The sequence below is a fragment of the Scaptodrosophila lebanonensis genome, unplaced genomic scaffold (assembly GCF_003285725.1).
Source record: "Scaptodrosophila lebanonensis strain 11010-0011.00,11010-0021.00 unplaced genomic scaffold, SlebRS2 tig00000118-arrow-arrow-pilon, whole genome shotgun sequence".
In the NCBI taxonomy this organism is placed as follows: domain Eukaryota; kingdom Metazoa; phylum Arthropoda; class Insecta; order Diptera; family Drosophilidae; genus Scaptodrosophila; species Scaptodrosophila lebanonensis.
This window is the reverse complement of record NW_022060578.1, coordinates 360823-505001: the sequence shown is the minus strand read 5'-3', so window position 1 is coordinate 505001 and position 144179 is coordinate 360823. Positions and strand designations below refer to the sequence as shown.

The 144179-nt window shown below is 37.6% G+C and overlaps 8 protein-coding genes and 1 long non-coding RNA gene across 16 annotated transcripts; 4 read left to right on the top strand and 5 right to left on the bottom strand.

Moving 5' to 3' along the window:
• Positions 1-8740: 8740 nt before the first annotated feature.
• Positions 8741-10389, bottom strand: LOC115628562 (galectin-4). Of its 3 annotated transcripts, none has more exons than XM_030524725.1 (3): positions 10368-10376; positions 9118-10312; positions 8741-9040 (listed from the first exon to the last, which is right to left on the bottom strand). In XM_030524725.1, the coding sequence occupies exons 2-3, from the start codon at positions 10268-10270 to the stop codon at positions 8985-8987; spliced, it is 1209 nt and encodes a 402-aa protein (XP_030380585.1). In that variant the 5' UTR covers positions 10271-10312; positions 10368-10376; the 3' UTR covers positions 8741-8984. The 3 variants fall into 3 exon arrangements, with proteins under 3 accessions (XP_030380585.1, XP_030380586.1, XP_030380584.1); XM_030524726.1 differs by lacking the exon at positions 10368-10376 and having other exon boundaries at positions 9118-9759; positions 9828-9974; XM_030524724.1 differs by having other exon boundaries at positions 9118-10389.
• Positions 10390-13965: 3576 nt separating this feature from the next.
• On the bottom strand, positions 13966-20953 carry LOC115628545 (galectin-9). 2 transcript variants are annotated; one of them, XM_030524706.1, is made up of 3 exons: positions 20540-20953; positions 15274-15389; positions 13966-15212 (listed from the first exon to the last, which is right to left on the bottom strand). In XM_030524706.1, the coding sequence occupies exons 1-3, from the start codon at positions 20936-20938 to the stop codon at positions 14186-14188; spliced, it is 1542 nt and encodes a 513-aa protein (XP_030380566.1). In that variant the 5' UTR covers positions 20939-20953; the 3' UTR covers positions 13966-14185. The 2 variants fall into 2 exon arrangements, with proteins under 2 accessions (XP_030380566.1, XP_030380567.1); XM_030524707.1 differs by lacking the exon at positions 20540-20953 and adding an exon at positions 16362-17148.
• A 4314-nt stretch (positions 20954-25267) lies between these two features.
• On the bottom strand, positions 25268-31843 carry LOC115628555 (mucin-3A). The gene is made up of 5 exons (XM_030524717.1): positions 31751-31843; positions 30998-31248; positions 28624-28755; positions 25874-28527; positions 25268-25783 (listed from the first exon to the last, which is right to left on the bottom strand). Exons 2-5 carry the CDS (start codon positions 31133-31135, stop codon positions 25489-25491), a joined length of 3219 nt encoding a protein of 1072 aa, XP_030380577.1. The 5' UTR covers positions 31136-31248; positions 31751-31843; the 3' UTR covers positions 25268-25488.
• A 32174-nt stretch (positions 31844-64017) lies between these two features.
• Positions 64018-112593, top strand: LOC115628602. Its single transcript, XM_030524786.1, has 14 exons — positions 64018-64126; positions 65059-65163; positions 93594-94156; positions 94213-94409; positions 97663-98263; positions 98326-98372; positions 98799-99251; positions 101281-104028; positions 105658-105744; positions 105806-105999; positions 106513-106738; positions 110705-111142; positions 111209-111407; positions 111477-112593. The coding sequence occupies exons 2-14, from the start codon at positions 65070-65072 to the stop codon at positions 111645-111647; spliced, it is 6018 nt and encodes a 2005-aa protein (XP_030380646.1). The 5' UTR covers positions 64018-64126; positions 65059-65069; the 3' UTR covers positions 111648-112593.
• Positions 112594-115084: 2491 nt separating this feature from the next.
• Positions 115085-117845, top strand: LOC115628601 (ionotropic receptor 21a). The gene is made up of 6 exons (XM_030524784.1): positions 115085-115474; positions 115536-115817; positions 115881-116760; positions 116816-117008; positions 117073-117787; positions 117840-117845. Exons 1-6 carry the CDS (start codon positions 115085-115087, stop codon positions 117843-117845), a joined length of 2466 nt encoding a protein of 821 aa, XP_030380644.1.
• A 376-nt stretch (positions 117846-118221) lies between these two features.
• Positions 118222-118561, bottom strand: LOC115628596. Its single transcript, XR_003995814.1, has 2 exons — positions 118483-118561; positions 118222-118408 (listed from the first exon to the last, which is right to left on the bottom strand). It is a non-coding gene; the product is annotated as an uncharacterized LOC115628596 (long non-coding RNA).
• Positions 118562-129960: 11399 nt separating this feature from the next.
• On the top strand, positions 129961-131644 carry LOC115628519 (cysteine-rich with EGF-like domain protein 2). 2 transcript variants are annotated; one of them, XM_030524672.1, is made up of 3 exons: positions 129961-130488; positions 130559-130978; positions 131438-131644. In XM_030524672.1, the coding sequence occupies exons 1-3, from the start codon at positions 130011-130013 to the stop codon at positions 131503-131505; spliced, it is 966 nt and encodes a 321-aa protein (XP_030380532.1). In that variant the 5' UTR covers positions 129961-130010; the 3' UTR covers positions 131506-131644. The 2 variants fall into 2 exon arrangements, with proteins under 2 accessions (XP_030380532.1, XP_030380531.1); XM_030524671.1 differs by having other exon boundaries at positions 131074-131644.
• A 708-nt stretch (positions 131645-132352) lies between these two features.
• Positions 132353-135057, bottom strand: LOC115628518 (sodium/hydrogen exchanger 8). The gene is made up of 4 exons (XM_030524670.1): positions 134305-135057; positions 134173-134252; positions 133518-133723; positions 132353-133444 (listed from the first exon to the last, which is right to left on the bottom strand). The coding sequence occupies exons 1-4, from the start codon at positions 134976-134978 to the stop codon at positions 132446-132448; spliced, it is 1959 nt and encodes a 652-aa protein (XP_030380530.1). The 5' UTR covers positions 134979-135057; the 3' UTR covers positions 132353-132445.
• Positions 135058-136426: 1369 nt separating this feature from the next.
• On the top strand, positions 136427-143251 carry LOC115628512 (S-adenosylmethionine synthase). 4 transcript variants are annotated; one of them, XM_030524662.1, is made up of 7 exons: positions 136427-136444; positions 137284-137454; positions 139353-139430; positions 139940-140062; positions 141218-141330; positions 142163-142842; positions 142902-143251. In XM_030524662.1, exons 2-7 carry the CDS (start codon positions 137328-137330, stop codon positions 143005-143007), a joined length of 1227 nt encoding a protein of 408 aa, XP_030380522.1. In that variant the 5' UTR covers positions 136427-136444; positions 137284-137327; the 3' UTR covers positions 143008-143251. The 4 variants fall into 4 exon arrangements, with proteins under 4 accessions (XP_030380522.1, XP_030380521.1, XP_030380517.1 ...); XM_030524661.1 differs by lacking the exon at positions 136427-136444 and adding an exon at positions 136817-136963; XM_030524657.1 differs by lacking the exon at positions 136427-136444 and adding an exon at positions 136818-137057.
• Positions 143252-144179: the final 928 nt, after the last annotated feature.

The window sequence follows — 144179 nt, the reverse complement described above, 5'->3', positions numbered from 1 at the left end:
ACATAGATCAGTATGATAAGCTGAGTCGCCCTTTTCCGTCCACCTGTGTAGACACACTGGTCGGCACAATTATTTTGACAAGAACAAAGTTATTCATTTTTGTCAACACTTTTGTTGGCTTAAGATACTCAGATCAAGAGAAGTTTGCTTAATACTAAACAAAACATAAGGAATTGATTGTGGATTAATAAAATCTACAGCATTATTCCAAAAGTATAAGAACTTGAGAAAAGAAACTCATATCGTATTCATGTTTTTCCATGCATTATCCCACTTGCTAAATACGTTTCCTTATAACACGGGATTAGCACATGTAATTAGTTGAATTATAAATAATAAAATTACAATCACATTCTGTTTTAGTCTAAGATTTATCTGAATAGCAAAAGTTTAAAGAGGGCTTAGTCAGAAATTTAATTTCTTTGGTTCAACTCTATATGGCACACTTACACCGACATAATAAACAAGTAAAAAAGGTAAAGTCGGGTGTCCCCACTTTGAAATACTCTGTACATATGTTTAGAATAAATATAGAAATTAAAACAAGAAAGGAATGCTAAAGTCGAGCAGGCTCAACTCTTAAATACCCTGTACCACCACACAAAAAAATAAATAAATTAAATTAAATTAATTAATTAATTAAATTAAATAACTAAATTAAATATAAAATATTCCATACATGCATTCATACATTTACATTTACATCAGAATCGTGTCTATGCGTGTTTGTGTACTTGTACATATGTATGTATGTGTGCATTGGGCATGATTATATGGCTATAACTTTCTTTCTGATCAACCTATCATAATGAAACTTGGTGTACGGATATATAATTACTAACTGGATGTGTCTACCAAATTTCAAGAATTACGGGAGGTCTAGAAAATCTTGAATAGGGGGGGAGTGGGGGGGTGCATTCACCTTATGTGAATACGCAGAAAATGTATATTTTGGAATTTCCCTCCCTCCCCCCTCTCCCATGCAAATCGTAACTCCCGTAATTCTTCGAGTTTCGAACTAAAATTTTGCAAATACCCCCAGTTAGTAATTATGTGTCCGTATGCCAAGTTTCACTATGATAGACCGATTTAACAAGAAGTTATAGCCATAAATATATTTGCTACTGCAGCGCTGCTCAAGCGCTGCCCGCGGCTGTTGTTGATGTTGCTGTTTAGTTAACTGCACACATGTTTACACAGACACGAATAGATGCTCATAGGCATACATACACTCACACAGACGCAATTGCTATGTAAATGTGCAATTATAAACCCTTTACGTGAGTTCGAATACCGAGAGAGGTAAAATCGATCAAATTTTTTTTTATTTTCTTAATTTTTTTTATTTTCTATAATTATTGTAAACATATGTACAGAGTATTTCAAAGTCGGGACACCCGACTTTAGCTTTTTAACTTGCTCGACTGTAGCGTTCTATCTTGTTTTTAAAGTACTGTATATCATAGTTTTAAGAGTTTAAATGAAAATTGGTAATTGGTGGTACATAGTAAGAAGCGCGGCGGACTGCCAAAGTAGTTTGTTTCATCATCATAGGTGACTTCTAAGGGAAGCTATACCCATAAATGTTATCACTGCCTAAGCTTTGACTCTACTCCCTACTGCAAACACAAGTAAGCATAGACACACAGAAACTTAATTCTGATGTAAATTTGCAGTCACACTCCCTTCAAGTTCGAAGTTGGATTACTAAAGGCGGTATACATTTTTGTTGTTTTTATAGCCTGTACCCAAAGGGTGAAAGGCTATACTAGTTTTGTGCGCATGTATGTAACACACAGAAGGAGGCGTGGCAGACCCCACAAAGTATATATATTCTTGATCAGGATGAGAAGCCGAGTGGATATAGCCTTGTCCGTCCGTCTGTCCGTCTTTCTGTCCGTCTGTCCGTATGAACGCAAGAATCTCAGAAAGTATAAGAGCTAGAATAACCAAACTTGGTTTCCATATTCTCCTAAGACCGAGAAAGTAGGAGTTTGAGTTTTTGTTCGATGCACCCCCCCACTCCCCTGCAATTCGTGTTTTTTCTTATAACTTCCGTAATTCCCGGAATTTTGAAATCAATTTTGGTAAGTACATCCAGTTAGTACTAATGTGTCCGTGTGCCAAATTTCATCATGATAGGTCAATTCTGAAGAAAGTTATAGCCATAAGTACAATCGCTGCTCATGCGCTGCCTGGAGCTCTACCGGCAGCGCTGACCGCAGCTGTTGTTGTTGTTGCTGCTTTGGTTCAACTTTGTGCTGCATACATACACGCATATAAACACGCATAGGTACGTGATGTAAATGTATGCTGTTAAAACTGAACATAAACATGTATTCTAATTTAATTTAATTAATTCATTCATTCATTCATTTTTTTTTTAAATTTTAATTTTTTTTTAAATTTTTTTTTAACTTTTCTTTTTTGTGGAGAGTACAGGCTATTTTACTGTCGGGCTTGCTCGACTGTAGCGTTCTATCTTGTTTTTTTATACCCTGTACCCAAAGGGTACAAGGGTATATTAGTTTTGTGCGAGTGTACATGTAACACACAGAAGGACGCGTGGCAGACCCCTCAAAGTATATATATTCTTGATCAGCATGACAAGCCGAGTCGATATAGCCATGTCCGTCTGCCCGTCTGTCTGTATGAACGCAAGGATCTCAGAAAGTATAAGAGCTAGAATAACCAAACTTGGTATAAAGATTCTCCTGAGCCCGAGAAAGGACGAGTTTGTTCATTTTTCCCGATGCACACCCCCACTCCCCCCCTATTCGTGTTGTTCTATAGCTCCCGTAATTCTTGGAATTTTGAACTAATTTGGTAGTTACATCCAGTTAGTGATTATATATCCGTATACCAAGTTTCATTATGATATGTTGATAAGAAAGAAAGTTATAGCCATATAATCATGCCCAATGCACACATACATACATATGTACAAGTACACAAACACGCATAGACACGATTCTGATGTATGTAAATGTAAATGTATGTATGCATGTATGGAATATTTTATATTTAATTTAATAACCCACCGTTAGCTTTACCTCTTGCTTGCTCTGCACTTCCAAATGGTTTGGGCGATCTTGCAATTGACAGTCTTTTTCCAGTGCTAGCCAGCCTTCGTCCAGGCGTTATGCTTCCAGTTACTGTAGTGCTTTCTTACGGAGGTAAACATATCGTGCGAAGCAGTGTTGTCCATGCTACCGTTAATCTCTTTGGCGAACTGCGTCCCGTTGAGCAGCTTTTGTCTTTTGAGAGAGCCTTCAAGCAGCAGCTCCAAGGCTTTGGTTAGGATGGATCTCAGGGTGGATCTCTATCTTAATATTTCTAATAATCTGTTGTCCATGACTGAACTAAGGGTCGATGGATATTTTCTCGTTATATATGAGTTTGTGTCGTCAGCATAGGCATGGAGCACTGTTCCGCCTAATCAAGCCTACGTGGAGCTTATCAACCACGCTGTGTTATAATACCCTCCACCTCCACCTTGAGGTTTGTATTAATATGCCCCTCTTTCTTGTGATCGTAGTTCAGTTCACAGCTTTTGTATCCACACATAGACCGTAGTATGTGGTTTTTGCTCTTAGGCTTTTTATACCCTGTACCCGTAGGGTAAAAAGGGTATATTAGGTTTGTGCAAAGTATGTAACATGCAGAAGGAAGCATCTCCGACCCCATAAAGTATATATATTCTGAATCAGCATGACGAGAGAAATCGATCTAGACATGTCCGTCCGTCTGTCTGTCCATCTATCTGGATGAAGGCAAGGATCTCAGAAACTATAAAAGCTAGAATAACCAAAGTTGGTATCCAGATTGTTCTAGGTCCGAGAAAGGACCAGTTTATTTTATTTTTTGGAATTCGCCCCCTTCCCCCGCTACAGAATTTCGTCAATACCGTCCACATTTCAAAAGCTACATTAACCAAACTTTGCACACATAATTTATATATAATAGTCTACTTTTCATCTAAATCGGTTGGTTCTAAGAAAAAGTATTAACGAAACAAATTCTCTCCAGTACAACCCCCCCAAACTGCAGAAACAAGTTCGCTCTTCTTCTTCCTCTTTTTACTTCTGCTATGGGCGCATATAACTCAGTGACGGAAGTTTACCTGGGTACAGGGTATTACACTGTCGGTTCTCTCTTGTTATTATTGCATCCGTGGGCATTCTCCGGAGATATCTAGGAATACGCGCATTGCGTAGTCCTTGTGGTGGAGATCGTTCCTTTGCTGGCTACTAAGGAGTGTCTCTACCGATTTTCAACTGATATATGTATATACGCGTACTTATTATTGTTTGGAGTTTTGTCATCAGTAGTCTGTGAATTGTACTCGGGTGCTAAGGCTTTGTGGTTCTTTAACCACAAAGACATATTATTTAGCCAATCATAATACCGCTGAGGAGAAGCTATCAATCAAAGAAGGCATGCTGATTGAAGAAATTGAGTCAATATAAGGAAAAGTTAGGTTAGGTTTCGTAATGACATTATCAAAGCTGCCAGCTTGCGGCGCTGACCGCGTTATGCGCAAAATGCAATAAAGCATCAAGGTGCAAAGACTGCAGTCAAAACGCCGCGGCGGTGGCCAGCAAAAACGCGTCATATTTAAAGGACGAAATTCATAATTAATAACAGTTTAACCAACAAGCAGCGGCCCCACCGCCAGCACTAGCGAAATCAATGTACCGTAGAAAGGGACCTTAATTACCACACGCACGACCCAATCGGGCAGCAGTTGCAGCATCACTTGCCACCATGGGTGTAGCAGGGGGCAACGGTTTATTAAACAGCTTGCGATGAATGTATCACAACGTACCCAGAAGGGTAAAGGGGGTGTACTAGTTGAGTGGGAGACTACACAAGGTATATGTACGTCTAAATATTCTATCTGTATGGGAAGACGAGTCGATATAGCCATGAACGTCTGTCTGTGTGTCCAACGGCAAATATTATTTGGATGATGAATAATGAACAACGATGAATAGGAACATCCGCGCAAATGTACACGTCAAATAATATGAAATAAAATAATAATATACAAAGTACAAATTAATATACAAAGTACAAATAATATAAGTATATGTATATATTTTGGATGAAAAGACAAGACGTGAACAAGTTCATATTTCTTGTTTCGATATAGCCCCTCACTCCCCCACTACAAGTATAAGTGATTTTCCATAGCTACCGCAATTCTTAACACTCAAATTTGTTTGTTCATTCAAAATTTCATTATGATAGGTCAACTGTCAAGGAAGATATAGTCGTAAATGTAATCGCTGCCAATGCTCTGCCAGCTGCTACTGTTCTCGGTGTTGCTTTGGCTCATGTGTGTACTGCACACAGAAACGCTATTTAAGCATATAGTATGTGTGTGGTAAATTAAGTTAATTAATTTAATTTAAAAAATTTAGACTTCAAATTTTGTTATTCAGCTTTTATTTGTAGGCTTAAGCATTTTTTTTTTAGTTTGTACAGTCTGTACAGACTATACAATGGGCCCGGCCGATCCTGGCATTCCATTCTTGTTTAAAGGACATTTTGCCTTTATTCAAAATTCGTAAGTATTGTGCTTGTCATAGGGATGAGGGACAAATCCTAGCAAGATTGGCTTCTGCACCATGCCAGCATATGCAAGCACCAGAAAATGAAAATTTATTGATTTGGAAATGATTTTATGGGCATGCCTCTGCGAACAACTTTGAAGTGTCATAGAAATTTGGATTCGACATATCCGTACATACATATGTACTACAAACATACTTGTACACATAACACAAACATACTGACACTTAAAATGCAATAACTTCACTCCCAATCGATGAAATGTCATGGAATTCTCACTGGACAATCGATAAAGATAGCAGATTCTAACGCACCAGTCGACATATAGATAGCGCCACCAGGGGGCGCTAGATTCAAAAAGTCCTATTTACTTTGGAACACACCTTGTATGTAGTATATGGAAACAGAAGCCGAATTGACCAGCTTGCATTATACAAAAAGGGATTTTAATAGGAGTTTCAACCTTATTTGGCGAATGTGGTTTAATATATTCGGCTTGTCTATTCGTCTATGGAATGATTTAGATTGAGAAAATAATAAAAATAATAATAAATAGGCATAGGTAGGGGCAGCTGACCGTCTTTCTCCATTATCGCTACGCCCATGGTTGCTGTTGCCGCCGGTTGAAGTTCCTTTCGGTATTCAATTTTTTTTTGTTTTTGTTTTTTGTTTTTTGGTGCTACGACAATTTAATTGCGCCGGCAGACAGAAGAGGGCATTGACGAACCGGGCCGGGCAGCAGCAGGGCCGTTCGGCAAGTCCATGTGCGCATAATTAATTTTAAGCTTGATTAATTGCCGCCGATGGTTGCAGTCACCCAACTGCGTGTCTTCTTCCTTTGAACGTGGTAGATCCTGCGCTTGCTGACGACGTACGCATTTTTGAATGTAGCGTGCACCGACTTTCGACTCTTACGAATTTTTAGTCCCAGCCCAGAGAATTCATTCGCTGAGCAGGGCATCGCAAATTAATGATTTTCTTTGCTACGCTTTAACCATCTGTGTATCGGCAGTTGAAAATTGATATGAATGATCAGATTGAAAGCGTCAGAGATTCACCTTCCGGTTAGCCAATTTGGAATTGGATTAAACAAGCAAGAAAACTTAAGGATATTTAGGATTTATTTATTTATGTAGCTACGAAGAATACGCCCGATGTAACGCCTTACAGAAAATCTTAAGGCCATATTGCCTTTCATAATTTATGTACGAGGACTGTTTACAAAAATGTGTCCCCAACAGTATCAATAATTTCCATTCCAAATTCATTTTCTTTTATCAATTTTGGAATCGATATCTGTCGCCATTTGAAAATGGATCACAGAATAAAATGTAGAGTGAAAAATAAATGAACTGCTCCGAGTCGTGGAACCATTTGTAAACATACTAGTAGATAGAAACAATCGATCTAGGCATGCCATCCGCTAGAGAGGCCTTTTGTCAATTTTAAAAGTTCCGACGGAAAGCGGGTTCATTCGGCACTAAAAATATTATATAAACTTGCCGACCGTTTATCCGTTACAAAAGCTACCTAGCAAACTTACCATAGAGTTGGGAAGAACATAAAGAACCTGCCTTTGAAGCCAATACCCAGCGAAATAGGTGACAGACGTTCGGGTATGTTTTGGTTTCCTGGACTTTTAGCAGTGCATCCAATAGTCGTTCTTGCACCAATTCGTTGTGGCTGGCCGCGCAAAAAGTTCGAATTTTTTCACTAAAGTCTATATTCTGAACTGTCATAATGCAATTGACATTTCAGCCGATTTGATGCCAGGATGATGAAGCTGTGCATATATACATACGTGTATATACTCGTATATAAATACGTATGTATGTATATGTACAGCAGTCAGGTGGTGGCGCCTCCGGGGTACAACTTAATTCTTGCTGACGTGCTGTCGTCGAGTTTTTAGAATAGTTGCATGAATGTACGAGTATACGAGTATCTGCAACGTATGTGTGACATTTAAGAGCTCGCCTTTGGGAGGCGGGCTCTTGGGGCCTACTAGGTACATATATTTCTGAACATCTTTAATTTTTTTTTTACATAGATATGGTACTCCCTTGGAATATACTTAGTATGTCTAGTATAGTATTGGGAACTTTTGATCGACGAGAATGTTGAAGAAATGGAACAACTTTCGTCCATATTTATTTATGAAATGCTACGTGTCTTAGAAAATGAAATAAGTTTAATGGAACTGTAGACACCGGCATTCGTCCAAATCCAACTCCCCAGTCAAACCGCCAACTACCAGTGCTGGTGCACTTCATTAGCAATAGGTCCTGAGCATGCGCAGCACGTACACGTCTGAACCATAAATAATATTAAATTATTTTTTCCGAGCATCCTTAGCCTTGGGAAGCATTTGGCGGCCACTTGACGTTTTCGGATCGTCTGTTTTGCTGACGGTTTTTGTTGGCCATGCCAAAACAATGTCAACTGTCTTGCTAAACACATGTAGACATAAATGTCATATAGGCGCAGCATGCCGCAGATGCCCGGTGCAGCAACAGAGAGAGACAGAGGACTGAGGACAGAGGACTGACGACACTCGCGACTTTAATCGATTATCATTTTTAATAATCGGTTTTGCCCTTCAGGTAGGCCCAGCCAGCCAGCCCAGCTATGGTCCTAACTGCCTTCATGAGTGCTCCTTATGGGCAATGGTTTCAAGCAGCAGCCGCCGAGTTGACAGCACGTCGACATTTATGAGTAGGAGCCGTAGCTGGAGCGCCGGGCAACTGAGCATTAAATACACAACAAAAAATTCTCTTCTTAATTGTCCTAAAATTTAATTGAGAAATTACACTCATGTATGTGGGGTAGCAGACAATACCTAATTGGAACAGTTCTGACACGCTTATTCGATATAATCAACATTTCATTTTGCAAATATTCTACAGAATAAATACAATTTCGATAAGGACGGGTCATTAATATTTAAATGCCGAAACAAATCATCATCATTTTGTTGTCCAGTTACGATTTGGCAAACGAATAGACTCACACGTTGAAGAATACATACCCTTTGTGTAGAAGGTGCAAAATGAATAAAATTAAATCGAATTTATGTTCTTTTATAGATTCTTTCAAGTGTATTCGATAAGTTTGTGGCGTGCTGTTTTAATTGCAGAATGTTTGGTAGAATCGAAATCATAAATCTGCTAGCCGAGACTGGCAGGCGATAGAACCTTTTATTTGTCTTACATACTCGCGTACAAGTAGTGTGTGTTGACCATAAACATGAAGATTCCTATAAATTTTTACATCGAGCCTTTCGGGAGGTTCCGTCTTTGCGTTCGCAGGTGAATCAATATACCTGCATACTCGTACATACATACACATAGTACGAAGTGGACTGAGAAACAAGGCACAGACACTTATTTCGTCTCCATATCTCTCCTTCACTCGCTGCGCCCTGGACGTAGAGTTCCAAAGGCCCGTTCAAAGATGGAGCGAGCTGCAAGGGGCGGACAGAAGAAGGGTCATACATGGTCGGATGCAGTGGTGCACTGACGCTGATGACGCCACACTCACCCGTTCTTCCCTGAATCAGTCTAGTGCTTTCGACTACAACATCCCACAGTTTGATGTCCCCGCGTATATTCACAATGTCCACTCCGGCGGGATTCATTTGATGCTTGAAGCGCAAGAGCGATTTGTTGTTCACAAACAATTCGTAGCCATTCCTCCGGCAGGCAATAAGTATAACAAATGCCTTCCCCGGCCCGAAGTTTGTATGGAGCCGGGACACTTCGCGCTTAACCCATGCCCCGTTGATGTATGCACTGCGCGTTATGATCGCCTTGCCCAGCTTGGCGCGGCTGTGGCGGGCAAAGCTCGGACAAAAGTAGAAGGACACCGTGGGCTGAGGCCAAATGTCCTGGCCGCGCTGGAGGGCCACGCTAAAGGACTGAGGCAGCAGCCGCACGCGGCCCTCAATACGAAGAGCACGACCCTCGGTCAATTTGTCCTTCTGAGGCATTCGTCCGTAGAAGGGCAGGGTGAGCTGATTATGTAACTGCCGTTTCAGTTTGAGGTACTTGGAAGGCACATCGATGCGCAGCCACTCACGGGGTATCGTGCTTCTTTCAGTCTCATTCATCGAATTCGTAATGCACGACTCGTAAACGAATGGCAGTGGGCTGGCCATTGAGGCGGGGAGACGATTCGGATATTCTGTTACATAATATTGGTCGATTACTATGTCTGTGACGTCACCACGCACCTCTACAGAAGATAACCACCTGTACGGCATGCGATGCTCATATTCCGCGAAGTGAAAGCCGTTCACCGATATGAAGTACGCCTCGGCAGTCAGGAGCACTTGCATCCAGAAGGTATGGCCGCGTTTTAGCTGGAACGGCAAATTGGATGCGCATTCCTCCGGCCCCCACTTGCCCTTGAAGCGCGAGTTCCGCACGACGTAGTTCTGGGGTAGACGCGCTCCCATCTGAAGGGCCACATCATAGCCATCTGAATGGCTTCGGTTCGTCAAGAATTCGATACAAAAGTGCTCGCAGGTGTCGAGAATTAAACCTCGAAAGAAAAAACTCAGCCCAGGCATCGCCACCCCAAGCAATTTCAAGTGAAAACGTTTACTAACGGCACTACGTTCTTCATAAAAAATTGACATGGCATCCAAGTTGCGTCGAAGCGCAATTGACCGAATGGCCCCGGAGACGTTCATGACTGCGCAGCCTTGGACGGCGCTTAGGCATACTCGGGGAACCTGCGAGGAATGGTGAAGTGTCTTAATATGGATATCAAATAGGCACAAACAGTACGGCATAAATAGAAACAGTGCTAATTTTGACAAAATTTCATAGGATTACGTGTTTGAACTAAGATCAAGGCAAGGGAGCAAGCATACACGTACAGTTCGTAAAAAATCAGTCAGCCAGGAATCGCATATATGAAATTCTTAATTTTAAACTAAAAAGGTTTTTATTTTTTACACAATCAATTAAAAAATTCCCTTTTACCAATCTTGAACACAAAATAATCTCATTACTACTGCGGGTTTTATTCTAAAAGTAAACAGGACTTTTTGAATCTAGCGCCCCCTGGTGGCGCTATCTATATGTCGACTGGCGCGTTAGAATCTGCTATCTTTATCGATTGTCCATTGAGAATTTCATGATATTTCATCGATTGGAAGTGGAGTTATTGCATTTTAAGTGTCTGTATGTTTGTGTTATCGGTGCGAAAATGAGCTTCGAACAAAGACCCAACATTAAATTTTGTTTTAAAATTGGTAAAACTTTTACCAAAACGTTTTAATTGTTGGAACAAGTTTATGGCGATGATTGCCTATCCCGTAGCAGAGTGCACGCGTGGTTTCAACGTTTTCAAAGTGGTCGTGAGTACATAAATGACGATCAACATGTGGGCCAATCAAAATTCGTGATCACCGAAAATTCCATCGAAACTGTGCGTGAATTCATCAAAAATCAGCCAAAAAAACATCATTGAAATTGATGGAAATGGAATTGAACATCTCCAAAACATCGATTTATCGCATTTTGACCAAACATTTGGGCTTACGAAAGGTGTGTGCACGGTTTGTTCCGCATAAATTGACTGACGACCAAAAAGTCCTGTTTACTTTGGAACACACCTTGTATAAAAGTTTAAATTTATAGATGACTACAGATGACATATGTAGATGAAATATTCAGCCGCGATATCCAAATCCTTTTAAAAAACACATGTTGATCATATTTTCGTGCTTCAGATCGAAGACTAACCAGTCCCTTTTCAAACGAAATATTCGCATGTTCTCAGGGAAATAACTATACGCATAGGTATACGTATAAATGTTTTATTCCCTGTACCCAAAGGACAACAAGAGAGAACGCTACAGTCGAGCAAGTCCGACAGTGAAACTGGGTGAAACAGGGTCCCAGACAAACTTCCGGCACTGAGTTATATGCGCCCCTAGCAGAAGCAAAAGGAAGAAGAAGAGCGAACTCGATGCTGTCGCTTGTGGACGTAGAACTAAAACATTTTCCTCCTTTTCCTTGTACAAGTATATAGATTACGTGTACAAAGTTTGGTTTATGCAGCTTTTGAAATTTGGATAGTATTAACGAAATTTGGATAGTATAATTCGAAATTCGTTCACAATGACGATTCATAGGCATCTCGGAAAATATAGGAGCTAGATTAACCAGCTTAGTATCCAGACTTGGTGTTCAGATTCATCAGGTCCGAGAAAGGACAAGTTTGTCGTTTTTTTTAGGTTCATAGGTTGCGTAACTCCCGTACTTCTTTGAATTTTGTACTCAAATTTATCATTTACTTCCGGTTAGTGCCTGTGTGCACGCGATAGGTCAACTTTAAATGTAATCTCTGCTGCTTTGGCTCAATTGTACTCTGTGGCAAAAAGGTTCACGGTACGATATTTAAAGAATATCTTTACTCCACCCCATATTTTTCTACACACGAAAAAGAAACACAATATTCTCAGTTTTCACATACGTGGTGTGTTTAAAAAGTAAGGTGACTCTTCATTTTTCGCGGGCAACGTACATTCGATTATAAATTTGTGAAAAATGGAATCATGTGCTCTAACACACTTAAAATGTTAAGTTGGTAAGTCTGCTCTAATTTAAAACAAGAAAGGAATGCTAAAGTCGAGTAGGCTCAATTTTTAAATGCCCTGTACCACCATTTCATTAATTAATTAAATTAAATATAAAATATTCCATACATGCATACACACATTTACATTTACATACATCAGAATCGTGTCTATGCGTGTTTGTGTACTTTTACTTGTACATCTGTATGTGTGCATTACAGAATTATGTCAAAGCAGCAACAAATACAGCTGCGGACAGAGCTAGGGCTTGGTTATGTATAACTATATAACTTTCTTTCTTATCAACCTATCATAACACTACCAAATTTTAGTTTAAAATTCCAATAATAACGGGAGTTATAGAAAATCGTGAATAGCGGGGAAGTGGGGGGTGCATCGGGAAAAATTAACAAACATGCCCTTTCTCGGACGTAGGAGAATCTGTATACCAAGTTTGGTTATTCTAGCTCTTATACTTTCTGAGATCCTTGCGTTCATACAGACAGACAAACAGACAGACAAACAGACAGACAAACAGACAGACAAACAGACAGACAAACAGACAGACAAACAGACAGACAAACAGACAGACAGACAGACAAACAGACAGACAAACAGACAGACAGACGGCAGACTGCCACGCCTCTTTCTGTGTGTTACATGTACACTCGCAAAAAATAATAATAATATACCCTTTTACCCTTTGGGTACAGGGTATACAAAATTATAGTAGTACTACTGTACATGTACTACTGTACATGTAAGCTACAAGGACTATTCTCAGCTGATTCAGGAGTCGTAATACGGCAGGCATTACGTTTGCTTTGAATGTGTTTAAGGGTCTTTCAAATTTTTAGAAGGTAGCAAAAGTGTAAATGCTTATGTATTTGCTTCGCTTGTTAATTTAATTATCACTTACTAGTGAAGGCATACATTTCATTATTTAATTACTTGATAAACTTAAAAAAAATCAAAATCCTATCGAAACAGAAATTTGTATAAAAAAGAGCCGATATAGTATAGCTTTTAAATTGTGGAAATTACTATTATCATGAATGTGGATCGATAATTACATGTGCATGACTCACAATGAAAAATTGATATTCATAAAGGCAACTTCTTTTAAGATCGAATATTTATCTCAGTCCTAGTTAGTTAGTTAGTTCTAATTCCATTCAGAAATGCCGCAAATGTTAATAAATCTTTTGAAAATAAAAAAGTAAAACCAAAAAGTAGACAGATAACGATGTTAATATGAATCCATTGGCATCGATATCTTTGTTTCGTTCTGATTTTAGGTTTACGGGGCTGCCTCTCCCTTGTTCACCCCTCACTAGACCCAACTGCTTGCCTGAAAATAACTGGTGAGGAATAAACTAATACCCGGTTCAAACCGGTATAACAGTATACAAAATTTAGAACAGTAGAGACAGCAACCAACTGATGAAGGCATGACTTTTTTTTAACAAGTTGGCAGTATCGGTTCAAAACCACTCATCGAATCAGATTATTGTAGCTCTTCAGTATATATTATGTTTTTTAAGTAAAATCTAGACAAATAGAGGAATATACATGTAACTTGCAATTTGTTGGGCTAGGTTGTGATCCATTGTGATGCTTTTGCAATGAGGATTATTGAAAACAAAATAAAGGCAAACAAATATGATCACTAGTAACTATACTTGTAGTACATGTGTTTATGAAAACTGTGAAAACTGTCTTGCATCCCCGGATTATTTATTGCAAAAATGTACAAGAATTGTATTTGAGACTCCTCTGTTTTTCAAATCAAACAAATAGATGAGTGGTATTATCCAACTTTATGTATGTACAATACGAGTAAATAGAAAATATTACAAATATAAATGAGAAAACTTTGGGACATCACATTGAATAATTTTTTGTAGTTTTGTAGCTTGACCTAATTTGTTGAACTTGCAGCGTTCAGAATTTATTGTCGCTGAAATGCAGGCGCAAAAGTTATCAAATAAAATGAAAAGTTTGCTCTTTGAGACCGTTCTAAATCTCATATTCCTCCGTGCAGATGGGGTTATGGTAGATGCGCAAATCCTTGCCCCTAATTTTCAGATTCTGTTCTAGCGTAACATTCCACAATTTTATATCGCCCTGTATGTAGACAGTATCGACCAAATCTAGCTTCACATGGTACTTGAAGGCAGTAATGAATTTCCGATTCACATACACCTCAAAAGCATCGGCAGCACACACGATGGCCAGGTTAAAAGTTCGGCCCGGCCGAAAGTTTGTATCCAACTCAGATCGTTCCTCCTGCGCCCAATTACCGTTGTACCAGGCGTTGCGGCAAACGACGGCTTTGCCGATAGCTCCGCTGCTCCCTTGTGAAAAACGTGGATTTAAATGGAATGCTATGACAGGATGTGGCCAAATGTTCTGGCCCTGTTGTAAGTTGATGTAGAATGAGTGCGGCAACAGTCGTACTCGGCCTTCAATCCTCAGGTACCGTCCCTCTCTTAATGAATTGGGAGGCAGGACTCCGTAGTAGGGCAACGTCAGTCCCTGATCGTTTTCACTGTGCGTGCTCTTTGGTGAAACATCCGCTTGCTTCGGGCCAGAACTGATGACACACCATTCGCGTGGTATGTTGATGAGGTCCGCGGAGCTGCCATCGATTTCATCTTCATCGTCCAAGAGCAGAGCTATGGCACGTGCCTGGCTCTCAGGTAATCGTTTTGGGTATGCTTGGACTTCATCACACTGCATATTCACTTGTTCCACATCTCCTTTGACTTCCAAAATCCGAACACTCGCATATGGCAGCCGATGGGCGTACTCCGCGAAATGGTGCCCATTGACCGAAATCATATAGCAAGCTTCGGTGACGAGCACCTGGATAGAGAAGTTATCGCCACGACGAAGCATAAAAGGCAAAGCAGATGACACCTCCTCCCGACCCCATAACTCCTGGACCTTACTGTTGCGCACAATATAGTTCTGAGGCAGTCGAGGATTAATGTGTAGCGCAATATCGCGCGTCTCATTGTTGTGCGTAAAGTTTATTGAGAACCTGTGCGATTGTTATTATGAGCTGTAATATCGGTCAGTCTTTGGAATAAGGTACTACTTACCTTTCGCAATTTATTGGAATTTTACCGCTTATGGTGAAGCTAACGCCCTCCCTGAGTTGGCCAATTTGATCGTTGTAGTATTTCGGTATCGCGTCAGAGTACTCGTAGAATGAGGCCTAAAAAGGATACAATTAGGAACGTACAATTTGAATGTTAGTTTCTAGTATTGTCACGGGCTTTACAATGCTGTTGCGAATAGCAGTTGCAGCTGCTGGATCATGCCAAACATCTAAAAGGGACAACATTTGTCAGCTTCTTCAAACTATCAGTAATGATTGACATTAAACGCAGGGCATTCATATTACCTTGACCCAGTTTCCTATAGTTCAGTTCATTCTATGTATTTAAACATTTAAACTAGACTTTTAATAGGTCTTGTGGAACACCGTTCAAAGATAATTCATACAAATTCCTTGACTATAGTACACAGCCTGTGGCAATTTGTTAAACCGAAATCAACCCTATGGTTGATTAAATGCTCATCACTACAAGGTGTGTTCCAAAGTAAACAGGACTTTTTGAATCTTATCGCATTTTGACCGAACATTTAGGCTTACGAAAGGTGTGTGCACGGATTGTTCCGCACAAATTGACTGACGACCAAAAATTGTTCTCATCGATCGACGCTGGTGACCGATTATTTGACCAAAAATCACATTTTACCCATTAACCACTCGCCGCATTCACCTGATATGTCACCGTGCGACTTCTACCTTTTCGGAAAAATGCATTTGCCCATGAAAGGAAAGCGTTATGCAGACGTAGAGGCCATTCAAAAGGCTTGCACCGGCATACTGACGGCCATACCGGCCACCGAGCAAAACACTCGTTCGACATGCTTTTGGATCGTGCAAAAAGCTATATTGAAGCAGAAGGAGACTTTTTGAATAAAATAAATTGATTTTGCCGAAAAAACCATTTGTCCTGATTTGTTTTTAATAAGTCCTGTTTACTTTGGAACACACCTGGTATAACAACAGTTTCCTTAGCAACAAATAGTATTTATTCTTTAGTTTTCATTTAATATAGTACATATACTCGTATGTAATATACATATATTCTATGATTAGCCTCGACTCTATCCTCACCTCATTTAAGCCCTCCTTCTTCGACAGATGACAGCAGCCAAACAGTTTTGTACATAAAGCCTTTAAACACATCTTTAAAAGCTCGCCAGATAGTATTTAACGCCCAAAATAATGCGTCATACTCAAATCGATCGTAATCTTTAAAGCAATTCAATGTGCATGTGTAGTTGGTAATTCATGTGTACTTATTCGTTTAAAATATTCGGGTACTGCGTTTTGATTTCGTTTTTTGTTTAAAAGCAATCAGTCGTTGCAGAATCTTGCAAATGTTTTTTTTTTTCAATATATCTTATTCTCAATGTCAATCAATGTATGTAAACACACTACGGCTTATAGCATGGGGTGTATTTTTAGTTGTATGTATTTATATTTATTCGTAGCTTTGAAAGCTCATATAGTGGAATTTATTTTTTTTTTTTTTGCAGTACTTGATGACGGTTTCAGTCAAAATAACATAACATTTTAATTTGTATGCATTATTCGTTCGTAAAGCTTTGTTCAGTTAAAGCAATAACAATGTACAAATTTCTAGAAGGCCAGTTTCTATGTATGGAATACTAGAAACACTTGGAAAAAATTCCAGCTTTTCATCACAGATGTATTTAACTAAATAAACATCACTTGCTGGATTTCATGTACTCGTATTTGCAATATTCTTATTTATTTTTACAAATTTCTATATACTACCCGCTTTTGCAGCGCGTGTTTTCTTATTGCCGCAGTGTCATTTTTGTTTTTATTTTTAAATCGATATTCCACGCTTATTCACCCGGCAAACTATTTATCCGCATAACGCGTGTGCTTTGGACGAAAACAACTACTCGTCTGAGAAATATTTCGCTGGGAGACGCTTTTTTTGTTTCAGCTGGGCGAGAGCTTTTAGCATGACATATGTACATATATGACTACGAAAAGCAAACACGAATATGTACACATATGTGTACATATGTACATAATGTACATACATACATATTTACATACATATGTATGTATGTATGTACCTACATGTGGGATGGTGTAACTGCTACTAAGAGTGCAACTTTTACTCTTATTGAGCTCTTATGACACAATTACCTCTGCGTGAGTCACACGAATGAGGGAGGGCGCGCTCTTACTAAGGTTTTTACTTACACCGTTGATGGTCTTCATTCTTGTGTTTTCTTGTTCAAATCTGATCTCGTCTCGCAGGGCAGCTCCGTGTAAATAACACGGCAGCACTGGCTATGGACGCGGAATCTGAAATCAACCGTCTGCTCTCTATTTTAATTAGCACGAAAGGCACAATGCAGACAATATGGCTACACCACAGAACATATTGTGACGTCATTACCTAGAGAACACCGTATTTTCTTTCTCCATGTGCAATGGATATAAACAACAAGAGACACAAAACTGCAAATTCAACATACATACATGCATACATGCATATGCTTGTGTAAGAGTAAGTACATACATGCGTATGTGTGTATGTGGGCAATTCTGTGTTTTATTTAACACAATACTGCAATTATTCAGCAGCAGTTTTTAGCTTCTCTACCATCAATTCCTTTCAACACTAACCATACAACATTGTATGGTTAGTGCTTTCAATTATGCGCAGATTGTGGAATTTTACTATTTAAAATATTTCTTAAAATAGGTTTCAATATTTGGTACATTTTAGTTAAAATTCTTCATGTTGCTACAAAGAATAGTTTTGTAAATAGTACATACAAATATACGTAATTAAGTACCATATGTATTCGTTTATCTAACTCAAAATAATTATTATTACGCCTAAAACAAAATCCCTTACAAACATAAAATCACTTTTTTCATATTTATGTTATGTTTTAAATTCTTATTGTGTTACTTTTTATTCAAGCTAGCTAGTTTTTTAAAATCTGGCAACACTGTTGGTAACAGCGCCACTACTCGGAATAAACTCTCTGAGCGACCAAGTGCGCTGCTCTTGCATACTCACACATGCATAAACTAAAGGCACAATGAAACCAATAACTTAAATGAAAAGCGATTAGAACTTTAAACTCACACGACTCCGGCTTATTTATACCCTGCACCCGCCTTTATATCCGCCACAGTCATTTAACTCATATAAACTTTGTTCCACCAATCCGATTTTAATCAAGTTTCGGATGATATTGAGGCCTTATAAAAGACATATAAGTACCGAATTTGCTTAAAAGATCTCGTAAATAAAAAAGCTATTTTTCGCCAATGCAACTAAATAAAATAATGAGGCTATATGTACATACATAGTTTATAATAAATTTTATATTAAAGGAGAAGTCTACATGGCCAGTATGATGTTCCCTTAGGTACCTTCATATGGGCACACAGCCGGATATGCCTCTATCGATTACTTTCGTCGTGTTGACATACATATATGTATATGTGGTTCGTACCCCGTGCTTTTACCTGTTACATACACTGGTCGGCACAATTATTTTGACGAGAAGAAAATCATACATTTTTGTCAATAACTGGTTATTGGTTTAAGATATCAAAGGAAACTTTTTTTCTCAATTCCATATTGGTATTACAAACTTAAAAATAATTCAAAGGATATATTTTTATAAGAACTTTTAAAATTATAAATCAAGGTAATTTTCATGGGTTGGCATAAGTATTTTGACAATGGATATAAACAAAAAAAACAAAGCTTAATACTAAACAAAACATAAGAAATTGATGGTAGATTAATAAAATGTATACCCGCCTTTGGCTTCGATAACTTTTTGAAGACGTCTTGTAACTGAGTCCACTAAATTTTGAAGGACCTCTAATGGTATCTCTTTCCAAAGAGAAGTGACTTCGGAAATAGTTTCTTCTTCGGTTTTATGCAAAGACGCATTTCTTTTACGTTTTACAAGAGACCACACATTCTCAATAACGTTTAAGTCCGGACTTTGTGGTGGCCAATCCAGAGTAGTAACACCAACATCGGTTAAAAATGCTCTTATCATTTTGCTTTTGTGGCATGGGGCGTTATCCTGTTGCAGGATAAATGATTCTCCAATCAGCCTGTCACCGGAAGGGAATGCGTTTTCGTTAAGGGTACTCAAATATTGTTGCTGGTTAATTGAGCCGATGATGGGAACGAAATCACCTAACCCATTGTACGCAATGCATCCCCAGAACATGACTGAGCCTCCGCCATGGCTCACTTTTTGACATACGGGGATATTTTTTTGTCTTTGAAACTGTGGGAGCCTTACAAAAATCTTTGTTTTTGATGAATTATATTCAAAGGAGCTTTCATCTGTCCATAGAACGCTTCTCCAAAACTCTTTTGGCTTATGCAGATGCTCCTTTGCAAAAGCCAATCTTTTGAGCTTGTTCACCTTTGATATGTAAGGTATGTCCTTCGCTTTGTATGTCTTAAAATCTTCTTCTTTTAGGCGTCGCCGAACAGTACGCTCACTGATTGGAGTCTTGGTCGACTTATTCCATTGATCTGCAGCAGCTTGCGGATTTAAATGAATATTTTTTTTAAATTCCCGCAATAGGACTCGATCTTCAATGGGTGTTGTTTTGCGGTTAGCACCTGAACTAGGCAAGTTTTTGACGTCATTGTGGGTCTTATATTTGTTAATTTGATAGTGGACTGTTTGCCGCGACAAATTATATTCATTTGCAATGTCTTTTGGTTTTACGCCGGCATTAAACTTCGCCACTATTGAGGCTCTAACAACATAATTTAATTCTGCTGTTTTTCCCATTGTATTTATAACTTTTCAATCAAATTTGAATGAATTTAATGTTGAAAGGTCAACAAAAATGGTTACAGCAAAGTTATTTTAGTATCACTTGACAAAACGTGCGCGAAAACGGCGACAAAGATTTGGTCAAAATACTTATGCCGTGCCTGAATCCGCAGTCAACTCACATTGTCATTTGTAGAAAGAAGGTGTGAAGAGTAATAGACAAAATATTTTGCCTACATATTGTTGTTGCTATGAACTCTATATCCCGTATGAAAATTGTACCGTTATTCCTTGAAACTAAAAACAACCAGCACCGATAGTCGTGAGTACAGTTCGTCAAAATAATTGTGCCGACCAGTGTACATTTAGCATTTTTACTTTCTACTTGTAGTATACCCTTGCACACTACGGTTACAGCTGAGCGATATTCACATGGAACTAATGAAATGAAACACCACGCCTTTTACGTACGTTGAATTTTGTGCCATCGACCACCTCGATGTCATCCAAATATTTGAGTTGCTCAAGATGTTGTCGCTCAGCATTCAAGAACTGCAGTTGATTTTGCCGACAGCTGCGGCCAAAATCATCGATAGCTTCCGAGGCGGCCTCAATGGATGCAAAATCAATATCGTCGACGCTCGCTCTACCTTGCATGCTGCCGGGTTCGTTGCCAGAGCGACCTTTCGCGTTTTTCTTGAATTGACACAACCAGCGCTCGCGACAATAAAAATTGAATAGATTTAATCGTTTTTTAGTGCGATAATACCGCAGAATGCGAGTAAGGTTAAAACCGTTAAGGCAAAAGGCATCGAAAAGATCGTAAAACTCGCGCACAGTACCACAAGCTAGCAACACCAATGCAGTCATACTAAAAACCAAATTTGAACAACAATTGCGTTTCAGATGCTTTGGAGCTTATTCTCGGGAGAGCGTTTTTTAACGCTCTCTTGGTAAGCACGTTTAACTTTAACGAATGAAGAACGGAATACGCGAACACGCAGGGATGTAAATATGAAAAAATCGTTAACTTGTGCTCAGAGCATCTGGTTTTGCAATTTTTCAACAGCAAGCACAAAAGTTCTTCAGAAATTGCACTGCTCTCACGCGTAATACTTTTTCTGTGTTTTGCCTTTTTATTTAGAAGAGACTGCGAGCTGCGCCATGCTTGCTTGAGTATCTGTTAGATAATATTTCCGTGCATACATGTACATATGTATGTATGTATGTATATGTATGTGTAGAGGTGCATATGGTTTTAACAATTCTACGCAGTAATGTCAACATATGTACATTCATACATACATATGTGCTGTTAAATGTATATACAGTAAAATATATTGATGTTGACTCGAAGTATTGTACGTAGCAGACTATTACAGTTGTTATACTCTGTGCATGCGGATTGATAAAAGAACGGTATTTTGTATTCTTCTTGCTCTGTGACAAACAGTAAGTTCTGGAAAAGAGCCGTTATATGTTTTTTTCTACTTTCTGTTAGTATTTACTAGAATTTACACTACATTTTTGCGCCATGCATTTATTTTGAGCGTAATCTTTGGCACGTGGATGCATTTTTTAGTGAATCAAAAAGTTGTTGCTTGAAATAAAATGTTAAACATAAGGAGTATAACATTAAAGTCGTGTCATTGAACTGAAATAAACTTTGTTGCAATCATTCCTATGACAGCCATACGATTAAGTAAATCTATTTTTTCTACAAAAAAATAATTAAACAAGAAGAGAAGCTAAAGTCGGGTGTTCCGACTTTGAAATACTCTGTACATATGTTTAGAATAATTACAAAAATTAAAAAAATTAAGAAACTTAAAAAAAATCGTGTCCGTGTGAGCATATTTGCAGTCAACCAAAGCGCCAAAATCAACAACCGGCTGCGCTAGGGCAGCAATTTTATTTATTGCTATAACCTCCTGTTAAATTGGTCTATCATAATGAAACTTGGAAGATGGACCATAATCACTAACTGGACGTACTTGCCAAATTTGAGTTCGACATTTCAAGAATTACGGGAGTTAGAGAAAATCACGATTTGTGGGGGAAGGGGGCTGGAGGGGAATTCCAAAGAAACACGTTTTCTGCGTATTCACATAAGGCATTTTGGACTATAAATTTTGTGTCCCTAGGTCGTATAGTCTCCGAGGCGATTATACGAATGACGTTACGGAAAAAACCCCGTAGAGGGGAAGTGGGTGAAAAAATCAAAAAAATAAAACAAACTCGTATAACGTACACACATAAGCTATCTTTGTGCAAAATTTGGTGACTACCTATCTACGGACGGACAGACGGTCAGATAGACACAGATCGACTCGCCTTGTCATGCTGATCAAGAATATATATACTTTGTGGGATCTGCCAGGCCTCCTTCTGCCTGTTACATTTGTCAGCTCCCGCAAACCTAATATGCTCTTGTACAGCATATAAATGTAACGGTTCGTATGCCAAAAATAAATGCAAAGGTATTTTCGCACATGTCATTCGCGTGAAAAGTATGTAAATAAAACTTAATTCTCAAAACTCTTGTTCTCTTCTTAATTCATGAGTTTTTATATTTCGTTTATTAATATTACTAATATTCTTTATGACATGGAGCATTGTTGTTTTGCGTTCAGTCATTGGTTTCATTTTGTGTCGGAAAGGGATGGTCATACAAAATGTCAATATGGCCGGATAATACATATACTACACACTGATGGTGCAGCATGACAAGACGGGTCGATATATAAATGTCCGTCCGGAGCTACAATAAGAAAAGTTGGTATCCAGATTCTCAAAAGTCCGAAGAAGGATATGTTTATGTTATTATTAGTGTTTTCCATAACTCCCGTAATTCTTGGAATTTTTTTAATCATATTCTACAATTTCATAGAGTTAGTGCTTATTTGCGCTCATGTTAAGTTTTATCAATATAGGTTAATTTTTGCTATTTGGAAAGAACTGTTTATCAATAACATTCCGTATTTTACCATATACATATGGACTTATGTGTATGACGTTGATATAAAGATAATTTTTTCGTATAAAGATCCGCTTCATTAAACTTGTCTGCACGAATATCTTAACTGCATCCGAGGTGTTTGGTTAACCATATGCTCCTTAACTGATTTGGAACAGTTTATGAATTTTCATCTCGGTCCAGACAATATCTCTTACTTACACGATTGACAACATACCAAAAAATTAAAATGTTGATTAAATAATGCACGATGAATTTAACAAATAACTTATGCATATGATCAATGAAAAAACTTTGGTCGACTTTATATGGCAAAAATTGTTGTAATGTTTTTAAATCATTTTTTTCTTAAATTTTCCTTTTTTGTGGAGAGTACAGGGTATTTTACTGTCGGGCTTGCTCGACTGTCGCGTTCTATCTTGTTTTGATTTTCCCTATGGGGGGATTCCCGATTTTCCGTTCGTATAATAACCTATATCTCAGAGACTGTAAGACCTAGGGACACCAAATTTTAGTCCAAGATACCTAATATGATGTAAATATAAATTTTGGACACACTCCGCACACAGCCAATAATTGATACTAGTAACTCTTTTACTGTAATACTTGTAGAGTCACAAGTAACAAAGGTAAACTAGTTAAACGGTACTAGTTTTTACTAATACCAAATTTTATGTGTTTATCGGTGATGATCAAAAAAGAGTATTACGATGCATAACACGAGCGTGTCTTAAGCGTACAACCAAGTTTCTATCAAGCACAGTGTTGAGGATGCATGTCAGCCAATGGTATTAGTAGGTACTAGTTACAACGGTACTAGTTTTTTCAGAAGGGCTTAGTGAATTTAAAAATTCTTGTGGGTAATGGACTGTGTCTTTGATATTATTCACGGTGTAGATCGATTTGTAATTTTTTATTTGGCTGGGGACTTTTGAATAACATTGCCTTAATATTTGAAGTGACAGAATGTTCTATGATGATTCTAAACTAGCAGCATCTCGTTCAGGAATTTTATAGGTAATTTGTTTACACCTGGGTTACATTATTTGCGTTTAAGTAAGGATCTCTATCTGTTTATACTCTGCACATTGTTGTTGTTGCACAGGCACACGAGACATACATAGACACACACAAACAGGTAAGAAACGCATATTTATTCAACACATACATATGTACAGAGTATTTAGCTTCTCCACTTGTTTACCACTAATTTTCATAGTCGGGACTCCCGACTTCAGCTTCTTGTTTTAAGCATAAATTAATTTAAATTTTGGAATAAATGTAATCTCTTTCCTAACTCTTCCGGCAGCTGTTGCACAAGTCTGCACAGCACACATATGGACACAAGCACACTATTGAAACTGTACGTAAACATTGACCTACTTTTATTAAATTAATGAAATTTTAGAAAATCCTTCATTTTAAAAATATTTCTATTATTTTGTGAGAGTGGGTACGCTGTATAAAAAAGTTAGGCCTTCTAAACTCTAGCTTTGGAACCCTGTTTTTATTTAATTCATTTTAATTTGAAAAATATTATAATAAAACAACCAATAATGTTGTAGGAGTGAGTACCGGGGCTTTAGGAAAGGAAACGACTCCTGCATTCCTCCTCAATGACTGACTGGTGGATACAGGATATACAATATAAAGTTATTTATTTATTAGATCTTAAAATGATAAGGTAATAATTTTGATAAGGCCTTGGGATGCTATTCCATTTTTATATGATTTTATTTTGTTCAATTTAAATTAATGGAATACATTGTCAAATTGATGTGTTTTAAGTTGCCTACAGTGTCCAAATTTTGTTCGGCAAAAACGTCTGTTTATATATGTATGTACATAACTTGTATGATCTTATAAAAATACAACTACAAAATAATGAGTAAATTTAATATATTGAACGTTTCTTATTGCTTCTAGCATATTTTCTGTATTGTAATTTTTAGTCCTTTATATATGTACAGCTTGTTATATTAGGCAACTTTTTTTATAATATTTGCACGATTGAGAAGAGAATAGAGCATTCAATGTGTAAACAGATACATTTTTTAGTTGTAAAGCCCGAATCAAAGCTTAATTGGTTGAATAAAAATATCTTTTTTAACATTAGTATATACAGAGTTCATACATACATACTACATATGTACGTAGGTATGTTCGAAATTAAATTCATAGTATTTAAATATAAATACTCCTTCTCATTAAGATTTATTGCATTTTATAATTTTTTAAACAAGTATGCGTTTGTTTCATATTTATTTACCGACTATCAAAGTAACCCATTATACTATTTAGCTTAAAATTATTATAATCAAATTCTTCAAGGGCTTAAAGTATTTTTATTGTGAGCCTTGGGCACAAAATAACTTTCAGTAAGTGGTCGCATATTGAACGAAAAAAATAACTAATTTGTATCAATAAGGTGAACTCTTAACGTCTAGCGTTGACGTGTCGAACGCGTTCCCATGGCATGGGACTTTTGAGCTGACAACGCTTTATCACTACCTGGTCGCTTGTAATACTTGGACATAGTCTTGCTGGTGCGTGTGGGACGTCCACTATCGCTTGCCTTATCCGATTCCGTTTTCAACGGCAATTCATCGTCATCATCCCAACGCTCGGCGCGCTTCTCCTCAGATGCTGTCTCTCCACTGTTGGAATCTGACTTGGTCTTGCGGTTGCGACGATTACGCGAAGAAGAAGAGCTGACATCTGTCCGTTCCAATTTTTCCCTAAAATAAAAGTAAGTATTATGTTATTCAGTTGATTGAAATATACTTTACACTCAGATGATTAATTAAAATATATTCATAACAACTCACTCTTTTATGCTAGATCTATTTAGCTCTGACATTTTGGCTTTTCTCTTTAGCAGCGCCAACTCCCGCTCCGCTATGGCCTTTTTGTGCTCCTCCGCAGATTCGCCGGCGACTGTCTTAGTCGTTGAATCAGCTAATTGCTTGACAGGCTCCTCTTGCTTGACGCGTTTCAATTGCTGCTGTTGCTCTTGGGCTTGCTTTAACGAGCGTTTCAGAGCGCTTCGCAAACTATCCCGTGAACTCTCTGGTGCGACATCTTTACCAAGCTGCTGCAGCCCAATGGCCTCGAGTAGTTTCTGACCGAGTGCAGATTTTACGGTCGTTTTACGTGCGTTGACAGGACTGGATTTACAAGGGCTATCACCAGAGCTGGTGCTGGTATCGCTTATAAGATGCGCATCAGTCGCATCGGTTTTGTTGTTATCTCTTATTGTGGCCTCGAGCACAGTGCTTGTTGGATCTTGTGGTGTTTCCACCTGCTCTTTTTCAATAATCAATTCGTCGGACATAGTTGAAATGACAGCACTGACTTCCGTGTCTTTATTCGGCGAGATTTCAGTCTCAGGGCTGCTATTTTCGCAAACTTCTGGAATGGGCAGAGGATCCTCCTTGGCTGTAGTTGGATTTTCACTCTGCTTGGATGTGTGTATAACCGTTCTTCGACGTTTAATAATGGGTCGAGTTATTGGCGGAGGCTCGGGAATTTTTGGAGGTGACATCGTAATGTTTTCAACTTCAATTGACGGATCTGAAATTTCTGGGTCCAGGGAAGGCTGAGGCTCTATCAGTACAATGTCCTCCAGATTAACGCCAGCGCTTGCAGTAGAATCGCTCCGACGTCGGATGCTTTGGCGGCGATCGTTTGTCTCCTGCTGCTTTAACATTGAGATGAGCGCCTCGTTTAAAGCATCGGCTGGATTGGACCCAAATTGAGCGATTAACATCGCATTAATGTTCAGGAGTTCGTTTGTCACGCGAGCAGCATTTGAAGTGCTAGCTATATTAAATGAATTACGTTGATCTTCGACCACTGCCAATGATGAATCACGAACGCGTGACTTGCGTTGTGAACGCTTTGAACCTGAAATGGTTTTTGAACTGCTGCCAAGTGGTACTGGTGCCTCCGATTCAGTAGGACTGGATGGTACCAATTGCACCGATGTTTCCGGTGGTAGTTTGTAGGGCATGGTGCTAGTCAAATCGGTTACATTTTGAAATTCCTGGGGCGGGCTTGGCGCTGGTGAAGGCGTGGTAGCCGTTGGGGCCGAATGTGAAGCCGGAACCGAGGATTGCTTCTGCTTCTGTTGTTGCTGAGCTACAGCTAGCATAGGTCCAAGATATGGTCCCAACAGTTGGGTCAAATCATCATCCTGCAAGAGATTACTATCTGACATAATTACGGCAAACTTTGAGTTCTTCAGACGCGTCATTTGTTCTTCACAATTATCAGCGGTCACTGGCCATTTAAGCGCCTTCAGTATGAGCTTTAGTAGATCCGGATCGCGAATGACATTTCCGAGAGAAATGGCCTCGGTAAGGCTGCTCATGCTCGCTGGTATTTTAGACTTGGCATCCTTCGATCCAGCTGATGGTGATACTGCTCCTTTGGCTGAACTCAGCACTGTTGGCTTAACTGGCGTAGTACCAATTTTCTGTAATTTTGGTGGACCCGACCGTGGCAGCACTGCCTCTTCTCGTTTTTTCTTTGGCGCCGCTATAATAATGTGCTCAGGTAGAGCCTCCTCAACCGATTGCTCGCCTCCGAAAAGTGATTTGTGTGGCACTACGGTAGTAGTGACCAGCGGGCTTACTTCTTCTATTCGCTGTTGAGGTTGCTGAAGCTGTGATGATTTTAGTAGCGACACTTGTCCACTCTGTTGAATGGCCTTTATGTTGTTCAAAGTATTTTTAAGATTGCGACGTTTCTGCTGCAACACGCTATTTGGTAAATTGGGCACACCAATGCTGCTAATTGTAGGAGGGGTGACAGTAGAGCGAGCAGTTGACGCACTTGACGCACTTGAACTGCTACTGCTCTTGGCGTTACCGGCTTTTTGGTTACCGGCGTTGCTGCTTATAGATACAGCATTGCCCGTAACGCGTCCGTGGGTTTGAATAAAGTTGATCACGCCTGCTGGTGAGCTCTTTTTGTCAGTACTGGGTTTTGAGGCCTTTGAAAGAGTTACCTCCGGCTTCAAAGGAACCAGTGACGGTGGTTGTTGCATGGAGCGCTGTGCTATGGACATTGGCGCTGATCCATAACGTGTGTCCACAAACACACTATTTCGCCGTGGTGGCAGCATTAGGTTGTTCATGTTGATGCAGCTGTTCAGATTGGTGCTAACGCGCTGCTGTGGTGGTTGTTGATGATGATGTTGCTGCTGCTGTTGCTGTTTTGGATGTTGCTGCTGTGGATGTTGTTGCTGCTGGCGAATATTGCTATCTTTCTTGTTTAAACTAAGAACATCATCAGGCTCTTGAGGTGCTAATGCAATTGTTGTTTCTGGCGCACGCGTTAGTACGATGGGGCGAAAATCATCCCTACTACCATGGTTGTTGTTGTTGCTGTTGTTACTCCCGCTGGTTACGCTGATGCTACCTTCCGAGGTTGCGGGGCCAGTGAGCAGTGCCGCCGTGGATTCCCGGGCATGTTTTGGCTGTAAGTAAAATTGTCAATTATATATTTATATATAAGGGAACGCAAATGTCCCCTGCATCAAGAGCATACTCCAGTTGCTTAATTTCCTACTCACCACTGTGCTCAGCAAAAAATCACGAAAAACACGCTGGGTGTGTTTAGCTATGTTGGAAAGAGAAGCGGTGGCTTCCACCTGTCGATAACAGGATTTGCATAGTACTTTGGGCAGCGGGTCATGTTCGGATACCTGCAATAGAGCATAGAGGGTTAGTTATATACCTAATTATGTATAAGTTATTTAATAATACTACATTTACTATGTAAATATGAAACTAAGTATTGTAACGACTGCTACATGTTGTTTGAATATGATTATACTATATACGTATGTTCTCCATCGTTAGTCTCCCTTTAAAATTCCTATACATATGTATATGAATAAACATAATAATATTGGCTAACTTCGCATTTGCTGTTCACACCATGGCATGTCTAACCACATGCTTAATAATTATGAGCTGTACCGTTTCCGAAGTCTATACGTTCATCCAGACGGACGGATAGACGAAATGCTGATCAAGAATATATATTATGTACATAATTTATGGGGTGGGAGATGCTTCCTTCTGTTGCATGCATTGAAATACCTCCACACAGGTTGTTCGTATATTCGTATGCAAGTGTATGTACATATATTGTTATTTACTATTTTACTCATTTTATTTCAGTTGATGCTTGCAGAGCTATGGAAAATCACTTATAGCTGGGGAGTGGGGCGGTGCATCAGAAAAAAACACGAACTCGTTCTTTCTCGGACTTAGGAGAATCTGGATGCCAAGTTTAGTTATGCTAGCTATTATACCTTTTGAGATCCTTGCACTCATACGGACGAACAGGCGGACTATATGGCTATATCGACTCGGCTTGTCACCCTGATCAAGAATATATGTATATACTTTATGGGGTGCCTGCTTCTGTGTGTTACATACATTCGCACAAAATTAGTATACCTTTTAACCTTTGGGTACAATGTATAAAAACATAAACATACTTCTCCAGCTTAGGAGAATATACATATACTTGCTAATTTTCCGAAATCATTCACACAGATTGTCTATCGACTACATTCTATTTGTAGGATGTCACGCCTTCTTTCGGTTGTTACAAAAACAACGATTTCATGATACATTCAAAAATGCGTAGAAAATAATGTATTAATGCTCATAATATACATATGTATGTATGTACATACTACATACGAAAAATTCTCTCAATGCAATAACATGTAAGGCAGGAGCGCTTAAACTGCTGTTGTATGTATTGCTTTCCAACGTTCAGTTCGCTTTGTTTGCTATTGCGCTTTTAAAGCACCCACATACATACTATACATACATATGCAGCACACAAGCACGCGTGTTTGCCTTGAGTCAGGCCATTTATGTGTATGTATTAGTGATGTATTGGTGTCTACTAAGCTTTTTGCAATTGTGTTGATGTCACTTAACAAGATTTTCTGCTGTTTGGCTGCCTTGTGCCATTTCTGCAAACAATTGGCTTTCTCTCCTTTGCCACTGCAACAGAAGTAAGGATCAACAACTACAACATTGTGGCTGTGTGAGTCTATGTACATAAATAAATCCACAGTTCGACTTAGTACGGACACACACCCGCAACAATTTGAGAGACTTTCACGTTCGCGCTTTCTTATTGGATTCGTATGAACATTTTTCTTTGCCTACTTTGGTACACTGTAAATATGTATATAAATTTATACGCACAAATATATGAACGCACATTTTTAATTTACATACAAACAATGTATGTTTGTAAGTGGTTTTATATTTAGAAACTTTTCTGCTATGCTGCCGGGGTATGGAATTTTTACAAAAGGTTACGTAATTATTTGGCGATGAAACGTACATACATAGTACATATAATACATCGATATGTACATACATAAGCATAACTAACCCGGCTCACAATTATAGACTTAGGGTCCATTCTCTTTTTAAATTGTGTTTACCTATTGATAGTACTACTTCTCCATTGCACATATCCCTTCAACAAGTCATATCTGTTTTCAATACTTTGTATTACAATACTTTGTCATATCTGTTTTCAATAGTTTGCATTACATCTAATTTATCCTTCCCACACAAAACATTATTCCATGTGCTTTAGCAAGTCTTTATAAGGTAGCTAAACTGTATGTAATAAAATGTGTAGTGAATATGTATGTACACATATATATATACACATACATATACATACATATGTTCAATAAGCTAAATTAGTAAAACATATGAGAGGAAGACAATTTGCCGTTTTGTATTCTTTCGTTAAGCTTGGGCCGATCTTTTACCGTTATGCATGTATGTATGTACATATGTATGTTTGCATAAGCAAGTGGTAACTAAAGTAAAAGTAAACCCAAGTAAAATTATGTATGATAAAACAAGCATTTGATCAAAGATATTCTATACACTTACATTTAAATATAGGTACCGCTCTATTTTATCCTTTAATCCAACCGTTTTAAATATAAAAACGCTCTCAGCCACTGAATTATTTCTGCTTTTTGTGTTTGCCGCACAAATTCGACATAAATGTTCAAATTGTGCATCCATTTGTAGGCTCCTTTTAGATTACAAATATTAGGTATATTCGATGTGCTCAGCTTGGTGGTGGTTTAATGTCGGAGAATTTAATGTGTTATTTTTAACATGTTGCGGCTGCTTTGCTACATTGGGATATGTACGTAAAAAACTTTTATTTAATTATCAATTATTTATCATGGCGCATTCATTATTCATTATACTCAACACTCATATAGAAATGTATGTGCATATGTAAAGAAGTTATTGCAGTTGTTTACAGTATTATTAGTTTTTCTAAATTACACTTTCGGGAAAGTCGCGCGCTGTACGATGTACGGCAAGCGTAACTGCGAGAGCTCGTTCAACAAACACAACAACAGTGAGTATGAGTGTGAATGTGGAAGCGCGGCACACTGTACGAGCGCGCAGTTGGCTCGTTTACTCTCTCCTATATTCTCTCACGCACACACTCTCAACCTGTGAGACGCGCTCACATCTAGACGGTTTGCTTTCTTCTTTTTACTCTAACACAAAGATGCTCGCACTTGGCCACTGACTGACTCTACTTGATGGTTGAAATTTTTGGTTATCGTTCCACTTTTCATTTTTATACAAAACAGCTATTAATTCAAACATTACACATACACGAACATATGAACGTATAAAATTGGCAGGCAACAATTGTATTCCTGCACTCTGACACGACGGATGCACACTTGTGCTTCGGCGAACGTACGAAAGAAAACTGATGGCTACCTCGCTTGTGCTGCTCGTTGTTCGCTTTGCTTATGTAGTTCGTTCGTTCCCAATACACACACACCTACAATCGGCCGCCACGTTGTTTTTGTTGCGGTCGCTTTGGCGTTGCCTGAGTATGAGTGTGCATGCGAACGTGCATTTGTGTGTGTCGTTTTTATTTTTTCTGTTCGTTGTATGTATTTTTGTTGAATTTTTGCCTTCCATATGTATTGGTGTAAGTCTGTGTGTTCGTCGGCCGATGGGCGCGTAGCCAGTTTTACGCTAGTCAGCCCCCAACCGTCAGCACCATCGTTGTGGACCCGTCTATGTACATACATACATACATACATATGTATGTGTAGACATACATACATACATAGATATGCATGCATGTGTTCAGTTTTTTGCGGTTTTGTTCCGACGCTTGAAATATGCATGTACGTATGTATGTATGTATGTACATATTTAACATACATACATTGTAGATACATACATACATACATATGTAATTACCTTAGCAAGTCAGAATAAGTGCCAGAACCGATTTAAATCGTCCCTTTAGGTTTTATATACATTTGTACATGCATACGTATTGACAAACATACATATTTTAATATATGTATACATATGTAAATACATACATATAAATATCGGAATAAGCTGATGTTACACAATTTTATAGCACTGCAATTTTTGCAGTCTTCCATACATACAAAGCTACAAATGTACATGCATACACATCCAGACGCTCAGTCCCATTTGATTCAATGCTCACAGAAACACACAAGCACATACATACATACATATGTATGTATGGGTAGTAACTTGTTGTTGCTCACAGCATTCCTACATTTTACTTCGTTTCTCACGAATGGTTTGCCAACAACACCAATACTCGCTCAAAGCTGGTGTGCGTGAGCGTTGTTACTCTTTGTGATCTTTACTAAATTTTCACTGCTTGCCTTGTATTTTATTTCTCACTGACATACACTCACACCGGTGTAGATAACAAACACACATGCAAATATGCATGCATGTATTATTTACGGTTTTGCTTAGCATTCCTTTCGTTAGGTCTTTCATTTTGTTGTACATTTTCTTCATTTTGCAAAAGAGAAAAGAAACTTGTTTATACAATTTTATCTACATATGTATGTATATGCATGCATACATACTTAGCATGCCTATGAATGTACATAAACTCGAAAATAATGCTTGGTACAAACGTTATAGTGTTGTTTTAGGGGTCACTTTAATAAAGGAAATATCTTTCAGTTTGTCATTTATGTATGTACAAATATGTACATAGATACACAATTATGTGTTTATTAGATCCATTATGGATCATACATACAAAATGCCTATGTACATGCATCATATGTATGTATTCTGTCGTAAGAATTTTAATTTAGCAATTATTGGGTTACTAAGTATGCAATAGGAAAACTTTTTGAATTGTACTGACCTCTCCTCTGGGTTGTTTTTGATTGTTTGTTATTTCTTTATTTTTCACATAATTTTCATTTTATATTGCTTTACATGAACGTCTATACTACAAACGTATACATATGCGACGTTATAAAACCCCTTCATGATTACTTACGTACATATGTGCATGTATGTATTATTTATATGTAAATTAGTATTTACATGTATCAGAACTCTTAATTCCTGTGTAATGCCAAAAGACTATGCTAATAGACTGTAGTGCACTGTAGGGAACACGCTATTCCTCAGTCAAAAGTACGGTCAGTGTCGGAAAGCCAAAAAGTATGCAGCCTTTTTCAGAAAAATATCTTTTAAATACATACATATTTATATACTTTTTTGTGTAGGAAACCACACAGATGTACATAGCCATAAATACATCTATGAATGTATCTGTTTAGCTAACAACTGAAAACACTACTTCACCTAAACGATTATTTTCTTGTTATGCTTTGTACCCAAAGGGTTAAAGAAATTACTATTTTAGAGCACATGTAACACACATCTATAGTCGGCGAAAATCGGCCAAAGTGTATACAATTATAATGCTGATAACTACACACGATGGAAGTCGATATAGCCATATCCGTCCATCCATCCGTCTGGATTGTATTCTGTGTGTGTGTGTCTGGGTGTGGCAATTTTCGGTACCGTAGGTATTTATACTCTGTACATGAAATGTACTACAGTATATGTATATGTATTATGTCTACGGAAGGTGAAAAATGTAACAGACAGAAGGAGGCGCACGAGACCCCACAAAGTATATATATTCTTGATCAGCATGACAAGACGAGTCGATAAGGTCCTGTCTACCTGTCCGTCCATATGAACACCTGGATCTCAGAGACCATAAGGGATAGATTTTATACACAGATCTCTAAAAAGGTGGGCTAAAAAATTCGCAGGCTAGTACCGAAACACATTTATATAATTTGATTTTATTACTCAATATAGTTGCCAAAGAATCTAGCGGTCATAAGATTTTTCGATAATATTTTTATAGTACGATTTGTCTTTAGCCTCAAAATAGGCTTCACTTTCGGTGATTACCTCTTCATCGGGTCAAAATTTCTGTCCAGCGAGCATTCTCCTGACGTCTGAGAACAGGAAAAAGTCGAGGGCCAGATCTGGAGAATACGGTGGATGCGGAAGCAGTTTGTTTTATATTTTTGATTTTCCCCCACTTCCCCTTTATGGGAGATATCCCGATTTTCCATTCGTATAATCGCCTGTCTTAGAGACTATGATACCTAGGGACACCAAATTTTAGTCCAAGATGCCTTAAGGCAGAAAATGTGTATTTTGGAATTTCCTTCCTTCCCTCATCTTCACCGCAATTAGTGATTTCCCATAACTCTCGTAATTCAAATTTCAAACTGAAAATTAGAAAATACCTCCAGTTAATGATTATATGTCGGTGTACCAAGTTTCATCATGATAGGCCGATTTAACAGGAAGTTATAGCCATATATATAATCACCGCCCAAGCAGTGCCAACAGCTGTTGTTTTTGTTTTGCTTTGCACAGACACACGAGACATAAACAGACACACACAACAGTATATATATTATTGATCAGGATGACAAGATGAGTCGATATAGCCATGTCCGTCTGTCTGTATGAACGCAAGGATCTCAGAAAGTACAAGAGCTAGAATAATCAAACTTGATATGTAGATTCTCCTAAGCTCGAGAAATGGCAAGTTTTTTCATTTTTTCAATACACCCCCAGTCCTCTCTGTTCGTGATTTTCTCAAACTCACCTAATTCTTGGAAACTGGAAATTTGGTAGTCACATCCAGTTAGTGATTGTGTGTCCGTATGCCAAGATTCATCATGATAGGTCTCTTATGAAGAAAGTTGTAGCTGTAGTTGTTAACCGCGTTAAAGCGTTCTACTGGCTGATGGGTAGGAGATCGAAGCTGCCGACGTCATCAAAGCTACTTATATACAAGGCGATCATCAGGCCAATCTGGACATATGGCATCCAATTGTGGGGCACTGCCTGTAAGACTAATGTCCGCATAATGCAGACATTTGAGAACAAAGCTCTCCGCACCGCCACCAGAGCTCATCCTCTGCACGACAACGACACTATTCATCAAGTCCTCAGCTTACCTTGGGTGAAGGACGAAATTAAGAAAAGCAGCAAGCGGTACATACAGAGGCTACATGACCACCCCAACAAATTTGTGATGTACCTCTCGAACTCCCCAGGGACTAGTGGGATATTACAACCTCATAATAAATGAAATAATAAATTGTCAAGTTTATTTAACCAATTTAATGATTGTCCACGATGGACAGTTTTAAATAAAATACACTCTGCTAATAAAAAAAATGTATTGAATATTTTATATTTAATTAAATTAATTAAATTTTTTAAATAATTTTTTTTTTTGTGGGGTGGTACAGGGTATTTAAGAATAAGCTTGCTCGACTTTAGCATTCCTTTCATGTTTTTAGTTATTATTTCATTAATAAGATACGAGGCTATCCAAACTATCGAATCGATCATTATAAAATACTTACATATATAATATTAACAATTAAAAAGACGACATACGTATGGCATGTAGTCGTGTAGTCTGCATCGTCAGATTGGAAAATCGATTGGAACTTCAATTTCTATATTAACGAAAAATTTGTTGAATTATGATATTATAATAATATATGTATGTATACTCGTATATCGACTGGGTACGTGGAAGTACGATCAAGCTATGGATGGTCGCTTAAAGTTTAGGGGTTTCCCTCGTTCACACATTTATACAACGATATATGTTTTACAACTAACATTTCTTTACGTTCGAAATCCATTGGTGCTTCATACAATATCGAATTAAACAAACAAGCATCATAAAAAACTACAAATTGTTTATATCTTTTAATCGAATTGGCGGATTAGACGTTCTGGACGCAGAATCAAACCTTATGCAAACTACAAAGGTCCGACATGATCAAAAACTTATTTGAGCTCTAAATATAAATTCTGAAATTTTGTTTTAGTACCTTTTGTTTGACAAATGTAAGGCAATGAAATAGTCAAAAAAGTTGAACTTAATTTTTTTTCAACTTATAAATTTCGAATTTCTTCAGGGGGTTCATCAGAAATATTAAATCAACTTGATCTACCTAGGGTGATTGGTTATTCTAGCTCTTATAATTCCAGAGATACTTTCGATGGACGAGCAGACGGGTAGACGAAAATGGCTATATCTACTCGTCATACTGATTACTAATAAACATACATACTTTGCGGCGTCTGCCACGCTTCCTTCTGTGCGCTACATACATGAATGAAATTATATACAACTATCTTCTTCCATTCCGTTTATCTTAATTCTGCAAAAGTGCTGAGAACTAAATATTAATCTATCCTGGATCTGATCACTGTAGTGGCAGAAGTACTATACTATACATTATATACTATACACCTAATTAATTCAGTCTGCCCCTAATTATACATCAAAAGCAATATACCCGTACACTCCCCAGTAAAGAGTAGAAGAAAATAAAAAACATACATACATATTTTAAACAAGTGCCCTAAACGTAAAGAGTATTATGAAATTGTTGCGAGTTTCGGGGGGAAATTAGAATCATGGATAAAGAGGGACATTGGACCCACTACTGCCCCTTGAAAGCTTCCCTGAATATGTATACCTATGTATGTATGTATACTATACATCAATTCTGGGTACAGGGAGTTCAACAAATGTAGCATACTGTTCAAAGGGGCAAAGGCGGTTTAGGTACATATGTACATGTGTACAAGTGTATGTTTGTATATATACATGTATGTATGTTCCCATACACTAAATTTACATAAATATGAATAAGAAATAGTTATCAGCCCAATAAATACAATACACTTGTATCCATGTATGCGTGTACGAGTATGAATGCATATAGAAGAATGAACTTGTATGCGTATTAGTAAAAAACTAGAAAAATGCGGCGTGCACAGCATTGGAAACACACTACATACATACATACAAAAAACAAAAGCATAAACTCTACAAACATGCATATACACAGTACATATGTATATAAGTATATGTATGCATACATATGCATGTACATACATATATACGAACGTTTGTGTATATACATATGTATGAATATATTCGTGTATATGTAGACATATATACATATGTATGCATGTATGTGCTTGTATATTGTTAGACACAGTAAAATGAAATAAAGTGCGCCCTCCTGCACACTGTTGTGTGTGTGGGAGCGTGGGCTTGGGTGGGTTGCCATTTGCATTTCTACAAATATACATATGTATGTGTTGGTTGTTTTTTTCCAGTTGTCTCTTCTTCTTTTCGGTGTGTGTGCGTGTGTGTGTGTGATGTTGTTGCTGCTGCTTTTGGCGTTCACTTCGTTCATAATTTGTTCTCATTTCGGCCTTGTGTGCTTTTTTTAACTAACGCAGCACGCACACGCATACAGTCAGAATGGAAGCCCTCCGAGCGTCACCGACTTACTAGTACACATTTGTACACAGACACTGTACATACATACATACATACATACATACATGTATATGTATATGCTTGAATGTGTTTCGTTTTTGGCTCTTTCTTTGCCTGTTTTGCTTTGACGCTGACGTCGCCGCTCAGTTCATCGTATTATCGTTCATTTGCTTTCCGCACGCGATTTAGCGCATACATATACACTCTGTCATACACCTACTATATGTATGTATGTATGTAAATGGAATAAAAATGTATATGGAAACGTGTGACTCAGCTTTTCAGCTTGTTTTGACATACATACATACATACATACATACATACATACATACATAAGTATGTACGTAATTATGTAAGGTCCGTATGTACACATATGCCTACACAAATCTTGTGAATACCGCACCTGTAAAGATATGTATGTATGTATGTATGTATATAAATAGATATATGTATATATGTTCTATAAAATATGTACATATGTATATATGTATACATATGCACATACTAATTTACATATGTATGTACATATGTGTATCTTATATATGAAGTTGAGTACTTGCCTCTTGTGACATTGTACGAGAATTAAAAAGTCTTCGCGGAAAATTAAAATTTGTATAATATTAGCTTATATTTGTATGCATCTGAAAACGTAAATAAAAATGTTGTGTATAAATGTATAATTAAATTTGGATGGCACCATTTTAGAAAAAAGAGATTAAGGAAAAATTGTTTAGAAAGTTAAAATTTGTTTAATAAATAATTGCTCTCCAGGCAGGGTAATTACGTTTAATTTTCTTTTTATAAAGCGCGGCCTAAAAGCATGCAATTGTTTTTGACCGTTTTGAAATGTTTTTGCATACAACATCGGGCCTAATAGAACTGTATTTATTTGCACTCAAATGTTGATTGATTCATTGATTAGTAAAGGAAAAGAAAGCTAACATTGATCTATATTCAACAATTATTTGCCACATATGAATGTTACCGATCCATTATTAAATGATGAAAGGAATATATCTGTTATCAGCTGATGGTTGTGTCGTGCTTCTTAAAAAATCGGATTTAATAAATAACTTTTACCTATCCTACATTAAATGCTGAATGGAATGTATCTGTTATCAGCTGATGGTTTTTCTCGCTTCTTAAAAAGTCTGATTTCATCAATGAATGACACCTATCCATTATTAAATGGTGTAGAAATCTATCTATCTATTATATCGTTTAAGTAAGTGTGACTGTAAGTGATAAACAGCGATATGAACAGCATAGTAGATGTTTTTGTACGGGCAAGACGATAGCTCTCTCAGTGCATTCAGCTGCGCAAGCGCACTTTTCTCGATTCTTTTGATTTGTTTTTATTTTTGTTTAAACAGAGATTGCAATTTCCTCAAGAAAACCATAATTAATTGTTGCAATAAATAATAAAACACACACTTCTTTGCAGCGAAGTACTCTGGTTGAACACCTTCGGAACAACGCTCTAAAATATGAGCCTTGATTAACAAAAGTGAATTTCCAACTGCAGCCAGGGATCCAGGCTGTATGACCACATGCATAACTTCATTAACTGGTAGTGTGTGCTCCACCTCAAACATTGTGAAATCTAAATCAGCTTTGTATACCCCTGAAGTCATGGGCGTAGCCAGGATTTAGTCCAGGGGGGACAAGATTTTTTTGGCCGATTTTTTACAATCAAATTATTTGCACTATACAAAAAACACATGAAAAATATGAAAAAATAGGGAAAACTGAAATTGAAAATAATGAAAATTTGAAATTTCGAACGCAATAAAATGTAAAAAAAAACTTGATAAAAAATAAGAAGATTTTTGATCGTGGAACTAATATAAAGTTGGTCCCGTGCGACATCAAGAGCGTAAAATTTAACAATTGAAATTTGGCTCTAGCAAATAAATTTTCACAGACAAAATCAATAAAAAGAACACAAAAAGTACCAAAAAGACAGCTGGCGTTTTATTTTTCTCTTCCTTCGCCAGCACTTTTATCACTTTCGTTCAAACTTTTTAATATTTAATATTTTTTAACGATGGAATATTATAAATTTATACTTGCCTGTTATCCTGGTATTGGTGTACTTGAAAAACGATGTTCAATTTGGCATCAAAAAATCACCGAAAACCTCAAGAAACACGGACTCTTAAAAATCATAATGGTGGGTTAGAGGTTGGAAAACATCGAATTTTGCAAACATCGATGTTTTTAAACATTGTTTTTAATTGACGAGATCGTAATTTTTCTAATAAATATTAGCATATTCACTGTGCTCGGTTTTAGAGCACATCTGCGGTCCGACACGATTTGTCCTGATTTGCTGAGGGTTCGTTCGGATTTACAAGACGTTGCAGGCACACTAATAGATTTTTGGAAATAAATTGTAATTACTCTTCGTCAGTATTCTAAAAAAACAAAATAATTAATTTTTGAATCTGTAGTCAGTAGTAATACCTTCCAAAAAAACAATGGATAATGCCTTAGCATTATAATGGAATCAGATCTATTGGATGTTGCCTTGGCCGCAATTGTATCCGTTAAAAACTCAAAATGTGTACGCTTTGGTTGCTCAGGTGATGAAAGGGGCTTCTTCCGCATTGAAAGTATGCAAAAAACATCCTTTTTGAAGCGAGCATCCATTAAAGTTGCGATTCAGGGAATGGTCCTCTTTTCATATGCTCCAAATATCTCTGACAATCTTTTGAAAATATAATCATGTTTAATGCTTCCAAAACATTATCGTATTTTATTTCATATCGCATTTTATTCATATTTTGATGCAGCCCGCAAATTATAGGAATTATTAATGAAATAGTGACAGACTTGTTTGCGCAAATTAACTGAGTCGCATCATAAGGGGTTTTATAAATTCGATTAGCTCCGATATAGTCCCAATTGGGACTCTATCGCTCTATGTGTACTTCAGGTGCAAATAAATGGACAGCAAGTAGACCAGCTGGCGAAATTGAAATAATCAGTGGTGCCACAGAAATCTCATCCGCCCAAGTTTCGCCTCAAAACCAATTCACAGTGCAACGGAGGAGGGAGGTTTTTAATCTCGTTTGTTTTTCCAGGAGTTTTGATTAAAAGCAATAACAAAGACATTTTTCCAAATAAAAATAATCATTGAAATATCCCACGTAAATATTATTAAATTATCAAATTACTAAATGTATACTTAAAACACAAGCATTCACACACAGCATCCAAAACAACCGCACAATAGAGATGCCCAATTGGCCCAAATAGAAAATTTCATTTTTCGAACATCACAATTTTTATACCCTGTACCCGTAGGGTAAAAAGGGTATATTAGGTTTGTGCAAAGTATGTAACATACAGAAGGAAGCATCTCCGACCCCATAAAGTATATATATTCTTGATCAGCATGACGAGAGAAATCGATCTAGACATGTCCGTCTGGATGAACGCGAGGATCTCAGAAACTATAAAAGCTAGAATAACCAAAGTTGGCATCCAGATTCTCCTGGATCCGAGTAAGGACGAGTTTATTTTTTTTTTAATTTCCCCCCCCCCCCCCCCCCCCCCCCCTTCCCCCGCTACAGAATTTCGTCAATAGCGTCCACATTTCAAATGCTACCTAAACCAAACTTTGCACACATTTTATTCAATTCGGTCAATTCTAAGAAAAGTTATTAGCAAAACAAATTCTCGCCAGTACAACCCCCCCAAACTGCAGCAACAAGTTCGCTCTTCTTCTTCCTCTTTTTGCTGCTGCTATGGGCGCATATAACTCAGTGACGGAAGTTTACCTGGGTACAGGGTATTACACTGTCGGGCTTGCTCGACTGTAGCGTTCTCTCTTGTTTGTGTTAAGTCTAAAGTTGCGAGTCCAACGAAAGTTAAAAATAAATTAAATAAATATTAGACGCAATTCTTGTTTCAAATATAGCGAAAATTGTGTGTCGTCAAGTGGCAGATCTCTGTGCTATTATGTTATGCCGCCATTTAAAAATACAATTCGTACCAGTAAAACAAGATGCATATACAACTATATTTTTGTAATTTCTGAATTTAATTTAAAATGCTATTTTTTGCAAAACAAAGATCGCCATAACAGGACGCAATTTTCGTCCAATTTATAGAAGCACACCCCGACATTGCCAAAAACTCCAAATGTTATAAAAACTGTTACAAATAAATTTAATTTTGAATAAGCAACAGAAGTGGAATTCATTAGTGGGATCAGATGTGCTTCCCAAACATTTGCGTTGTATTTTTATACTCTGTACATGAAATGTACAAGAGTATATTAGGTTTGCGGGAGCTGAAAAATGTAACAGGCAGAAGGAGGCGTGGTAGACCCCACAAAGTATATATATTCTTGATCAGGATGACGAGACAAGTCGATGTAGCCCTGTCTGTCTGTCTGTCTGTCTGTCTGTCTGTCTGTCCGTCTGTCCGTCCGTATGAACACCTGGATCTCAGAGACTATAAGAGATAGAGACACCAAATTGTGCGCAAAGATGCCTTATGTGTTTACACTATACGAGTTTGTTTTATTTTTTTGATTTCCCCCCCCACTTCCCCCCTATGGGGGTTTTCCCTATTTTCCATTCGTATAATCGCCTATATCTCAGAGACTATAAGACTTAGAGACACCAAATTTTAGTCCAAGATGCCTTATGTGAATACGCAGAAAACGTGCATTTTGGAATTTCCCTCCCTCCGGCCTCTCCACCACAAAGCGTAAGTCCCATAATTCTTGGAATTTCGAACTCAAATTTTTCAAAACCCCCAGTTAGTGCTTTTGTGTCCGTTTGCCAAGTTTCATCATGATAGACTGATTTAGCAGAAAGTTATAGCCATAAATATATTTACTTCCCAAGCGCTGCCCGCAGCTGTTGTTGATGTTGCTGTTTGGTTGACTGCACACATGCTCACACAGACACGAATAGACGCGCATAGACAATACGCGCTATTGCTGTGTAAATGTGCAATTATACACCCTTTACGTGAGTTCGTATATCAAGAGATTGTAATTGGCGTTTTCGCAAATTCTCGCTGGACAATATTAATGCAAATGCCAAATTTTTATACCCTGTACCCGTAGGGTAAAAAGGGTATATTAGGTTTGTGCAAATATGTAACATGAAGAAGGAAGCATCTCCGACCCCATAAAGTATATATATTCTGAATCAGCATGACGAGAGAAATCGATCTAGACATGTCCGTCCGTCCGTCCGTCTGTCCGTCCGTCTGGATGAACGCAAGGATTTCAGAAACTATAAAAGCTAGAATAACCAAAGTTGGTATCCAGATTCTCCTAAGTCCGAGAAAGGACGAGTTTATTTGTTTTTTTAATTTCCCCCCTTCCTCCGCTACAGAATTTCGTCAATACCGTCCACATTTCAAATGCTACCTAAACCAAACTTTGCACACATAATTTATACTTAAAAGTCTCCTTTTTTTAAATTTAATTAAAATCGGTTAATTCTAAGAAAAGTTATTAGCGAAACAAATTCTCGCCAGTACAACCCCCCGTTCTTCTTCTTCCTCTTTTTGCTGCTGCTATGGGCGCATATAACTCAGTGACGGAAGTTTACCTGGGTACAGGGTATTACACTGTCGGGCTTGCTCGACTGTAGCGTTCTCTCTTGTTTTGTATTTAACTTAGTATGCTACAGAATTTAAACAGAATTAGTCAGTCAAATGTAAGTGTTGATAGTCAGCTGTTGCTGACAGCTGGCTCGAAGGGAAAGTTCGAAGAAATTAAATCGTTCGAAGTTCTGTGGCACCGATGTATTTTGGGAGATTTCAAAAACAACTGTAGCCGAAACCACCGGAGTTTTCTGTGGCACCCCTGTATATGCGTTTATGTATGCAGTACAAAGTTGAACCAAAGCAGCAACAACAACAACAGCTGCGAGCAGAGCTTCGGCAAAGTTTATATTTATGGATATAACTTTCTTCATAATTGACCTATCATTATTCGCAGTTTTTTATACCCAAAGGGTAAAAGGGTATATTAGTTTTGTACGACAGTGTACATGTAACACACAGAAGGAAATGCTAGAGTTACCAAACTTGGTATTTAGGTTGCCCTAAGCCCTAGACAGGTGAAGTTTATTTTTTATTCTGATACACCTTCCACTCCCCCGCAATTCATAACTTCCGTAATTTTCGGAGTTTTGTACTCAAATTTGGCAATTTGATTATCAGTCCGTATGCAGTTCATCGTGATAGGTCAATTCTGAAGAAAGGTATAGCCATAAATAAAATCGCTGCCCATGCTCTGCTTGTAGCTTGTTGTTGCAGCTTTAGTTCAACTTTGTGCTGCATACATACACGCATATAAACACGCATAGACACGATGATGAAAATGTGTGCTGTTAAAACTGTTCATAAACATGTCTTTTATGTATGTATTAAATACATTTTCTTTATTAATTTAATTAATTAATTCCGTTTTTTTTAATTATTTAATTTTTTTAATTTTTATTTTTTTATTTCCTTTTCTGTCTATTTTACTGTCTTGCTCGACTGTAGCGTTCTCTCTTGTTTAAAATTAATTTGAACAATTTGTTTTCCTTTTTGGTGGAGTGTACAGGGTATTTAAGAGTTGAGCCTGCTCGACTTTAGCATACCTTTCTTGTTTTTTACAGTGTATTTAAGAGTTGAGCCCGATCGACTGTAGCATTCTTTTCTTGTTAGTTATGTTGTAGATTATATTGCTCATTCCTGCCTAATTCCTGCTGTTTATATTGAAAATAGTTTTTATGGTCTTGTATAAAGGCGATCCTGCCACTCCTTTTTCCAGTTGTTACCTATATGCACATTCTAATCAATCTTTTGCACCTTTATTCACCTTTCTGTTCAATAGTATTAAAATTATATTTGCTCAATTATATCTGCAGACTATTTTTTAGTGCCAGCTCATAAAAGTGGTCTATACACTTATAGTTCAACAGCGAAGCTCATGCGGTTTTTGTTGCGATCTTATGCTCGTGCCGTTGTTGGACCTGGCGATTGTTACCATGCACAGCGGTTGGTAATTAATCTCTCAAAATGGCCAATGAGAAAGACATGACAAGATTGCTATGGGTCTAGGTAGCTTGGACACATAATCACTAATGGTTCATGGTCCGGGGTGGTGTACTATGTTGGGCTGAAATGGCTATTAAATTGTGCGCTGCGTTTCCCGTCGCTTGGCTGTTATTTTTGTCTTTTTACGAATATATGTAGTTTATTGACGATAACAATTAGAGATATGAAAAGTAATTCTTCATTTGTATCTGATGGTCTGATTGTGCTAGCAATATGAATATAACTTAATCTGAAAACAAGTTCTTTTGGAGACTTGTGTGTGTAACGTAAAGTATCATTGGCTTCTAGACCCAAGGAAGGGTATGCAAGGAATGGTAACATTGCCATCTTACGGAAGGGAGGGTAACATTACAATCTTACGTCTATACACATCTTTCCTTTTCCTTAAACTTACACCTCGTTGTCCTTCTCTAGTGGCGACACCCTGTGACGGTCGCCAGGGCGTCGATACATATGATAGGCCGATTTTAAAGGAGGTTATTGTCATAAATGTAATCTCTGCCAAGTTCTGCCCGCAACTGGTGACTTAATTCTACACTGCACACCTACACGAAAATAAACACGCATTGACACGACTCTGATGTAAATGTATGATGTTGAAACTGCACATAGACATATGTCTTTACTTATGTATGTTTGTTTGTTTGTATTTAATATTTTTTATTATATTTAATTAATTAATTAAATTTATTAAAACGTTAATTTTACAGAATTGAGAAAAAATGTTTTTTTTGTGGGGTGGGTACAGGGTACAGTTTTCCACAAGATGGCTTATGTGTGTACGCTGTGCAAGTTTGTTTTATTTTTTGATTTCCCCCCCCCCCCCCCCTTCCCTTTATGGGGGTTTTTCTGATTTTCCATTCGAGAATCGCCTTAATCTCGGAGACTATAACACCTAGGGACACAAAATTTATAGTCCAAGATGCCTTATGTGAATACGCAGAAAATGTGTTTTTTGGAATATATATACTTTATGGGGTCGGCGAAGCTTCCTTCTGCCTGTTACATACTGTGCACAAACCTAATATACTCTTTTTACCCTATGGGTACAGGGTATAAAAACTTGATTTGGTTAGGTCTTGTGCTTTATAGGATCCTTTCGTTTATACAGACGGCCGGACAGTCGGACATGGCTAAGCCGATTCGTGTTGTCATACTGATCAATAAATTTGAGCACAGTTTTGCTGGCACTCTTCTGTGTCTTACATATGTATGTATGTACATTCGCCATAAATATCAATACACCACGGCCTCTTTAAAAAGGATCTCGTTCTAAAACGATTTAAAATTTGCTGTCCAAAAATTACGGCGGATATGGAAAATCAACTATAGCGGGGGAGTAGGAGGTGCATCAGGAAAAAAAAACAAATTTGTCCTTTCTCTTGCTTGGGAGAATTTGGATACCCAGTTGGTTATTATAGCTCTTATATTTTCCTAGAGTCTTGCGTTCATAAGGACAAACGGACAAACAGATAGACGGACATGGCTATATCGATTCGCCATCGCGATCAAAAACTTACACTTTGCGGGATCTGCCACGCCTTCTTCTGTATGTTACATACATTCACACAAAACTAGTATACCATTTTACGCTTTTGGTTACAGGGTATAAAAACACAGTAAAAAATGTTTAAAATTGTCTTCTGGATAAGTTTCATACACAGTTTTAAAATGTTTCATCGCAGGGCGTGTGCCCATCAATGCTGAAACTCGAATGAAACCGCACTCCGTCTCACCTCCGTCCTATACAAGTATTTCCTACTGTACAAGTAATTCAGTAAGATGACCAATCATCTGGTGTGTTTTGCGTGCGTCGAGGGCCAAGGAAGTAACGAACTGGAATCTACTGATAACCTGTCGAGAGGCAGCTGCTGCTTCGTACATTTTTTGTTACTGTTTCTTCCGCATTGCATTGTTCAGTATGGAACTGATTCTGCCTCTCAGTTTAGTGGGGCCATGTTTCTTGATTTGGCTCCATTAAAGAAAACAACTGCTAACTCATTAGTCTTAACGATGTGTATGGCTCTTTTAAATATGAGCACTATTATTACTATGCAAGTTATCTTTGGATTTCGGAAAGCTACAATACTATGTGATTATTTATATACTTGTATGTACATACTAACAAGGCTGGGCCAAGTATTTTTGCTTAGAACTATAAGGTTTTTTACAAAATGATGTTTCTCTTTTGGAAATGGAGAAATGAGCATGCATATGTACCTAATTATTTCTTTTACACTTCAACCAACTTTTCCACAACTTTGCCACGCCTCCTTCTGTGTGTTCCATGTACACTCGCACAAAACTAATATACCCTTTAACCTTGGGTACAGGGTATAAAAAGCTGGAATAACTAAAGTTGGTATTTTTTATGCCAGGAGGCACCGAGTGTATGAAGTAGTCTTGGTTGCTGCGTCTTCGGAAGAGTAAATTATATTAGGGGTCACATGTTTTTACATTTTGGAGAGTTTTTAAATTTGTTCTTTTTAAGTGTTAGGGTTAATTATACTCTGTACATGAAATGTACAAGAGTATATTAGGTTTGCGTGAGCTGAAAAATGTAACAGGCATCATCACCATGTCCATCTGTCCTTCAGTATGATCATCTGGATTTCATTGAATATAAGCGAAAGAGACACCAAATTTTGTATACATATGATCTATGTGTGAACGCTATAAGGAAACGCCTCTCGAATAATCACCGATAACTCGGAGACTATAAGAACCATGGACACCCTTCTCGGAATTCCTCCCTCCCCCTCTTGTAACGTAGGTAGACATACACACTATATGCTAATGTACAGTTTCAATTTCATGCATTTGTCTCGGGATTGTGCTTGTATGTGTATGCTTGTATGTGTGCAGTACAGTTCAGGCGATCAACAAGATTACGTTTATCGCTATAACTTTGTGTACAATTTACTTAGCAGAATGAAACTTAACTAGAATATACATAACTAAACGGATATAAATGCCAAATTTGACTTCAAAATTCCAAGAATTGCGAAAGGTATGAAAAATCAATAACAACGGGGGAAATCAACACAAACAAAACCAATTGCTGACAGAGCATTGGCGGAGACTAAATTCAAAGCTATAATTTTAGAATTGACGTATCACAATGTACTATATTTTGGCATGAGGTCATATAAGCCAAAACCGGATGTTATTGCCAAATTTGGTCCGCATTTTATCTTTATTACGGGAGTTACGATGAAAAACACAGTGGGAGATTGCGGGTGCATTGGGAAAGAAACAAACTTGACCTTTCTCGATCTTAGATGGCCCGGATACAAAGTTTAATCATTCTTAATCAAGCTGTTATAAGCTTCGAGAGATCCATCAGACGGTTAGGAAACTGGATGGGCAGACGAACGGATAGAGGGGTATAGATATATCGACTGCCCTTGTCACACTGATGAACAATATATGCATATGTATGTTTCGTGGACTCTACCATAGTTCTTTCAAAGCGTCGCTTAAACTATATACGAGTATAAACAAGAGAGATCGCTACAGCCGAGTAGGCCCGACAATAAAATACCCTGTACCCCCTCCCATAAAAAAGGAAAACATAAAAAACACATTTTACAAATTATGTAATTAATTAATTTAATTTAATACGAATTATTCAATATGTACATACAAAAGTTTTTTATTTGTAACAGATGTTTTATATTTGCAACCTGTCCTAATGGACAATCAGCAAATTAAAATGGAAGAACATTGGCATTACGATTTTTTATTATGTGTGATTTGGTAGGGAGATGGGTTGATAGGGTTGAGGAAGTTTAGTTTGTGCGATGGGGAAGGTCAAGCGGGTGGTATCTTCTTAGACGGCGGATGGAGGTGCTGTTGTCAAGTAGGTTAATGGCGAGGGGATTGGTGTGCCTGTCCAGTCGCTCCATGTGGGCACTGCTCAGACTGGTAATCTCCTCGTGAACCCATGGGACTAGGTGAACATTGGAGATGATTCTTAGCGCTTTGTTTTGAAACTTTTGTATGATATTACACATGGATTTCATTATAGCCTTATAAATTAATAGCTTGAAGCGCAGCCTCAGGGTGGACCTTTTGCCAACAACCCAGAGATGCTTTTTGAGCCTTTCGTTCAGTTGTGACCTTTTGCTGAGTAGGTGAGGTCTCCAGGTTAGTCTTCTGTCTAGCACCAGACCCAAATACTTGGCTGTATCGCTGCTAGGGCTAGTTGAGCCGTCCAGTTGAACCGGGGCGCAGTCTCCACTTCTTAGGGCAAAAGTGGTTTGAGTGGACTTCTCTGGGTTGACCATCATATTCCATCTCTTTATACAGATGTTAATGGTGGCAGTGGCAGTCTGTGACGAGACATCGTTTGCCAAGAAGGCCGTGTCGTCGGCATAGGTGGCAGCCAGTAGTCTTCTATCAGCGGTATATAGTGTGAAGAGGACTGCGCCCAGTATGATTTCCTTAGGAACTCCGGCTCTGATGTCTCTTATGTCGGAACCTTCATCTCCGCACTTCAGGAAGAGCTTTCTGCCCTCGACGTAAGATTTCAGCAATATGTAGTACGGGCAATCTTCAGCTTGTAGAGCAGTCTAGTGCGCCATACTCTGTTAAAGGCTTGCTCGGGCTATGCGCAAAAATAGTCTCTCAATTACTTTGGAGAGAACCGCCGTTTTTAAATTAGGATTATTTCAGCGCATTTCCACTGGGTGGGGAAGTGCCCTAGTTGAAAACACTTGTTTTTGATTTTAAGAAGGAGCTGGATTCGATTCAGGGGATTTCGACGCCTTGAGCTTTCCGATTTCGCATAATAATTCATCTGGCTCGACAGCAGGGATAAGGAGCGCCATTTGGCAGGGCACGTCCGTCTCGTCCGCTTCCTGGTGAGAGCATATTGAGAAAGGTGAGAATGTGTCATTCAAATAATCGCAACGGAGCCTGGTGTCGTTCTGACAGCGAAAGGGCAACAGCTTTTGGCGATTATTTGAATTATTTCTTCACTGGCTCCTCTTATTCCTTCTTATTGGTCTTTTGACGCTCTTGGTCAGTCGCCACAGATTGTGTTGAGGGTCGCCAGGCTCAACGTCTTCAAGATACTGCTCCAGTGATTGCTTTCGGAGATTATATAAGAGTTCTTTCAGTGGTTTGGGTGCTCTGTTGAACTCAGTTTTGTCTCAGGTGTTGCGAGAATTATGCCACAGTGGACAGTTTCAACAGCATACATTTACATCAGAATCGTGTCTTTGCATGTATATATGAACATATGCAGCACAAAATTGAACCAAACCCAGCTTTGGCAGAGATTATATTATGGCTGTAACTTTCTTCATAATTTACCTATCATGATGAAACTTGGCCCACGGACACATAATCACTAACGGAAGTTACGGAAAATCACTAATAGCGTTGGAGTGGGGGGGGAGGGGGGGTGGGTATATCAAAATAAAAACACAAACTTGAGCTGCCTAGGGCTTAGGGGAACTTGGATACCAAGTATGGAAATTCTACATCTTGTTCTTGCTGATATCCTTATGCTCATACAGACAGACAGACATACGGACATGGATATATCGACTCGTCTTGTCATACTGATCAATAATATATATACTTTGAGGGGTCTGCCACGCCTCCTTCTGTGTGTTACATACACTCTCACAAAACTAATACATATGTATAGCCTTTTACCCTTTGGGTGCAGGGTATACAAAGTATACTATGTTATATATTTTGGAAATGAAGAACAAATTGCTTCCGTTTTGGTGAATAATATTAAAGAAAGAGTTTTAATGCACACACAAAATATCGATGTCTGAAACAATTTCTTTATATTTATTACCACGAATTAAGATATACACGTATGTTTTGAATTGCCTCTACAAGGAAAATGTAAAATGTACAAGGTTTTTTATCACAACTGAGCTCCAGAATTGGGTTGAAGGACGCGGCTTGTCACTAAGGTCGAGTGATTGTCGCCAGCTCAAGAAAGACACATTTTCATAATTAACGAACGATATGTACGTAGTCATACGTACTTGTCCGCAAAAGTGAAACCCATTCTGTTAGCAGCTAATGTGGAGCATTTGTGAGGCGATTGTACTTTGTTGAAAACTAGTTGGCGCTAGATACCTACATAAAAGTATAAGTACGTTAAAGTAGCTTGCCCGTTCTCATGGCAGGCAATTCAACTGGTTTCGGTTAATACAATTGCTTAAAATACATACATAAATACATACATACATACATGCATACATATATACAATTTATGCACATGTAAGCCGTGCCAATATTGTAAGTATCCATATACATTACGACACATTTACAAACTGGGCGTTGTTGCAAACTAAAACAAAAAAAATTAATTAAAATGCAGTAATATAAATGAATTGTATTTGAAATGCGAAAGAAAAAATCCACAATACACAAAACAATTACGAGCCGAAAGGCGAAACTAAATCGTCGAGGCGTGGCTGGCAAAGCCAACACACTGGCTGCAGTTGGCCTGCAGTTGCAAGCCAGTAATGACTGTTGTGTGAACTGTTTTAAGTACCTGGTTGCGGCTAGTTCTATGTATTCAGTTCGGTTCAGTCCAAAAGCCGCTCGCTGCCTTTATTGTACGAGTATATGAACTAAAAATCATTTCCCCGCCCCGTCGCAGGCGTCCACAGAGCACCCTGCATTACCATTACCGCCCAGCAGCCAAGTGGTGATTGCGCCACCGTCATCGCCACACCACGCCACACCACGCCACGACGCAGAGAAGGTCATCGAGTCGCTGGCTACTACTTTTGTTTAGCGTTGCATTCACGAAGTTGTTCGCTCTAGTTGTTGTTGTTGTTGTTGTCGTTGTTGTTGTTCTTGTAATTGTTGTTGGCTGTGGTGGCGGGGCCGACTGTGTTCTGATTTAGATTTGTGTGAATGTGCGCTGCCAGCTTTTGCTTTCCAGTTTTGTCGCCTTGGTGAGTGGGCGCGCAAAATTGTTCAACAGGAACTGCCAGCTCGCTTAGCTTTGGCATTTAATATTTAGGTATGCCTTCTTAGGTATACGAATAATACTACATATACGAGTAAGTGTAAGTAGCACAAAAGGTGTGACTCCAAAATAACTTTTGTGCTTATTTTGCATTCAAATTGAATGGAAAATGATCGCTTCGGCTCTTAAGAGGATTGTGTTTGAGACGGATTTTTAATACGCAGATTTGCAGAAAGGATCAGGTAACAATACATACTTTCTTTTCCTGACTCAGAAATACACCCAGTACGCTGTATTTAGTGAGCTTTGGCAACCAAAAGTACTGTTAGGTTGCAGTAGATATTTAAACAGAAAAGTATTATATTTTTATATACCCTGTGCCCAAAGGGTATTCTAATGTAGAGCGACAGACAGATAGAGGTGTGTGTCAAATATTCTTGATCATTATGACACGACGAGTCGATATAGCCATTTCCATCTATCCGTCCATCCATGTGCCTGTCCATTGTCGGTCTATCTATCTCTCTGTATGCACGGAGCGATTTCGGATAGTATAACAGTTATAATATATACGTATGTATATATTATTGATCAGTATGACAAGAGAATCGATATAGCCATGACTGTCTGTCCATATGATCTAATGCGATTGAAACAGTACAAAAACACTTATGTATGTACTTATAAAATACAAGCGTCCTGCCCCTGCTTCGCACGGGTATTGTAGAAAAATATTTTATAAATTTTATAACACACACATACACCCTCCCGCTATGAGTTACTAAAAAAGAGTTAAATTATAAGTTAAATTATAAGTTACAGAGCTTCTCTGTAACGATTTTTTTATTTTGTGGCAGCAAAATACATTGATTTACAGAAGCTTCGACCTAAGATAGTTGGTCATGAGTAAAACATTCCTTTCGTAGGTCGATCCCTACTAATTCAAGGTTTGGCCTTGGAACTTGTTAATACTTAGTAAACGCGAAAACTGTTTTTACTCGTCGTTTATTTTGCGTGCTCAGAGGGCTTAAATTTCTCAAAAGCACGATTGTAATTCCGATTTGTAGCTTCAATTCATGTGGCGGCTGTCCAGAAGGGTTTAGTGAATTTAAAAACTCCTGTGGGTAATGGACTCTGTCTTCGATATTATTCACGGTGTCGATCGATTTGTAATTATACCCTGTACCCAAAGGGGTACATATATCTTCTTGATCAGGATGACAAGCCGAGTTGATATAGCCATGTCCGTCTGTCCGCTGCACATCCTGCAGGCCTTTGACAAGCTTGAGTACTGCAATGCAGTATTTATTGATATGCAACAAGCGTTTGATAGGGTCTGGCATGACGGTCTTCTGTGCAAGACTAAAAAACTTCTACCCGCGCCCTATTATGGTCTCCTAAGATCATACTTGGATGGAAGGCAGTTTAAGGTCTGTGTCAGGGGCACCTACTCAGCCCCCTGCCAGATGAGGGCTGGTGTTCCACAAGGCAGCGTCCTTGGCCCACTGCTCTACTCGCTGTATACTGCTGATTTACCTAGACCCAATGAAGAACATATGGAGGACCCCTCGAAGGCTTTAATTGCAACATATGCGTACGACATTGCGGTTCTTTATAACTCGAAAAATCACCGAGAAGCAGCAGATGGACTACAGAGCTATCTCAATACACTGGCAGCTTGGTGCACTAGATGGAATTTAAAGGTCAATCCCATGAAAACCTCTAACCCCTGCTTCACGCTGAAAATGCTAATTCCCTGCACGCCTCCTATTCAGCTTGAGGGAGTAACCCTAGAACAGCCAGCGCAAGCTAAATACCTTGGCATTACCCTAGACAAGCGTCTCACTTTTCGGCCACATCTGAAAGCTACGGTAAAAAAATGTGGCCAAAGAATGCAACAGTTGCGATGGCTACTAAATAGAAGGAGCACTTTGCCACTTAGAGCAAAAAGCGCTGTCTATGCCCACTGCATAGCTCCGATATGGCTGTACGGTATTCAAATTTGGGGGATCGCCGCAAAATCTAATTATAAGCGCATCCAGGTCCTGCAAAACCGTGCATTGCCTCGGAAGTGCTCGAGGTTGGGCTATTTCATATTTGTAAATATGTATTGTTAAGGTGCTAATCTGAATGCACGGCTTCAATGCTTTGATTAAACAGAAAAAAAAGTCACATCAAGGTGATAGGTTGATTTGAAATAAAGTTATAGCCATATAACCAGGCCCAAGCTGTGTCCGCAGCTGTATTTGTTGCTGCTTTGACATAATTATGTAATGCACACATACATATGTACAAGTACATAAACACGCATAGACACGATTCTAATGTATATGTATGTATGGAATATTTTATATTTAATTAAATTAATTAAATTTTATTAATAAATAAATGGGCGGCGATGTTTCCGTCTGCCTGTTACATACTTTGCACATACCTAATCCATATACGCTTTTTATCCTTCGGATACAGGGTATAAACACTTAGTGAATTAATTAAATTAAATATTTCGTACGCTTCAATTGAATTTTGGCAGTAACAAAACACAATCGGCATTAATTTGATCTAAATTGGAAAGGCTGGCACAAACATACACTCACGTAGTACATATCTGCATTCCATTGAACCTAAATTATTTTTATTGTTAACTAGCCTGGCTTTCAAATTTTATGGAATTTGTGTGTGTCTTGGCCCCTGAAAATCAAAATTCAAGTAGCCAAAGTAAATTTTTATTGGCAAGGTCAGCGAATAAACGCACTTAAAAGTACAAAAATTAACACAGCCAACGTCAACTACATAAACACGGAGAGAATGTTACTGACTAGGCAGTCCGACCGGGAAATACCCTGCCCTCAAAAAAAACCCACTCTTACAATTTCAAAAAAAATTTTAGCTTATACATAATTGTTGGTTTTTATACTCTGTTCATGAAAAGAGACACCGAATTTTGCAAAATGATGACCTACGGGTGAACGCTGTGCAAGTTATTTTTATATTTTGATTTGATTTTTTTTTACTTTTTGCTATTTTGCTGACTTTTCCACTTGCTTTATTGTTGAATAAATTTGATTGGACTTGTGCAAAGTTGGTCATATCTTGTCATACAGATTAAGAATATACATCTCTGTATATAGTTTGAGTTTTGATGTACATTCTACGCTCTCTCTTCTTCTTTTTCTCTGTTACATACACTCACACTAAGCTACTATACTCTTTATTTTCGCACAGAGTAGAATACGGTAGTCCAGAAAATAGAAAAAGTGATCATTATATAAAAATTACAGTCGGAGCAATCACAATTAAACAGCTTTAACCGTAAGTCTAGCCTTTCATAACATTAGTAACCGAATGCTGTTCTTCTTACATACTACAAATACATCGACAATAACTCCAAATCAAACCTTCCACATCAAACAAAAGACAATTTCCGATACAAACACTTGGCCTTAATTTTGTTGTTCGCCACATTGGCATTCAAAACAACTCCAGTGCGTGTGTCTGAAAGCTTAATTGGACAAAAAAGTGGTGCAAAATAGAATGTGAACAATGCCAAAAAGCTTTTCTTGGTCTCAATGGAAGGTAATGTTAATGCTGAAAGGCACATTAGTGCCGTTCGAATTCAATCGGTCTAAAAGTTCACTTGGCTATTACTTGCCTACATCCATCGACTTGCTGCAACAGGCGTTTAACTTAATGCTTTATACATATGTATGTATGTACTTGCATGTATTATATATTTATAATTGTGTCTTAGATGCTATTATCGTACGTTTTAATGCAATTTAATTTTAGTAAAGTAATGGGACTAAGCCTTTTGGCTCTTTTTCATTTGTCACTGAACTTAAATCGATTTGCCGCACTATTGAATTATATTCCTAGATCTGTGAGTCAAATTCGGCTGCACCCATACATATACAATGTATGTACGTATTGTTCAAACTTACATATGAACATACTATAAATGTCGGTAAGTATATTGGGCCTTCGAAGAGTCGCGCTGATGCCTTATAGTATATCAACATAAAACAAGTGGAGAAGCTAAAGTCGGGTGGCCCGACTTTGAAATACTCTGTACATAAGTACATATGTGTTGAATAATTACAGAATTTTCAGAAATCACAAAAACTGAAAGAAAAGTAACGATATTGTAATATTACAAAAAGCTTTTTAAGATTATACCTCCAATTGTCTGTCATACCCTTTCTTGTTTAAATTTCTATTATTATTGTTCACACATGTACAGAGTAATTTATATTCGGGATACCCGACTTAAGTTCTGCACTTGTTTTGATATATGAGCAGATAAATAGGTAAACAATGTAAGTAGACATACATATGTACTATATATACATATATGTGCGTAATTTAACTATAGCCTCAAACAAGTAAGTATATGTATATGTATGTACTTGTATGCTAAGTTAACAGATCAGCTGTTAACAGCCTTTTACAGTAAATCAAAGCAGTACGCTGTCATAAAATGGCTGACTTTATGCGAATGAAAAAGGAGGCGTGGCAGACACTGTAAAGTATTTATATTCTTGATCAGCATGGGAAGAAGAGAGAGAGGAAACAAACAATAGTCTTAAATGCAAGGGGACTAGCAAACAGCCATTGGGCAGCAATATTGAATGTCTATTTTAGCAAATATGGCTTCGCAGTAATATGGAAGCATCCTTGTCGTATGTGCTTATAGATCGAACAGTACGCGGACTAGAGCGATTTCATGAATACTTTTCTTCGGTGTCCATGAAACAAAACAATATTGTCCTGGCTGAAGTCTATGTCTATGTTAATTGAACGTCACCTGATATGGTGATATGATGTCCCTTGGCATGAGACTAGTAAATACAATTTTACCGAAACATTCTATGATACCCTCCTTGACGTATTTTTTGTTAATGTCACCAAAAAAGCGCACTTATTTGAAAAGTACCAGCCTGACGTATGATATCTACCTATGTAGGTCCAAGTAGCCATAAAATAATATGCTTATACCTTAGGAATATTGACCATAGGCTACTGTATTAATACTGTAATGCCCTAAGCTTTGTCGAAATATATACCAAACCCACAGTAGAAGGGCAGCTTCAATTGTTCAACGACCACACTCACCACGTATTTAATACTCTTGTAACGCCACAACACAAAGTAATCGAGTCTGTCAAAAACGAATGGTGTATTAGAGATATTGGTTGCGCAATAAAAAACCGAGATTATGCTTACAAAAAGTGAAAACGCAACAAGACAACTGCTCACCTATTATAAAGAACTTAGACGAAGTTAGGAATTGGAAAATGTAAACCCTTAAGCCTTCACGTAAACGTAGATGAGCTCAACAACAAATTTGTAGTTTTAGCAGTACATGAATTCACGAAGTTGCGTATCTGAACCACAATACTTCGTTACTCAATTGTGATGTACTCAAGCGTCGCGACGACGGCTACCATCACAGGGTGTCGTTACTAGAACGGGACGTCGAGAAGTAGTTTGTCAGAAGGATATCTGGATACTATGATTAAAATGGAGTTTAGTCTATCGCGTGATATTTCGATATTTTGCACCACTGAAGGCGGGCCAGTAATCTCCCCGTGCCAATTCAAAATAAACTTTTAAACATCTTTTTATTTTATGATGGGATCTGAAACCGAATTACGTATTTTGCAGAGACTCTGGCCGGCGAGTATACCCGGGTCAGAGCAACGTCACAGGTGAATAAGAAAGCAAGAAGAGGAGCTAAAGTTGGCTAACAGCAACTCCAGGTAGTGCTAGGTCTGACATTATATATATGGCTATAACTTCCTGTAATATTGGCCTTTTATAAAATAAGATTGGACAGAGTAGACACGTAAGTGATCTTTGTGCAAAATTTTTTGTCTCTAGCTCTTATAGTATCTGAGATCCAGGTATTCTAGCTCTTATACTTTCACGCCTCCTTCTGTGTGTTACATGTACACTCTGGCACAAAACTAATATACCCTTTTACCCTTTGAGTACAGGGTATAATAAAAATAAGACGATTGAATGTTTATTATAATGTACCATTAGGACCGTGCAGCCCAATAGGACAACCCCAATATTATTTACATTTTATCACTGCCTATTTTTGCTTACGAAATACATATTGTTCACAATTCGGACATTGGTTTTATCACCGAAAAGGTGGCTGATCCCTCAAACAAGAAGACTCACTTAAAAAAAAACATGCTTTACCCTACGCGTAGTGTTATACAAATAAATAAAACTAAGGGGGTTTTCACGGCAATTCTGTCACACAAAGTGAAAGGACAAGAAGAAGTAATAAATTTACTACAATAAACACTGATTGTTCCAATTAAATCTAATATCTCGAAGCTAATAAGCAAAGGAATAGGCCTCTTAGACAAAGCAAAGCAACAAGACCATGCCCTCCGGCAAGTAGTTTATGCAATCATACAACCAAAATTAACAAAATATTATCACCATGGGCTGCGAACCATGTAGTAGCGAAAGCACCACCACATGGTCTGAACACACTAATATTACAGCTAATTTTCTTTTTTTTTTATTGGCTGCGCCGTAGAGATGGTTGATGTGCCAAAAGGTATAGAAACACATTTCAGATTTTACATTCAGTTTTAAATTAAGTTGACCATAACTGATTTGATCACGGTTTTAACAACTCTACAAATAGAATTAATTTTTAATAAGGTGCTGGAGAAATACTCAATAAGATTACAAAAATTGTACGTACATGCTATATAAAAGTAGAGAAGTACATTTGCAAGAATGAAAAGGCTTTGGCGTACAGACAAGTAAATGAACTTAATGACCAGTATAAGATTAATTAATTTAAACACATTAAGCAAAGGTCGGCCTATCGATGCTCTTTACCCGATGCACTGCATTATTTTCCATTTTATTTTATTCGCCAAGCACCAAGACTGCATGTGCGGATAATTCATCATAATTATGCACATATATGTTTAAATAGAACGACGATTGTTTATAAACAGGGATCATAATAAAGGACCAATACTTCTTGAGACATAGCTGATGTTATATATATCGGCTGCGAAATATTCGATTAACGATAAGACAAAATCCAAGACAAATCAATTGGAAAAGCTACAGTCGGGTGACCCACTTTGAAATCCTCTGTACATACATATGTATGTACTAGCAGGTATTGCCCGTCTTAACCCGACTCAATATAATGTTTCCAATTGTATTTATTTTGTGTGTGCATAACCTACCCATATGTTTTCACCTTATAAGTTACCAGTAGGAAGGCATTTAAGGTATTTAAATGAACATTTTCTGTTCTTGACAAAAAATTGTTCAGTAGTCCGTTACATTTTTGTTCTTGCCAAACTATTTCGTTCAACGAACATGACCACTATAACTAATATTTTTTAAAGCTCGTTTTCCCTCCGTTGGAGCTAGAATTTTCCAAAAGCTTTTCTTAGTGTGCTCCTACGCTATGATGGATACTATGAAAAGATACTTGAGTCCAAATTTCATCTTTTACCGTTTGGGCTGTGCGTTGATCACCAATTAGTCAGGACAAACTGTTTTATAACGAGAGATAACGCAACGTTTTAAGATAGACGATTTGCAAAAAAGGGGGAATAATTATAAGGGTATATCCTAATTTTAAATTCACATTTGAGCCTTTTCGTGTCATATTGAGTCAATACGGTCACGCACAAACTCGGAATATGAAACACGGCACTCGTGTCAATGCCGTGCAGCGATGAGCCACGATCAAAAAGCACTGACAATTCTCATCTCAATTTGCTAGAGTAAAACTTTCGATAGTTGAAGCCACCGATACCATCAAAATATCGAAGTTTGAATGCAATAAGCAGAATATTTAAATAACAATATCTAATTATTTATTGACATCAATAAGAACAAATCATATACATACATACATCTGCCCGCAATGCGAAGCAGAATATGCGTAGCTCCGATATTCGGTTTCTGCTTTACTATCGCTTACGCTGTCGTTGCCTAGCGACGGTAACTGTAAACTTTTGGCGTTTTGCCTTTGCAATTAACATTAAATGGTCACAACGAAAGAAGAAGAGCGAGCCAATGACTTGCAGTTGTTGTTGTTGTTTTGTATGTACATGCTACATACATATACAGGCATACATACATATGCATGTACATATGTATGTATGCATGGGCACACATAGACACGAACTGTTGCTTGTTGTATGCATGTGTGAGTGTGTGTGATGTCCCCAACTATTTGATATTTGATATATGGCAAGTAAAAAACATATTGCTATATTTTAATCGTTGAATGCCAATTTGTTGATATAATGTTGATTACATTACCCAAATTTGAAATCGATCGGACAAAATTTATAACACAAACTATTCATTTGAAAAAGTGAATAAATATTAAAACCCCAATACTAAAATTAAATGCGATATATCGAAAATATCGATACTTGTGTTGATATATCGTAATACATGTCGAATACAAATACATCGAAAAACATCGTTTGAGAGTTATTGATTATAATACTGTATTCGATTGTTCACTGTACACATATGTACATAAATACATACAAATGTATTTGTGTGTGTACGGTAACTGTAAACTTTTGGCATTTTTCGTATGCAATTAACAGCCGTAAATTATCAAAACGAAAGAAGTTTTGCGAGCCAATAACTTGTTGTTGTTGTTTTAAAAATTTTGATTTGAAAACATAGAACACTATTTATTACAATTAAACAACAGTGTTCGATGGCCCACTGCATACATACACACCTATGTATATATGTATATAAGAATGTATGTACGTACATACATACTTATTGATGTACATATGTACATACTATACATACAGACGTATGTATATACATATGTATGTACGTATGTAATACATATGGTGCTGGTGTAATTCATAATGCGAAATTCTTTCTAAGGGGAGCAATGTCCCCCTGCCCAACCTTCGTACGCCCTTGTAGTCCGTTGTCCTAAAAACCCCTTATGCCAAATGTACTAAACAAAGAAAAAATAACATAAAAATGTTTATGTTATAATGTTAATAATTTTTAATTAATTAACATTTCTTGCCCTGTCAGTGCAAGACGAATGTACTTTTATACATATGTATGTATGTATATATGTACATACATTTGTACAAATGAACATTCACACATTAGTGTCTCACATTTTGCTTTGGCTACTTCAACCGTTTGCACGCAACTACACGAACAGCTGCTTGTATATATGTATGTGTGTGTGTATGTATACTTAGTTGTCCCCAACTGTTTGATATTTTGTATTGTTTGTTCTGCCTGCATTTGTAAAATGCATATTTTAAAAATCGTTAAATGCAAAGTTGTAATTTTAGTTACGTAGATTATATTACCCAAATTTGAAATCGATCGGACAAAATTTATAACACAAACTTTTCATTTGAAAAAATGAATAAATATTAAAACCCCAATAATTCAAGCTCCAACACAAATTTCGAATAACCGAGTATTTTGTTTGTATTCTTTTATAGATTATAAAAACCAAATTTAAAGTTGATCGATTCAGAAATGCAGAATTTTCAAACAAACTTTGGAGCTACTTTTCCCCCCTTTGGAGCTCGAATTTTCCAAAATCCCTTCTTAGTGCGCATCTACACCATGATAGGATACTTGAGCCCAGTTTTCAGTTTCCTAGCTTTTACCGTTTGGGCTGTGGGGTGTTGATTGTGTTTCAATTTTTCCACGGAAAACCCCCCCTTTTTCATGCCCCAGGAAAAATGGTGAAAAACCAAGTATACAGTTTTTCTTGTATTCTTTTTGAGAGTATACAAACTAAGTTTGAAGTTAATTGGATGAAAATTGTAGATTTTTCATACAAACGTTGGAGCCCGTTTTCCCCCCTTTGGCGTTCGAATTTTCCAAAACCGCTTCTTAGTGCTCACCTACACCACTGAAGACAACATGTGTCCAATTTTCAGCCTCCTAGCTCTAACCGTTTGGGCTGTGCGTTGATTGCACATAGCTTTTCGTTTACCGAATTTTCCACCGGAAAATCATTATTATTCAGGCCGCAGGAAAAATATTGAAAATCCAAGTATACAGTTTTTTTTGTATTCTTTGTGAGAGTATACAAACTAAGTTTGAAGTTAATCGGATAAAAATTGTAGATTTTTCATACAAACGTTGGAGCTCGTTTTCCCCCCTTTGGAGCTCGAATTTTCCGAAACCCCTTCTTAGTGCTCACTTTCACTATAAGAGGGATCTTGTGTCCAAATTTCAGCTTCCTAGCTCTTACCGTTTGGGCTGTGCGTTGATTGCCAATCAGTCAGTCAGTCAGTCAGTCAGGACAAACTGTTTTATATATATAGATGTATAGAATACACATACAGAGTATAAAGAGAAGGAAAACAAACAAACGCGCTTAAAGAAAAGATGATGATTCTCATAGTCAATCCATTACTGATCAACTCGTGGAAAAGTCAGCCTTGAAAGGGTGCGAAATTAGAAGAGCAAGTTTTATATGAGTTCAGGTGAGTCCAAATAGAGTTGTAACTATTTAATGGGCGGTACGCAAATGCGAGTAGGTAACGAGCCAACAATTACCGCAACTCCCAATTCAAATAACAAAACCAACATCGTGTTGTAAAATACCGTGTGAAACAGATTTCAGTAACTAATATGTATACGTTTTGTATACAATATACCATTTTTGTTTTCCCGTACACCAATTTTTCAGTTTGGTTTGTGAAGTAAGCCAGTCAGGTAGCCAGAGCCAGTCACTCGTGGTAGTTGCACCGAACAGTTGGCTTCTTGGTTTTTTAGCTTTGACTTTAGCTTTGCTTGGCTGCGTCGGCCCAGTTCTTGGCCGTTGCCCGCCAATGATTGTACTTTCGATTTTTGTGGCTCAGAAATTGCTCGAAATAAACAAAGCGTTAAGTTATGCAACACTTATGTATATATGACACCATTCGGTGTTCGGTACAGTAGAATTAGGACATGAAGTTGGTCATTTTTTTATTGGAAGTACCAGAGTAGTGGAAATAATTTAGTTTTTTATTTATTACTAATTCTTTATATGTTTGAAACAAAATTTTGTATGTAAATACTTTTACCTGGTAGATCTTAATATATGATGTTGCATACACAAGCATAAGTTTGCAATTTTCTACACTCATACCACAAGTGATTAGAGTGGGACAAAGCCATCTAAAAATTTCAATTGCTTTACATTGGTAGCAATCAAGCAAACCTGAATAAAAGATTTAAAAAAATGGAAAACCTGAAAAGCAAAATGTCTGAACTGTAACAATATTTCACAACCGCCGTACAAAATAGCAAGAGCATGACAGGTGGTTGTCTAGGCAGGTATGTATGTACGAAGGAGCTGCACGGCGGGCTGGCTGGCTGGGTTTGGTTGCATATAAAGAAAACCACCCAAGTAACCCACCTTGCAGCAGCAGCATGCAACCAACCAAAATGTGCTTTTGCACAGTGGGCTCTTTTCACGCCATAAGCATCTAAATAGAAAGAGTGGACCACACATACATACATGCATACATACATATGTATGTAGCTTTTAGACATAATAGTATTGTACTTAGAAACGATTGTATTAACATACATATATGTATACACATATGTACATACATATGTATGTACTTAAATACTTTTTGAGCTACTTATGTACATATGTTAAGTGATTTTAACCACGCGCACTTACATATAACCCTATTGTACCAATTGTACAGTTCAACTGTATGCATATAGTGCAAAAAGTTAGTCAAACAACAAGCGGCAGAAAACACATGGTGTGCATACATGCTTATGTACTTATGTATGTATATACAAGTACTTTTGTACATACATATACTTATTCCAATCTCAAAATTGTTGTCGTTGTCGTTGTCAGTAAAACTAGCTTGCTCTTACTTTCAAAAGCTTAAGAGTTGCCGCCAGAATGCTTAACATCGCGCAACACTTAACAGTTAGGCACTGTTAACTAACAGTCACCATTGTCATAGCCATGTATGTATGTATGTATGCGCGTGTATAGTGTGCTATGCATAGCCAGAGCATCGAACCAAGCTTACCCACAAAACTTGCAGCTGAGTGTTGAGCCCAGCTGACTGACTTGCTGCTAACGGAGGAGTTTGTTGTCTTCAGTCGAACGGCACGGCACAGTCGCGTTGTATAGTTGCTTCGAATTGGACGTGAGGAGCGCTTGAGCACTCATGGGAATCTGAAATTGCTGGCACAATCACAGCTCATTCAAATTTTCGATTGCAAACGAATTATACGAAGAGTAATGCGAAATACTTTTAAAATTATAAAAAAAATTGATTTTAGTTTTCTAATCATTCCAAATTGTAACTGCCACTAGCTTGTGCATAGAAAATCAGAAGTAACTGCTTTTTGCAGTGTAAACGACGTGTATGTGCCAATATGTATTTGTATGTGTTTGTGTGTTTAAATGTAGACAAAGTCACTTCGAGGCGAAAAGAAAGTTTTTGCTAAATAAATACAACACGGAGAAACAAAACATCAACTAAAACAAAAATCGCGCAAGTTTAGTTTTATTTTGCTTCGCGTTTTCTTCTTCAACACAACTTTAATCACACATACTCACTATCTTTTACAGTTTTAGTATTACGCGCGAAATTCGTGAAGAAACTCTGTGTATCGGGCGACGGACGGTATGGAGTTTTTTAAGCTGCCACCACTTGGCGTGTTCGTTACAATTTTCAGCTGAGACTTTTTCGTTGCAACGACAAGCGAGTTAGTGACACTAGTGGATAATGAAAACACATTTGCACAATATGGACAATATGTTCAAAAGACAACTCTGAAAAAAGTATAAAAGATAATAAATGGATAAAATTTAAACAACAACATTTTGTGACCTGTGAGTGTGTAAGCCTGACTTGTGCTGAAAATAGAAGTAGCATACGAATACCCAAACATAATAACAATAAAGTGCAATCGCTAAGCAAAGGCCATAAAGATTTAAGAAAAATTTAATGCAAAAGCTGGAAAAGATAGAAGATAGCAACAAATTTAAAATTGCACCATTTTTGTTTGTTTCCTTTGTGGCCCAGTTTTTCACAGCTTGCACAGAGTGTTGTGCCTTATTCGGCTTGTGCTTAGTTTTTACTATTTGAAATTTGACAATCTAGATTGCACAGCAATTGCAATTTCTACTCTAATTAAGTATAACAACAGCAATACACATTACAGTTACAGTTACAATGCGGCGTACTATATCAACTAAAATGGATGCTTCAACGCGTGGATTACGATTTTATTGGCTGTTTGGATTATGCTGTTTTCTCATAGGAACAGGTAAGCGAAATGTCTTGCTTAATTTCAAGTTTTAAAGAAATGTTCAGAAAGGACATTTTTAAATTCAATTAAATATAATTTTCCATACCTCAGAACCAAACCTAAACATCCATCGATAGATTTCACAATTTCGTTGGTTCTTATTTTAATTTACTAGAAATCGTTATTAAAAAGTATAATTGCAACCTTTTACAGACAGTTGTTTGACTGCAATTAATTTGTGCATATTGCCAAGATCCTCGCAAAACATTTGTAAATAAAGTTGATTCACTGACTTGGCCCCAATAATAATCAAACCATATTTGCGTAAAGCACACACATACCATACTTATACACACTTATTCAAATGCTCCAATGAAACTAAGGATGGACGGCGACAGCGGTATTGTTATACGAAAAGCACATCGTATTCGTGTTTCAAAATTTGATTTCATGCGTCACGCTTCGGGGAAGTGTTAATTTAAAAGGCACATAGTATCAAAATTACGAAAACTCCCAACAACAAACATGTTTTGTATGCCTTGCATTTGATTAAACATATTTTATTAAAACAAGAGAGAACGCTACAGTCGAGCAAGCCCGGCAGTGTAATACCCTGTACCCAGGTAAACTTCCATCACTGAGTTATATGCGCCCATAGCTGCAGCAAAAAGAGGAAGAAGAAGAGCGAACTTGTAGCTGCAGTTTGGGGGGGTTGTACTGGCGAGAATTTGTTTTGGTTTATGTAGCATTTGAAATGTGGACGCTATTGACGAAATTCTGTAGCGGGGAAATTCCAAAAAATAAAATAAACTCGTCCTTTCTCGGACCTAGGAGAATCTGGATACCAACTTTGGTTGTTCCAGCTTTTATAGTTTCTGAGATCCTTGCGTTCATCCAGACGGACGGACAGTCGGATGGACATGTCTAGATCGGTTTCTCTCGACATGCTGATTCAGAATCTATATACTTTATGGGGTCGGAGATGCTTCCTTCTGCATGTTACATACTTTGCACAAACCTAATATACCCTTTTTACCCTACGGATACAGGGTATACAAATCTACTGATATCGTCATATAAAGATATGCTCTCTAGAATCGATCCAGATGAAAATATACATTCGCTGCGCCTTAGATATTTAGTTAGATACAATGTTACAAAAAATGTTGCAACATCAGGTATGACAACATTCTAAGGTGACAAGTCGATTCAATATATACAAGTAGATATAGATATAATGGTTGAAATTTCAAAGCTATCATACAATTTAATAATTGTCCAACCTGGACAGAAATAAATAAAGGAAATACTTAAAAAAATATATATTTTCTGACATTTGTATTAATTTTAAATAGAATACCTTTCATACATAAAAATGTGTCAATTTATGATGTGGATATTATACTATGTTATATTTAAAGTAACAGCTTAATGTTGGTTTTGGAATAGCATAATTCTTCCTGCATCTCATAAGCTGCATGCTTTCAAGAGTGTATTCCATGTTGGGTCGAAAAAGGTTGACCCATCTTATGAGTCAAGTATTTAACAAGTGTTGAATTTATTCCATTTCTATCAGTTGGAGCAGGTGCTGACAAAATTTCTCCCGAAAGTTAACAAATTTGTAACGGCAACGACTAGTTGAAGCAGCAATGAAATAATCCATTTGACTTGGTATACATTTTTTTATTTTTGCTTACTCAATGAGTTTAATATTGTGGCGAGTTGCTGAACTCCACGCCAGACGCAGTGCATTTACCCGAGTTTTTTGTTAGGCGCCCAAGCACATACATATGTACATACATACGAGTGGGTAGCTCTCATGACTAAAACGATTTTTTACGAACTAAAATTAAAATTTGTACGCTATGTACACACGCAAGTAGTTGTTTTAGTAGTTTGTTGCTAATTTCACTTAATTGAATATTTGCTTAAACTGTTAATTCAAGACATAACTTGATGTAGGTTGGACTAGCCAAAGAAAAGAATAAAAATAAATGTATGAGTTCTTATAATCGACTTATGCTCAGACCATTTTTATTATATAAGAACTGCAATTATTAGCCAAAAGAATCATGTGGTCAGTCACAAATCTTCAAATCTCCACACTGACGCATAGAAACAGCACGCTTTTGTTATGGAAATACATTTTTGTGGCAGGAAAAAATAATAAAGACGATAAACTCGTTTCACTTTTGTTCACAACACATACAAAAACTTATGTGGATTCAGAAAAGTTCAAGTCAAACAAGTGAATTCGAAACTGCTGGAGCTTAGGAACATACATACATACATATGTATATAATGCCTAAAAATAAACAGACTATTCTGTCATGAACGAAGCATGCTCGTTTATTATTAAATTATTAAATTTTACCAAGATGTCAAGGGGGATGGGCCACGGCAGCATGGTGCATGATAGAATTCAATTATAAGTGTGGTATTCAAGGTAGTGCATTCAAAAAAAAAACAAAAAAAAAATAAATATATATATATATATATATATATATAGAATTCAATTATAAGTGTGGTATTCAAGGTAGTGCATTCAAAAAAAAAAACAAAAAAAAAAAAAATATATATATATATATATATATATATATATATATATATATATATATATATATATATATATATATATATATATATATATAATTTAGCATATTACTTGCCTACTTCTCAGGCCGACTAAAAAAAGTGAGTTCACTGCTTACAAATTTAATTTAAATTGAAATATTTTTGGGAAGAAAATAAAACAAAAATCATTTTTAAACAATATAATGATCCCACTAAGAGTGATTTTTGCATCTATCAATCATCCTATGGTAGTATGTGGTTTTTATTACATGTTTTCTGCGTATGGACCAGACAAGTTTATAATCAAGTTTACTTTCTTTAACTATTATAGTTCGAAAGGTCATACGGGCATGGCTAAGAACAGATAATTCTTTCGATAATTCCGTTAGTATGGATTAATTATTTTTATTATTGAAGTAATTGTAACTATTTCAAAATATCCATTCAAAACATTCTTTAATTTATCGAGAAAATAAAATGGTGTTAAAACGATCACCTCTTGTCTTGGCGACGGGCGATCATTTTCAGCAATACTCTATTGTTTTGCAAAAAGACCTGCATAGTTTTCCCTTGCCAGCCACGGCCAGCAACGGCCAGTCCAAGTTCATTCAAAAATCGAAAACTATTATGTTCTTTATTTTCGCCGAACATAATAAAGAGCATTAATATACTAATGTGCTAATACTTCGATCCCAACACAGGACATTCCAAAATAACTCTTAAAATAAATTTACTGGACGGGCGGATAGACCGATGAGTCTTGGAAACTCCTGGCCGGAGACGTGATAGATCTCTGGAAGTTTAAGTGTTTTTAGAGAGTATCGGAAGTTTTTCAATGTACAAGCCCATAAGTATAGTATGTGTATCGATCACGGGTTCCGTGCTCATATGCTCATTTCTAGTTAATATTTCGATTGATGTGAATGATTAATTGCTTGTCATAGAAGCATGTTGTAATGCAAATATTGCTTGCACTACATATTTACCCATTTCGAATGGAATGCTTGTACACACATACGAGTACAAATGTGTAACCAAATGAAATTCGAGCGTAACAACCCAAGCCGAGTGTTTGTCTCTATCTGTCTGTCCGTTTTTCGGTCAGTCCGGCCTCGTTGTCCACTCAACGCAACGCCTGGCAATGGACTTATATAAGTTATGCCAATCAACGAGCTTATGGAAAACAAATTAATTGCATACACCACGCTCAAATGGCTTCAACATATTGAATAAGTGAGCGTTTGTTGTTTATATGGAGGTACATATATCTACGTCTCTATGGATTTTTACCCTATAACAAATTGCTGCTATGATAACTGTTAATAATCTTCACATGACTTAATTGTTTCTTTTTATTATTAAACCATCGCCAGACATGCCGCAGGGAAAAATTAATAAGGTGGCCAACAGTTAGTTTAATGTTTACTTATGAGTGGATTTTACAAGCCTTGGTTTTCGGTGTCGTGTGCTCTAGTGTCGTCTATAACAAAACAGCAGCGACTCTGTGCCAGATACTCGTATCTAAGCAACAGTAAAAATACATAGATATGTATGTGCATACATACTATGAATAGTATGTGACTATTTGGTTACGGTTTGAAGTTTGTGTTAACTCTTTAATTCCTTGTTTTTTCATAATAAATATGAAAATATATTTGATAAAGATACATATGCGACTAATATATAATATATACATATACGACTAAATATTCTTCGTAGGAAACGTTTCTGTGTGTTCTGTCTAGGTAAAAAGACCGAACCCCTTCAGTATTAATTATACAAAAACGAATTTTAAATGCATGCACGTATTTGTTCGCAATTACAATGCCAACATTAACAAGTCACGAGCAACTTTCATTTTCAAGCTAGCAGCTCAAATGCATACTCGTATGTGAAATTTATTTGTACATATGTAGTCGTAGTAAAATGAATTATTTTGCATGTAGGCACCTACTTTCATACTAAATCTACATCTATGTATATGTATTAATAATATATATGTATAAGGAAGTAAGCGCTTTCAAATAATTGCTCGGCGTAGCTCGCATAAAACCAGCCGTTGTTGAAACCCAATCAGACAAGAATTGGTGCAGGTGTTAAGTTCTTACCAATTTCACGCAAAGTGTGTAGTAAAGGTGTCGACCCCACATACTCGTACATACATACTATGTATGCTATATACATTGTTGAAATACGCATATTCGAAAGCACGTCTCAGCGATCGGCTTCGATCGTCGTCCACTTTGTAAGTATTTTATGCGCCAGTACTTGCGTTTTAAGCTTGCAGCTATCGGAAGCCAGAGCGGACGGTTTATGCAACGGAAATTCCCTTTGAGCTTTTGTAGTACTTTGCGTAATGAAAGTAACCTTTATTAGGTTTGTTCGCCTTGTACTCGTGGTTTGCGCAATCGCAGCTGCAAACAGCTCCGTTTCGCCATACCGACATACCTGTACTTATTTGGCTAAGTGAGTGGAAGTGTAAAAGTGAACGATATTTCAATTATTAAACGAATAAAATGATTGAAAAGTGCTGCGTTAATATGTAGAGTAATTGTTATTATTATTTTGAGCTTGTTTGGCTCACTAGCAAATAAATAAAAACAATTAACGAGCTATTTCAACTAAAAAACCATTCCCTTTTACAAATTCTATCAAACGGTTGTCTGTCAGCTCATGATCTGCTAGACGGCGGATATTTCATAAACTAAAATATCAATGTAAATTTATACGACCTATAAACACACAAATTTACGGACTAAATATCACACTTTTGCATGTCACGAATGACACAATAAAATGTAAACAACTCTCAAACTCGTCAAAATAAACAAATGGTTATAACATAAAATATACGTAAGAAAGCGCAGGCCGCAATTAGGCGAACTGTACCAAAGGAAAGCCCTCGAAAAGAGAATTGAAAACACTTTCCATTTCACTTTGAAATAAAAGCTTAAGCATACCTACACACAGCCTGCCATCGTTGTAGAAATGTGTATACACAAATTTTTATTGCTGTAAAATGTACCGTAGGCCGCTCGGCATGGTAGCCACTGCCTCATATCATGATAATTGTGTTAATGCACAGAGAGAGTACTGTATACCTAATATTATCGACACATACGGTCCGTGCATTGATCACTACGTCAGACAGACGTCAGACGTCTTACAGATTCAAATTATAGTGTGGCATATCCCAATATCAAGAGATCGGAATAAAACAAACCAGATAGAATGCTGCATACAGTCGAGCTAGCCTGATAGTAAAATGCCCTGAACCTTGGCGTGAAATTGTTTCGCAAATTAATTTTCGTAGTATTGATGGATTAAGATGAAATTGAAAACAAGAGTAGAGAATTAAATTACGTTTGCAAAATGTTTTTTATGAGAATATGAGAAATATGACAATAAACAGGTATTGCCTGGATATTAGGACAGACCACATACCAAGTTGGCTCAGCCGTTTCCGAAATCCAGGCATTCATCTAGACAAACGCACATGGCTTCTCGATTTTCCTCGTCATGCTGAAGACATACAAGTATAAATATTTTGTGGGGTCGAACAAGGTGTCATCACCGTGTTACATACTTTGCTCAAATCTAATATACCCCTTTTACCAAGTTTGGTGTGTTTATTTGTTTTTTTCGGAATGTTAATGTTAATATACCTACTTACTTGTATACTTTCAAGTCCTTCTTCTGACTATTATTACATAGATGAGGCCTACAGATCTTCCACTACATCGTTAAACATGGCAAAAGTGAAATTTTGGGAGCGTCAGACACTTATACTTAACAGCGAAAGTACTGTAGTACTAGAATTCTACTGTTTTACATGGAAATGAAGACTGTTGTTATTGGTTTGTCTGAAGGTTAGTTTAGAAACAGTTTTCAAGGCCGAGTAAGTTTCAAATTAGTTTTTACTAAGGCGGGCTCGCATATATAAATAAATCAATACGCAAAAAAAATTATTTCCTTCGACCCTTGGGTTCAGATATTAAAGTGTAGATATCTTGGGGATAAATAGATTCGCTGTTTTAGGAAGTTACCGCTGAATGGGCAATCTAACCTTCATACTCGTCATTTACTGCCTGGTTCTCATATATGTGTGTATGTACAATACTTGTATACGATTGTAACCAGCTTTTATTTCACATTGAAAAGGAGAAATTGGAAACTCTAACGCCAATGCCTGCGCTTTCAGACCGAAATGTCAATGCCAAGTCATGCAGCTAACAAGCACACATTAACACAATAAAGCCCTGTACACTCGGCGCTACCGCAATTGAAGTTGTTGGTGTCAACGGTTTGTGTGAAAGTGTTGTTAGCGCATACGGAAGGGCGTCGCTAAATTATTTGGTTGGTTGCATGTTATTCAAACTATTTGAATGGTGCAACTTTATTTCCAATGCAATGCGCTGCTCTGCACTTTCGTTTTTTCACACTGACAACACTGCAAAACAAAAGACCCAGGCAACGAACTTGCGACGCAGCTGATTTTACAAATTTCCTTCATTGATGTGCAAGAGGCAGCAACGCGTTCACTCGTAATATGTGTTGCATATGCAGTAGTTATTTAAAATCAAGTCAATGGTTTTTTATTTACATTTTTTATATAAATTTGGCAAACTTAAAGCACAGTGGAGCAATTGACTAAGCCGATGTAGCTTTACCTTATAAAACTTACGCTATAGCTTTAACTAGTATTTGTTTCCTTTCAACCAGTTCAAATATGTACGAACATGTACGACTTATGTATGTAATTAAATTATGCGTACAAGTCATATTTACTCCCATTGCTACTAGCACTGCCTAACATCGTGCCTCCGAAACATTTTATGCCTGCAAACATTGTGTAAAGAAATTTAAGCACCGTTGTTGGCTCAACTTGAAAGGTTACTTCACTTAATACTCAGGCCACGACGCCGCAGACCGTTTTTCTCGCACCTTCAGACGAACTGACGACTGGCTGCTTTGATTTTATTGCACAAAAACAGTTCATTTTTATGATTATTTTATGCGTGTCTCACGTTTACGCCTCGTTACCTTACATTTTTTAAAACTAATTTTAGCTTTATAGGTAATTCATTAGACAAGCAGTAAGTGTTGCGCATTCTAGGGATTTCTGTTCTGCAACGACAAAAAATAATCGTAAAAAATGGAAATGTTAGTAGTGCGTATTTATTGTTGTTGTTGAAATTTGATATAATAATTGATGACTAAAGGCTATTTTACACCTACGGTTATACATCAGTTGCATAAATTTGCATAGGCCTTATAGTATATGCTAATAATATGTGTGCCGTACCAAGTTAAACCAAAGCAACGCCAATAACATACATTTGTTGACTTGACCATGCATGTAAGATATCACATTTTTAGCTTAAACTTCCTTTACACAATTAAGTTATTTAAAAATGTATGTAAAACGATTGGAAGGGGTTACCGATTGTTTGGTCAAAGAACAGAATGCAAACATCGGTCATGAATGTACATGCCTTGAGGAGTCTTCAAGGTTTTCCTTGTTTTCCAAACCATTTCACCAAGTAAAACAAGGAAGAAAAGCCGGAGTCGAGCGGGCTAAGCTCCGAACTACAAAAAACAGAATATAAGTAGTTCTTGTAATATATGTATATGCTTTGTGGGGCCTGCCACACATACTTTTGTGTGTTACTTGTTCCCTTTGGGATATAACTAATGTCTTAGGTTCACATGTCATATGTTCAAAATAAATTACCTTTTGGCTCTTTTAGCATGTAAAACTATTTCCATTAGTTGAACTTTAATTGCATATATTTCTTTTAAATACTTAGTACAAGAATATCGTCATGCTTCAAGAACAAGAGAGAATGAGCAGGCACGACAGTGAAATATCATGTACACATACGAACTTTCAAAAAAATAAGTAGATGGGCGAATCCACTCCTGCACTTTGTGGGCGTGGTACTGGAGTTAAATTGTGTCGCTAAACATTTTTCTTAGATTTGATTTGAATAAAATTGGATAATTCTGTTTATGTAGCTTTTAAAGTGTGGACAGTACTGACAAAATTCTATAGCGGGATGAGTGCGTGAGTTAAATACCAAGTTTGGTCAATCTGGGTGCAGCCGTTCCCGAAATGCTGGCGTTCATGTCCATATCGAAGCTGATTAACAATATACATAGTTTGCACAAACCTAATATACCCTTGTGGAACAGGATATAATAATGGTGAAGCGGTACAACATTACCCTGACATGAGCATAATTATATCGAATTATTTGGCAATCTATGCATTTGTACTCATTGCATTATTTACCGAAATAATTGGTTGCATTAAACAATCAATTTTGTTGAACCCATTTATTTGTGGAGGCCAACATTACAAGGCACTAAGAATCCTTAAGGCACAAAGCTATTAATACACATATAGTACAAGTAAATAAGCAATTCAGTACTTATTAAGTAAAGCCTTAATGCATGTCGATAACTTTTAAGCATGGATGCTTCTTTCTAAAGTTTAACTTAACTTAAACCTATGTTCGTGAACCGGATTTCAAAGTTGAGAATGAAAGTAAAATTGACTTAAAGGCGTTCACGTTTATTTCTTACATCGGAAGCAAAAATAAAAAATGAAATGAAAATGGGAACTGGATTTTTGATGCGATGACCTTGAGGTCCGCGATTTTACCTTTTTGGTTAGTGTTTCTGGTCGCTGGATGCAAGGCCAAATGTTAAGCAGAAATTCGCTCGTAGGGCGCAAGTAAAGGCATTAGCTCTAGCAATTAATATCTAAAGTGCACCGTTCACTCGTACTTTCCGATCAATTTTATTTCAAAATGCATTTTTTGTACTCAGATGCAGATGCTTTTGGCCGGCAACCACCTTTCACTTTCGACTTCAGCCAAAAATGGTAAATTAGCCAGAGCCGTTTAAATGGACGAGCGGCAGCAATTGTGCATTTGTGTGTTTATCAATTAGTGGCGCTGGCCTGGCTTACATAACATTTCGTTGCCCGTCTACGTGTATGTCTATGTGTCCACTACTAAGCATAAGGCGCTTCTGGCGGCTTACATACTTACATACACGTACACCGCATACTTGCAGTACATACAAGTATGTACGTGTATGGATGTATGTATAGTAGTAAGTCGAAAAGATTGCAGGCTGGCTGCACTGATTATGCCTTGCAATTTGACCTTTCAACGTGCTTTGAATGATTGATCATTACAATGGCCTGTCAATTTATTTAACTTAGTTCATGTAATTACGCAGCCAGCAGGAACCAATGCGTTGCAATGGCTGCTCTTTTCCTGCCGATGAGTCAGCAGCATTTTATTGTTGGAGTACGTATATTCGTATATGAATACAAGTACGAGTATGTGTGTGTGAATGTACATACTTAGGAGTGCACGATAACTGCAGCACTGACCGCCACCGCCACCGTCAGGGTTTATTCACATTCAGTTGAGTTTGGCGTCTAAAACCCATCATCGCGCCTAACCTGTCCACGGCTCATATTATTGCTGTTGTGGCCATGTAGGCTGGTTACTTAATGTAGCCATTCGTTGTTGTTGATTTAGCTGATTGTTTGAAACAACTCCAGAGTTACAGCGGGAAATTAAATATTGCCGCCTCAATTTCAATGCCACAAAAGTTGCCACAGACTGCAACCAGAAGAACAGGCCAAGCAACTTGTTGCAAATACAAATACAAAGCTCAGTTTGATGACATTTTCAAAGGTTTTGCAAAATATTTGTACACGTATACATATATGTGTACGATGAAAAAAAAAGAGAGCTTTGTTTAGGAATGAGTCGTCACTTACCTTGCAAGAGTGGCCAAGTTTTACATCGTTTATTTCATTCAAAGGAAGAGCTTGGGAACAATCGGTTCGGACATGATGCACCGAGCTACTGTTTCCTCTCAATGCACAGGTACGTCACAATAAGCTCCGCTCAGGAAAGGTACGAGTTAAAGAATGGATCGTCATACTAAAATTTCATACTGGCCTTTAATATTTATGAGTATGTACAATAATCCACTGCTTCCCACTCTCAATTCGTTTAGGCTTGAAAGTTTGCTTATTTAATTTTTTGCTTTCAAAACTTAAGGCGATGTGATAAGTATTCGGAAGGACTATGCGCCCACATTAGTAGTCTGGTTGATCAGATCAAATTATAAAGTGAGGTATCGGAAATGTGTTGTTTTTTTAGTTTCAAAAATAATCTAATACCAAAGTCGATTTGAAAAATGCCGGCATATCAAAAGTAAAAAGAAGAAGAATCAAGTCGCTGCTAAAGCCTACTGCGTACTGGAGAAACTATTAGAGCTTTAAAATAGCCATAACGGCCTCAATCTCTGCTTCAATCGCTTCGTTTCTGTCTTACGATATATTTTACGATGTATATATTTGATAGTACTCAGATTTGGATTATGCCTATAATCACGAAAATATGTATATGTATTCTTCTATGCAAAATATAACTCAGTTTACCATTCGGATACAGGGTATAAAAGTGGTAATTACATTTCTGTGGCAATTGAGTTATTTGCATGACAATCTCAAAACGATATTGTGTGTGGGAAATGATATGCCCAACAAAAGTGTAATGTCAACCTCCATTACTCCAAACCCATATATTGTGGAACTAAGGCTACCACCAGCGTACAGATGCATGATGTGGAGAAAACTGTTCACAAGAAATTGTTCAAATTGTTATCAAGAAACACTATAAATTCTTTTGACCATGACAGAGGGCGTTGAAAATATGTTAAGTGTCGCTTTGACATTGCGTAGGATTTGTTCAATGCATACACTTCCCCGGACACATATTCTATAGGCATATAGCAAGTAAGCTGACAAGCGGATTGTGTTGAGGTGTCTGCGTTGTTGTCTGCGAAACGCCTTCTTTGCACTTTATTCGATGCTTGTGTGCTGATTGCGTACCAACAATAATTTTCTTCGCATAAACATATGTACATACAGCTACGAGTATGTAGCTTCAGACACATTTCATATGGCAGACTGTCCTCCTGTTGTTGTTCCTGTATGAGTTATGTTACTCATGTCTGACATTAAAACGCGTATTGTGCCTTGCATTCCCCAAAGCCGCAGATGTAACATCGATAAACAATTGAGATTTGTATGGTACTTGTGTTGAGTGCAAGAAACGTGTTCTTTGAGAGTATAAATGCATTTGCTTTGCTTTACTGCTCACAAGATAGACGAACGAATGTGGGCTGAGGCTACACAAAGCAAACAAGGAGGGGTCTGCATTTTAATATTAAATTCATCTGTATAGTCTTTATACTACGAGTAAGTACATGCAACTTTTGTAATTATATATCAGAATATCAGCAGTCCATATACGCAAGTATCTTTAAATTTAGAAAAGGTAGAAAAACCACGGTTTTTTTTTATACTCTGGTAATAAAATTTAGATTAGAGTACATTAGGTTTGCGGGAAGTGAAAAATGAATCAGGCAGAAGGAGGGGTGGCAGATCCAAAATTAATTTCTTAATTTTTGTATTTTCTAGAATTGTTGTATACATATGTACAGAGTATGGGCGGGGGGATTTAAGAGTTGAGCCTACTGACTCTAGGTTTCCCCTCTTCTTTTTAAATTGATTTGTTCGAAAACATGAAGGCAAATTTTGTAAACTTTTGTTCTCTGTTGAATTTAAAATAATAATCGAGTATTACTCATGGATTTGTGATAAACAGTCGGTTCACTCATAAAATGTAAAAATACTTTATATCTAATCAGGTACAAAAAGGGCTTATAACGGGAACTCTTCATTGTTAACTGATAGTAGAAACACAGAAATTTATGAGCCAATTTTTTGTAACTAAATGGAATGAAAATTAGTCGAATATGACATTCAATTTCTTTGAGCTTTGAGTTTTTAAATCAACACAAGGCTTAATCATTTTTGGTTTCCGCTTTATTCACAATTAAGCAAGGTCTTGATCAGCCATAAGCACATCAAATACTCAGATATTTGATTGAGGGCTTTGTTTGACACCGTTGTTGGGTACGAGTCATCATATTCTAAAACGGTTGGGCCTTGAGGTTTTTGTGTATAAAAATAGAAATGTTGAAAGTGTGTTTCAGTTTAATCCAATAACAAGCTCAAAATTAACTGCAATATTGTGTAATGAGCTCATATCAAGTGCTGGTGCTTTCGCCACTACATGGACTGCCGCCCATACAGAAAGTCGAGAGTGGAGTGCTAGAGTCGAGCAGCTCCACTTCCCAAATACCCTCTACGTACCGGCACCAAACAATTAAATTATAAATGTATTTATTTATACACATTCAAAAGCATAAGTATATCGGGACTATTTGTGCTGATGTATTCAGTACAGAGTTGAACCAAATCACAGTTGATCTGTGCTGGCATGATGAAAAATTATATGTATGGGTTACATATGCGCACACTAAACTAGTATACCCTTTTAAGCCTAGGGCACTGGGTATACAAATACAAATAAATTAAAATACAATCAACTCCGGTTTTATCGATTGATTAAATGGCTACAGAAAAAATAATATATTGTTTTTCGAACAGTATTTTGGCAAAGTTATAAATTATGAGCTTTTGTTTAATTGCGTTTGGTGTTGTCTATGAGCTTAATGTGGGGATGAGACATTTTGACTAAAACCAGTTTTTGGCTTTTGGGCTTTTTACTCGTACTTGTAGAAGCTAATGATGTTTAGTATGAAAAGGGGCGTATAAAAAACTTACTCACGAATATGCGTACACAAGTACACATACATATGTACGTATATTTTTTGTCAGGCGAAGGCTTGTGGCCTACTGAAAGAAGTGTATTTCTATGTAGAACAGATTGTACCCTGTAACTACAATACTGCATACAAGTAGCTATTAAAATATAGTATGGGCAAAATGCGATGTGTATTTCAACAGAATTCCAATAAAAAACTTGTACCATTTAAGTGGTTTTACCTGTCTTTAGGTTGCACTTTATTTATAGCAGTAATTACATTAATAAACGGTTTCAGTGAGCAGCAAAGAAACTCCATTAGACAGAAAGGCTTTAGGTTTCAAGGACAACCAGCCATCTCGGCTAGACTACAGACAGCTCAAAGCCATCAGTAAGTGAAATAGCATGTGTTAATTTGTCTCTCGTATTTTCTTCTTCAATTTTATCATCATGGTCAGCTTTCTACCTACAGGGAAAAACAACACACGTTCTTAAAAATAGGTATTGCTCACAACTTTAATTGGTAATATTAATCACCATAACCAGTTGGTGAAAGATCAAGTTCAGACACACATGTGAATATTTCATGCAGAATAATATATAAGACAGCGCTATCAAAACTTTCAGTTCGGAATTTGATTAAATCTGCTAATGATCAGGACCAGTGAAAACAACACAAAGACCAGTAAGTAGTGTAACCAATAATTATGGAGACTTTACTTTTGTATTCAATGTTGTCGATGTACGTATGATTATTGCCTTGTGATTGATTTTTCTTTTTCATTTGATCGTTTTTATTTTTACATGTCAGTTTGTAGCAAGAGAGCTATAGCTGTGTGGCAAATCCGACAAACTCGTACCTTAAATAGTAAATTAACTAGCACCAGTTTATTGAGAATTACACCTTCGAGCTATAGTGGAGACACACGACGGCAAATAAATGCAAATCAGACAAACTTTTCGTTGTTTTCTCTGATAATTTGTTTGTTTTTAAAACTGCTGCTTATATACGTAATTCTTTTTATGCAAATTGATGGCAAAGAGTTTCGTTAGCATAGCTTGTTTCGCTGGTAAAGGTAAAGGTCAATTCTTGCTGCAAGATAAAATCAGGCTGCCACACATACAAGCATACGAGATGTATGTATTTATATGTATATTTACTGAAAAGTATATGGATGGGGATATTGTGTTTGCTGTAAATGATCAGCACATGTATCTTTTAGTCACTATTCATCTCAGTTCATGAGCTATTGAATTCAAACTTTGCACAGATACTTCTTTTTGATAAACATAGCAATTATATGAAAATCAGGCGAAGTTAAACTTAGGTCCTAATAAAGAATAGAATAGATAGTGATGCGGTGTATTTCATTGGGCTTGTGCTAAAATTGAGAAAGAGAGCATGATTTTTGCTGGTGTTATAAAATTAAATTAGATTTTATGGCGGTTTTTAAAAGTCTAGGACATTTTTTCTGAATATAGTGGTCTCAGTCTCAATGTACCATTTTTAAATTGATTGCGTATTTAAACTGGTACATGTTTGCGTTCGAGCTGGTATTTGGGAATGAGACTAATCTGTTTCTTCATTTATATAGCATATAGAATTGGTATCCATGGAATAAGTACTACTTCTTGCACGCTTCTCACATTTATAAAGATTGTAAACTAACCGAAATTCTTCCTCATAAATAAAAAATGTAATCAATGTTTTTCACCAATCCTCGTGACCGCTAGCTTAATATCTTGAAGTATATCATACATACGAATATGTATGTAGGTGTGAGAAGCTTTCCTCAAATCTCAAAAAAGTCCAATCAAAACATTACTTGTACCTACATTTCAAAAACAAATGCAATAAACTTTTTATTGTTTTGAAACTTGCCTTGAAATGTTGCATAATAATAAAACCGAGACACACATGCAAAATTCCCCATCTACTGCTACAAATGCCTGCAAGTGAACTGCACTTTAAAGCTTGCATTTCCATATTTTACATTTAAATTGCCAACTCAACCTTGGTTTAGTTTTTGCGAAACAAGAAAAACAATAGAATCAGCTACAAGAAGAATGGCATGGCGCTATAACAATGTGCCTTTTCAACGGCAACGTCAACCAAGGACCATTTGCCCACCTATTTCACAGTGGCTGCCATCGCTTTATAAATTAGATTCATTAAATTGCCTTCTAATGTGCAGTTCAAAAAGCCGCTGCGGGCGTTTGAAGTGCAGTGAACTGAGAAAATGCCAAGTCTATGCTATGTATGCATGATTCAGATTTTAACGTACTGATACGCTTGGCTGTTCTAGTTTTATTTTTTGTCCAAGAAAAAAAGCCAAGGGCTCAAATGGCACCAAGTTTGTTGCCTAAGTCTTTTGTCTATAAACTGGACAACCTTGTTGTGTATTGTTTGTAATTATGTTTAAGATAAATTATTAACATAGTTAGTATAATGGGTTAAACAAAATATTAGTTTATTTCACAGGCCTGTCGCTATTTCCTAAGTCACAACAATGGCACCAAATGAGCTGTTCTATATTTGTATACCCAATGTGAATTGCTGATTATAAATTCCAATTTGTACCACACCCTTGAGTCTCCAGAGTGTGGAACACGTCATGAATTGCTGCTGCACTGCCGTAGGTGTAACATACACAGAATTAATTAATTTGTGCAGTTAATTGGGGCGAAATTTGTATTCAATGTCTGGTAAACAAAATAGATTTATAAATTTACAATTGAAGCTGCCGATATCGATGAAAAAGTACAAGCTGAGCTAAAAAAAAAAGATAAAAATATCAAATCCGACCAAATTTAAATTATATCTAATGGCGCCGTCAACTCAGTAAGGCAATGTGTCTTGTCAGTCGGCCAGTTAGGCCTTGATTCACAGCCATTTTTATTACCAACACAAATAAAAAATTAAATAACCGAGTAATAATTTAAATTAAATATTAATTACTTTTCGATTATTACTGTTGCAAACAATCATTACGACAAGATAGTGAGCATCTGTATTATAATTTCTAAAATTCATCTTGTGTTTATTAATCTTTACACATTGAACTTATTGTAGCCCCATCGATTCGTACACTTCTTAATTCCTTAAATTTGCAGTTCCTTGCCGACTACAAGTACTTCTCAATAGAAGCAAACTAATAAGTGCTTGTAAATGAGTAATTTTTTTCCTTTTATATTTCATATCATCAATTTTTTATTCTAACTGGTAACTACTAACTAATACATATTTGTTTATTGTTATTAATTTAACTTTATCTCAAACAATTTCGTTTTCTTAGCGTTTATCATTCATAGTCGGAGTACACTGTTATAAGATTTCATTTTAGAATCAATTTTGAACAGCAAATGAGAAGTTAAGTTAACCAACAAATACTAAGTATTTTCGTGTAGGATTCGTCTCATGATTCAGATTCTATGTGCATTATTGCTTTGTGTCGGGTATGTGGAGTAACAAAACAAAATGGCGCATGTGTTATAATTTCAAATAGAAACCTTGGCAGCCAGCAGTTCATATAAATGAACATGCCTCTTTTAAACCTGTTGCTGTTGACGAATCGCCTACATTTTCAACTAAGGTGTCCAAATTCTCGACAGAACTCAAGCCATTGAGAATATAAGCACTACTTATTTTATAAAGCAACAGCAGCAAAAACAAGTAACAACATAAAATTGAGCGTTATTGACGTCAATTAGGCTTCATTCTTTTAATTTTGTTTTTGCTTTTATTGGTTGGTTATTGTGTAATTGTTTTGACTGCCAATTCCTTTGTTTTCATGTTTGCAGCCATATTTTGTTTGAGCATTTTATTGCTTGACTAGCCCAACTCAGGGGCTCACGAAGCCTGAATCAGAAAAAAATTGTTTCTCGGTTTCATGTTGGCGTCACGCGATTTAAAGAGCAATTGATGTTGTGCCAAGGAATCGAGTGACCCTGGGCTCAGTTCAGTTTACTTTTAGAACGGAAAAATACATAAAGCTCGATTAAAATTGTATTTTATTTAGATGTAAACGCTCAAACAATTCGAAAGCAACAGTAATGATTGCAGAAGGGAACTCCAAAATTAAATGCTGTTATTTTGGTAGTTCTCTATCGAGCATAATGGATGCGATTGCAATCTAGAGTTAATAATTATTAGACCTGGTCTTTGAACTAGTTCGAGTAGACACAACAGCACAACTCTATTTGGTAATATCTCATCTAAATATAGCAGCACAAAAGCACACAAAATCATGGTACCGTGGAAATATGCCAGTCAGTTCAGTCTTTGTTATAAAACTGTATGCATCGGGCTGTGTTATGCTTTCGGTTCCAACCAGGCGTTTGTTGGCCGGCACACCCAAAATGTGTTGATTGCCAAACTTGTAAGCGTCAGGCTGAGCGAACGCTACAACCGCAACGGTTATTGGCCATTCACTTTCGATTCTAATGCAAAGTCACAAAACTTTTTGAAATGTCTTATGGCGCTAACATTTAAGGTGGCCGGCTTAAGTAGAAACTTCACGTAGGCGTTGCTACAGACATTGCAAAGTTCTAAAGTAATTTGAATTTTGTAAATTGCTTAGGCAATAAAACATTACTCAGGCAGCTTTACAAATTAGTTGGCATTTTAATATGGTAATAGGTTTATTGACAATTGCTTCTTTGTTTCTAAACAAGGCTTAATTCAGTAATCGTTTTGTGTTTGTTTCGAGGGCCTAATACAGGGCGACATAACCAATATAATCTTATGTGGCAGACAACAAAGTCATATATGCACCTGAAAGCAATGGAAAATGGCGGCATAGGTGTATTTTGTGTGGGAAGGACGTGTTGCTCGATCACCCCTAGATCAGCCAATAAAAAACGGAAACAAATGATATAATTTTTTATCAACATACTGTATTATAGAAAATTGACATACAGCTGGCCTTGGGAACTTGAAACAAGAAACACTTTTCAGAATAGGAAGAAGAAAATTATCCCGTGCTGCCTAATGTGGACTCAACCGTTTCCGAATTCAGATAGACGGATGGAGAACCCCGGCTAGATCGATTTGACATGTAATATTGATCATTTTACATGTTATATTTCGGGTGACAAAACATTATTTATTATTTATTTGTTTAAAAATCTAATAAAATGTTTATGGAAAAAATCTAAAATCATTTGCTCCCTTGTTTAGCATTGTCGCTATTTTTGAAAGACCTCATCACCACCTGTGTTGGCAGACTCCAGCGTTCACGAAGAGCTGATTTATGTGCGAGTGTAAGCTCTGCTTGAAATGTTCAAAATATTTGCATTCAAAAAGGAACTTGCTCAGTACCTACCACTCGTATACCTGCAACCTGGCAATGTTAATTATGCGTTGCGTTTTTGATATCGTGCAGTAGGTGTAACTGCAACCGCCACGTCTCAATGGCCATCGCTTACACAACAGCCACGAATTGTTGGCTGAGTCTGCCACAACTGCACTTACACTCTACATACGAGCATGTCTACATACATACATACACACATACATATGTATGCCTAAAACGTGCAATGCACATTCACAGCCACATAGCCATTAGTCACAAATAACCACAACAATACAAGACTTTACCCACGCACTAGTAAAGATCAGACTGTTGGTAACTCAAAATGGCATATATACTATATACTACATACTACATACTATATGGTATATGTATGTGGGATATATAGCAGTGCACAACTGTCAAAGAGTCACGACGAAGGCTACCAATGAGTCGAGCATGTACGTAGATACATACATACATACATACTCGTTCATAGTTGTGTGCTTTATACGTTTTATTGGCCCAATTCCTAATAAATACGAGTATATGTACATACATATGTATGTATGTACGTACGCGTAGCAATGTCGGCTGCACTGAAGGCAAACTAAAAGCTTACTTAAACTGGTTTTCCATCACTTTTGCAGATGTTTTTATTAATAGTACTGATGCCGCCAACTGCAACAATTGAACGTAATTTCTATGAATGCGGAAGATTATTTTCGAATTCAGCACGAAAAACAAATCGCCTAAAGTGATGAGGACGGGTTCAAAACTGATCTCAGTCCACCTTGCTACCACTTGCTAATCTAAGTCAATTGGCAATTGTAGGTATGTGTGCGTGTAAAATTGGTTTTATTATGCAATTGAAGTGTCCTAATGGTTAATGAGAATCACTATTACGCGTCTTTAAAGTGTTCACCCAGCGTTGTTAAATTGAATAACATTATTATACCGTTTACGAAAAGAGTAAACAGACATCGTTTTTACATAATTTAGTGCTTTGCTTCAACTCTGCACTGCACACAACACCATCAAAATTAATGAATACTCCATTCTAAAATTATATATGTATACCGTTTGGGTTAAAATGAAGAATTTTGGCAATGTACCTTAACAATTTTATCAATTATTCAAGTCTATAAAACAATATATGTACAACATATGTACATAGCTTTTAGATTGCTTGCCCAGCAAATATTTCCGGCATAGCATTAAAATGTGTCCAATGTTGCATGAACACGCTGGCGTTCGTTGTTTGTGTTGTTGTTAATATTGTTGCTGTCACTGCGCCTGTTGCTCTGGCGTTTATCAAACACACATTTTGAAATGAAAGTGAAAGGAAATTATTACTGTTGTAGTTGCTATGCTCATATGCTCAGCTTATGAATAGATATTCGGTTACGTTCCCATATTGATACCTTTTTTGGTTTTGAAAGTTATATTAAGCCAACTGCCAGTCAATCAAAATTACACATTTCAACACAATTATTTAGTTAAGTTTCGATTAACCTTTCATAGAAACCAAATACATAAATGAGCTACACAGTAATTATGGATTTTGTTTATTTTTGAGCATTCACAATCTGTACAAAATGAACAAGAAAGGAATGCTAGACAAGAGCGGATTCAACTCTTAAATACCCTGTACCCACCCCACAAAAAACAAATTAAAAAAAATTTAATTAATTCAATTCAGTTCAATTAATTATTGGAAAATTCGAGCTCAAAAGGGGGGAAATCGAGCTCCAAAGTTTGTATGAAAAATCTACAATTTTCATCTGATTAACTTAGTCAAACTTAGTTTGTATACTCTTAGAAAAATTCCAAGAAAAATTGCATACTTGGTTTTTTGAAATTTTTCTTGGGGCCTGAAATATGGGAGTTTTCCTATAAAAAAAATGTTGGGACACAAAAGGAAACCGCGTCAACAGCCCACAGCACAAACGGTAAAATGGAAAATTCGAGCTCCAATGGGGGGAAAACGAGCTCCAAAGTTTGTTTGAAAAATCTTCAGTTTTCCACCAATCAACTTTAAATTTGATTTTTAAAATCTATAAAAGAATACAAACTAAACTGCATACTCGGATTTTCGAAATTTGTGGCGGAGCTTGAATTATTGGGGTTTTAATATTTATTCACCTTTTCAAATGAAAAGTTTGTGTTATAAACTTTTTCCGACCGATTTCAAATTTGGGGACTGTAATCTACGTAACTAAATCTACAACTTTGCGTTTAAGGATTTTCAAAATATGCATTTTATAAATGCAGGCAGAACAAACAATACAAAATATCAAACAGTTGGGGACAACTAAGTATACATACACACACACACACATACAAGCAGCTGTTCGTGTAGTTGCGTGCAAACGATTGAAATAGCCAAAGCAAAATGTGAGACACTAATGTATGAATGTACACACATACATATTTACACATCTATGTATGTATGTTCATTCGTCTTGCACTGACAGAGCAATAAATGTTAATTAATTAAAAATTATTTAACATTTTTAAAAGTAATTTTTGTTTGTTTAGTACATTTGGCATTAGGGTTTTCATTAGGAACTTTATGCAGCAATAACAAATTACAAAGAACGCAAATATCAAATAGTTGGGGACATCATATACACACACTCACACACAGAACAAACAACAGTTCGTGTCTATGTGTGCGGATCTCTACGTCCGCTTGAAAAAGTAAAGAGAAACATGCATGCATATGTACATATGTATGTATGTATGTATGCCTGTGTACGTACATATATAGCATGTATGTATGTACATTCGTCTGTATGTAAGTATGTATACATTGAACAATCGAGCACTGTTGTTTGATTGTAATAAATAATGTTCTATGATTTTAAATCAAATTTTTAAAACGAAAAACAACAACAACTTCAAGTCATTGGCTCGCGCTTCTTCTTTCGTTTTGATCATTTACGCCTGTTATTTTCAAAGGCAAAATGCCAAAAGTTTACAGTTACCGTCGCTAGGCAACGACTGCGTAAGCGATAGTAAAGCAGAAACCGCGTTGCGGGCAGATGTATGTATATTTGTATATGATTTGTTCTAATTGATCTCAATAAATTATAAGATGTTATTATTTTAATTTTCTGTTAATTGCATTCAAATTTCGATGGAATTATTGATTGTATCGACGGATTCAACTATCGATAGTTTTGATGCTCTCGCACATAGAGCATCCGACACATGCCCATCTCTATCATCTCAGCTGATCGCATATTTACAGCGACTTATGTATGTATGTATGTATATTGGCGGATAACGCCTGCATGAAAAATTTAAATGTATGTACATATCAGCGTTGTCGAACGCTCCAATTTTGGCGGGACGTCCCGATTTAGAAATCAAAATTAAATGTCCGGCGTCGGACTTTTCGGGGATAACTCGACCGTGTGTACAACGTGCTGAGGAAGCACACAGTTAAGTCAGGACTGGCAGTCCGCCCGGTGCGTAACGAAGATATGTACATATGTATGTACGTACGTATAACCATACATAGTACTTATTGTACTATATTTTTTTTTTGGAAAATGAACTCTTTAAAAAACTTTAAAGAGCGTCGAAAGAAGAATATCATATAGTAAATAAACTTTTAATTATAAGCACATTTTACTTAGACCAGCAAAGACGGGCAAGACCTGATAGTATAATATATGTATATAATAAAGTAAGGCAGCACAGCACAGCTTCGATTTATGGCTATAACTTGCTTCATATTACCTATCATGATAAAACAAAATCACTACCTGGATGTAAATACCAAGTTGGAGATTCCAAGAACTATGGGAGTTATGGAAAATCCAAATTCCGAAATATATATTTTTTGCGTATTCATATAAGGCATCTTGGCCTAAAATTTGGTATCTCTTATAATACAGGGGTGCCACAGAATCTCTTCCGCCCAAGTTTCGCCACAAAACCGATTCTCAGTGCCACAGCTTTTGGGAGGTTCCAAATCTCGTTTGTTTTGCTAGAAGTTTTGATTGAAAACACTAACAAAAACATTTTTCCAAATAAAAATAATCATTGGAATATAAACCTTACAGCTTTACTGAACAATCTGCATGAAAAATATTGTGCATATCCTACGTAAATATTATTAGATTAGCAAATTACTTATCATATACATACTTAAAACACCAGTATTCATACACAGCGTCCAAAACAACCGCACAATAGAGATGCCCCATTGGCCCAAATAGAACATTACATTTTTCGAACATCACATTTTGCTGAGTTAAGCCTAAGGTCGTGAGTCAAACGAAAGTGAAAAATAAAATATATATTTAACGCAATTCTTGTTTCAAATAATTACCAAATAACCGTTTATTAATTAAACAAACTTGGCGATTATTCTTTGTCGTCAAGTGGCAGGTCTGACTGTTAGCGAAAATGTGAATGGCAATAAGCCGCCATTTAAAAATACAATTCGTACCAGTAAAAATGTAGTTGCATATCTACATTTTTGTAATATCTGAATTTAATTTAAAATGCTATTTTTTGCAAAACATCGATCGCCACAACAGGATACAATTTTCGCAATTGCGCAAAATTCCAAATGATGTTATAAAGAGTGTTATATAAATTTAATTTTTAACAAGTAAAAAAGCTAAAGTCGGGTGTCCCTCTGTACATATGTTTAGAACAATTATTGAAATAAAAAAATTAAGAGAATTAAAAAAAGAAATTCCAAAAAATAAATTAAATCTGGATACCAACTTTGGTTATTCTAGCTTTTATACGGACAGACGGACGGACGGACATGTCTAGATCGGTTTCTCTCGGCATGGGCTGATTCAGAATATATGTATATGTACATATACTTTATGGGGTCGGAGATGCTTCCTTCTGCATGTTACATACTTTGCACAAACCTAACAAACATACTTTGCACAATTAGTCGGCCAAATGTATTCGTCGACAGTTAGCTGTTGCTGACAGCTGTCTTGGAGGGGAAGTTCGAAAAAATGAAATCTTTCGAAGTTCTGTGGCACAGACGTATTTTTTGGGAATTTGCAAAAACAACTGTAGCCGAAACTACCGGAGTTTTCTGTGGCATCCCTGATAGTCTCTGATATCTAGGAATTCATTCCTACGGACAGATAGATAAAATCAGCGAAAAACCCACATGTTTAGGGCTTAACCAAATTGGGCTACTCCAGATATCTTAGTCTTACTCTTAGATGGGCAGCCTGGAATATTTAGTAGATCTTCAAAGAAATGAAATACAAATGTATTTCAGCATCGCGCAATTTTTCAGGGCAGTTGTCTGCGCAGTATTTACCGGAAAGGTGAAATACGTGTACCTTGACCTGCGTGTATTTGGATGGGGCCGTGGCCGATAGGGCGTTTTCCTTTCAAAAATTAATTGGACTGAAAAACGAGCTCGTTTCGGGTATGTATTGTTGTTGCTGCTGGTGCTGGTGCTGCTGATGCATCTCGACTGAATTGTAATTGTTTTTTGTATGTAAATTTGTGTTGTCTACATGCTAGTCTTGGCTTGTATTTTCGTTTGATTTTATCCATTTTTGTTCGTTTTTTTGGCACTATTTATGGCTTTCTTGCTCTTTATTTGTGAGTTGTGGTTCGTTGCGTCTATTACCGCCTACGGAATTCAGATTCAGAAATCCAGCGTAATTATTTATGACGGACATTGACCTTCATTGGTATGCTGTGAAAGGGTCGGTTGTGGGTACGAACAAGCTCAATTGGCTTGAACTGATCGGCAAAGATAGCAAGATTATTTATTTGGATTTACTTTATTCAGGAGACTATACGACTTACATATATTCGCTAACTTTGAACATTATTGGCAAGCAGTATAAAATATTTTCATCAAAAAGGGCATATGCGCCTATAGATCAAACCAATGCCGAAACACATTTTGTGTTATGAAGCTAATCACGTATTGCACAAACCGTATTGGTCCAACCCGATGCAAGATATCGTCAGAGCAAGCCAACAACAGTCTGCTCCGCCACTGCTGTTCAAATCGCATTGCACATGCAGTCACAAATAGTCCGACATTACACAGAAGTAGTTATAGTCCGACTTGTTGGTTAGACCGATTTACGAGGCAGCGAAAGTGATCGATTTTCAAGCAGGCGTGGCCCACTGCGTTTAATGTATGTATTTCGCAAGCTTTTTTTTAGCGTCCGCCGCCGTCGTTGGCAACAGCATTGCTGAATGGCTGCAACTTCAGAAATAATAGAAATAGTTGTTTGTATGCCTCTTATGCAATATTCTCAGCTTGGCTTACTTGCTTACTTAGCTGTTGTCTTTGCTTTTATTAATGTTGATCCGGCTCTGCTTCAGTAGGCAACATTCACAATCAACGGCGATCAACTACTCTTATGTACGAGAACCTGTACGTTCCATAATGTTGGAAACATTCGACGCGACAAGTTCTATCGCAATGTTTTACGCTTGATACATTTGTGGCAATCCTTTCCGACTTTTAGTAATAATGCCATTTTATTGATTGATATGATTTTACTGCTACCTTTGGCTTACAGCCCTTCGTTTATTTCCTAATACTCGTAGTATGCATGTACTATATAACTCCGAAAACAAGTTACTAACTACCCGAGACTAGAGTTACTGACCAAAAACTACTTTTACATCGATCGTACTAGCGCTGTTTGATAGCAGAAAATGTAAATAAATAGTTGGTGGCACAGAAAAAGTCAACTACAAAGTTCCGCGAGCTGGACAAAAACTGTTAAAATAAAGTCCAAATAACTGCATACATAGTGTGGGGCACACAAACCCGAAATCCATTCACCAAAAGATAAAGAAAGCTTGCACAAGGAGTGGAAGCAAAAAAAAAAATGAAAAACTGGTAAAATCGTAGCTGGCCCAGCCGACTGAATATGCCAAATTGGAGCATTCTTTTTTCAAAAGTCGCAAAAAAAACACGAGTACAACTGAAAGTAAAAATATGTGGGACAACTGTTGCTCAGAGCCATGTTGCATAATGATGAAATGCGCTTGGCTAGACAGTGCCAATAGCACCCCGCAACATACAGACACGTACATACATTTATATTACAGTGGTCTATAAGCACATTTATGTCCGGTAATCATGGGACGAGAAGGACACCAGATTACTGAGAATGTGCATATAGAGCACATATATTTGTACATATACTAGTACGAGTATATGGTATGTATATATGTATGTATATTAATGAAGGACTGTAATCATTATATGAATTATTATTAACAATTACAAAAAAAGGTGTATTTTTTAATTTGATTCATTCACTTACAATATAGTATAATGACTATTTTTGAGTTTTACTTTACTTATCTGCGGTCCCTGATATTTGTTTTATTTTTTAAGTCGACAAGGCCGCAAAAAAGCCTAACTAGGAATTACACTAATATCCAATATTTGGTTTGCCATGTGGCCAACTTAACCGAATAGCAGCCAAGTAGTGAAAGGGGTAAATATACCTACAAACAAAAATTGGAAAAAATATCAGTTTTTAATGACACAAGAGCAGGAAGAAATGATTATTATAAATTAAGCATAAAACCCGGAAATGTTAAGGCAATACATATTCGATTGTGAAATATATACTGGTCCCCGGCAATCAATTTGGATTCCACAAAGAGCAAATAAGAAGAATTGTTTCTGAACCGAGTCAACTCGATCCTGATGCGTTTTATACTGCGGATACCAAACACATGTTCTAGTACCAGTGAACTGAGCGGTATTTAATCCTACAGAATTAAGAAAGTAATCTTTCCATAGTAACTTAATTTTTAAAGTGGTATATTTACTTTCATTTGTGATATAATTGTTTTATGAACTTAGGATCTACGTTATCAAGACATATCTTTTGACTTTTTTTTTTGAAAGCATGGAAAGCTCATGTCACATATATCATGTTGCATAACAAAAATGTTTTCTTCAAAATGTTTAATACTAATCTAGTAGGTTTTGCGACATACATGTCGGTCACATGTCTCTCTTTGTTTCTCAGTTTTGTTATTTAAGCTCTTGTGCTTAATGGGATCCTTGCGTTCATCCATATGGACAGGTGGACTGACAGGCGGACAGGCGCACGTGGCTATATACGATTATACTCGTCTTGTCGTAACAGATTTATTCGGCTTATATTAGGTGTGATATTTTCCTTGGGATTTACTTGAAAGACGACTAAATTATACTGGTATATGCTTTGGCTATAAGTTGAAAATAATGAAATGGCAGTTGTTGTTGCATTGGTTTACCTCCATACTGTACACTTAGACACACATTGACACAATCCCGATATACATTTTTGATAATGACGGGGTTTTAAGTACTCTAGCATTCCATACTTATTTTAATGTTATGATTTGTGTAGGAATCAACCAATTACAAATCGAAAACGGCATTTCACTTTCGTTGGCAATAATAGATTTCAAATAGCTCTCTAAAGCAGAAATAACTTGTCTAGGAAGAACCAACGAAGACCAAATCAATACCGTCGCATCCAATTGGTGACCTTTTGTTTTGCATTTCTATTGATTTGGCGGCTCTTAGTTTGAGCAATGCAAGCTGGTATTGGTACGTGATTAGTTTGCATGGTAAGACAGTAATCAAATGTCTTCTTTTAGGTCATGGGCGAGCTCACAAGCTCTCTTTTTTATGTTAATAAGCAACGACTTGCGATGCGTTGTGACGTGTTCCCTGCATGCTAAGTAGATTTTGGTTGTAAAATAGCAGCCGAGGTATTTGGATGCCAGTGTTAACTAGTGTACAACCAAATTCTCAGAATATATGCATTTAATACACGCAATTTGTAAATTAGTTCGACGACGCAAATAATATTTTATATGTACATACAAGTACATTGGTAGAAACGATTGGTGCAAGAATAAGGCGCGGTACAACACATAAAATATTTGATTGAATATTTTGTCCACTCGAGATGATGGTTGGTTATTATTTTGATATCAAGCAAGTGAAAAAGCTAAAGTCGGGTGCCATGACTTTGAAATACTCCGCACCTACCATGTTGAAACGGCAAACACATAATCACCAACTGAAAACCCCTATTAGTGGAGAATGGGAGGTACATACATATATCAAACAAATAAAACAAACTCATAGAGCGTACACACAAACGGCACTTTGGTCGTCTCTGAGATCCAGGTGTTCATGCAGACGGACAGAATATTAACTCGCCTTGTCATGCTGATCAAAAATGTATATACTTTGTGGGGTCGGCCTCGCCTCCTTCTGTCTGTTTAAGTTTTCATAGGTATATACAGTGAACAGGATGTAGGTACCTACAGTTATATTTTCCTACATTTACCACTTAGACCTTCTAATATACCCTTTAACCCTTCAGGTTTAGGTTATATAAACATAGGTGTTTAACGTTGAATGTATTTTGAATGTAACCCATATATGTATGTCTACTTTACATAGCCGGTATAGTCTTAGGTACGATCTGGTTAAAACTTGAGTAAGTATGTAACATTAAATACAAAACTATACAACATTTGGTTCTTTCAACACAGCTTAAAATCCAAGAAGTTAATGCAAAGTCCGGTCGTTACAGCATCTAAAAGACAGAAAAAGCGATAACTTTTAAATTAAGACATAAGTTTGGATAGAAAGAGATAGACGGACATTGTTTGGATTCATGTCGTTTAGATAGATTTGGCAAAATTTCCGTTTAACAAGAGAACGTTCCAGTTCAATTTATGAGAGTATATAAATGAGGTCTGCAACGATTGAGTGATTTTATAGAGCCCTTTTACCGTTGGGATACAGGTTATAGCATTTAGATATATATCTAACTGGTGACAAAAATACCCATTTATGTATTCTTTCAATTTACAGCACCTACCACAGCTCAAAGCAAGCGTGCTTCACGTGTCAGCAACTCCCGCAGCTTTGTATCAAACCCCAAGCAGGCCAGCACGGATGTCCTTAGCTTTGACTGTCCCGAAGAATTCGGCTACTATCCACATCCGACGGACTGCACCCAGTACTATGTGTGTGTCTTTGGAGGCGCCCTGTTGGAAAGCTGTACAGGAGGGTTAATGTATTCACATGAGTTGCAAACTTGTGACTGGCCACGTAACGTAGGCTGCGAAATCGAAAATGGTGGTGCAGTCACTTCTACGCAGGGGGGTCTGAGTAGCACGGGACGTAGTAAGCAACAGCAACATCAGCACGTCCCGAGTCGAGTGCGCTTTGGCGCCGCCTTCACCGGCCCTGGGTCAACAACACAGAGGGCACAGGCAGCGGCTAACCAATATCATCGAGCACCGCCACAGGTCATACAGGCACAAGTACAACACATTCAACCACCGCCAGAACTACGGGTTTCACCAAATCCAGTTATAACTTCACGAGGACAGCCCAAACCCTTGCTTGACTCTGAAGAAGACATTGCTAAGGTCAGTGTTAATCATAAAAGTAAGCACACATATTAAAATTACGTGAAAAATCTCAGCTGTATGCCGATGCTCACGAAACTCTGCCGCCGGTCGAGGAAGAGGAAAGTGATCGCCAGCAACGTGTCTATCGCGGTCAGCCCAGTACCGTCAGCCAGGTGCAAAGGGATCGAGATGGTATAATTCATCAGGCTAGCATCAATGCCATACCGAACCACGGAAAAATTGGCTCTTATGCTTTTGGTACAGCTTATAGGTAAGTACTGGATCTATTTGTAGCTAGTTAGAGATCGTGCTTGCACCTAGTGCCTCATCCTTGTGCCGCTTTTGGATTAAAACTTATCTCTCGACATCACTTTACTTTTTATTATATTTTCAACAAAATCAAAATCCGGCTCAAAAACCTCTGCAATTCATTGTACTACTCTCTGCTCTTGCATAACATTTATACTGCACCACATACTCGTATTTCTATCATATTTCAAATGACCCAACGACTGAATTACTCTTGGTCAAACAAAACTGTACACAAACAGCGAGGACTTGCTCAACGACGCAACGAACCAAACGCGGAGTGAAAGACTTCCTCTGGACAAGCGACGCAGACGACGTTATATAAATGAACCGACAACTGACTCAGCAGATAAGGATACCGTGGAGGTGACTGAAAAGCCCAGTGATTCCATTATTTCCAGCAGCATTTCGTTCTTCAATAACACTGTCGATATTAATGAAAAGCACAACGAATCGTCTGAAGAAGAAAACGCCAAAGTAAATGCGGAATTACAAGTTATGCCATTGAAGTACTCTTCGAAAATCAAACACCATTCAATCGAAGCTTTGATGGAAAACTCAGACGTTGACTACGACGATGCACATTATACGCAATCTAACGATGGGGCTATGGCCGCATCTAAACGCCAGCCTCGTCAACTTCGACCGATTTCTCATTCCCCCGCGAAGTGGAACACACATAACTATCGCTCCATAGACCCGCCAGCCTTCCAGTACAAACCGCAGCAATCTGGGTACAGCTTCGGCAGCTTTAATCCCTATCTCACGCCGCCAAGCCAACCAGCGCATAGCAACCACAACTACAACCAACTCAATCCACAGTACCAGGCATACCAGCAGCCCCAACTGCCACGGGCAGGGCCCAACCAGCAAAAGCCCAAGTCCGTTTACACAGGCTATAACCTGTCTCTACCACCTCCTCCCCAGGATGATGACTTTCGGCCCATTGCGGGGAACTATTATGGCACACTACCCAGCCCTCAACCCAACTCGGTATATCGGCAGCATTCAGGAGGGGCCGGCGACTTGCTGCCGTACCTTATTGAACAGCTGAAGCAGCTAAAGGAACGACGAAAGCAACTACAATCAGAAAACTTCTCATACTTTCATTTAGACAATCAGCCTGTAGCACCGACTCCGGTTGGGATACCTAGCACAACGGCACAGACTCCCATTGAATATAATCCGCCGACAAAGCCAGTACAACAAGAAACAGCGAACGGTTATCATGCACAGTATAGCACTATAGGTGGCTTTTATAATAATAATCCGAAACAGAGTGCTTATACACCAACCTATCCAAATAAACTGGTTTCTCAGTACAGCATTGGGGCAGCAGGATTCGAGAGCACGACGGAAAGCAATTATTTTCAGTACAACATCATAGCTAATCAAAAGATGAAGGGCGTATACAGCACAATCAAGCCACATCGGCCTGAGCACGCGGAAAAAGTTCGGCCGCCAGTAACACCTTTGGAAGTGACACCCAACATTGATGTTGTTGCGGCGCCAAATTTAGCGTACGGTAAACCCATCTTGATAAACCAAGCACCTTACCGAGACATTTCACACATGCCAGTGGGCGTAAGCTACGCAAGCAATGTAACTATGCCTGAATCTTATCAGACTTTTACCAAATCTATCAGCACGACCAGCGCACCACAGCTACAAGCGACAACTCAGCCGAAATGGAACCGCTTTCAATTCAATATTACTGAGTTTATGTCAAACCTTAAGGCTAGCAACATAGCCAAGTATTTTAAGCAGAACACTGACGGTAATGGGAATATCCGCAACGCGTTAGTTCTTCGACGGCCAGTCAGCAGTATAACCAGTGAACGTTCTCAGCTAAGGCCCATTACAACTCCTAGACCGGGTGACAGAACCAAACCATCAGCAACTGAACAACCCACAACGACACCCGCACCTAAGGGCTACGAAAGCTTCATTAAGAATATACAAGGTGGGAAATCCAGCAAAGCGAAAGCAACAGAGATGACGCCACGCCCCAAACTGAGGACCACAACAATAAAAAATGTAGATTACTACGAGGACGAGGACTATGATGAAGATAACGTTGATATAATGCCACCTTCTCAAATGCCTCCATATATGCCCATGTCTGAGACAATGGCACCCCCACGACCTCAATTTCCAATATCAGCGCCAACCACAGGCATTCCCGGAGCCGTGCACCCTAACTTTCAAACGGGATACATTGATGCCACCACAACCCGGCGCCCCTTTCCAAACTTCTCTCAGTTAAATCCATCTAATGCAGGCGCTGGCGTTCCTTCATTCATTAACTTCCCCACCGACATATTTCAAGAGCTTCAACATCGCCTTCCTCAGCTTCAGGAAACAAGCACCGCCAGCACTCAAACAACCCAGCAAACTCAAAACAGTGCAAGCTCAATAAGAGGTACCACCACGGAGGCTTCAACAGTTCGCTACACTGCGCGACCTCAGCGTACACGCGGCAATCAAAAATGGAAAATACAAAGCGATAATCTAAATCATAACGGGGAAGCTAATACCAAGAATAAAACTAACTTTATGCCCGCCTATGCGAAGCCCACAACGGGCACTGCTGCTTTGGGCGGACTACAATTGAACTCGATTCACGTAAATCCGAACGCGGAGAGACACAGGTAGATATGAGAGAGGCTGTCGCTTTTGAACGCTGCCCAACTACTTTGTGCCACAACATAAACACAAAACTAAGCAGACACTACAAAAATAACTGAATATATGTATATATACCAACCCATATGCGTGCTGACGCTACATACATACTTATTATACAATACGTTTACAATTAGACCCTACTTTATACCAGAAAGAATTTAACTGAATTGAATTTACTCATAAATCCTACACAGTTGACTACTACTTTCTAATGTACTGGGATGCACTCAATATTAATTTCATTTTCATATCCATAGTAACACCTGAAACACCTCATTTTGAAGAAACTAGAAACCAGCTACTAATATACTATATGTAACTCATTAATTTGTTATTAATTTATATAACTTTATTTTTCTCGTTTTGCATTTCTCCCCTCCCCATTTGTATATAAACGACCTTTATCATAAACTTGTAATGTACAAATGCTCGCGGACGAAAATATATTATATTCTATACTCGTATATGTGTATCCATATTGTGCATATTTGCAAATTTATTAACCCACCCAACAACAACGTGTACAGAAATGAGCCACCTTCACCGTCATCATCATTGGCGCCAACGCCTGCTAACATCTTTGTACAGCCCACGTCAAAAGCATCACCCCCACCAATTCCACAACGTCCCGCCAAGGTTATAAGCGAACAGTTAGCTTCAAGTCGTAACTATTACAATGCATCAACATTAAATAATGGGGGTGGCTACCAACAATCACAACAGACGCAGCTACAGCAGCCAACACCTTTTCAACAAGCACAACAGACACACGCCGCATCAAGTTCTTATGATACATCATATTACTCTGTCTATGACGACGATCTCGATTTGTATAGGGACATTGAGTATCAGCAGCAGCAACAGCAACAACAACAACAACAGCAGCAACAACAGCAGCAGCAGCAGCAACAACAGCAGCAACAGCAAACCCAGTCACAACAGCCATATCAGACAGCCATTCGTCAATCTACATACCGTCCATTGGAACTCATAACAACGCCGGCACCATCACATCTAAACCGACAGCCGCAGACTCACCACGATGCTTATAAGCCGGAGAACCCTACCTATAGCGGTCGGCCAGCTTTGGGCTACAATACGGACTATGATGAGGATCTAATAGCACAGGTGAGCTAAGCATATGGTAAATACATATAACGCTTTATCCGTATACCTTTCCTCATGGTCAGATCGAACAAGATAATGCCTATGATCAGCCAACACGCACGCCTCAGAGGTAAGTAGCCCGACGATTACGTTACGATCTAGCTAATTATAATTTGTAAGCAATTTGTCAAATATCATCGATCAAAGCTTCCTCAGCTAACCTGTCCCCAACAAAATCTAACCCACTTATTTATGTGACCGTCTTGGCCAGTGTCCAATAGTATTTTATACCAGGTCTCTGTAGAAGAACAGCGTTTTAGCGTTTGTTAGTAAGCAGGCCATGAGCGAGACACAACAAAATTAAACACTTGTACCCACATACATCAAAATTTGCGCAATCACACAGAGAATACCACTAAAATATATATACATATGTACGGATAGAAAGGGCCGTTTCTAGAAGCGTTTTAAATCTGTTGAAAAGCACAAATACCTAGAAGCGGCCCTACCTCTTGAAATCCACCCAATACACCCAACGCAACAATTTATCTATCAGACCAGAACAAGTCACCATTCAAACGCTTGATTCGTATGACGCGCGCTCCTCCACGCCACGTTCAATGTCAGCACACGATATACGCGACTACTATAATACACTGACAACACAAAGTACCGTTGGAAATTTGGATGAAGCCGACTACAGCTACACCAGCTCAGCAGAATATGCCGACAGCTTGGCAGAAAACTACTATGAGGGAGAACGCAAGGCTCTTACCAGTCCCTCGCCCGTATTGGCAGTCACGGATTCGGGTAACATCAGCTTAAACAAGAGGAACCTAACGAATCCTTCCTCTGCTATAACCTTAAGTCCAACTAAACTGGCCACGCGAGTACGCGCAGAGAGTGCTAAACCTACTACACTGACCGTCAACAGTACAGCAAGGACTATTACAACAACAAAAACAGGAAGACAACCGCCAACAACGACCACTACAACAAAGCCCCCAAGGTATTACTAAAGCGTTAAGATTCGTATAAATCCAACATAATCACAAAATCAAGCCAACAAAGGCATTTCAATGAGCTCTAGTTCCATTTCCGTTCCACAAAACCAAGATTCCCTTGAAGTTGCAACTTTAACCTGCATTTTTATTTGAATTAAAAAAATACAAAAAAATAACTTTTTAAAAAAAACAAACTACTCGATTGTTGACAAAAATACTCTTGCTGCTGAACAAATCAGATCTTATCTTTTTTTTAAGTAAGTACGCTTTAACATTCTGCTAACTGCTTTGAATATTCCAATCGATGTGACAGATATTCGATAAAAGTGCAGAGCAATCCTAGAGTACACATTCCCACTGCGGAAAATAGTACATAAAAGTAGTATTATTCCATATTATGTATGCATATTGATTCTGTAAATGCAAGTTTAAGTTGCAGGTTCAGAGAATCACATATTTGTGTTATTATAAATCGTTGGCTCAGCAGAATTCACTTCTTTTTAGAAAATTAGTTAAAACTTACAAATCTGCCAATGGATCTAGAGCCTTAACCCTTCACAAAAAGTTTCAATACATAATTTCAATTTATGCCCTGAACCTACTTTATGAGGAGATAATTTTACTTTAATACATAAATATAAAGTCAGTTATCCGAATGAAGTTATATTTTTATTAATAGATGTGAATGGCTTCAGTAGACTTATTTTCCAAAGATTTAGGATTGATGTACTGAATACGGTAACCAAAAGAGTATTCAAAAAAGACCATATTCTAGAGAGTTTGAGTTTTAAAAAATGGAACAATTAGAGATTCTGCTTAAACTTATAACATTTGGAATCAAGCCAAAGCTGATTTTATTAGATTCTGATTCATTTATAAATAATGGAGACACCTCGGTTATAACCAAAAAAAAAAATTAAGTGTTATATTCAGATACAATACAAAACAATACTAAATAGGGGTGTATAATGAGAGTACATTTCTTGATCCAAACCAATATTCCAATATTGTAGACTAGTGCTCTTTCTAATTCTGCCAATATTTTGATTCATCTCTGATATACATACATTTCAAAGTTAATGCATGTTTTCACCGCTTAAAAGCTATCTTAGCTCACTATGAAGTGTAGCTTATATTTTTAAATTTTATTATGAATACTGCCTCAGTTGGGTACAGGGCATCCCATAGTCGAACATACTCGGCTATATACTCGTATACTGCATCCCTTTCATATTCTATTTTCTCTTTAATTGGCTTTAAATGTCTAGTTGTAAGATTCTTAATTGTGATAATTGTTATACCCTGTACCCGAAGGGTGAAACAAATTATACATTGCTGCCATAGGAACGATCGGTGTATAAAGTAACTGTTACAAAATTTGTTATTGTACCATAGAGCAGGGTATACACCAACCGGACGCACACGATTCTAACACTATATAGTATTCGCTTACATCATGAAAACAATTACCAATTCGGCTTCCACACTACATACACTATACAAGCATAGGTTGAGAGTAGTTCTGCATTTGATTTAACTTCGTTAGATAGGAAATACAATTGCGAATTTCTTTTGACAAATTGTAGGCTTCAGGTATATATATATATATATATATATATATATATAGTTTGTCGTAAATGATCTTCGTATGTAATATTAAATGCTGTGCTCATTACATTGCATGAATGTTATCTGAACCGTATTTGAGAAATCGGAAAACCATGAAGTATGCATGAGCATGTTCTATTAAATGGCCTACCAAAAACTGATATCAATAAACTCGAATAATACATATTTAAAGACGCGAGACATAGGTCGCTGAAAACCGTACAAGAAAAACACAATCAATGGAATAGTTACTAATACTAACATTATTGTTAATTACATAAAAATACGTATGTATTTCTTCAACAGCTCAAGTACGCATGCAATTAAAACAAAAAACAAATTCAAAACAACAACAACAACAACAATAAAGACCACAACACCAACTACTCCGCAAACAGCCAGCACTCAAGCCACTACGATTATCAGAACCACTCCCGCCTTATCCCATACATATAACACGAATCCCTTCCTAAAACCAAAACTCCAAATGTTGGTCAATTCCCTTGTCAGTGTTGTAGCTCAAAGCACAACTACCAGCTACGCAAAAGTACAAAACCAACCTCCTACAGTGAACGTAACGACACAGAGATCTTTGGTAGGCGACGGGGACAGGTCAGTAAATAGTCAGGAGGAGTCTACAGAAACCATTTATGATGAAAGTAAAAAGGTATCTGTGCAAACGGAGGCCGAAAAGCCTAATAGTCGCTCATTTGAGACAAGCACTGCGCCCAAGTTCTTAGACTTCATTAATGCTGCCGCATATGCTACAAGTCCGCATGCGAATTTAATTCACGCACCTGCAGAGAAAACGAAAGCACTTAGCTCATCATTAGATCCACAAAATCACTATCGGCACAATATCGATGAAAAGGAAAACGGGCCCACTTCAAATGAAGAAGACCAGCAACGTAAGCGCATACAAAGCTTTGTCCTATCGGAACTAGAACCGCAAAGCTTTAAGGCACCGCCAAGCACTACGACTCTGGCTCTACCTCCTGTTGAGCTATTGTATAGCTCCAGTACCACTCGACCCAAGAAAGCCTACCAATATAGCTTACAAAGTGGAGCACATGGCTTTAGCTTACGTGCTGAGCCGGGTACAAAGGATTGGGAAAATACGTTGGAGGTTAGCGCTAGCACAGAGTCTTTGATAACGAAGACAACAGAGTTTCGAGGAACAACTGGCGCCAGTACAAAAACCACAAAACCACACCTAGGTTCTGCTTACATAGACAATGAGGGGTTTTTGGACATTTTGCCAACAACATTTGCGCCCCCCTTGCGCATTTGGCGCAATGGTCGTCCAACGATACAACAGCTATTAAAAAAAACAAATGATCAGCAAAACCAAATACGTACAAGTACGACTAAATCTTCGTTCCCTGAAGCCAAGGAACACGTGGATCCCATACAAAGCTTTACTGCACGCGCAACTCTTTTCAAGGACAATCTGAGCCGTGTGACCGCCAATCCAGGAATACATTTCGTTTCGCCTTATAAGAGTCTTGAAAATTTGCTGCAAGAGGAACGCCAGTCACATAACATTCCTCGCACTACAGCCAAATCGCGAATGTTGGGTGGACCAGCGGTTCCACTACTTCTTCAGACTACTGCTAAGCCCTTTAAAAACTATTTCCCAGTTGCCATTCCAACGAAAAACACAAGCCAATCCCTTTTAGCTACAATGTCGACGAGTAATCCGCGAAACTTTAGCGTTAGCGATGCCATCCTCAGTACATTTAGTCCACAGCGCCCCGTTACCTCGCCAAATATGTTTCGAACGACATCTACAATCCCCACGACTACCAGCACAACGGAGACGCCACAAATAATGTCTACTGTGGTAGCCACGTTGCCCATGATCATATCTCAGACACCTTTTCAATCCCGAGGCCGCTCACGATACACTGCAGCCACCCTAAACAACCTACTAGATGGTTTTGAGGAGCCAACTACTTTTGCACCAAAATTCAAACTACCAAATCGGTATGTGTCAACTGGTGCCCCACCGAGCTTATATCCTAGACGAAAGCGTGTTCGTGTATCGGCTGCACAAAATCAAAAGAAGGCTCTAACTCAGGGGTCCTTGGCATATAAATCAGCATCAAAAATTACAAATTCGTCCAATACCTTTGGCACTTCAGTGCCTGCAACGATAGTTGTGCCAAAGTCTATAAATCGTAAACCAATTGAAAATGAAGCCACAGTTCCTGATAAGCCGCACTCCGAAGCCCTAATAGCTCCTCAAACGTTTGACACAAAGCAACACAACAGTGTAGAAGAGGGCCCTGCTGTGAAAGGAGTGATTTTTGAAGAATCTACTTTCACTGAACCTGTGGTAGCCAGCACAGAACGCCCGCCAATTAAGTACCTTTATTCAAATAAATACCGGCAGCAAACAGTAGAGCGAACCCTAGCCGAGAGCTTACAGAATGCAGGATACCTAACCAAGGGCAACGGCCGATCACAGAAGTTTCAAACCGCTAATGTGCTTGAGCAGCTACAACAGTTCTTATCCGGCGATAGCAGCAGTGACGAAAGTGATTCGCCGCAATTTGTTAATAATTTTTCCGTTCCGGAAATTAAAGCCGCTGTTGAAGAGATCAAGCAGCTGTTCGACCCTCATAAAAAGAGTAAAGTTACGAAGCCACATACAACCACGCAAGCATCAATAAGTGCCACAACTAGCGTGTCTAATGTACCTATTAAACACGTATCCAACATATCCAAACCTTTCGCTTACTCCTCCACTTTAAGTTTACCAATTATAAATCCCAATACAAATACAATATCCAGTACCACAATCCCCACAAAGTTCTCACCCCAAGGTAGTACCGCTAGAATCTCTGCCAACTCAACTAGCAGTATCAGCGCCACACCTACTGCGTACACTTTGTTACCCACGCGAGCTTCAAGAGTAAACAATGCCATCAAAACGTCGATTGCCGCTGTTGCCCAACAATCCAATGGCCCTAGCTCCGCCCATATTTCTAATTATCAGTCCCAAACGCTGATGGGCAATCCTAATAAATTCCAAAATGGCCTCAGCCCATACAATAGCAACAACCAGCACCAAGACCACGACAAAGCGGGTGTCATCATCGCCGCCGCCTCCATCTCGGGCAAGTGCTCCGACAGTACGCCCAGCACCAAATGCAACGAAATCCCCTCGAGGTATAAATACCTAGTTGTTTTAAACGCTCTTCTGCTGCTGTTACCACTGCATCACCACTATTTTTCTTTCTATATATTTCACCGTAATTTTATTTCCAACACAGCCTCCTAAACAATAAAATGAAAACAAACCAAATCAACCAACCATTATAATTGATGTTAAGCTTTCGTTTTTCATAATTCACACTCACCCTTTTAGATCTGTTGGTTTCCCAGTATGTACTGTACGGCATATAAGTACTCGTACTTGCTTAAGTAAAGCAACAAGTTCGAGTGCAAAATAAAACTTCTATCCACAGTAATGCTCACTTAGTACACATAGTACCATACTAGTCCTTGTGTTAAGTTTATTTTTTTATTTTCCTTGTGCAAACATGCTATACTATACTATACATACTAATTTTAGGTGCTCTGTAAAATGTTGCAACAAGGTGCCACATATCCTTACGGTGTACGTACACATACATATGTGAAATACTGTATTCACCCGTTTACTATGTAGATGGTGGCGAGTTTAACTTTGAATAGAAATTATTTTTGGTTTGCCAATATACTCGTACACACACATATAAGTATTTTTGATTTTAATATTAAACTTTTATTTTGTATGAAACCATTCAATTTTATTTGCCTTGAAATATCCAAACTTTGTCATATCTAAAAATTTCAAAGTAAAGAAAATGCATTGTTACGCGAAGCGCACTTTATATTGCTTTGTATGCACGATCGAAGATTATGAATTAAATGCGGATAATCTCTCATTAATAGCTCATCATATGTGTACATACTCGTACTACTCGTATATGTACATTTAATACGTACTATACTATACAGTTAACACTCTAGTTCGTGCAAAATATCATTCATGAAATGCACATTTTACTGAGCTCAAAAATTGGTAGGTATTAAGAGAGGAACTCTGTTTGCACCTATCTACTATATATAACAAAAGTCTTCAGTTAGCCTGTGCAATTGGCTTAAAGCCTCTGCCTAGTCACACTCGTACGTGAACAAAATCTGGAAGAAAACAATATGAATATCAATGTATAACGTATAATAATTGATCGCGTCTATTACGAGGAAGACCCATATAGAACCATAATAATATTTCCTTACAGCGAACTATAATGATATTACTATCATTCTCTTCCTAAACATGATTAAAATAGACTCCCAACCCCCTGCAACACTGACACATAAGTATACAATTTCCCAAATACTTCTTAGCTGTTTAATACAATTGGCTTTTGATTTGACTTTTATAAATAACAAAAGGGCATATTCACTGTACATTGAATAAATTGGTTTTGGACTAATCATGCATAGCTTATATGGTATTATTAATTAATTTTATTTTATGCAAGTATGTACATACATATGTATATTTGGGGTTACGAATTAAGAATGAAAATATGTACCGCTTATCCATTAACTTTCCGTTTTCATAATAGATTTGTTAGCATCGTTTTGGCACAAAGTAGTTATTTGGTAAAAATAATATTATAATTTTTGTACAAACAATCGAGTATTTATCCCAAATTCGACACAACAAAGTGAATACGATTAAAATACACACATTTAAGACTAAATTAATCGCAAGTAAACACATTTTTCCACAAACAAATTTAGAAACAACAATAGAAACCGGGGCAGTGCCTTATATGCGAACCAGGAGCGCGATATTGTGCCCACTGCCAACAGAGGCACACATCCACCGTGAGTAATAAAGAGTAACCAAGTTAATAGATCGATCCGGTACCGAAAATATTATCCACAGCCGTACACGACCCACACTCAAGCCGTCTGGTACAATTGTTTCGAAGGCTCAAGAATTTGTCGATATATACAGATATCCACCATTACGTCCGGAACCTCTCTATCCCCAGCCAACCCCCGATAAGACAGCTGCCAAATGTCGCAAAGATGTGTGCTTACTGCCGGACTGCTATTGCGGTGGCAAGGATATACCTGGTAAGTAAAAGTCACAATAAATGCACACTATCAATTGGCCAGCGCAAAGTATCTTCAAATCTTTATAACCAATACACTACCCAATAAAACTTAGGAGGTTTAAATGTAACAAGTACGCCACAAATTGTATTGATTACCTTTGATGATGCCGTCAATACGATTAATATTGAACTTTACAAGGAGCTATTCGATAACAAGACACGCAAGAACCCCAATGGTTGTCCTTGGCGTGCCACTTTATATCTATCGCACGAGTGGACTGAATATAACTTGGTGCAGGATCTATATTCGGATGGCCATGAAATAGCCTCCCACACTGTCTCGTAAGTTGCGTTTAACGCTCGCGTTTTCACAATCAATATGGAGAAAGACGGCATCCACTACTACATATGGAAATTACATTATTCTATCTCTCTGCCTATACCTTTAACATGCATTTTTATTCATATCATATGCTCTGTTTTTTCTTTGTTTCGCCGACTCCGCCATCTACATTATCATTATAAATGCTAGGCGAGCTTCCAGCGGAAAATGTACCACAAATTGTCCTTTTGACCTTCGATGATTCTGTAAATGACTTGAACAAGCAATTGTACACGGATTTATTCGAAAAAGGTCGTGTAAACCCCAACGGCTGCCCAATTACAGCCACATTTTACGTATCCCATGAATGGACTGATTACAGTCAGGTGCAAAATCTGTATGCCGACGGACACGAAATGGCCTCCCACACAGTTTCGTAAGTAATCTACAACGGCGCCACAGAGACAGCTTATATACACGTACACCAACGGTTCAACAATCCGGAAAATGTTGATACACATCCAAAAGCCACAACACGAACCCACTTAACAAACTCTTTGCTTTAATTAATACTGAATGCACTTCCACATTTCCAGTACTTATGTTCACAATCGGGAATTTTCACAAATATCCAATTCAAGCCATTCAGATATCCACATAAAAACATTTTGCATCGAAATGAAAAACATACATTGTGTACACGTGTATATATATATACATACTCGTATGTAATATGTACATATGTACAAAATGTAAAAATGAAAACGGAAACAATGATCGGCGCATTTTGTGGAACAAGAGCTTTTTCCAGTGTTAAAAGGTTCGGACTTTATAAAATGCCCCCCTTGAAGTTCCATAGTTTTTGATTGCCGAAGGACTACCTATTACACTTTCATTAAGCAAGTTAATTATTTTTGAGTCGTTTCTTTATTGTTTCGATTACCTTCTTTACCTCACCGTGGGAAGTTGAGATTTACTAATTGTTTTAAAACGTTTTTGCTCTATTAGTCCTTGTAATTCTTTTTTTTTTAATTAGTTTGTTATGACACAATTATATCTATATATATAAAACAGTTTGTCCTGACTGACTGACTGACTGACTGACTGACTGATTGGCAATCAACGCACAGCCCAAACGGTAAGAGCTAGAAAGCTGAAATTTGGACACAAGATCCCTCTTATAGTGAAAGTGAGCACTAAGAAGGGGTTTCGGAAAATTCGAACGCCAAAGGGGGGAAAACGAGCTCCAACGTTTGTATGAAAAATCTAAAATTTTTATCCGATTAACTTCAAACTTAGTTTGTATACTCTCACAAAAAATACAAAAAAAACTGTATACTTGGATTTTCAATATTTTTCCTGCGGCCTGAATAATAATGATTTTCCGGTGGAAAATTCGGTAAACGCAAAGCTATGTGCAATCAACGCACAGCCCAAACGGTTAGAGCTAGGAGGCTGAAAATTGGACACATGTTGTCTTCAGTGGTGTAGGTGAGCACTAAGAAGCGGTTTTGGAAAATTCGAACGCCAAAGGGGGGAAAACGGGCTCCAACGTTTGTATGAAAAATCTACAATTTTCATCCAATTAACTTCAAACTTAGTTTGTATACTCTCAAAAAGAATACAAGAAAAACTGTATACTTTGTTTTTCACCATTTTTCCTGGGGCATGAAAAAGAGGGGGTTTTCCGTGGAAAAATTGAAACACAATCAACACCCCACAGCCCAAACGGTAAAAGCTAGGAAACTGAAATTTGGGCTCAAGTATCCTATCATGGTGTAGATGCGCACTAAGAAGGGATTTTGGAAAATTCGAGCTACAAAGGGGGGAAAAGTAGCTCCAAAATTTGTTTGAAAATTCTGCATTTCTGAATCGATCAACTTTAAATTTGGTTTTTATAATCTATAAAAGAATACAAACAAAACTGCATACTCGGTTTTTCGAAATTTGTGTTGGAGTTTGAATTATTGGGGTTTTAATATTTATTCATTTTTTCAAATGAAAAGTTTGTGTTATAAATTTTGTCCGATCGATTTCAAATTTGGGTAATATAATCTACGTAACTAAAATTACAACTTTACATTTAACGATTTTTAAAATATGCATTTTACAAATGCAGGCAGAACAAACAATACAAAATATCAAACAGTTGGGGACAACTAAGTATACATACACACACACATACATACACACAAGCAGCTGTTCGTGTAGTGCAAACGGTTGAAGTAGCCAAAGCAAAATGTGAGACACTAATGTGTGAATGTTCATTTGTACAAATGTATGTGTATGTATGTACATACATACATACATATGTATAAAAGTACATTCGTCTTGCACTGACAGGGCAAGAAATGTTAATTAATTAAAAATTATTAACATTATAACATAAACATTTTTGTTATTTTTCTTTGTTTAGTACATTTGGCATAAGGGATTTTAGGACAACGGACTACAAGGGCGTACGCAGGTTGGGCAGGGGGGACATTGCTCCCCTTAAAAAGAATTTCGCATTATGAATTACACCAGCACCATATGTATTACATACGTACATACATATGTACATACGTCTGTATGTATAGTATGTACATATGTACATCAATAAGTATGTATGTACGTATGTACATACATTCTTATATACATATATAGGTTTGTATGTATGCAGTGGGCCATCGAACACTGTTGTTTAATTGTAATAAATAGTGTTCTATGTTTTCAAATCAAAATTTTTAAAACAACAACAACAAGTTATTGGCTCGCAAAACTTCTTTCGTTTTGATAATTTACGGCTGTTAATTGCATACGAAAAATGCCAAAAGTTTACAGTTACCGTACACATACAAATACATTTGTATGTATGTATGTACATATGTGTACAGTGAACAATCGAATACAGTATTATAATCAATAACTCTCAAACGATGTTTTTCGATGTATTTGTATTCGACATGTATTACGATATATCAACACAAGTATCGATATTTTCGATATATCGCATTTAATTTTATTATTGGGGTTTTATTATTTATTCACTTTTTCAAATGAATAGTTTGTGTTATAAATTTTGTCCGATCGATTTCAAATTTGGGTAATGTAATCAACATTATATCAACAAATTGGCATTCAACGATATGTTTTTTACTTGCCATATATCAAATATCAAATAGTTGGGGACATCACATACACACACTCACACATACATACAACAAGCAACAGTTCGTGTCTATGTGTGCCCATGCATACATACATATGTACATGCATATGCATGTATGCCTGTATATGTATGTAGCATGTACATACAAAACAACAACAACAACTTTAAGTTGTTGGCTCGCACATCTTCTTTCGTTTTGACCATTTAATGTTAATTGCAAAGGCAAAACGCCAAAAGTTTACAGTTACCGTCGCTAAGCAACGACTGCGTAAGCGATAGTAAAGCAGAAACCGAATAACGGAGCTACGCATATTCTGCTTCGCATTGCGGGCAGATGTATGTATGTATATGATTTGTTCTTATTGATCTCAATAAATAATTAGATTTTATTATTTAAATATTCTGCTTATTGCATTCGAACTTCGATATTTTGATGATATCGGTGGCTTCAACTATCGAAAGTTTTACTCTAGCAAATTGAGATGAGAATTGTCAGTGCTTTTTGATCGTGGCTCATCGCTGCACGGCACTGACACGAGTGCCGTGTTTCATATTCCGAGTTTGTGCGTGACCGTATTGACTCAATATGGCACGAAAAGACTCAAATGTGAATTTAGAATTAGGATATACCCTTATAATTATTCCCCCTTTTTTGCAAATCGTCTATCTTAAAACGTTGCGTTATCTCTATATATAAAACAGTTTGTCCTGACTAATTGGTGATCAACGCACAGCCCAAACGGTAAAAGATGAAATTTGGACTCAAGTATCTTTTCATAGTATCCATCATAGTGTAGGAGCACACTAAGAAAGGCTTTTGGAAAATTCTAGCTCCAACGGGGGGAAAACGAGCTTTAAAAAATATTAGTTATAGTGGTCATGTTCGTTGAACGAAATAGTTTGGCAAGAACAAAAATGTAACGGACTACTGAAAAATTTTTTGTCAAGAACAGAAAATGTTCATTTAAATACCTTAAATGCCTTCCTACTGGTAACTTATAAGGTGAAAACATATGGGTAGGTTATGCACACACAAAATAAATACTATACAATTGGAAACATTATATTGAGCCGGGTTAAGACGGGCAATATCTGCTAGTTTATCATATAACACCCTAAAAAGCTACCATTGCACAACAAAATATCGAAAAGGTGTATCGGCACTTTGTTTCCGTTTTCGTTTATTTCAATTTTGTATAAAATGTTGCTTGTTAAAGTGTGCGCTGAAACCAAGTTTTCTTCGACTTGCAGTCATAGTTTTGGCGAGCAATTTTCCCAAAAGAAATGGACACGCGAAGTAGCAGGCCAGCGGGAGATTCTCGCGGCGTATGGTGGCGTAAAGCTTTCGGATGTGAGGGGAATGCGAGCACCTTTCCTCTCCGTAGGGGGGAATAAAATGTACAAAATGTTGTACGATTCCAACTTTACCTACGATTCCTCGATGCCAGTATATGAAAACCGTCCGCCATCATGGCCATACACCCTGGACTATAAGATCTTTCACGACTGCATGATACCACCGTGTCCCACTCGTAGCTATCCCGGGGTTTGGCAAGTACCGATGGTTATGTGGGTCGACTTAAAGGGCGGACGATGTTCAATGGGGGACGCATGCTCGAATCCTAGTGATGCAGAGGATGTGACAAAGATGATAATGAAGAATTTCGAACGCCATTATACGACTAATAGGTGAGCCACCTTACGACAGAGCACGTAGCACGACGAGTTATTTAATTTTGACCGCTTCCTCCACAGAGCACCATTTGGCCTATTTTATCACGCAGCCTGGTTTACCCAACCACATCATAAAGAAGGTTTCATCAAGTTCCTTGATGCCATAAACGCCATGCCAGACGTTTGGATTATTACTAATTGGCAGGCTTTACAATGGGTGCGCGATCCAACGCCGATATCCCGCATTAACTCCTTCCAACCATTTCAATGCGATTATTCGGTACGCAAAGGACAAATACAAAAATGCCGTCAATCTTGTTGTAACAAAAAACAATTTATTATTATCTAGGATCGGCCCAGACGGTGTAATAATCCAAAAGTCTGTAACCTTTGGCACAAATCTGGTGTGCGGTATATGAAAACATGTCAGCCGTGTCCTGATATCTACCCCTGGACTGGAAAGACGGGTATTCGTTCTTCGCGCATTGACACCGCAGAAGTTGAAGAATCGGCGGCGTAAATGTTCCGAATACGAGCCTGAGCTACTTATTGCTAAATGTAATGCAAATCACGATAATCGAAACCATTTAACGCCCTTTCCAAATGTGTAATTGTCGTCATTGAAAGCCCAAAATGCGGTATTCACTCGTTTATTCACATACACATACATATACATATTTTAGTTAATTCTTATAGATAATGTGAGAATTATTTATTCCCATACACATACATACTTGTATACTTGTACATTCCTAAACGCAGCAAATTGCACATATTAGAAAATTTCATAATACACCAATACACTACATGCATTAAACCATGCTGCAGTCGCGCATAGGAACATCAAAATTTCATAATAATAATAAGCATAATGTAGGTATTTCCTAAAGCTGTTCTTGTCTGAGAGCAAGTACCGGGTAATTATCCACTTACAATCTGCCCTTATGACAAACGCTCAGCACGTCACTTAGTATTAGGGTTAAGAGAAATTTAAAATTAATTTGTGATAAATAATTAGATTATATGCATCTGAATTTTTAAAGATATCAGCTTACGGCCGAATTTCCTTTGGTTCTCACATAACTGTTGTGGGTGCCTTTACACTTTTCACATATATTTATTTTACATTGAGATATCTATATTTTTCTACCATTCAGGAGCTGAAAGCTCGAGTAATTTGTGCAGCAACGTAGTTATGTAGTTATTACTTCCTGTATACATGCATATACATCTCGCTCAAGTCTATCTTCTGATCCTTTGAATGTGATGTATATAAATACATAATACTTATAAAAACACGGTATACGCATTTAGTTAGATACATAAAATATTTTATTTGAAAATGATAACACCCATCGTGTTTTTATACTCAACCGAATAAAATGTAGAAACGAACGTCAGATCCCTTACTCAGTGAAATTTTTACGAGTATAAGTATTAGGTTTGTGCGATGTATGTCAAAGAAGCACCGCATAAAATTTACTATACACATAGTGTATACATATATTCGTAATCACCATATAGATCGATTTGTCTGTCTAGACATGTCCATCTGCCCGTCCGTCAGTCTGTCTGGGTGCACGCCTGGATTTCGGAAACGCCTAAGCTTATACTAACCAATCTGAGTCTGTAGATTCTCCATTTCCCTAGGCAACTCGAGTTTATTTTACTAATTTGTTGATTTCCTTCCTTCCGCCGCAACATTCTAGTACGCACAAACTGCAGCCCCGGGTTCGCTTTTCTTATTTTTGCTTCTGTAATGCGCGCATATAACATAGTGGCGGTGAAGGGTATTTCACTGTCGGGCTTGCCCGACTGTACATTCTCTTTTGTTTCAAATTGCATTAGTTTCTAAATTATCGATATGCACAGTTCTTTTGAAAATAATTTTGTAATCATGCAATGAAAAAGTGCTAGTGGATCTAAATGTGACTTTGTAGTGGCGTTAATAGAAAGTCCCTAGATTTAGTAGTGTTTTCAACAATATTTTTTAAGGCCTTATACAAATATATCAAACCATATAGTTTTCACATGATCAACGATTGAATATGTAACATTTGCACAATCACTAATAAAATAAAAATAATAATTTTACAATTAAATTGAATCAGTAACTCGAAACATTTTATTTTTCAACGAATACTCTAGTTATAATCGCAACTAAACGAAAAAATACATCGATTAGGCTCCTACCTAAAACAAGTCACTCGATGAGAAAATGAAGAAGCGAAACGAAACGAAACGATTGCCAATACTTTGCCGTTCTTCATACATATTGAGGAATTTGATTAACGTGCATGCATAGATTTATAGTTAGTTAATAGGTGAGACTACAAATATACGTGTATATGAGAAAGTATTTAAATGGTTTAGAACGTGAAAATACCTTTGTTTAAATATACAATTTTTGTAAAATACAAAATAAAATCTAAAACGAGTGAATTAAGTATTTTGTGCTGATTGTAAAAAAGCAATTTATAACATGTATGTAATAAATTTGTATGTACTAAATTAATATTAAATTCTTTCAGTATTGGGCCTACTGGGATTGGCATGAAGTAAAGAATAAGTACAGAACAAAAGTCGTATTCGGAAAAACCGTGCCTCAAGTGGGAAAAATACAAAATATTTTTGGATACAAACTTTAAATAAAGCACTGTTGGGTTTCAAATACATAGCTGTTAAACATTTTTACAACATGTTAACACGCCCGATAAGAAAACTCTACTGTTCCAGTCTAACTAACTACTACCCCGCTATTAATGATTTTTCATAACTTTCGTAATTTAAATCAAATTCGGCTTTTACATCCCGTTAGTGCTTATGTATCCTCGTGTTAAGTTTTATCATCATACATCCAATGGATGGAAGAAAGTTATAGTCATAACACTCATAGACATAATATTGATGTACGATTCAATGTACGTGTCATATGTTATACCATGTGCGAATGTATGTAACACACAGAAGGCGTGGCAGACCCCTAAAAGTATATTCTTGATCAGTATGACAAGACGATTTGATCTAGCCCAGTCTGTCCGTTAACTCGTCTGTATCAACGGAAGGATCACAGAAGGTGCAAGGGCTAGAATTAACAAACTTGGTAGCCCTGAGCCCTAGGCAGATCAAGTTTTTTTCCACTCCGCTATTAGAGATTTTTCATAACTTTCGTAATTCTTGGACTTTTGAACGCAGTTATCATTAGTATTCCAACTCTCATCAAGATAGGCCAATTTGAAAGGAAGCTATAACCATAAATGTATTATTTGCCCAAGATCTGCCGCTGCTGTTGTTGTTGTTGTTGCTCACAAAATTGTCCCTTAAATTGTCCTTTACACTCACACACAATTGCTTGTTGTAAGTACCATCAGCTGAAAACTACATTGCTCTGTGCAATCGAGGTATAATCGATCCACATTTTTTTTTGTAATATTACAATTTTGAAACCTTTAAATTTTCTTGTTTTTTAATTTATAATTATTCTACACATATGTACAGAGCATTTCAAAGTCGGGACACCCGACTATAGCTTCTCCAATTGTTTTTATTTAACAACCAAAATATTCACTAGAAATATTTATATGGCAGAACAACGTTTGCCACTTCAACTACTTAGTATACTTGTACGATACTTGTATAACAGTTTTTCGGAAAGGACCGTACAAATATTCATATAGCTGCAAAAGAAACCTTTTTAGACCTTTTCTTTTGTACTTCACGAAAACGTAATAACAAATTGTTCAATTTAATTTCCTAATAATTTGATTGGCTCGTTCAATGCGCCAGGTGTTTATAATAACAACCTAACTGCAAAGCGCAATAGACTTTCTTATCAATATTTTTAATTTGAAGAGGTGACGACCCGTAGCGTGCAAAGCACCAATAACACAGCAGTATATAAGTTGGCCCAAAATGAAAATATGTGTGTATTCGAAAGTCGGCGCCATCATCGTAAACATGTGGAAGCTCCTATTGGTGCAAATATTGTTCATTAACCAGTGTGCTGGCATAAATGGATATTATGAATTAGGCGAGAGCAGAATTGTGAAGGACAACTTCACTAACAAATGCTTTAGTCAACCAATTATCAAGCAGCATCATGGTGCTTTTAATGAAAGTCGATATAAACGTCGCATTGATACGACATTTTACGGAAATCCAAAACCGCGGGCTGAGTTATTGGTCAGCAAATTCCATATAAATGCATACAACTTTGACCAGACAAACTCCCTCGTGGCTTTGGTTAACAAGATAGCTGAGGAGTACTTGAGGAAGTGTCCTCCCGTAATATACTATGATAGTTTCGTCGAAAAATCAGATAGCTTAATATTAGAAAACCTTTTTAAGGTAAGCTTATTGAAATACACGTAATTAACAAGATTAACAAGAAAAGTAAACTTGTTCTTAGACTATTCCTGTTACGTTTTATCATGGCGAAATCAATTCGCGCTATGAAGCTAAAAATAAAAAATTCACCAGCCGCATTGACGTCCACTGCAAGAGTTATATTCTATTCCTCTCTGATCCATTGATGACGCGAACGATTTTGGGCCCCCAAACAGAAAGTCGAGTGGTGCTTGTGTCACGATCTACACAGTGGAAACTTCGTGATTTTTTGTCCTCTGAAATGTCGTCGAACATTGTTAATCTGTTGGTTATTGGGGAGTCACTCATTTCTGATCCGCTACGAGTGAGTTCAGTAGGACTCTAGTTACTACAAATTGTTTGAATCATTCTTTCTTACATATTTTAGGAGCGTCCTTATGTATTGTACACACATAAACTTTATACCGACGGTCTCGGATCGAATACGCCCGTGGTCTTGACCAGCTGGATAAAGGGTGCGTTATCGCGACCACACATTAATCTTTTCCCACCAAAGTTTGTAGATGGATTTGCTGGTCATCGCTTTCAAGTCTCCGCTGCCAACCAACCCCCTTTTATGTTTCGTATACGAACCCTCGACTCAAGCGGCATGGGTCAACTTCGTTGGGATGGTCTAGAATTTCGTTTGCTAAATATTATATCAAAGCGGCTAAATTTCTCGGTTGATATAACTGAGACACCAATGGGTGCCTACTCGCGTAGTGTTACCGACAATATTCAGAATCAAATTTTGCGCAGAACGGTTGATATTGGAATGTCAGGCATTTACATTACCGAGGAGCGACTGCGTGATACAGATATGTCAGTGGGACATTCTCGCGACTGCGCTGCATTTATAACGTTGGCTTCTAAGGCACTCCCAAAATATCGCGCTATAATGGGACCGTTTCAGTGGCCCGTTTGGGTTGCTCTAATTTGTGTTTATTTGGGCGGAATTTTCCCTATTGTATTTACGGATCGTTTGACTCTCCGCCACCTACTTGGCAACTGGGGAGAGATTGAGAACACGTGCTGGTATGTCTTTGGCATGTTTACAAACGCCTTCACATTCACGGGCAGGTATTCCTGGAGTAATACCCAAAAAAACTCAACACGTCTGCTAATTGGCGCTTATTGGCTCTTTACAATTATAATCACAGCGTGCTACACAGGATCAATCATAGCGTTTGTTACACTGCCAGCATTTCCAGATACCATTGATTCTGTACTTGATCTGCTAGGCTTGTTCTTCCGAGTTGGCACGCTAGGTAAGTAATGGGCATCATTGCTGACCCGAATACCTAAATACTGGAACCAATTTAGATAATGGTGGTTGGGAAACTTGGTTCCAAAATTCTACACACATACCCACTTCAAAGCTATTCAAAAAAATGGAGTTTGTCGGCACTTTGGAGGAGGGAATTGGAAATGTTACGCAAAGCTTTTTCTGGAACTATGCCTTTTTGGGATCGAAGGCACAGCTTGAGTACTTGGTTCAGTCCAACTTTTCGGACGAGTAAGTATACCGATAATTAAGCTGATGGAAAATTCGGATTGCCTATAGAATCGTTCTACTTTAGAAACATTTCTCGACGGTCAGCGCTACATCTCAGCGAAGAATGCTTTGCACTTTTTCAAATTGGGTACCTCTTCCCACGTGAAGCTGTATATAAGCGTAAGATCGACTCAATGATTTTACTAGCACAGCAGAGCGGTCTTATGACGAAGATCAGTAACGAGGTCAGCTGGGCCATGCAGCGATCGGCGACGGGCCGTTTGCTGCAGGCAAGCTCATCAAGCGCTTTGCGCGAGATAATACAGGAAGAGAGACAGTTGACTACAGCCGACACGGAAGGCATGTTTCTGCTTATGGGAATCGGATATTTACTTGGAGCAATTGCCCTATTATCTGAAATTGTAGGAGGTATAACCAACAAGTGCCGACAAATTATAAAACGTTCCCGCAAATCTGCCTCCAGTAGTTGGTCATCCTCATCGCGCCCCGATCCGGGCATACAGCGTACGTCGGAAGAGCAGCAAAGACATGATGAACGGAAAGCAGCACGCCGAGATGCAGCCGATAGCGAAAACAAAAGATTTGGAATGCGCGAGTTCAATCTAACTCGTACAACTTTGCGAGAACTTTATTCTAATTACAATAGATCGGATCCAAATTACCTAGTTAGGGATGGTCAGCTGCTGGTTGAGAATGAAGCACCAGTCTCCTCAACATCCAACTCCCGTGCATCCAGCGGGGAATTGCCATCCTATTTACATACGCGAACCCGAGCTACAGTACTGGCACAAATAGAAGATTCGAATGTCCCGTTATCAAATGTTTGCGAAGCTTTAAGCCAGCTAGATCATAATTACGACGTAGTTTTTGGAGATGTTGTAGAGAATGATTTAAATTTGTTTTCGGAAAACACATTTTTTCAAAAAGAATAAGTATATTATAATAAATAAATAAATAATAATAAATAAATAAATTCCTTATATATTTTTGGATTTGCCAGATGATGAAAAACCCACAAATAAATAAGTTTTTGATACTTAAGGTATCTCTAAGCCATAGCGTTTCTATGACAGATTTATGACACATTGATCTGCTCCGTATCGATATTTTATTTGTGACCTCTGTGCCAAGTTTCAACAATAACAGGAAAGGAATGCAAAACTCTAGCGGGCCTAACAACAATAATTACCAAAATGTAAGCCAATTAAGAATATTGAAAAAAAAAAATTTATTCATCGACTATACCACCTTGGGTATTATTATGTTTCCACATTTACATCGGAATTTTATCTATAAGTGTATGTGTGTGAGCATCTGCGCAGTATGTGGTTGAGCCAAAGGTGATACATAGTAAATGTATCAGATCGAGAAAGGCCATTAACCAGTTTGAATTAACGAAACTGCAATTAAGGATTCGACGAGTTGGTAAAAATGGGATATGGCAGATGCAAAATCAATTCCACCAAGTACTTACGAACTGGCGTCGCTTTAGGTCCTGGTACAGCACGGGCTTGTGCCTAAAATACGTCACGAACAAGGTAGAAATTTATGTATGTATCAAATGTGCAATTTAGTGATCTCCTGTCGTCGAAAATACCAATAGGAATCCTTAAAAGAAACAGGAAGGAATCCACAGAAGTCAAAATCTGGTTTAAGGGCCACCAGCTTTCTAAAGAAATTAAATTTCTCTACTCCGAGGTTGGACCGGCAATGGGGCAACAGTCCCACAGTGTCCAACAAGGCAAAAAAGCGTGCACAATCCAAAATTCATGGCTATGGAAAATATCTCTAATTCTCTTCCCTCTCCAAGAGGGTGGTACCATATTGGCCGGATTTGATTAAATATTTGGCTTTGAAGAAGCAGGGTTCCAATTCAGGTCCCTGCGTTCATGCCACCTTGCCTTTTGCCAATGTGGGCTTCAAGTTATATTTTTGGCAATGGGGCCAAACGATTGATCGAGTGTACTGACCCGTCTTAGATCGAATGGTCACCACGCGCACTCTTCCATCCGCTCCTCGAGTCGTACCCTCGACGACTCCCAGCATCCACTGCTACGGTGGCAGGTTGTCCTCGTGGATGAGAACCATCGTGCCGACCTCGAGATCGGGCTGACCTACTGCCAACTTCTGGCGCTGCAGCAGGCTTAGCAGGTAGTCTTTGGACCAATCGGCCCAAAACCGCTGCTTGATGCCGCAGATCAGCGGCCAGAATTGCAAGTAAGTCAGCTTGCTTGCGATGATCGGCCGCGAGTTAAGTATGGCCTCCACCGCCACCAGCACAGTCCCCAACTCGTCTTGCCGCAGACAGGCGCTTCTTATTGCCTTTTTGCGGATTTGAGGAGGAATGCAGCACCCGGACTTTAACTATTACGGAAAACCAAGGGAGGACGGATATCGTGAAGAGTGAATTTACATCAGAAGGCACATAAAAGTGAAAATTCCAAAACTTCCTTTGCCTTGATTGTATAGGATTTGAAGCTCTAAGCCCCAGAAAAAATACCAACCTGGGGCAGCTCATCTGTCGATCATAGTCCAGTTAGAGCCACTAAGCACATCCACCAGTCATTGAAAGTTCCTGGACAATAGATTTTCGAGAGAATTCACTAATAGTGATTTTTAGGATCTTGACACAATTAATGACAATGTTTATTGATGACAATGTAGGAAGCGCGTGCTAGAAAAATCCTACTTTTCACTTTTGCTCTAGCCACGGTATACTCGTCGGCCAGATTAACTGCAAAATTATTCAGATTTCAGATTCCTTGGACGCTCTCGTATTGGGTTCCAGGCGAGGCTGGTATTATAGTCCCGCCATCTTCACAAACTTGGACAGACGTATCCTCACTTTGTCCATTTTGCCGGAGTCAGCTCCACCTTCTTCAGGACTCACACCCAGCAAGATAAGCACGCAGGTGCAAGAAAAAAGTACCAATGGAGTTGACCACACCACTGTGACCACCCACCAAAAGGCAATATCACAGCTATCACCACGTCAGGAATTTATCAAAGAGATGCGAAATGAGGAGGAATCCGCGCTGCAAGAGTGTCGAAAAGTTCTTCGCAAAATGAGAACTGTTATAAAAGTACAGAAGAACGTAAGAAAGGACGTCAAGCAAGGAGTTGGGGAATTGGAGAAAAAACCTCGATCATGTTGACGAAACTGGGTGGAAGCATCATACAACTTCATGAAAAAAGAAGTCACCTTGATAGCCTAGCCAGAGAGACCAATACAGCAGCGACACCCGCAGAGCCGAGTCATAAGAGACCATTAACAAGACCAGTGAACGGGAATACTCCGAGTGGAAAGAAAATGCGAGAAAAAGGACCTGAAATTTGGCAAGTCGTTAAGCCTAAAAGGACGCGTACTCGCAAAAATGATGGACGGGATTTAAGAGTTAACGATAAAACTCCCAGACAAACCAAGGCCAAGGGCCCCAAGAACGAAGCCATACTCATCAAACCAGGGAAGGCCATAGCTACGCGAATATATTAACACGACTGATGCGGACATCAAAATCCGAGCGGTCAGTAAAACTAAAGCAGGTGCAGGTGAAAAAGTTAGCGCTGATTTCTGCGAAATAATCAAAGAAACACTACAGCAGACAGCGGAAGTCGCCAGTCTCAAGCCAACAGCCACAGTCGAGAAACGAGACTTAGACGTACTCACAACCGCCAAGGAAGTAGAAGATGCCGTTAGACGAATCCCCCCACAACCAGTAGACCAGCTTAGAGTTGTGGTCACTGCACCCAATAGCCGAAAAATGGTACAAGCATAGGTAACTCTAGGTAGCGAGGCTGCCACAGTACTTCTCCAGAGGGAGGATGAGACATCGCGTAAACATTAAACGCTGATATAGATGCTTTGGAGTGGGTCATGGGCAAATGGATTGCAAAGGATCGGATAGAAAAGGCAACGGTATCTGTATCCGATGTGGACAGACTGGCCATAAGATAAAAGAGTGCACAAATTAACCGAAGTGCTGCCTATGGAAAGAAGCGGGACTTCAAATGGTAGACCACATTCCTGCCTCTGGCAAATGTGCAGCAGTAAAAGTTCAGACATGATAAAAATTCTTCAAGCAAACATGCATCTGAGCAAGACAGCATTACTTACAAGGCCTCGTTTTCAAAAGTTCTATCTAACAAATTGTTCGGATTGGAGACGGATTCGTATGGGCACGAGGATGGGGATTCTCAATAATTAGCTGCTACTAGACTCAAAGTGACAACTTGGAAGAATTCCAGAAAAAACTAGACGCCATCGAAGACCAGGCGCGGACTCTAGGTGGTAGTTTAATAATTGCTGGCGACTTCAACTCAAGGACCATGGAGTGGGGCATGCCGGTAACTAACTCAATATGTAACTAACTCGTCCCACATACCTCTCTGCAACAGCAGATCGAGTTCGCAGTTCCCCTCCAAAAAAAAAACCATATGCCACAGTCTCTAGATCTCAACCCGGTTGAGTATTTATGGTGCGATGTCAAGAAGGAAGGAAGTTTCCAAGCGTCAACCAAACACCAGTTAGACATGTTTGGAGTTCCATTCCTCCTCAAAGATGTCGGAATCTTGTGGACTCCATGCCGAAGCGATGTGCTGCAGTTATTGCAAACAAAAGCTATGCTACAAAATACTTATATAAATTTTAATAATATTAAAAATAACCGTATTATTTGGATTAGTTGGGACAAATAAGAGAACAACAACTGAAGCGCTACTATTATTTTGAGCGACCAAATTAATGATGTATTGGGAAAAAAAATGTGCAATTGTTATATGAACACATAACGCATAACGCTTTCCTTTCTTGGGCAAATGCATTTTTCCGAAAAGGTAGAAGTCGCACGGTGCCATATCAGGTGAATACGGCGAGTGGTTAATGGTTAAAATGTGATTTTTGGTCAAAGAATCGGTCACAAGCGTCGATCGGTGAGAGCAATTTTTGGTCGTCAGTCAACTTGTGCGGAACAAACCGTGCACACACCTTTCGTAAGCCCAAATGTTCGGTCAAAATGCAATAAATCGATGTTTTGGCGATGTTCAATTCCATTTCCATCACGACCACTTTGAAAACGTTGAAACCACTCGTGCACTCTGCTACGGGATAGGCAATCATCGCCATAAACTTGTTCCATCAATTGAAACATTTCGGTAAAAGTTTTACCAATTTTAAAACATCTTTGTTCGAAGCTCATTTTCGCACCGATAGCACAAACACACTTCCAATCGATGAAATGTCAATAAATTCTCACTGGACAATCGATAAAGATAGCAGATTCTAACGCACCAGTCGACATATAGATAGCGCAACCAGGGGGTGTCCTGTTTACTTTGGAACGCACCGCATATATAACAAGAGAGAACGCTACAGTCGAGCAAGCCCGACAGTGAAATACCCTGTACCCAGGTAAACTTCCGACACTGAGGTATATGCGCCTCTAGCAGAAGCAAAAAGAGGAAGAAGAAGAGCAAACTTGATGCTGCAGTTTGGGGGGTTGTACTGGAGAGAATGAAAGGACCAGACGTTTACCAACCCGTACCGTTACCAACAATTTTAATAAAATTTCGCGAAGGAAGCATTGGCATATGTGGAGACATCAAAGAGATGTTTCATCAGGTCGCCATTCGAAAAAAGGACCAGGATTCGCAAAGATTTATGTGGAGAGATAGTAATGTCAACAAGCCTAGCACATACGTTATGCAAGTAATGATTTTTGGATCAGCCAGTTCGCCTTGTTCAGCGCAGTATGTTAAAAACACAAAGGCCAAAACCTCTTTAGATAAAAACAGTAGAGCCGTGCAAGCCAAAATAGAACGCCATTATGTTGATGACTATGTTGATAGCTTTAGTAATATACATGAAGCTTATTCCGTTGTAAAAAAGGTTATTGAAATTCACGAAAATGCTGACTTCGAGCTTCGTGGTTTCGTTTCAAACTCAGAACAATTAATGCATTTGTTAAATATCAAAAATATACCACAGCTAGCAAACCTAACAGGCCTTAATCCAAGCCAATCACTGAAAAGATTTTGGGCTTACACTGGAATCCAAAAGATTATATATTTTGCTTTGTTTTTAAATTTAATAAAATACCCGAATCAGTCGTCAACATGAAATCATATCCCACAAAAAGACAAGTACTGTCTATTATTATGTCTATTTTTGACCCATTTGGATTTATCGCACATTATGTTATCAAAAAAATGTATGGAATAATTGGTATACAATGATTAACGCAGTAAACTCAAGATGTTATCACTCGAAGTTTTTGGAAAATAATTGCATAATACAACTGCATGTTTTTTTTGACGGCAGCGAAGAAGCCTATGCCGCCGTTGCTTACTGGAGGATTGAATATTATGACGAAGTATCAGTTGGCTTCGTTTTAGGTAAGCAAACTGTAGCCCTTTAAAGCCGTTATCTATCCCTCGATTAGCACTTCAGGCAGCCGTATTGGGAGTTCGCCTTAAAGATGCTATTGTCAACAGCCACGACATAAAACCAGATGAAGTCTTTTTATGGTCCGATTCAAAAACAGTTATCAATTGGATTCAGTCAGACAGCCGCCGTTATAAACAATTTGTCGCTCATCGCATATCAGAAATATTGGACAGCACTGAAGCAAGCCAATGGAAATGGATACCTGGATCTCAAAACCCTGCTGATGTCGCCACTCGTATGGACTCGAATGTAAAATCAAAGAAATGGCTAGAAGGACCTTTATTCCTAAGAAACGACAGCGAAAGATGGCCTGTTTTAAACGAGAACATAAAGCAGTACGATCAACAAAATGAACAACGATTAAAATTCTTGTTTTCAACCGTAGAAGAGAATGGTCCAATATTTAGTTTAATTGAAAAGACATCTAAATACGAAAAGCTAATAAGAGTGTACGCCTATGTTCTTAGAGTCGTGGACACGTTCAAAAACAGAATTGGAAAAACTTTAGCATGTCTTTAGACATCGTTGATATTATCAAGCAAGAGAATTACATCTTTCTGAAAAGCTTTTATGCCGCCTGGTTCAGCGTCATTGTTTCAGAGCCGAAGTACGGAACGGACAATCCGTACCAAAAGCCAGTAAAATAGTATGCCTAACCCCAGAAATGGACGAAGATGGAGTTATGCGTGTATCCGGTCGAATTAACAATGCCAACTGCGTGGATGATAATGTAAAAAGACCTTTGATGTTGCCAAAGAATCATAAGTTGACATATTTAATTGCACAGCACTTTCACGAACAATGTAAGCATCAAAATACGGAAAATACGGTGAGCTGCCCATAGATCGACTTTCGCCATATGTAAGAGCCTTTACGTATACTGGATTCGATTATTTTGGTCCTTTGTAGGTCGCTATTGGAAGACGTCAAGTGAAACGCTGGGTTGCTTTGTTCACTTGTATGACCATTAGAGCAATACATTTGGAACTCGCTAAGGATCTCTCATCGGACTCTGCTATTATTTGTTTGCAAAATTTTTGTTGCCGCAGAGGCTTACCGCAGAAAATTAGAATCGACCAGGGAACAAACTTTATTGGTGCAAGCAAAATACACTGGATTGAAGCCTCGAATGGGATGTCATCAGAGTGTGGCCGGCGCGGCATTGAATGGGAGTTTAATTCACCTGGTAATGGCAGTGTTAAAAGGGTACTAGCTTTACATTGAAACAAAAGGTACCGCAAGTTGAGACTTTGCAGAGCTTGTTAATAGAAGCTGAAAATTTGATTAATTCTCGGCCATTAACACATATTCCTATTGAAGATTCCGAAGCAGAACCTCTCACTCCCTATCATTTTTTAATTGGTTGCCCTAACATAATTCAAACGCCGCATATTGACGAGCGGCAATGCTTGAGAACACAATGGTAAATACGACAACAGCTTAAACAGACATTTTGGAAGCGATGGATTTTAGAATACCTGCCAACATTGACTCGCCGAACCAAGTGGTTTCAACGTGTGGAACCAATTAAAGTTGGAGACATCGTAACCATATGCTATGAGTCAGAAAGCCGAAGTCAGTGGAAGCGAGGTAGAGTAACTGCGGTGCAACTAGCTCGAGATGGACAAGTACGCAGCGCTTCAGTGAAGACGGGAACTACAACGCTTCAAAGACCAGCATCTAAGCTGGCAGTCCTCGACGTGTTTGGTGAATCTCCGGCTCCGCCTTTGTCGATTCACGGGGGCCGGAATGTTACAAATTAATTTTAGTTTTGAATTTGTACTGTTTTTAATTTGAATTTGAAAGTACCTGCCGATTATTTGTTTATGAAACTCTGTAATTATCGATCATTACTTTAAATTAAGTATCCAATTATCGCGTCAGTATTCAAGACGAAGGGAAAGGATTGGTATGTAAGCGCATAAAAATTTTTTTTTTTTTTTTTTTATTTTATTTTATTCATAATATCAACAACACTACTGTCGATTATATTATAAAACTTAATATAACAAATTAAACTAAACAAAATAAAAGATAAGAAAGCCTAACACAAAGCTGTACAATGACACGTTGGGGGAATTTTATTTGCCAATTGGCCAGCTATGCAATAATAATTTTATTTGTAAAACAAAATTACTTATAGATAATAAAACACCACCACAACCGCTCAAGATTTTCACTATAATTGTTAAGTGAAGTTGGGTTGGTTGTCGTTTTCGTTATTCGCGGACCCTTCGGAGACTGTTCAACAGACGCCGAAATTCATGGGAAAAACCCATTCCGGGCGCACGCTATTGGATTCAACTGGGACAAAATACGCATTTTTATACCCTGTACCCGTAGGGTAAAAAGGGTATATTAGGTTTGTGCAAAGTATGTAACATACAGAAGGAAGCATCTCCGACCCCATAAAGTATATATATTCTTGATCAGCATGACGAGAGAAATCGATCTAGACATGTCCGTCCGTCTGTCCGTCCGTCTGTCCGTCTGGATGAACGCGAGGATCTCAGAAACTATAAAAGCTAGAATAACCAAAGTTGGCATCCAGATTCTCCTAGGTCCGAGTAAGGACGAGTTTATTTTTTTTTTTTTTTTTAATTTTCCCCCCCTTCCCCCGCTGCAGAATTTCGTCAATAGCGTCCACATTTGCACACATAATTTATATATAATTGTCTACTGTTGTTCAAAATTTTATTCAATTCGGTCAATTCAAAGAAAAGTTATTAGCGAAACAAATTCTCGCTAGTACAACCTCCCCAAACTGCAGCAACAAGTTCGCTCTTCTTCTTCCTCTTTTTGCTGCTGCTATGGGCGCATATAACTCAGTGACGGAAGTTTACCTGGGTACAGGGTATTACACTGTCGGGCTTGCTCGACTGTAGCGTTCTCACTTGTTAAATCTTGCAGCCAATGAAAATATCAGCGCATCACAAATAAGGAGCAAGTTGTCTCTGCAGATATCCATGAGACGTGTACAATAAATTTTTAAAAGATCGGATGATATTTCATATGAAAAAAATTACCTAAACTGCTGCTACTATCTAAGCACAAAACTGCTTGATTGCAGTTTGCCATAATTACAAATTTTGGGATTTGGAGTGGAAAAATATTATGTTTAATGATGAGAAAAAGTTAATTTATGTGGCCCTGGTGGTTACCGATACTATTATCGCGAATGTGCGAACCCCAAAATAGTTTACGTGCCCAGAAACTCCTAGGGTGGGTCCCTCATGATATGGGCTGCCTTCGGGTGTGATGGAAAGATACCAATGTGGTTAATAACGCATAAAATCAATGCACAACATAATGTAGATCTATTGAAGACTGTTTTAGGCCAATTTGGAGAAATTATTTCGGAAACGCCTAGATTTTACAGCAGGATAATACACTCATTCATACTGCAAAGCTCACTAAAGCTTTTTTTGAGATTCAATAATTTCTCTTTTAGAGTGGCCAACACCCGGCCCGGACTTAAACCCGATACAATGTCTGTGGGGCAATTTGGAACTCTAAAAGAGTTAAGAGAAGCCATTATTCGGGAATGGGCAAAATTTGACATTTAAATGCTCAAAAATTTGGTGAATTCAACACCAAGTTGAACAACGACGTTCATCGTTTAAAATTCTTTGTTTTGCTCCTTTTTAACCGATTTCAAAAAAGAGGAGGTTATCAATTCGTCTGTATTTTTTTATTTTTATTTTTTTTTATGTTTGTTACCTCGGTACACTCGACTGGGTGAACTGTTTTTAATGGTTCTTATACCATTTGAAAGCTGGTGCTTCCAGAATGGTCCCATATAAATTTAATCCAGTTCTGACAATGGCATCCATGAGAAAACAGCATAAGTCTTAAATTTGTATTAAGTATGTACAAGACAAATGAACGAATAACTTTATATCACGATAACCGATTTCGATGATTCTTTTTTTATTGGAAAGGATGTACTTTAAGGGTACTTTGATGAGAGTTTGGTTAGGTTCTGCAAACGAGGACGTTCTCAATTCGACTGTATTGTTCATTGTTACCTCAGAACTTTCGACTGTGTAAACCGATTTTGATGATTCTTTTTGTATTTGAAAGCTGATGATTCGCATGTGGTCCCATTGCAATTTGGCCCAGCTCTGACAATGGCATCCATGAGAAAACAGCATAAGTCTTAAATTTGTATTAAGTATGTGCAAGACAAATGAACGAATAACTTTATATCACGATAACCGATTTCTATGATTCTTCTTTTATTGGAAAGGATGTACCTCAAGGGTACTTTGATGAGAGTTTGGTTAGGTTCTGCAAACGAGGACGTGCTCAATTCGACTGTATTGTTCATTGCTACCTCAGAACTTTCGACTCTGTAAACCGATTTTGATGATTCTTTTTGTATTTGAAAGCTGATGATTCCCATGTGGTCCCATTGCAATTTGGTCCAGCTCTGACAATGGCATCCATGAGAAAACAGCATAAAACTTAAATTTGTATTAAGTATGTGCAAGACAAATGAACGAATAACTTTATATCACGATAACCGATTTCTATGATTCTTTTTTTATTGGAAAGGATGTACCTCAAGGGTACTTTGATGAGAGTTTGGCTAGGTTCTGCAAACGAGGACGTTCTCAATTCGACTGTATTGTTCATTGCTACCTCAGAACTTTCGACTGTGTAAACCGATTTTGATGATTCTTTTTGTATTTGAAAGCTGATGATTCCCATGTGGTCCCATTGCAATTTGGTCCAATTCTGATAATGGCATCCATGAGAAATCCATATAATTCTTAAAACATACAAAATGTTCATGGGTTTTAGATATCATGCGAAGGCACCCGGTAGATGAGTGTCAAATTTAAATGAATTTCAATTTCAGTAAAATGCCGTCGAAAAAATCTAACCGTAACAATGCGTGTAGCAAAAATACACGACCCCAGCGTTCTAAAAGCTCAAAAGTCAGAAGAACAAACTGCAACAAGAGCCGCAACTCAACAAATCAGAACAGTAGATATTCGCAGACGACAGACAGGCAGTGTGATGAACGTTTTCGACAAAATATATTGAGAACAAGAGTGCTCGATTCAGTCTTTGTATATCCACGACGAATTCTTTAGAACATGAAAAGTTCGCAAGATTCCTCTGTTGAAAGAGGAGTTTCCCCATGACTTCTTTTGCTTCATTTAAGCGGCGCTGTCTCATATGAGAAACACGTTTATTAGGTCTACCCATATTCATACACATTAGTTAGTGTACTTCACATTCACTAAAAATCCAAAAATAAACAACAATTTAAACAAAAAAAGAAACCGATTTCAAACTATTAACAGGCACTAAAAAGTAAAAAATAATTGCGTATTCTTCTACAACTTAGTATTCAATATATAATGTAGATACAATTATTGTTATTTCTGGAGTCGGTGTCAGCCAAGGAAACACTACAATATATCAATCAATCTACCAGTAATAATATGAGAATACTTTAAGAAATACTTTTTTTTACAAATTAACTTTTATACGAACGACAATATACTGTGACAGATTACCAATACCTAATTAAACCCAATTTCAAATTAACTTTTATACTACAATACACGTATAACTACTGTGACAATATCTGCTACCTTGAAACAACAAATAAACCGGTACCTAGTTAAACGAATCAAACGAATTTTAATATGACACTATGCTGAGACATACGGGTAATCAAGGAAATGCTGATACGAAAATATAGTCAACATTAAACACAAGGAATTACCGTAAGAATGACGTAGTAGATATAGAAAGAGAAAAGAATCTGAAATGGTTCGTAATGAAGTGCCTCTTTCTCTTGACTGGCGTAGCGCGCGACCGCTGACACCGACTCCAAAAAGAACAATAATTGTATCTACATTATATATTGAATATTAAGTTGTAGAAGAATACGCAATTATTTTTTACTTTTTAGTGCCTGTTAATAGTTTGAAATCGGTTTCTTTTTTTGTTTAAATTGTTAGTTTTAACATAAAAACACTGAGTTTGTCCTAGCTAATTATTTCGTTTGACAATATTTGGTTTAATTTTTTAATTATATTTTCTTAAGTTTTATTTGTTTTATTTAAGGTTAAGTCTATTGATAATTTAATTAGGCTTAAACAGAAATTTGCTTCATGAAAATATATTGAACGGTTCAGTTGTTATACTCTAAAACGTAGTGTCCTAGCTAATTATTTCGTGCACCTTAGTTGTTTTTTTTTTTTTTTTGTGGCTTTTTGTTGTTACTATCTTGTAAACAAGTGACAGCACTGCACTTGGTGCGATTAATTTGAAATTAATCGTTCATGTCAAACAGTTTCTTAGGCAGATGGTCAAAGTTTGAGTACATTTTTAATAAGGCACATATGCAATACTCAAAAGTAACCATTTGTACATATGTATATTATGGCCACGCCAATTACCATAGCAGGCAGCTTTTATTCACTTCAACGGTGCTGCCACCTTTTAATGCGCTATATTGAATTACACGTAAACTCGAAAAGTTGGTCTTGTTCTTGCAGAATATAGGTAAATCGCTTTTTCAAAAAGTACGTATTATTATGCTCTTTCAAAGCGTGGGCATGACGGTAATTGCGTTACTGACGCTAGCCAATGCGGAACCATCGCTTTTTAATAGCTCACCTAAAGAGCAAAGGGATAAATCCGCAAAGTTGCCGCCCTGCAGTGCCTGCAAGTCCTTAGTAAAGTCCTTTGAACTGGGTCTTGAGAGAACTAAACGTGGCAAACATGCCGGCGGTGATGCAGCCTGGGAAGAAGAGAAGCTCCGTTCCTACAAAACAAGCGAAGTGCGCTTAGTAGAAATTCAGGAGCAACTTTGTGGCGATGTGAAACGAGGCCAAGATTCTTGCCACTCCTTAGCGAACGAACATGAATCCCTCATAGAAGACTGGTTCCTTCACAAGCAAAATGAATGGCCTGACTTACACGAATGGTTGTGCATCACCACGTTAAAGGTATGCTGCCCAGCTGAAACGTATGGGTCGTCATGTCAGCCTTGCAGCAGCTGCAGCGGCAACGGTAAATAATTCCAAAATTTAACTGGTATTTTCATACATATGTATGTATGTATATTTTATAACTTTAACAGGCAAATGCAAAGGCGCTGGCACACGCAAAGGAAATGGTCAATGCTCCTGTGATTCTGGGTACACTGGATCCCATTGCGACAAGTGTGCAGAGCAATACTATGAATCATTTCGCGACGCTTCAAAACTGCTCTGTACACCTTGTCATGCAGCATGCTCAGGTGGCTGCACAGGTGCTGGTCCCAATAGTTGCCAAAAGTGCAACCCCGGCTGGCATAGGGACTCAGATAATGGGTGTGTCGATATCAACGAATGTTTAGAACAAAACAATGTTTGTCGCCTACAACAGTTTTGCGTAAATAACGAGGGTTCGTACACATGCCTGGAATGTGATCGCTCCTGCAATGGCTGCGATGGTGATGGACCAGACATGTGCAGACAATGTGCGGATGGTTATAAACTGAAGGATGGCAAGTGCCAAGGTAAGTAAAATGTTTAATGATGGTACATTTGTTTCGGAAAGAATACTTAAAACAATATTTTTTGCCCACGCCCGCCATCTGTTTTCCACATAAAGATCTTGCGTCAGAGAGTCGGGAATCTTACGTGTACATCACGCGCTTTCTCACCTACTTTGGCATGTGCATTGCTACATGCGTCATCTTTCAAAGCTCCACACATATTGCCTACATTGTAGGGGCAGCTGTTGCCATCTATATAGCTGCCTCCGAATATTGGTTAAATTCAGCACCACACGGCGGCCATAAGCCTCAATTCGACACAAAGCAATTAGAGGAAATGATTATGAAGTCCTTATAAAAGAAATTAGAATCGAGGAATAGGGCATTAATTTTATTCTGTGAATAACTTGCTCTTTATGGATCCTGTCAATTCACTCTTTAATTTTATCTAAAAAAATTGTATATATATTTTGTTTGCAGTGGGAACGGCAACAGAGGCTTCAGAAGTAGCCATGTCTATAGAGACGGCAGAGCGCGTGGAATTATAACATACAAGCCATTAGTCAATTTTTAGTTCTATTAAAATCTTAGTTTTATTAAATTTTCATAAATAATTCGGAGTAATTATGCATACCCAGAACTGTAAAAGAAACGTTCGTATTATAAAAATGAAAAATGTGTAAATTATATATTTTTATTCTCTTCTCAAAAAAGTACTATAGAGTCGCTGTTTAACCTCTGCTATTTTATCACAAAACGTACATATACAAGTATCTTTTTTTTAAGTTTTTAAAAATTTTCCCTACACATTATACATAACTGTTTTACAGCCATATGCCCAGTAAACTGAACTATGTAATGGGCTTAAAAAGATCTGTCACACTTACATATCCGCTCTTAATGTTAAATTAATATTAAAATATGAATTTAAAGCTAGAGGCGAAGACACAAGGACGACTAACCGGATGTTATTGTAAACTATGCGGTGCTCGAAAAAATACGAGGTTGTCCTTGCTCATACAGACAGAAGAATGTATAGCAATATGAACATAGTGATCCAATATATATGGACTTTGTAGGGTTTGCCACGCCTCATCCTGTGTGTTAGATACATTCGCACTAACATAGTATACCCTTTTGGGTTTTTTGTGTAAAAGCTTACGTTTAATAGGAGCGAATACTGTTTGAGTTGACAATGAAAATCAATTGAAGAGCATAACACATTTTGTTACTAGTTAAGCTATAGGATAAAAAAAAGCCAAACAATGCATGTAACATAAATAAACATACATAGACACAATAAACAAACATTAAAATAACAACTTAAATCAATTTAATCTAAAGTAGTCTTATAAGGTTATGTACAAGACTAATCAAAGCAAGAAACCTCCGCTATACTATGCTGAAAGTATATTCCCATTTGTATATATGTACATATGATTCGTTACAACGTTTAAATACATGCACAGGTCGATGTTCCACAAGCATCTACGAGCGCGTTAAATTGCTATGGCTCGTGGTGGCCGACAAACCAATCTCCTCGTCTGATTCATCCGAATCCAAAGGACTGACACGTATAGCCTGATACCATTTGTTTGTTAAATCAGCCATCTGTGACTTGCACTCATGCAGCTCCTGACTATTGAAGCGTCTTGTGAAAAACGGTATAAGATATTTGCGATCCAAACGCCCAAAGCCAGCAACCCGTGTCTGTGAAAATGAGACATCTTCCTCTTCTGTTAGCTCCGACAAGTGCTCCGAATCGATGGCTTGTCCCCATTCCCGCGTCTTTGATAAGGAAATAGATTTGCTCCGTTTACGTGTAGCAGAGCTGCGACGTGACGGGTGAGCTGCAGCCGATTCAGTGCGTAAGTTTCCACGACTCCGACGTTTCTTTCCCGGCTTTAAATACTTTAACAGGGGCATAGTCGATCCACCAAATACAAGTGTAGTAAACAATACAATTATAAGTGTAGTTGTAATAATGACATGTCTCTTTTCCTGGCTATCCAAATGTAAGTGCAGTGAGAGCGCATAGGAAATGGCGCCGCGTAGCCCCGAAAACCACATAATGAATTGCATCCTATTATTGATTTTGTGTTCGCGAAACCTATTCACCAAATATGCCAGCGGAAAAATATTGCAAGCTCTTCCAATCAAACATAACACAATTGCCCAAATGACAAATGACAAATGTACCTGATGCTTAAATGAAAAAATGGCAAGCCCTAAGTATGCAAACACACATGTTTCGGCTATGAAGGCCAACGTGCGCATTGTTTGCTGAATAGTTATTTGAGTGATAGTCGACAAGTTAAAATGGGTGTAGTGCGACATAACTATACCACAAAATAGAATAGCCATAATTCCACTCATGTGTACACCCTCGGCCAACACATAGGGCGCATAGGTAAACATAAGCATCATTCCGAACTCCAGGGAAGGATGTTTGCGTAGATCAATATGCTTGAGTAATAACGCCGAGATCTATAAGTGGGCAAAGAAGGTTATATGATTATTAATCTTTTAAGTAAAAACAATTGCAGCATCAGATACAGACCAAGCCGAATATAACCCCAATACCAGCTGAGGCAACGACGAATTCGCAAAAGGTTTTTAAAGCACTAAATACGGCCTCACTGGTGGTAGCCTCAGCATTTGCAGTTGCTGATTGCGTTATAGATGCCGTAAGAACAATAGAAATGGCATCGTTTAGTATGCTTTCACCGAACACCAACATGTTCAGTATTGGGTCCACGTCGAGAGCTTTAAAATGTAAAAATTGTTTACGAATATAAATACATTTATCAAGAAGAATATTACAGTACGACATTTCGCAAAAGCCGTTCCTTAATTAGATTGACAAATACAGTTCCAGTGGCTAATATTTGGCTTATGTATCTTTGAAATTTCAGTAATAACAAAATTATGCGGATCAAATCGAAACACTTTAGTTGCAATAGAAGTGATTTCTTAATAACTTGCTTGGTATTAAAGCTTTCTCCACCACGTTTAGGTTGCGTTGGTCTAATTGGTCGAACTAATATACATATCTTAAGATAGAGGTTTTGTACATTGGCAGGGTACATATGATTTGAGCCACGAACTTTGTAACTTTAAACATTTCCAATAGCAGTTCTTACCAAAAAGTTAATTAAATGACTAACAAAAAAGGGCCTTTAGCCGTCAACTTATATTGATATAAGAATATTTACCATGAAAGATTGCGACGGTGGCCACAGGGTCCACCGCTGAGATAAGTGAACCAAAAGCAAACGACTCCGAAAAGGTGAGTCTGCAAGTTAAAAATTGTAAAATGGAATAACTGAAGTGGGTTGATCACCTACCGATAAGCAACTTCTGCTAGTCCCAGCAAATAAATTCCAGCGCCGATCACCAATGCAGATATGGTTGTACCAAAAATTGCGAAAACTAGTATGGAGCCTATATTTTGAAAGAAGTTTCCTTTGTGCAAATTATACCCCGATTCGAATATTATTGGCGGTAGCAATACCAAAAAGAAGCCTGTCGGTGAGAATACCTCCTCGCGCTTCCAACTGTCATTTTCACCAGACATTACGTTTAAAAAGAGGCCTATCAGTGCACCAAGAAATACAACGACAATACTTTCAGGAAGATACTGAAAGCCCGTTTGTAACATGGAATGAATAAGCAGTATACCAAGCATGATGACACATATTACAAAAAATAGTGACAAAGAACTGTTGTGCTCCTGTTCCACTGCACGCGGATCGATCAAAGGCGGCTCCGTGACTACCGCAGTAGCATTTTTCGTTACGTTTGCTGTAGGTGCGTTCGTGAGCGCAGTGACATTAAGATTACCAGCTGTAATGGGACTTCCGCTAACACCATCTAATGTTGCATTTATAGTAGAAGCAGGACTCGAATGAAGTCCTTCGTTTTTTTCAATTGTTGCGTTGGGTATTTTTTCATACAGAGCTTCAGCCAAACAAGAGCTTATGACAGTTGTCCACAAAAACATCACATATTGCAGCTTCATTATGATTATGACGAATCGTTTTTAAACAGTCGCATTTCAAATAAACTCAAAACAGTTAATTTAATGTAAGCTAACAGCTAGTAGGACAATAAACACGTCATTGGCAGCTGTTTATCTACACCGTTCTTTATTGCCACTTGCCACCCACTATATGGCCGCAGCGTTGCCACATCTTTTAGAACCAACGATTACAGCCCTCTTATGTCGGCTAAATAATAAAATTAATTAATTAGTTTCATTAACAGTTTATTAAAGTTTATAAACAACATTATTCATCAGGTTTGTATATATTGTATACATCTGCCATGTCATTCTGTCAATGGGGTCAAAGCGAGCATACTCATACTGATAAGTAACATGTGTGAAATGATTTTCAAACTAAGTTATGCGACGTTTTCAATTAGATGGTAGTGGTTAGGTTTTTTGAACTGCTTGTGACCAAGCCTACCTTGTAGTTTAAACATAAAAGAAATTTCAATGATATAAATCATAAAAACTATTTAAATTTAAAAGAAACGACCTACCAGCTGGGGGTCATACTTATTTGAAAGATAATGGAGCTTGTTATTTTCGAATATTTAAAAAATTACTTGTTTATAATACCGCCTTGATCTTGAGTGACCTTGTTTATGATTAGCATGACGTGCGCTTTCTGTGAGGCTTTGTCTTATTCTTTATGTATTCGAAAAATTAGAATCATTACAATACCTAAGGGAAAATCTATTTTATTATAGGCTTATGAAATATATTGTATACGCTTCATTCGTATACATACATTCATACCATACATGTATATTCCAAAGTTTCAATCCACTTAATTCCTGTAACAAAAAAAAAAAAAAAAACAGCACAAGATAACTATTTTTAATTCAAATTACTTACAAATCAAAATAACGCATAAGTACATTTATTTTTAAATTTGCTGACTAAAGAAAGATCACATTTTGAAATTAAATCACGGCATTTTGTTTTGTGCCTTTTTTTTATAAAGATAAATACATTCGTATCTAATAAGGAGAGAAACATTGCAAGTTCCATCCACTTCATTAAACTTTAACTGTTCCTACAAGTCATTTTCTACACTGATGATAATTTAGCCACATATTTGATTTCGTTACATTTAAGCATTCTGAATATAAAATACTTACATAGATTTCTGACCAAACCTTATTTAATTTAATTTTTCAAATTAGGATTTTCATATTTTAATGAATTGCAGAATACTTGTATTGTTTGAGCATACGCACTTGCATTCACATATATATGTACATATATTCATATATACTTAACTATACTTGTTACATACATTTATACATGTATTTAATATATTATTATATTATATTAGCTAGCTGATAATCAAGCATTTTTGCTGATCATCATTTCGCAATCAGACAAACCAAAATTTATAAATAAGTCTTTATTTGTTGAAAATATCCACAGTTGAGCGCTGTGCAAGCGTGTGTTAGGTACGAAAAGCTCGTCAAAAGCATTGAAATAAATTTGGTCCAATTTCGAAAGGACATCTACAGACGGATATTTACTTGTATATACTTTATTTATAAGTACGACTTACAAAAGGCTGGCAACGCAAAACAGTTGTGTGCGCATGCCAAAACAGCTGATATAACATAGCGTGGAAAACGTGGAAAAAGTTTTTGTTAGCGTAAATAGAAATAAGAACCCAAATCAAGGCCCGTGCGTCCACAATCGGTCCCACCACAGAGCAAAAAAGAGCGACTACGCTCACGCTTACAACTACATAAACAGACCGCTAGTTGCCCTTGTATGGGGACTACCTCGTGTTGGGGTATATATTCTCCGCCAAGCAATAAGTATGCGCTCTTTTTCTAGAGAACCGTCACAAAGAAAGGACGTGTGCGCAACATAGCCACTGAGTTTAGATTGCCGTCGCTAAATCAGAAAAATATCGTTGTTTTCGGTCAAAATAACATACATACATTGATAAATTTGTATTAAACAACACGGTACGCCACCAAACACATAAAAACAACCAGTAAATTATAATTCACTTTGTGTATCGCGTGTTTTTTTTACGTATATACAAACATAAATAAATATGTAAGTGCTGGGACTGGTGTTGTTAAGCGCCATATCAACAAGCGGGAAACAAAATAGTGCATTGCTCGTCTTGATTATATAAAAAAAAATGGTAACATTTAAAAAAGGCAACAGACGCACTTGGAGACGGGTGCAATTTGTTGCCGTTTGGGGGAAAATCAATACATACATGTGAAAACTATAAACATTATTTACAATCGCTTGCTACGTTTTGTATTTTATACAGCCACCCATCTATTAGACGGAACTAATTAGCAACATACATTAAAAATGCCCCAAAAGACTAACGGACATGTAGTCGCCAATGGCTTCAATGGCAGCAATGGCAATTCCTACGACATGGAAGATGGACAAACATTTCTATTCACTTCAGAATCTGTGGGTGAAGGACATCCTGGTGAGTAGTATCTAATGCTAGTGTAGTGAATTCTTAATTGTGCGTACCAACCTCCTATTGCATCATATAGAATGTGAAATACATACATATACACATGATGGCTGCATACAGTACTTATGTATGTATGCATGTATGATTGTAAATATGAATTTATGTGTGTTTGTGGTGGAACACAGATGCTGGCTGCGTGGAATATAACTAGCAAGCTTCACTTTTCTTCTAATGATCATACATACATACATATATGCATATGTGTATGTATATGTACATGCATTCGTACGTACATATGTATGTATGTTTGTATACGCATAACCAAACTCTTTAGCAACCGCTTCGTGAATATAAGCAAAATGGCGACGACAACGAGTAAATTGTGTGAAATATACGGTGTATTTTTTAATTTGATTACATGGTAGATTATTTTATTATTCTTATATTACATTTTCATAGTACAAATAGAAAATTAAACGTGTTTACGCTTACTCGTTGAGTACATTTTGTCGGAACAACTGCCAGGGTTACCAGGTCATATGAAACTGCTAAGTTGCCGGTGTATGCTGATTTTTTAAATACGTAAATACATACATACATATGTATGTATGTATATGTACCAGAGCTGGTAACTCTAACTATCGCACACAGATGGTGCTCTAAACCATTGCTGGTTTTTGGCTGGTTCTGGTTCTCGCAAACAACATCAGGGTTTTCGTCATGCGCACCATGTGCTTTTAGCCTTTTATACTCTGCCGTCTACTGACTACTTTTTGCCTCTCTTTATATTCAAAACAGTTTAACATTCACACATACATACATACATATGCATGTCTAAATATACATTATTCATATATACATACATACATACATATTTATGTACATATGTATAGTTTCTCAAAATTGATAAAGCAGTTATTTTAATATTGGTATCGACCACGTGTTGTTACCTTTACCAAGTTTGTACATTTGTATGTACATAAGTATGTACATATTTATATATGTATGTACATACGTACATATTTATGTACATATGTATGTACATACATACGTACATGTATGCCTTAGGTCTCACCGGTAAAATATTTTTCCTTAGAAAAATGAAACAAATTTGTTTTTGTATGAACAAATGTATGTACATACATACATACATATATAAGATATTGAACTTTTATCAATTTAAGAGATCCATGCATGTTTGTACATACATCTACGTACATCTACATACATATATAAATATGTACACATGTACGTGCATATGTTCATACGTATGAATATGTATGTATGTACATGCATAGAAAACATTTGTAAAGCTGAAAACCCTTGAATACTTACATACATTTCTACGATATGAATGTATGTATGTATACATACATACAAGTATGTGTACATTCACACACCGAAGCTCATTTATATACAAACATATATCAGTACATACATATGTGCATATTTACATAAGCCAGCCCAACTGGAATCAGAGGCTCAACGCGTGGTAAGGTATCAAAATGAATTGGCAATTTAAAATTTTGCTTATTCATTGATATTTCTATCGCCCCTCTCCCACATATTCCCATCCACATGTTGCTGACGCAATACAAAGGTTCAAAAAAGCTCGTGCTTTATTATCTCTCGCCGATTTTTGAGCTCGACTGGAGTCAAATGTGACAACGGCGACGATATTTAATATGATATTTGTTTCGTTATTCACTTTCTTATTTTTCTGCAAATGTACAATGAACACATAAGAGATTGAATTTCGCTGTGGATAGCACAAATTTTAAAATTGTGTCTGTATTATGTGGTCTAAGTAGTAGCTCAAAGAAGCACGAGCTGCTATTGTTTTTTTAGTATAACTGAAATTTTTTAAATGCCTTCTTAAAATTCTTTATTGTGTATTTTTCTTGCAGACAAAATGTGCGATCAAATCAGTGACGCTATTCTAGATGCTCATCTAAGACAAGACCCAAACGCAAAAGTTGCTTGTGGTAATTACATATAATAGAAAATAACAAGAAAAAAAAAACTGTTTGCCTTGTGAAGAAAAAAACAAAAACTGTTTTCCTGCCTGTGAGTAATTAAATTTAGAAAAATATGTTTTTCTCATATTTTTTAAAATTGTTTTTTTAATATTTTCAATTCATATGAAAAAAAAGCTACTCAATCAGGCATCAATGCTTGATAAATTGTTCAGATTTCAAAGTAAATTGCAGCTCTCTGCATCTTCAAGCCGCCGAATGTTCTATTTATTTTTTTAAGAAATCGGCAAGTTGCCGCAAATGAAACATTACTGCCAAGTAAACAGAAGTACACACTTCGTCGCGTGTCTGACTCTTTTTATCCGCTGATCGGGATAGTTTCGCAAATAAACAATAGCAATGCGCATTTAACTCAAATGTACATATAGAAACTATGTACCGAGGCACAAGGCATGGTTTTGAGAAAAATTCTATGTGTTATCGACTCTATCTAATTGCATTTTTTGTTTTCCTTGTAGAAACTGTTGCCAAGACGGGCATGATTCTGCTTTGTGGTGAGATCACATCAAAGGCTGTTGTCGATTACCAGAAAGTTGTGCGCGAGACAGTGCAGCATATTGGCTATGATGACTCTTCAAAGGGTAAGCATTTACAGTTTACACGTTAAAAAATGGGCGGGTTTCAGATGAGGACGTAAACCCAAACCCACAATCCAAAGACAATTCAAATTACATAAATCAAATCAAAAGGTTTCGATTGGAAGACTTTGAACCTGCTTGTCGCCATTGAACAACAATCGCCCGATATTGCCAATGGCGTGCATGTTAATCGCGAAGAAGAGGACGTTGGCGCTGGTGACCAGGTATATCAATGAATTTTCGTTCTACCATTCCGCCTTCTACTACTAAGTGATGCCAGTATCATGTGTGCGTTTGTGCGTTTCGTTCAAATTTCTGTTAATCGTTTTTAGTTAGCCTTTTTAACACTGGGTTGTCAACGAACAATGAATTGTTATTTAAGATTAATTGATAGGCGTCTTCACTACCGTTTCTATTTGTGTATTTACGTAAATGTTAGTATTTTATACTTCCTTCAAATAGGGTTAAACACACTATTTTAGCTGAAATATATTAGTCTTTCAGCTTTTTGATATCATTGAACATTGACAATACCTTTGTCGCCAAAAATGCTATACAAATTGTGACATTTAAATCAAATATAATATACTTATATTAGCCACTATTTCTCAATGCAATTTTTTCGAATTGTTTCGTTCCTATCGAGCTGTAGAACATTTCAATTAATTTTCCTTGAATACCTATAATTTCAAATTCGAATTAGTACTTCTTTGAGTTATGTTCAGACTATTAGGTAAACATCAATCTTAGGGAATCATAATAGTAACGTCGCCACCGTACCTTTGCATGTGGAATGTCTTACCAAAACCGTCATTGAAATTTCGCCCAACTCCAGATGAACTAATGCACACCGTATGAGAACTGGACACAATTTCATTGGCTCCCTCCAATCAAATTATTCGGGTAGATGTTGTGTTTGTCATACTCTTCATATTTACATACATATATTTAAGAGAACATACATATGTGGGAATATATAAATTATAAGCAATTCATTATTTACCGAACATTATTTCATTGTGTGTGTGCAACTTTGCTGCGCTCTTTTCTTCTTTTTATCTCTTTCGTTTCATATATAAAAACAAAAACACCATATGTAAAAAAACATATGAATTTAAAAAAATTGAAAACGAAAAACCTATCGATACGAAAATGAAGGTTTTGATTTTAAAACGTGCAATGTGCTTTTGGCATTGGACCAACAATCTCCCGAAATTGCCGCCGGAGTGCATGTTAACCGCGCAGAGGAAGAGATCGGTGCTGGAGATCAGGTGTGAACAGAATCAATGACAAAAAAGTAATATCCTCGGGTAGCTGAGGCATACATACTCTTTCTAAAGAGATGCACATTTACTAGCAGATTGTTCTGTTAATTCAGTTTACTGGTAACTCTTAATGGTTTTGAATATCCTGCACTTAAGTGGCAAAAGATTAGAGTTGATCAGTCCGTGTTAACGCAAGTATAGCTTAAAATCAAAAAGTACCAAACTTGGTACCACGGTTTTCCTTAGTCCGATAAAGAACACGAAGGGACAAAAATATAATTCAACTTAAAGAATCTTACAACCATAAATGTATTTATGAGGGGGCACTCTATTCCTGATTAAAAATAGAAAGTTACCCATTACCCTGCATAACTGATTGAAAGAGTATGTAATCCAATTTGTGTTACCAACTATTTCTGATATAATTTGTAGTAAACATATAAAATTTCATGCACATAATCAATCATTTAGCGTTTGTTATAAGAATCAATAATAAACAATTTTATTAAAATTTTATTTGTTTTTTACGAGGTTCAAATAACCAACGCTCTATAGTATAGTATATATCGTAATCTTCAATATGCAATGCTCATATTCGGGTTTAAATTTGGGTACCTCACCGTAGTTCGTATTGGAAACAAAATCACGTAACAAAAACCTAAATCATTTTTTTTAAATTCATCATTTTTCCATTTTCTGTTATGCATCAGAATTTAAAATTAAAATAATACATATTGGTGTATATAATAGTGACACCGCTAACCAAGTTTGTGTTTAATGCGTGATTCTTGTTGCATCTTGCGAAGACCATTAGTAAACACTTCTTTACTACTTCCAGGGTATTATGTTTGGCTATGCTACTGATGAGACCGAGGAGTGTATGCCCCTGACAGTTGTTTTAGCGCACAAGCTAAATGAAAAGATCGCCGAGCTGCGCCGTTCTGGTGTGTTTTGGTGGGCCCGTCCTGATTCTAAGACGCAAGTCACCTGTGAATATTTGTTCAACCAGGGCTCGGCGGTCCCCAAGCGCGTGCATACCATAGTTGTTTCCATGCAGCATTCAGAAAAAATCACTCTGGACACATTGCGCACCGAGGTGATGGAGAAAGTAGTAAAAGTTGTCATTCCCGCCAAATACTTTGATTCTAATACCATTGTCCACATCAACCCATGCGGACTGTTCGTGATTGGCGGCCCTATGGGTGATGCGGGATTGACTGGTCGTAAAATCATTGTGGATACATATGGCGGCTGGGGTGCACATGGCGGTGGTGCGTTTTCGGGCAAAGATTTCACGAAAGTCGATAGGTCTGCAGCTTACGCAGCTCGATGGGTGGCCAAATCATTAGTCAAGGCTGGCTTGTGTAAACGCTGTCTAGTGCAGGTATCTTACGCTATTGGTTTGGCAGAACCACTGTCAATCACTGTTTTCGACTACGGCACCTCCCACAAGACCCAGAAGGAGTTGCTCGATATTATTAAACGTAATTTTGACTTAAGACCTGGAATGATCGTAAAGTAAGTATTATCCGATCTCTACTTTAATGGATTTTATCTGACTCAAGTTCACCCAACAGAGATCTTAATCTGCGCCAACCCATTTACCAGCGCACCAGCACATACGGACATTTTGGACGCGATGGTTTCTCGTGGGAACAGGCAAAGCCTTTGGAAAATAATTGACTAGACGCTGACAAAAGGCAACTGTTGTCGCCCCTTGCAAAGAGGTCAAAAACGTCGTATGTCGCATTAAGCACAGCGACATAATTTTGAGTTTTACCTAAAAGAGTAAGCAATGGAAATCCAAGGCTTAGCTCGTTTGTATGGCTTTTTACTCTTAAATCATCTACCGCACTTTATTTTAATTATTTAAAGTAGATTTTTGTGTGTGTGCTGTCTCTAAATACAGTGCAAATATTTTGTTTTAGTTGGTATACTATCTATTTTACACACATAGTATATGAAAAGTTCGTTTGTATTAATATGTAGCATTATTTATATGTTGGCCATATCTAATACCTACTTACAGGCCAAACAATTTCCAATTTGTCGCTTATTGTCAACAGTTTTCTGAAATTCTACACTTCCCGTGTTTTAATTATTATCAATTTTATTTTAATTATCTTTTTAACCTGTAAATTATTTCTGGTTTTTATTTTGTTGAAAAAAACCATGTAATGTATTTTCCTCTACGAAAATATGTTTAAAATATATTAAACTGAAGAGTTTATATTAAAAAATATTTCAAACAACACATATAGCACATTTGCGTACTTTTTATTAGGCATTAATTTACCGATGATGATGATCGTGACTGTCTCCACCACTTTGGAAACTTCTACCCAGTCTAGTTAGTTAGTTAGGAGCTTGGTTCTTTTGGTGTCCATATTTGGCCAGGATAGAATTGCTTGAACACACAAATTTGTACTTTCCGTGGGCTGCTAGGTTACGCAATAAAAGCCTCAAGACAAATAACAAAATACCCATACCTTTTTTGTCAGGAAGGATGCATTTTAGTTTCCGCCCTGCATCTGCAATGCAGTTACCCTCTAGTCCGGTGCATATGATGTTGACACTGTCTAGCTGGACCATACCGCTAAGAGATCGATGATGGCTTTGGAGTTGTGTTTGAAGCAATCCTATTCTAATCCAGTAGGAAATCAGTGTGGTCCCTTCCACAGATAATCTCTTGTATGGGTTTCCAGGGCGGACACGGAGAATCTTTGCAGAACCGGAATTTTTCTTAGCTTTAAGGCTGTGTTGATGGTTAACTCTAGCCCAATGATATCCAGGGGGAAAAGATTAAATATTATATTTAGTGCATCAGTTGTATCTAATTTTGAAATTGATTCCGT

Coding starts and splice junctions, on each gene's coding strand:
- LOC115628518 (XM_030524670.1), bottom strand. CDS start 134,978: ATGAAGCTGCAATATGTGATGTTTTTGTGGACAACTGTCATAAGCTCT. Junction 134,253..134,304: donor CTAGCAGAAGTTGCTTATCG/GTAGGTGATCAA, acceptor TTTAACTTGCAG/ACTCACCTTTTCGGAGTCGT. Junction 133,724..134,172: donor CACCGTCGCAATCTTTCATG/GTAAATATTCTT, acceptor TACATTTTAAAG/CTCTCGACGTGGACCCAATA.
- LOC115628555 (XM_030524717.1), bottom strand. CDS start 31,135: ATGGATGCACAATTTGAACATTTATGTCGAATTTGTGCGGCAAACACA. Junction 28,756..30,997: donor AGCGGTACCTATATTTAAAT/GTAAGTGTATAG, acceptor GCTCTATTGCAG/GTATCCGAACATGACCCGCT. Junction 28,528..28,623: donor ATTTTTTGCTGAGCACAGTG/GTGAGTAGGAAA, acceptor TTTTACTTACAG/CCAAAACATGCCCGGGAATC.
- LOC115628545 (XM_030524706.1), bottom strand. CDS start 20,938: ATGACTGCATTGGTGTTGCTAGCTTGTGGTACTGTGCGCGAGTTTTAC. Junction 15,390..20,539: donor TCGATGGCACAAAATTCAAC/GTACGTAAAAGG, acceptor TATCCTTTTTAG/GCCTCATTCTACGAGTACTC. Junction 15,213..15,273: donor ATTCCAATAAATTGCGAAAG/GTAAGTAGTACC, acceptor ACAATCGCACAG/GTTCTCAATAAACTTTACGC.
- LOC115628562 (XM_030524724.1), bottom strand. CDS start 10,372: ATGCCGTACTGTTTGTGCCTATTTGATATCCATATTAAGACACTTCAC. Junction 9,041..9,117: donor ACTGATTCAGGGAAGAACGG/GTGAGTGTGGCG, acceptor CGCCCCTTGCAG/CTCGCTCCATCTTTGAACGG.
- LOC115628512 (XM_030524662.1), top strand. CDS start 137,328: ATGCCCCAAAAGACTAACGGACATGTAGTCGCCAATGGCTTCAATGGC. Junction 139,431..139,939: donor AAACGCAAAAGTTGCTTGTG/GTAATTACATAT, acceptor TTTTCCTTGTAG/AAACTGTTGCCAAGACGGGC. Junction 141,331..142,162: donor AGATCGGTGCTGGAGATCAG/GTGTGAACAGAA, acceptor TACTACTTCCAG/GGTATTATGTTTGGCTATGC.
- LOC115628601 (XM_030524784.1), top strand. CDS start 115,085: ATGTGGAAGCTCCTATTGGTGCAAATATTGTTCATTAACCAGTGTGCT. Junction 115,818..115,880: donor TCATTTCTGATCCGCTACGA/GTGAGTTCAGTA, acceptor TACATATTTTAG/GAGCGTCCTTATGTATTGTA. Junction 117,009..117,072: donor CAGTCCAACTTTTCGGACGA/GTAAGTATACCG, acceptor GTTCTACTTTAG/AAACATTTCTCGACGGTCAG.
- LOC115628602 (XM_030524786.1), top strand. CDS start 65,070: ATGCGGCGTACTATATCAACTAAAATGGATGCTTCAACGCGTGGATTA. Junction 65,164..93,593: donor CTGTTTTCTCATAGGAACAG/GTAAGCGAAATG, acceptor TTCAATTTACAG/CACCTACCACAGCTCAAAGC. Junction 106,739..110,704: donor ATGGCCTCCCACACAGTTTC/GTAAGTAATCTA, acceptor TTCGACTTGCAG/TCATAGTTTTGGCGAGCAAT.
- LOC115628519 (XM_030524671.1), top strand. CDS start 130,011: ATGCTCTTTCAAAGCGTGGGCATGACGGTAATTGCGTTACTGACGCTA. Junction 130,489..130,558: donor CAGCAGCTGCAGCGGCAACG/GTAAATAATTCC, acceptor TAACTTTAACAG/GCAAATGCAAAGGCGCTGGC. Junction 130,979..131,073: donor GAAGGATGGCAAGTGCCAAG/GTAAGTAAAATG, acceptor TTCCACATAAAG/ATCTTGCGTCAGAGAGTCGG.